Here is a 135,537-nt window from a genome sequence, read left to right on the forward strand (position 1 = left end):
GCCTTCTGGTACTTATAAAAAATCTTTTTTTTAGAAGATTTGAGGACTTTATGACGGCAAAATCAATAACTTTTAAGAGAAAAAAAAGAAGAGAAATGACAATGTTTTGGGAAGCTCTAACAAGATTCAAAGGTCAGAGAAAAAACTTCAAAACCAAGTATGTTTAGTGTCATATCGCAAACAAAGATGATGATGTTTCAAATCCAATATGCGTGGAATTAGGTTTTTTAAAAAATTTCTATTCTCCATCACTTTTATAGAAATTATCCCATGACGAGTGCCTTCTGGTACTTATAAAAAATCTCTTTTTTAGAAGATTTGAGGACTTTATGACGGCAAAATCAATAACTTTTAAGAGAAAAAAAAGAAATAACTACAATGAGAAGCATTAAGTTTCAAGAACCAAAGTGTTTGTTATTGTTTTGAAGTAATAAATATTCTAGCATTCAAAAGTTTTTATCTATTTTGAACCCTTTACCTAAATGGTTCGAAAGATATTTATATCCGTCAACTCTAGTAAGCCCTCTATCTTAGGAGGGTAAAGACATTTATTTCCATCGTAATATTAATGAGAATTATATATCCCTGACATAGCTAATTAATGGCGTATAAATATTCTTACCATTATCATTAACAAAAGAGACAAATATCTATGACATTAACTTCCATAATGGTCTATAAAAAAAAGATATTAGGATTCCTTCTCATCACTTAAAGATCTCTGAAGATGAGAATATATTTTTGCTAGCTGATGTCTATTAAGGGCCTTCCTTGGCATCTAAGTTTGACACTTGACCAAACCCATGCTAAGATGAGTCTGGCATGAGACAAGTCCTTTTAGCACCTAGGTTTAACACTTGGCCAAGCCCATGTCAAATTGGGTCTGCCTAGGGGCAGGTTCCTTTAGCACCTGGGCCTAGGGCTTGGTGGAGCAAATCCTAAGTAGGTCCGCCCTGGGTACATCTCCTTAGCACTTGGATTCTGTGCTTGGCCAAGCTTATACCAAGTTGGTTTCACCTAGGAACAGGTCTTTTTAGCACTTGGTTGAGCCCATGCCAAGTTAGGTCAACTCTAAGGTAGGTCCCTTTGGTAGTTGGCCAAGCTTATGCCAAGTTGAGTCAGCTTAGGGGCACATCCCCTTGACATTTAGGCTCAACACTTGGTTGAGCCTATGTCAAGTTGGGTCTATCTTGGGGCATGCCCTCTTAACACATGGGCTCAACGTTTGTCCAAGTTTATGTCAAGTTAGGTCATCCTGAGGCATGACCTGGCACATGGGCTCAAAATTTGTTCGAGCCCATGCCAAGTTAGGTTCGCCCTAATCGTTTTCTTTTAATGAATGGTTTAACCTTAGTCTTTTATGTGAGGAATGAACTCCCTAGTTTGTCAAAAGATACCGATCATAAACAAGGTAGGTAATTTAAGATACTGTTAGTTAATGTTGTTATTAGTGAAGAAATGTTAACTATTGAAGGATGAAGAGTTACAAGACTTAATTTGAATGGAATTTTTAGCAGGCAGTTAGGGACAATGCCTAAATGCTTGTACTTTGCTACGAACAAGAACATGACTATTATCTGGGTTGAGAATACTTTGTATGGGAACTTGCTTAACCCTAAAAAGATATACATACCATTCTATTACATTTTGCTTTTGACATAAATTTTTGATGAAGTTCAATTTTATCCTATGAGTTTTAAGACTAAGCCAATGCTTGTGATAAGATTATTAATCTATTGATTTTGACAATCTGGTTTATTTTTTCTTGGTAAAATGATCGATGAATTATGCTTAATACCTGCAAAAGATCCATTCTTTAGAGTTTGAGACTCTTCGATGATTAAGTCAATATTATATGAGAGAAAAAATAGTACACTTTTTGAAGAAAGCCATAGAAATATATATATATGTTATTCATAGTATAGAAAAGTCGAACCTGCCTCGTGGAGGTTACATTGGTCCCTTTTATAACTTCTAAGGTCTTTCTTTTCATGAAAAGGAAAAAATATTCACATATCAGCCAAATGTTTATGTATTATTAGGATAAAATATCCTTAACTTATTAAAGAAAATATCTCTAACTGTAAGTTTGACGGTTCGCCAGACCTATGCAAGTCAGGGTTCAGTATCTTGCTAAGCTCGAAGATGAACTGCCAGACCCACATATACTTGGACACATCACTTGGTTTTGGCTCAAAGATGGTGGGTCTGATGGTTCGTTAAACCTATGCATCGTTGAGCTCGAAGCTTAGTTGAGTCCAGGGATGATGGGTTTGTGTTCACCAAACCTATAAAAGTTTAGACTCAGCGCTTGGTTGAACTTGAAAGTGACGAATTTGGTGGTTCATGAAACCTATAGCATGAGGGCTCAATGTTTAGTTGAGCTAAAAAAATAATGGGTTTGGCAATTCATTAAACCTGCATATATCTAAGCTCAATAATTAGTGAAGGTGGTTCATGAAACCTATAGCATGAGGGTTCAATGTTTAGTTGAGCCAAAAAAATAATGGGTTTGGCAATTCACCAAACCTTCATATATCTAAACTCAACAATTAGTGGAATCCAAAGATGATGAATTATCACCCAAAATTTTATTTATTTCTTTGTAAAGGAGAACTAAGAAAAAACAAAAAATAATTATCCATCCTTTTTCACTTAAGTTTTTGTATATTAGAATAATGAATTGATTGATTATTGAATATTAGGAAGAAATTTAAATATAATCTCATTTATTTTTAAGAGATCATTATGAAAAAAAATGAATTAACATAATATGATATGTTAGTTTTTTTCAAATTTATGTCTATGGAATAAATTAGATGGGGTTTGGGTTTTTCAAATGAGAGCATTTCTATTTTTTTAAAGTATCTAATAATATAATTAAATTGAAGAATAATTACATTCTGATGATAATTTTTTGGTCAAACCGTATTAAATGAAAATCAATTTAAGTTTCCAATTTTTTTATATATTTAAGTTTTCCCTCCTATTCAAGTTTTCATATTTGAATTTTTATTGTTTTAATTTGTTGATTTGTTTTTTGACCTTTTTTTTTTCAATTTATAACACCTATTCTTTTTATAATATATATATATTCCGGTGAGATCATTTTTTGTCACGTACAAGTTAGAGACCTCACGTGGTAGTTGAACTCAACTACTTCAGCAATTGCAAAGTCAATTGTCGGCCGAAACTAAATAGAAAAATAAAATAAAATTAGACACTCAAATAATTGAATAAAAGTTCTGAATAAAATCAAAGAATAACTAGACTTGATTGTCTAGTAGTGAGATAATTTTCGCTTTTAAATATATTTTATTTAAAAATATTATATTAATATTTTTTAATGTTTTTTTAATAAATTCGATGTTCTCATATATAAAAATAAAAAGAATATTATTTTAATATATTTTTAAATAAAAATTACTTTAAAAAAATATTTCATATTATAATACCAAACACACAAACATACTTCCAGAAGTACAAGTTGGGCTAATTTTCTTCCTACCTTCAAGGTTATTTTCTATATGATAATAATTACATGCATATCACATAATTGATTTTGGTGGTTTGGTCATAAAATATTACTAGAATTAAGACAGATTGACAACTTTTTTATTTTGGAAGAACAATATTAACTTAATTATATAAGATCAGGCCGGCCCATTCCCCCACAACTTGAGCTAATTCCACAAATATTAATGTAAATACCCAGGTTCTTTATTAATTTGGTCTTGATAAGCTGCTATTATTATTATTATTATTATTATTATTATTATTATTATCAATGTTAACTTTTGTATTAATTAGATTTTAATTGGATAAGCCGAGTTTTTAATCGAGTTAATCAATTCAATTATTTAAATTTAAATTACAACCAAATCAACTTGCAAGGTCATGTTAGTGCTAATAAAGGATTAATCTGATCATTTTATAAAAGATTAAGGACTTACTTTGATCTACTCTTGCACAAGGTGTAGATAGGCTTAGCATTCTCATTGAGTATTAAGAATAAGCTAACCATCTAGGTGGTGACCAAGTGGTAAGGACTTGGGATCAAGGAGTTTGCTCCCTCTGTGGTCTCAGGTTCGAGTCCTTAATTACTCATATGATAGCCACTGGAGGCTTACATGGTCGTTAACTTCAGGGCCGGTGGAATTAATCATGGTGCGCGCAAGTTGGCGCGGACACCCACGTTAATCTAAAAAAAAGAATAAGCTACAACCACTTGAGCTAGAAGAAGCTCTTAATTTGGTAGTGTGACAACCATGCATGCTACCGTCTAGACTATACTATATATAATTACTTTATCATAAGATGAATATAAGGGAATTATTTCTATATTATAATGTTCATTTACAAGCTATAACTAAGAGAATGGTGATAAATTACTAAATATCCTTTTAAAAAAATACTAATCACAATAATTTTATTTTATTTTTATCCTGTAGGCATCTAAAATTATATACATTCTATATGATATTGATGGTAAATAATTAATATATACTTTTAATTGGTGATGAATATTTATATATTCTGGCATTTGGAGATATTTTTTAATTACGTGATTTTTTGGTATGATTTATCACTGCTTATAAGATTTTATGCCGTCCTTCTAATTAAAGATATAAATATCATTTTTGTTGCACATACTACAAAATATAGATGGTGATTAATTAATAATTAATTTTGAAAAATTAAAAAAAAAGAATAAATTATATATATATATATAGACACACTCATATAAAGCCAAAAAAGAATTAAATTGTCAACTACTTGATTGAGAAAGAAACAGGAAACGAAGATGCTAATTTAGTGCTTTTCGATTTGTATTTAATTATTCATCATTTATTTATTTAATTGCCTGTTTTGTTTTGCAATTTAGTCCGTACGTTTCATTTCCATTGTGCCCTCCCTAAACAGGCTCCAAAAATAATGTTTATATATAGAGTTTACATGACATTTAATACAGATCTTGATTAATTTCGAAAATAAAATTGTGGAATCTCGAACAAATCTCAATTTGTGAGTTAATAATAATAATAATAATAATAATAAAATATTCTCAAATTAATTTGTGAGTTAATATGATTTAAGTTTCTCTAATATACCTCCAAACATTAGAAAAAATATATTTCTATATTCTAAGTTTCAAACTTGAAAATTTAAAATAGAAAACAAATAAGTTTACCACCAAATCAACCTATAGTTAATTTAAATAATGTTTCAGAATATAAATGGAAAATACAAAAGAAAATAAAAAAACATTTGATTAAAAAGAAAAAAATATAAATATAAAATAAATATATTTTTAAAATAATTTTATGATGAATTCTTATATTTTAAAACATAGAGTATATGAAAATATATATGTTTTATCTCTATAACAGTTTATTTTGTAATGTAGTATTTTTACATGGTTTTAATATATTAATATAAAAAATAATTTTTAATAAATATTAATATATTTGTAAATAAAAAATATTTTAAATTATAATCTTATTAATCAATACTCCTCCTCGACAGGCTCGACAAAACCAAATGAAATGTTAGAAATTCATCAGATTAGGTAATAATTTAATGAAACCTCAAAACCAAATAAAAACGTGGGACCAGAACACAACAACTATTATTATTACAGAAAAGGTACTGATTTAGATTTTTTTATTTTTAAAATATTTTTTATGGTTATAATTAATTTTTTTTTAAAATATAATTAGATGTGATTGGTTAGATTAAAAAAATAAATATTTTAAAAAATATAATTAGATGTGATTGGTTAGATTTAGATATATGTTTGATAAAAATTATTGTTGAGATTTATATGTAGCAAAAAAAAATTTTAGTTATAGTTGTTTTTTAAAAGTATTTTTTACTTGGAATTACATCAAAATAATTTTTTTATTTTTAAAAAATTATTTTTGATATCAACGTATCAAAATATCTGAAAATATAAAAATAATTAATTTAAAATAAAAAAAAAAAATAAAATTTAAATTTAAAAAAATATTTTTGAAACACAAAAACAAATAAAATTTTATAAAATTCAGTTAAAAAATATGTATAAACTAATTCATAAAAACTATATTTTTAGATGTCTCCCACAGTATAAAACTGCAATTTGATGTATTACTAAATATCTAACTATGTTTTTTGCACTCCAAATATAGAGGTAGGTGAAAAATAAACAGACCCTTAAAATAATTTGAGTTTATTTTGTAAGGTAATATTTGAAAATAGGGTTAAAGCCGTATTTTTTTAAAATTTAAAATTCATTTTTTTAAAACATTAAAATTATTTTAATATATTAATATTAAAAATAATTTTTAAAATATAAAATTAATATTATTTTAATATATTTTAAAATAAAATAAACTTTAAATTACAACCACAAGGTTAGATAAAAAAACAAAAACAAAAACAAAACAACAATAATATAAGGAAACCTCGTAATCAAATTAAAATGTGGGACCAGAACACGACAACAACTATTATTATTATTATTATTATTACAAGGAAACAAAAAAAAGAGCACCTGGTTTCTTATCAAACGAAGGCTTCATTCAAGCTCTGCACGTTATATCAAGATCTCCATCTTACTCGCGAATATTCTTATCCTCTCCAAACCCATTTTAGCCTTGAGGAGACCATCTGTATGATCTTACTACTCTTTCTTGAGGTTAGTTTTCTTCATCCTCTTCTTCTATCTTGATGCAGTTCCAGATCTTCCAAGTACTGTTTCACAAGCATATATATATATATATATATATATTGCTAGTTAGCTCATGAATCCTTGTATTTCTCTCTGTGTTCGGTCAAGGCTTCATTTATTCATGTGAAGTATGCATCTATGCTGTGATTTCAACTAGAATATGTCTGTCATGCAGTTCACTACAAGAATTCACAGACAACAGACATGTTCATATCAATAATTGATGTTTACATGGCCTCTGTTTGGCTAGCATCAGACCCAGTTTTCTCAGAACTTTATACACTATCAAGGCATGTTTATTTTCTTAAACGTGCTCAAAGATTTGTAAACACATTAATTATTGATGTATATGTATGTTAATTTGTATCCGGCCATTTGTGTACGCACCTAGTATTACGTACACAATGGAGGTTGCTAGTGCTGGGTATGATTGTCGGTGGTCACCCTGTGTGTGTGTGTGTGTGTGTGTCATTTGGTGCTTACTTATTAAGGGCCGAAGGCAAAGAATAAAGAAGCTCCGTACAGGTTAAAGTTTTTAAAAAATAAAAAAACATCATGAAAATTCTTAAAATATTCAATTTTATTTTTCCAGAATATTTTTACTTATTAAAAGGTTATTGTAATACTTTATATAGAAAAAACCCTACTAAATTAGGAAAAACATTCTCTTCAAATAGAAAAAAATAAAATTAGAAAAGCATAATAAAATAATATTAACCAATAAAAACACTTATTCTTTTTTCTAAAGAAACTCCTGCATCTTATTTTGCTTATCTAAATTGATATGGACTGAGTTTCTAGTTATTGCAGGAAAGATGACGGAAAGAAAGATATCGATGAATGGTTTCGATGAAGAACAAGGAGAACCTTCAAATTCTCCGGCGGATAAGGTACATTTGCTGTAGCCAGTTGAGACATTGTCTCTGCGTGGTTGGAAGGCTTGTATTGTGTTTGTTAGACTTTAACAAGGTTTTTAGTTGAATTTCTTACAACCTATACAAATTTTCTTCCGCATCTGCAGTTATATTTGAGTTTATTATCGTTTGCTTGCCTAAGGATTTGATTGACTCGGTTTAACCATAATCAACTCATTTTAAAAAATAAAATAATATAATTTTGATTTAAAAAAAAATAATTAATTTAGATTTGATCTATTAATCCATAAATACTAACATACACTTTAAACATGCTCAGATTGGGTAATGCATCCTAATTCCAACATGCTTGAGTCTAGATAACGCGGCTGAATCCATTTTTTATTTGTAATAGACTCGAGTTTAACACTTATTATAGATTTTTTTAGAACCCCACGTAGGTATTATTTTAAATAGAATATAACTTAAAATGTTATAAATATAAAATTACACCACAACCTCTCCTCTCTACAAAAAAACAATATTAATAAATTATAAATACACTATGAATCCTTTAAGTTAAAAATTCAAAATCTTTTTATTTTTAATATTTTTAAAATGTATATTTTTAAAGTTTATCTCTCTAAAATATCATTGTACTTTTTTTCTTCTACAAAGCTACTAACTTTTATTGCTAAAGAATCTCACGTTCATTAAATAAGATTTTTTGTAAATACTAGTTACCAATCACTTAACTTACCAGATACTATCTATTATTACAATAATTATTGTCAACTTATTTTATCAACATCATCTGTTATTATTTACTAACTTTTTAGGCTTTCAATGTTAAATTATCAAATACATTAACTATGAATGAATAATAGATTAAATTATTTAAATTAAAATATCAACAAATTATTCAATACATAACTTTTTTCGTAAACAATTTGTATTTTGAGACTCATCAAAAAGCAATTATAAAGTTTTGCCAACATAGATAATTATCAGGATAATCTTTTTTATTATGCTTACTCGAAGACATTAGAATTATAATATCTTTATACGATTATGTAATTTACTTCTATTATGCAATGAACATGGAGGACAGTTCACATGATCACCGTAGCTTCTCATCTTTCTTGGTCTCTCCCCTTTTTCTTTAGTTTCTAAGTAGAGTTCTTCGATACTTAAACCTTTCAATGCTAATCTTGTATATGATTTCTTTTTGAATGTCTAGATTAAGGTTGATCCTGGCAAACCTGCACCACTGACCTGGCAGCGGAGATCAGACACCAGTGAAACTGTCCTTTCACAGTTCACTTTAACTTGGCAAGAGATACTTCGTATGGTAAGTGAGTGTTGTTCCTTCTGCCCTACAGATCCTAACGTTACGTACTATTATGTCCATGCCAAAGCACTGTGATGGAAAGGCCCTGGTATCGAGTGAATATTTGTACAAATATTTGAAATACTGGGCGTGAAACATTAGCAAGTGAAGCAGTGGTGAAAAGTTGTAGATATGCTAACTCAAGAAAAATTGAGTTGAAGGTAGTGTTGAGTCGGCTACACCTGAACGGTTCTCTTTTGTTCTTGTGGTAGTGAGGCATAATCCACTTCATGTAAAGGAGAAGCACAAGGTTGCAGAAGATGGAGGAAGAGAGAAGAGAAAAGGGTTGTGGTGATGGACATCTCTCTTTATGGCTTTGTTTTTTTTTTTTTTTGTTCTTTTCTGGAATTTTTGGTAGAAGATTTGAGCTTGATATCCCTTTACAAAGTAACATAGAACATAAGGAAAAATAGACGAAAAACTATGCAAAACTCGAGGCAAAAGAGGCTGAAAAAACGGAAGAGAGAATAAGGCAGAAGATACTGCAAGATTTTTCAGAACGTCTCCCCTTCAAAACCAAAACTGATCCCGACATTTTTTCTTAATTGCCCGTCATAGAAAGAAGAAGAAAAAAATGACACGTGCACCAAAGGCTGTTTATACAAAGTGAAAATCTAAACTTCTGAGACTTCATAACATCACCTGTTACTACTCTATCATCAATACTTTTTAGGTGGGAAATCCTTGTCCTTGGTATCTATATCCATGAAGAGATGGTTTCTTTGTTTTTGCAGGCCCCTATAGGTATTCGACTATGGCGTTATGTCAGAGAAAATGCCAAAAAAAAGGTAGTAACTTCTATCACAATCGCCTCATTGTACCTTGATATGTTATCTATGGTGAGGAACCACAAAGAACAGACTAATCTTGGCTTTTACCTTCTGCAGAAGGGTATTTGTATCGATCCTTTTGCAAAGCGCAATGTTACATCTTCTCATGGCATTCCAGTAGGTGGTGTTGGGTAGGTGCCAATTCCTAAAACACAAGAAAGAATTCACATTTATGTTTGTTCATTGTTCATTGTTCATTGTATAGCTAGGAACACAAGTATAAAACCAGGCTTGGCCTGGGAAGTCAACTTGGTGATCGGTGGACCTATAACCTAACTCGGGCTGAGTTTTACTTCAAACTGAGTTTGTTTTTTTTTTTTTTTTTATCAAAACGATGTGATGTGGAAGTCTTGTGTAATGGGAAACATATCATAGGATGTTCATAGGTAAATTTGCACTCATGGTAAACTGTACTGATGTCATATTGGCCTGTGGCTGTCAGGAGTTTACCAGAAGATGCAACCTGAAATCAATGCATCATCTGTTTCATTGTTGTTGTAAAAGTTCATTGATCATTTAATGAATTCTCTTTTAATGCCTGTTTTCTTTTAATAAAATCAACAATGTACAGCTCAGGAAGCATTGGAAGGAGTTACAAAGGTGAATTTCAGCGTTGGCAACTGTTCCCCAGAGTAGAAGAAAAACCTGTTTTAGCAAATCAATTTTCTGTAAGTTTAACATGAATCCCTGGAAAAAAGAATTGCCAATGCATCTCTTTTGCACTTCGTCTCTTTGGGAGGTTAAATGGAAATCATTCTATTCCGTTGGCAGACATAACATGGACAAGGAGAAGCCATGGTTGTCAGACCTCGCCTAGAAATGGACACAGAAAAGGGTCTTAGGTCACCGAGTAAACAGGTTAATCTGCGGGTCGTTGAGTCACTTTACATAAAATAGTGTTGTTTTGTTCTCTTAAAAAGACTTCCTTGGAGTTTTACTGGCCATGTTTGGCTAGATGACTAAAAACTTTTTAAGATGATCTGGGTTTCACTTGATCAATGCTTTTTTCGGTTTAACTTAAAATTCAGCCGGTTTAGATCACGGGTTTCTTGGATCGACAAGCCGGGCCGGGCCGGTTCTAATAACTGCAGGGGGGAACATGTTTGTTTTGCCTTTCTAGTTTGTCCATGTAAGACAAGATGGAGTGGTGGGTTTTCCTGTGTTTGATAATGGCTAGCTGTCTCAGAACACAGCAGTCATGTTCGTGTTTCTCTATACCAGACTAAAGACTTGCACGCAACTATTTCTGTGATATCAGACTAAAACGCATAAAGCTCTACTTCTTGCCTGCATGTGACTTGGTTTCTTAATTTGAATGCTATTGCGTGCAGATTTTTGTTTCCCGCTCAAATGGTAAAAAATACTGTAGCGTACTGTGCTCAAGGAGTCCAGACATGCTTGAGTAAGTGATTGCATTATCGCCTGATTAGCTTACAATTGATACATGAATGTTGTTTCTAATTCAACTTGAAAATCAGATAAGATTGAGTTTGAACTTTGATAGAAATATAGACAAAGAAATGGAAAAACAGTCACCGATGTTGTCCGCATACTCAGAGAACCTGCAGGTTCAGGGATAGAATCTTGGGAATGGAATCTGAAGGGAGATAATTCCACATATCATGCTTTATACCCCAGGGCTTGGACTGTATACGAGGGTAACCTACATTTGCAAGTAGTATGTATACATCTCAGATTATTATGAACTCTGTTTTGGATATATTATCATACATCTGGATGCCTTTCTCCTCAAGCTCAGGCGAACCTGATCCAGAACTCAGGGTTGTTTGTCGTCAAATTTCACCTGTTATTCCTCATAATTACAAGGAGAGCAGCTTTCCTGTCTCAGTTTTTACCTTCACGGTAGGAACGGGAAACTTGATTCTTGGACATTAAGTGCAGTCTGCCCTGTTACTAAGAGTGGAATGTTTATTTCAGCTCTATAATTCTGGGAAGACTGCTGCTAATGTCACCTTGCTTTTCACATGGACAGTAAGTACTTTGATTTTTTTAACCTCTGCACTGATACTTTTGTGTTGTTTCTCCTGGTTTCTTTGTTTATTTCATCTGCAATGAGTGCTAAAGATGTTTCTCAAGATCCTTTAAAACTGTCTGACAATTGAGAAGCAACTGAAACTCATGCAACTTACACCTCTGTGTCGATTTGTGCCGATTCAGAATTCTGTTGGAGGGATTTCTGAATTTTCTGGCCAGCACCTCAATTCAACAAAAATGTAAGTCGTTGTGCGTGTGTGCGCGCGAATGTTATTGTATTGCTCTAATTTCCAACACTAGTTGCTAATACAAGACTTATTCTTTTTTGCTTCTATTTATATAAAGCATTTGGATGTGCATGTAATGGTTGTAATCAATGCTAATCGGCAAGATTATTGATTTCTAGGATGGAGGATGGTGTGCATTGTGTACTTCTATATCACAAGTAAGTTCCTTTCCTTGGAAAGGCATATTGTTTCTGGATTTGGTGGGATTGATTTGTAAGTTTATGGCATGTGTCAGAATTTCTTATAATGAACTCGTCTTGTTTACAATACAGGACAGCAAAAGAGCTTCCCCCATTGACATTTGCAATCGCTGCACAAGAGACTCCCGGTGTCCGTGTCTCAAAATGCCCTTCCTTTGTGATATCTGGAAATTCACAAGGTGTTACAGCAAAAGAGATGTGGAATGAAGTAAAAGAGGTTGGCATACTCGTACCTTTTGTTTTGTGAAAATGTTCTCAAATGCTTCAGTCTGCATCTTCTGCTAACAAAACCTACCTAAACTTCCACTGATTTGTGTTTAAATAGCATGGATCCTTCGACAACCTCAACTCATCTGGAAAGCCAGTGCCTTCAGCACCAGGATCATCTATTGGGGCAGCCATTGCAGCTACGTCAACAGTTCCACCAGATTCTGTGTGTACAGTTAACTTTTCATTGGCATGGGACTGTCCTGAAGTAAACTTTGCGAGTGGAAGGACTTATCACAGGTAGGTTGCCAAATGCTTTATCTGAAATGGACTACAAATTGAAAGATTATCGGTGAGCTAAAATGCGGCCATCCACAGGCGTTACACAAAATTCTATGGTACTCATGGAGATGCTGCTGCAAATATTGCTCATGATGCTATTCTCGGTAAAGTCTTTTTCTGTCCTCTTTGATGACACTGGTTGCCTTAAAAAGTGCAATCACGGAACAGAAACATTTTAAAGCCAGACTGTGAATAGGAAGTACGGAGATTGATTTTACGTTAGGAAACCACAATCCTACGCTGGGAAGTTAATAAATTCATTTGAATTCCTTGTTTCCTTAAAATACAGGACATGGCCATTGGGACTCCCAGATAGAAGCCTGGCAGAGACCAATTCTTGAAGACAAGAGGCTTCCTGAATGGTGAGCTTCAGTGTGTGGTTTTCTCATTTCATGTAAACCCAGATTCTGAAGTTACTTGGAAGATTCCTTGCAGGTATCCTGTCACTCTCTTTAATGAGCTCTATTATCTTAATTCAGGGGGGACAATTTGGACAGGTATGTGGATGATGGAACCTCTTCTCTCATAGCCCAACTCATGTTTATGAATGTCTTAAACATAGTTTAGTAACATTTTGTTTATTTCAGATGGCTCTCCTCCGTTGCATAGTTTAGCAACAGTTGGAGGAAAAAAGTTCTCTCTCGACAGGACAGGTTCTGATTTAGGCCACCAGGGCGATACTTCTGTTGACATTCTTGGAAGGATGACTTCTGTGCTTGAACAAATCCACACTCCTTTAGCAACCAATTCTGCTTTAGGAACGAATTTGCTTCAAGAAGGAGAAGAAAATGTCGGCCAATTCCTTTATCTAGAAGGGATCGAGTATCCCATGTGGAACACCTATGATGTTCACTTCTATGCATCCTTCGCATTAATTATGCTGTTTCCCAAACTTCAGCTCAGCATTCAAAGGGACTTTGCAGCCGCAGTTATGATGCATGATCCCAGTAAGATGCACCTTCTACAAGATGGACAGTGTGTCACCAGGAAGGTTCTTGGAGCCGTCCCTCATGACATTGGGATTGATGACCCATGGTTTGAAGTAAATGCCTATAACCTTCACAATACTGATCGCTGGAAAGACTTGAATCCAAAATTTGTTCTCCAGGTTTACAGAGATGTAGTTGCCACAGGAGACAAGAAGTTCGCACAGGCTGTTTGGCCATCAGTTTATGTTGCAATGGCTTTTATGGATCAGTTTGATAAGGATGGTGATGGGATGATTGAGAATGATGGTTTTCCTGATCAGACATATGATACATGGTCTGTGTCTGGAGTTAGTGCATACTGTGGTGGGCTATGGGTGGCGGCCTTACAGGCTGCATCAGCCCTGGCATGGGAAGTAGGAGACAAGGATTCTGCAGAATATTTTTGGTTTAGGTTTCAGAGGGCAAAGGTTGTGTATGACAAGTTATGGAATGGTTCTTACTTCAATTATGACAACAGCGATGGTAGAAATAGCCCATCCATTCAAGCTGATCAGTTGGCCGGACAATGGTATGCTGCAATCATGCCTTGTTTAATCCTTTTGAAGATCAAATTCCTTAAGATCATTAATATAGATTTGATTGGTTAAAGTTTCCAAAGTATATGATAAGTCTATAGCAAAGATAGAATTAGGGATTTTATAAGTTTTAAAGTAGCGTTAGCCTTAAACTATAGAGAAAACTTTGATATATTTTGAAATTCAATACCACATAAATAGATTGAAAACAAAGCACACCAACTGATTATATGGTAGCTAGAGATCAAATTCCTTTAGATCATTAATATAGATTTGATTGGTTTAAGTTTCCAAAGTATATGATAAGCTTATAGCAAAGATAGAACTAGGGATTTTACAAGTTTTAAGGTAGCTTTAGCCTTAAACTATAGAGAAAACTTGGATATATTTTGAAATTCAATACTACATAAATAGATTGAAAACAAAGCACACCAACTGATTATATGGTAGCTTGACCGATCTAGTCTATAAAGGGAAAAAACTAAACCGATAATTAACTATGAAAATAAGAAAAAAAAACCCAAAAATGAAAATGAAAAAAAAAGCATCATTTGGGCCTAATTTAGGGATAAAATGACCTCATCTAATGACATAGAGCTGACCCTTTTGAAAACAAGGCTTGAAGAATGTTTCATAAAATTTATTTCAATTTAATCAAACGATTAAATTAAAAATTATGATTATTTTTATCAAAAAGTTGTTTAGTGCGTTAAGATTTATTCTTAGTTTTCATTATATTTATTTGATCCATGAACTTATCCACTAGATGTTCTACCTCAGCCCCCCCTGCTCGCTTCTGAAAGCAGTAGAAATAGCTCTATGTGTTCTTTCAAAAGCACAAACGGTAGATAAGAAATTGCTTCATATTTCTGTAGATTCCTTGCATGACAATGAACCATCCAGGCTTGAGAACTGTAGGTTTCTAATTATGGGAAAACGCATTATTCTTTTTACGGTAAAGGTTTAGCTACTAATCGATTGTGGTGGTAGGTATGCACGAGCATGCGGACTTTTGCCGATTGTTGACGAGGACAAAGCACGAAGTGCATTAGAGAAGATTTATAATTACAACTTCCTGAAGGTGCATGATGGGAAACGAGGTGCTGTAAATGGGATGCTGCCTGACGGAACAGTGGACATGTCAAATATGCAGTCGAGAGAAATATGGTCTGGGGTCACTTATGCAGTTGCCGCAACAATGATGCAGGAAGGTTTGATGGATATGGCCTTTCATACCGCAAGCGGAGTCTATGAGGCTGCGTGGGCTGAACAAGGACTTGGGTAAGTAGGAAACCTTCACCTTTTCCTTCTTCTTCTGTCTTCATGTTTTCAATCTGATAACAGCCCGACAAGCAAGCATCGACCCGGTCAAAGGTTTAGATCGCGGATTCAACTGGTCGGCTTGTGGGTCAGCAAGTCAATCAAAGCTATGATCTTTAAGAAAGCAAAATGACATAAAAAAAGAGCCCAAACCAGGCTCCTGGATCAGCCAGTACCTAGCTTGACCTGCCGAGCCGGGCTGGATTTTATAACTGTGGAAGCATGTAAGAAGCCATGAACCATGGAATGCTGAGTAACAGGTTGGTGCTGTGTTAATTACAGGTATTCTTTTCAAACTCCGGAAGGTTGGAGCACCAATGGCCAGTATAGATCTCTAGGCTACATGAGGCCTTTGGCCATCTGGGCAATGCAGTGGACTTTATCAAGACCAAAACTTCACAAGCAGGAAATGAACTTCCAAGTCAAGCTGGAGGATTCTCTCCTAGGGCAGCACCAGCACCATGCTGGATTTGCAAAAGTTGCTCGCTTTCTCAAGTTGCCAGAAGAGGAATCATCTGTGAGTTACTTGCAGTCCTTGTTCGACTATGCTTGCAAGAAGTTTGGCTATGCTTAGATTTTTCTTCTTCTTTTCAAGTATTGATACGTTTGCATACTATCATATATATTATGCTGCAATTTTTATTTTTATTGTTTTTTTACTGGAAAACAGGTTAAACATCAGAAATAAGAAATTATTAAATAGATTTAGTTTATTATACCATTTATAAATTAAGCCTGACATGATAGCATCCAGTATGTTATTATGAAAATGTTCTATTTAATACAATTATGATTTGGATAGAAGATAATATAATTGTGCTTGAATTACTAACAGTTGATGGTGGAAGGGTAGAGTGTTGGGAAATTTTGCCGGATGATTGGACGTGCTATGAAACACGCTTTTACATGCAGGATGCTTGCTTATTTTTAGATTATAAAAGTGTTTTAAAAAAAAATTAAAATTTTTAAATTTTTTTATTTTCAATTAATATTTTTTATGATTTTAAAGCTGATTTTAAAAATAATTTTTTTAAAATAAAAAAATATATTTTTGATATATTTTTAAATAAAGAATATTTTAAAAAATAATAACAACCACACAACCAAACAAGTTTTAAATTTTTATGGTTAATACTAAAAATAAATTTTAAAAAATAAAAAATATTATTTTAATATATTTAAAAAAAACCTTAAAAAATAATAAAAAACCCTTAAAACAGTGGGATACAATTAAAAATTATATAACCCAAAATGTTGTAAATGTTGGCTAACAACTTTGTAAAGTCACCTTTAAATATAAAGTAAGAAAGCATTGATACATAGACAACACGATACTTATCATTAAATAAATAAATAAATATATTCAAAATTAACTCTCCTCGTAAACAAATAATTAAGGAACGAAGGCAAGAAGAAAAAAGAGGACAAATTATTTATGGGACGTTACTTCAAGAAGAGGTTTATAGTTTGTGACTAATGTGACTTGGACAGACACGCGATTTCCGGGGGTTATTAATTTTTTAAAATAAATAATATAGGGTATGGAGGCTATTTAGATGTGTTTTTTACATAAAAAAATATAAAAGTTTATATAAATATTTAATTAAATAAATTGATCATCATTTATCTAAATAAACAAGAAAAAATTGTTAACAATAACTAAAAAAAAAAGATGAATGTAAATTAAGATATTTAGTCCGATAAAATAAAATATTCACTGATTGTATTTACTAAATTTATTTATTTAACTCGATAAAAAAGATAAATTTACACCCTAAAATTGATGATTTAAAAGATAAATACATATAAAACTAATTCAATAAACTCATAGCCTAAAAAAATATTATGCAAGGCCCAATGCATTAACAATATTAATTAAAAATGAAAAATTTTTATTTCGAGAAATAAAGTTTATTTGTATAAAACCCCAAAAAAATATAGAAGAATTAAAATAATATCTTGAAAAATCAAACACAAATAAAACAATTCTAAAAAAAACTTATATTAAAAATTGGCATAAAAAACTTATGATATAGGTCATAAGACCTTAATAAATTCATAGAAATAAAATTAAAAATAATAATAAAATCAATATTAAAAAAAAAACTAATACAGAACTATAAAATCGTAAGAACTCAATCCCTAACAAATCAAATATCAAAAGATAAAACCATTAAAATAAATCAATTACATAAAAGGATCTAAAAAAAATTAAGGGAAAAAATAGCATTAATTAGAGGGCAAATAAAAAATTTTAGTTGGAGGGTTAAATTTAATTAAAAATAGCTTTAACAAAAAAAAAAACAAATCAAAAGAATGAGGGATAAAGTGGTAAAAATAAAGCAAAAAATAAACTTTAATTGAATGATGAAATTGAAAGCAAAAACAAAACTTCAACAAAAGCTCTAAGGAAAAAAATTAAAATTTTTAAAAATAAGGGTCGAAATGAAAAACAAAACAAATGATAAATTTTAATTGAAGGACTAAATTGAAAAAAAAAACTTCTTTAAAAGGAATAAGAATAAAATTAAACATTAAAAGAATGAGGACCAATACTATAAAAAGAATAAGTATAAGTATGAAATCATAAATTAAAATAATGAGGACTGAAACTAAAATAAAAACATGAGTAAGTATAATTGAAGGACTAAATTGCAAAAAAAAAACTTATGTAAAGGGAATAAGAACACAATGAGAAAAAAAATAAGAATTGAAATTGACAAAAAAAATGGTAATAATATATTTTAACTGTAAAAAAAACAAAAACAAAAATAAAAATAATTATTGATGACAATCCAATCATCATCATCCTCCAAACATAATGTCATATGACAGAGACAATAAAAGATACATATATATCCTTAAGCAAAGTTTTTGGTTAATGATTTTAAATTTTTTTAATTTTAGAAATAAAAAAATATTTTTACTATATAATAAAAAAAATACATATATACCCTTAAATGAATAATAATTGCATTGTAACCAACATGGAAACAATTATTCTACCCTTCAATAGTGCTTTAAATATAAAATGATAAAAGGATGAAATAATAATTATATTATAACTATATTGAAAATATTATTCTATCATTAAACAAAGTTTCAAACATAAAATAATAAAGGGTATAATAATAATTTTACAAACTAGGGGATTTAGTGCCTATTTGTTTATGCGGTAGCTTCCACTTTTAAAACAAACTGCACAAAATAAATATTTAGTTATGATAAAACGCATTTTACTATTGATATGGGATCCACACAAACTGCAAATTTGCGGAAAGCAGCTGAGAGCTACTTTTCACAAACTGCTGTTACTCTTTTTCACAAAAATACTTAATTTGTCAAAAGTCAAACCTGCTTGGATGGAGCCAAAAGGATAAAATGGTAGGAGATCATAACACGTGGTTGACAATAGAAAAAGTTACACGGCATTTATCCTTTGAAATAAAATTTAATTTAAAAATTTTAATAAAAGTAAATTTATTCTCTAGAAATATCATAAAATAAAAATAAAATATTAATTTTTTTTAAAAAAAACTATCTAGCCTTTTTTTTCAATACCTTTGAAAAAATAAAATAAAGATAATAAAAATAATATAAAAAATAAAATGAATTGAATTTTATATTTTTTAAACATGCTAATTCAACTTATTTATGAATTGAATTTAAATCAAATACTATAATTGAATTTCAAAACTAACTAAATGCATTGAAAAACTGATATATTTCAAAAAAAATTTATTTTTATTTTTATTTTTAAAAATCTGATATATTTCAAAAAAAAATTATTTTCATTTTTAATTGTGTTTTATTTGAAAAATTAGAAGCAAATCGCTTAATGACGTAGCATTTATAAAATTTAATTGCAGATAACGTAGCATTTATAAAATTTAATTGTAATCTCAATTTTGTTCTAGATAATATTTTATCTTATATTTTTACGCACTTAAAAAACCAATGAAACAATAAAAAATATTTCATATAAGTATTATTTATTTCATTACATACTAATAGTAGTTAAATTTACAATATTTAAATTAAAAACCATCAATTTTAATATATATATATTTTTTAATTTTTTTATAATCTCAATTTAAAAAATACTTTTTTAACCAAACATATTAAATTATTTTTTATTTAACCTCACTTTAAATCAAATATATATTTTATAAAACAACTTTTTCCAAACCACAATCATATTATCTACAACAATACCGAACACCCTCCTGTCTTCTAGTTAGTTGTATATAAGCAACTCAAGTTCCTTATTCCTAGCCGATGTATGATTCTCCACAATGTAAAACTCAACATGAAGGTGACAAAGGGAAAGAGAGCATGAGAAAGAGAAACATTATTGCCATACAGGTTTTCACCAGATTTTTCGTTGTATAGGAGAGAGAGGTTATTGAAATCTCTGCTTCTGCGAGCGGAGATGATCGTAACTGGATATTTCTGGGAAAGATTCACAAGGTTTGATATTCTTCCACGAGTTCTTGGACTTCTTCCTCTTTATCTTAGTATTTTGTTTTTCATGTCTGAAATAAGAGCATAGGATTCTTACAGGCGGTTGGGTTTTATTTTGAAGCTACCAATAGAGCTGAGATTGCTCGGAAGAGAATTCAGGAGATGGAGGAGAGTCGTGCAGGGATTGTTTCTGGGATTGAACGAGAGTCAGAAGGGAAACACCAAGTTCGTCATGCCGTGCAGGAGAGGTCCTCTGAGGTTTACCGCTTGAGAGCTTGAGCTGACTAAGCTTGTGGTCACACGAGGCTGAAGAGAGAGCTGCTCGGGCAGTGGAAGCATACAAGGCTTCTCCTGAGTTTCAGAGAGGGAGAGGGAGAGTTGACAGGGTACTCCAGGGATTCCTATCTTGATGGAGTTGTGGATTCTATGAGTTTGGCTCTTGATGAGCTTCCTGGTGCGGATGTTGGCTTCTTCTACCAGCTGTCTCGAGGGAGAGATCCTTGTGAGTTTGAGAAAAGAGATGATCTGTTATTTTTCCTTGATTATTCCAGATTTTATTATTTTTACCTATTTGTTTTTTTATGTTTCAGGATTCTAATTCTGCATACCTTGTTGAGGTCAGTTTTTTACTTGTATAAAGACTTATAAACCTTATAGAGAGACAAACTTTATCATATTAATATTTCGAAATAAAATAAGATTTTAGAGTAGTTTGTGTGTTAACCCTATTTTAGCTTGCTGCTGTCCTTGATTGTGCTTCCCCTGCATCACAAGGTTTGTAACGCGAATTAGAGCCTGGAAGAAGCTTCTTTTTTGTTTTTTTTTTTTCTAATTGATGCTATTCTCCAGGTTTTCTCTTGGAGGTGAGTGCTGACAGGTTTCTGCACCCAATTGCTGTTAAGAAATCTCAGAGCCGAGCAAAACGAATCGCCTCTGCTTCCTAAAACAACAATGACTTCATTTTCTTCCCTTCCAATCCGAACATCAAAATATTGACAGATGTTCTTTGGCAGACCCACTCGCACTTTTGGCCTTGGTTTCTTGTATTTCTTTCTTGGCTCTCCCTTCCATGCCAGTTCAAATTTATTGACCATTTCCCCTCCAACCCAGTTCAAAGTCCTCAGTTGACTCCAAATTATAGAGTCGACAGAGCTCTGCTTTCCAATCATTATCAGCATTAAACCAGGATGGAAACTCTGCCACAATCATCCATGCACAAAGTGCACGTTTCATTGCAGGCATCTCCTTAGCAATTTCTCCTTTCAGAGACATACTATTGTTTGTGGGGCCTTTCCATTCATGAATCCTAAGAATGACTTTGACATAACGATAACAAAAACAAGAAAATTCAATTTGGGACCATTAAAAGCTCTTTGAGAAAGAACATGGGTGTCTCTGACTGTGTGTGTGTGGCCAAGGATCATTGACAGCAGTGAAGCCACAATTACATCATTCAGGGAAGGTATAACTGCGGGGGGACCAGACTAGTTGGCAAATAACACATAACGTCTAGCTAGTTTGGATTGAAATTATTGCAGTTTTGGATGAAACTAGCTTGGAGAGATTGAAGGCAGGTTGGAAGACTCGGTTGCACTTTCGGCCTTGGTTTCTTGTATTTCATTCTGGGCTCTCCCTTCCTTATCAGGGCATAATAATGTATAATCAGGTCCAGGATATAGAAAGGCCATCTTGTGAACAAAACTAACAGCAGCCTGCATGCATGATCTTTGTGATGATGCTTTTGACCAGGCAGAGGCAGGCAGTGTCATCTGTGGTATCATATCAGATCAGTTTTGTCTGATAAGCTGAAATTTTCAAGAGTAGGAAACCAGAAAACATCCTTTCTGCCTTTGATTGATTAGGGACATGAATTTTACTGGTTCATGGCACAGCATAAAACCCGGACATGAAATTTACATCTAGTAACTGGATTTTGTTCATGGGGATATGCGATGGGACCACAGCACATAAAATAAGAATGTAGAGTAACAACCTGAAATCGCAAATTGTCATCTTGTGAACACAAATCATTCTTGAAAGTGCCAGGCTGAATGAAGAAATATGACATTATATTGCCCACAATACACCATGGATCATCTGAATTCTTTCACCATCTTGCAGTGATATATGTATTGTTCAATGCATGTGTCCAGTCATACACTAAATCACTTTATGCATTATATTCATGTTGCAGCCAGCGGACAAAATTTCATCTTCCAGTTAATAATTACGCTTACACAAAGTTGCTCTTCTCAGGACTTCCCTCAGCAGCTTCCTTCCTTAATGCTTGAAGCCTTTCCTTAAGTTTCTTGCTTTGTTCAAAATTCGCCTTACGCTTTACGGCTTTCTGAGAAAAAAGCTTAAGGATTTACTGCCAGATCAAAATGGTATTTTAGCCAGGAAAAAAAGGACAAACATAATGCTAACTCACTTCCTCCCGAAAACAGCGATCAAGTTTTATTTTGAGTTCTGTGCATTCACCAAAGAACTTAGCAATAGGATGGTCCAAATGACACTTTTGAAACTGCTCAATAATCTGCAAAATATTTTTGTCACCTGGTTCAGCAAAAAGTTAAGATCACAAGTTCATTCCAGAAAATAGCACACCATAGACATGATGTTATACTGATTTCTCTTCCCAAACATCTGCATTGAAAATTTCAGAAATGGTCACCTTATTCTTAACATATTATGGCTACAATCTTACACCCACCCTCTTTTTTCTTTACTAGCCATAGATACCGACTAGTTTTAAGTTTTGTTGTACAAGTCCTCGTTAGCATTCTGCTCTATCCTTATGGTGGCCTTCCATCTACCACAAGCAAGTTGCAACTAGAAGCATCAAAAGATGATGCATGTTACTATGGTGGAGAGACGCAATCATTTCCCAACTGATCTCCACTCCACCACACATCGACAAACACATGGGAAAAAAAAATTCCATTCAAGGATATGTGCAAGAGACGCCCTCCCTACTTCAATGGAAAGAGGGAGATAGCTGTTTAACAGCTGTTCATCTACACTAGAGAAATAAGGAATTCCAATTCACATCAACTAAAACTAGTTCAGGGGATATATCATAACATATGAAAGAAAGCAAACTCACTTCAGCACACATCGGGTGCCTATGTAATGTCAAAGGAGGATGCATTTTCCTGCAAATAATTCAAGCACTTTCACCTGCAAAACACATAAAAGCCATTTTTTAGTCTCACGCAGACATGGAAATTGAAGGGAAAAAAAAGTTAAATAGGGGACGTGAATGTTGGTGAACAGATTGTGAAATTCATAAAATCCTTGCTACATGCACTTTTACATTGGAATTAATTTTATTTATTTATTATCATTCTTTATAAGCCAATGAAAACTCATTAAACACCTTGGGAGCAGATGGCAAGCAACCAAGGAGAAAGAAAACTCAAAGCAGACAAGGTGATTAAAAAAACAGAGGAATCCAAGAACAGACAAGTAACCAAGAACAAAAGAACTTCAACTAACAACAGGAGACATAACAGACCACCACCGCAATGCACAAATTGCAGAGACCAAACGAAACCAACTAAGAAACCAAAACAATGACAAGGATTACTGACTTTAATTAGAGGTGCCATTCCAGTTCCTTGGCTAGGGTTCAGTTCAGATATTCTCAGGTGTGAAGCAAAGAGGATTGAAGGAAAATTATATGGTAACTACCAATATTTACCGCATAGGAGAGAGTCAGAGAGATACAACGAGGAGAGAAAAGATATATTGTTTTAATTCCCTTTCGCCTGATTTTATCTCCTTATGTCTTTCTCTCCTAAGCTGTAACCATTGACAGCTTGAGCATTTTAAAATTTCATGAGGATTAAAGCGCCAGTCTTTGAGAGGGAAGGAAAAGAAAACAGCACAGCATTCATCCCAAGTGATAAACAGTTAAAAGTCCCACTTACACTCCATCCTCTCCTTTATCGGATGAAGCTTCAAACCCTAATCCCACAAGACATGCTTTAACATGATTAATAAACTAGTATCTGCTTAACCTTAAAAAAGAAATATCTTTTGAACCCTCTTTATTGAATTCAATTCGGAAGTTTAATGAAATCCCGTGTTTGGAATCATTTTTAAACATTATAATTGAATTTAATTACATTAGAAAATTGATTACAAATGGTCTATAAATGATTGAATTCAAGAAAAATCCCATCAAAAGAAATCTTCAAAACATGGACTCCGTATCCAGCAAGACTAACCCCATCACCAGGAAAAAAAATATATATATACAGTTACAAAGAAAGAGAAAATCCGTCAATAAATGAAAGAAAACCCAGATCAAGATGAACCCATGATAGATTAACAGTCTCTAAAGTTGATGGTTTGGTAAGAAACGCACCGTTTTCAGGTGATCTGCAGCTGCAAGGGTGATAGCTTCTTCCTCCTCCTCTGGTTGGGAAACTGGGCCAGAACAGCGGCAAAATGAAACTCCAGGGACAGAAGAGCCAGTCGTTATAGCTTAGAGAGTGAATTATAACTTAATCCCTATAGTTTAAAAATCTAATTGCATTTATAGCTAGTTATAAAATAAAAATTAATAGCTTAATTATTTTAGCCATTTTTTATTTTATTAGAATAAAATAAAAATAGAAATCATAAATAAATAAGAAATTACCAGGAAAGAAAAAGTAATAATTTTGAATTTTCTTGTCCTTTTAAAATAAAATAAAATAGATAGATAGTATATATTAATAAAAATTTAAATCAATTATCCAGCTCAAATAAATTTAAAATTAACATTAAAACTTAATTATTTTTGTATTTTGACTTTTAGATTTTTTTTTTTAATTTTCTAAAAGTAGATCCAATAGAAGACATGGACGGATGAAATTAACGGAATATTAACCTTTGGATGGAAGGATAAACAATACCTTAACATTCAAATTTTAAGTATCTAATTATCAATTTGTAAAAATCATACCACAAATCATCATTTAGTTACTATCTCAAAATGGATATATTTTTTTATTTTAAAATGATAAAAAACTCATCTTAATCTCATTTTAAAATGGTAAAATAGAGAACATAATATTTGTATTTTAAAACAGGAAAAATTAGTCTAAAATGATTTTAAAAATAAATTTATTTCATATTTCTATTTTCATCATTCCAGCTGAACACCATTATCAAACACAGGTGTATGTGATGATAGAAGTGTTTGGAAAAGCTTTTGTTTCTGATTTTATATATTTAAAAAGGTGTTTTTTTTTTAAACATATTAAATTAATATTTTTTATAATCTTATAATTTTAGTATGCTGATATTAAAAATTAAAAAATCAATTTAAATATATTTTTTTTTAAAAAAATATTTTAAAAATTATCTACATCACAAATCTCAAACACCACTACCAAGTTGTAAACTCCTTGTAACCTGAACCAAGCATAATTGCACAGCCTTGTTGTTGAAATAAGAGATTAATGATAATCAATTGCTCACTTGCATTTAGGAGTTATTTTATCTGGTTGGAAGAATTTCCCTTGTGAAAAGAACATGAATCTGCTTTAAACAAGAACACGATCATACATCAATATCTATTTTTTTTTCTATATATATTTGAACATTACAGAACCCTCATGAAACTTCTGCCCCCCAACGAAAGCCAAGCAGAAGGCTGTCAGGGAAATACAAAACCATGTGCAGTCCTTATTTGCATGAATCGAGAGTAAACGGATTTCCATGCAGAATTTCAAACCACAAGCAAGAGCATCCATTTACAGATTCAGCAAACTTGCTTTCTTTAATAAAGAGGTGTGCTTCCCTCCGCTATCCACAAGAATTCAGTCACTGCTGAGTATACGAGGTAGGGCTAAAGTTTTCTGTGAATGGAGGTAAAATCTCGTATACCTTGTGATGGAACTGGTTGATCTCTGATGCGAGATAAAAGAATAGAAACTTGCTCGGTTGCAATATCCAGTCTCTCCTTTGACTTGGCAGATTCAGTTATGAGACTTGATACCATGCTCTGCAATAACTGAATTCTTTCACCATGATCATTGGAACTGTGAAGAAGCTTTGCACTAGATGTGTTAATCCGACGCCAACGCAAAGGAAGGTACCTTTCTGGGATCTGAAAACAGTTTCCTGTGGAAAGAACTCGAAGGGCATGTCGACAAAGGATTCCAGAGAACTCAAACTGATTGCAGCTGCAACTAATAATTCCTTCCCTAGGAACCCAATATACTTTCCGGCCTCCCTCATCTTTGGTGTGGTGTCTCACATGAAAACCATCCTCCATCTGGAATGATGCGTAGTGGGCAGCCAAAACAAGTTGTTCTTGGAGCTTCGAGAAGGCATAAGGAGTAAGGACTGTGGCTGCATGGGATTCCATAGGTGCCCCAGTTTTTAAACTTATGTTTTGCAGATTCTGCTGCATTGTTTGCTGTTCAGCCGCTTGATCTTTAAAATCTACAGCTACAGCTACCTGCTTGTGCAGAGATGAGTCAAGAACATAGAAAAGTTTTTCCACAAAAACTATAGTGGGATTTCCGCTACACCAATGGTTATAGTGGCAGAAAGTTTCAATGTATCATAAACAATAACTGGAATCACAAAGTGGAGTTTCTAAACCAACAGGAAATCCAAGGGAAATTCTAAGTACATATAGAAACCATCATTTTTGGCAAGAAAGATAAATATCCAAATAAGTGTACATTCACAAGTCAAACAACTTCAATAGCACATGATTATGAAGATTATAAGTTTCGAATTTCTAAGATGGAAGACCAGCCCAACCCAGCTGGACTAACTGTATGATTTCATTGATTTATCGAGTGTAAGAAATGATCATGATACTGTGTTAAAATTGGAAATCTAAACAAACTAGGGGAAATAAACTTGAATATCCCTTTTGATCATTGCTTCAGTAAGCTGCATGTTTCTTTTCAACATCAGCAAAAAAAAAAAATATCCTTTCTCTCTCAAGGAAACTATTTTTACATGGACAAACGTCACCCTCGCATGACATCTCAAGCAAAACAAATTGACAAGATGGCTGATTCCAACAGTTAAAAAAACCTGTCATAGAATTGGGCATGTCATCTACTTGGATAAATGATAGATAGATCAAATCACAGCACTGGATTGTTCCACAAAAACTCTTTAGAAAGATAAAGGAGCCCTTTTGTAATTATAACAATAGTTTGCTTTTTAGGACGTCTATAGGTAAAAATCATTCCTCATGTCCTGATATAGCAAAAAATATAAATTAAATGTGATGTGTGAAGATATTAGATGCCACATGTGTATTCTGCCTCAAGTAAGAGCAGTCCAAGGGCCAAAACATAGCATATTGAATCAGGCATGTAACTTGTAACATACCTGTTCCACAAAGTGTGCAAGCCGAGTTTGAGCACTCAGAAACCTTTGGATGAAAGCGTTAATTGATTTTGAATGACCAGCTGCAGTCATTCCCGCAAAGAAATGGCTTCTCAAGTATGGAAGAGCCCAAAGATTGCGTAAGGCATGCAAGTTGGCAACGTGCCTGTTTGTATGCAGCCCAAAAATATTGACCATGTCCCTCCAACCCAGTTCAAAGTCCTCAATTGACTCCAAATTATAGAGTCGATAGAACTCTGCTTTCCACTCATTATAGCGTTCCCCCAAAACAGCATTAAACCAGGATGGAAACTTCGCCACAATCATCCATATGCAAAGTGCATGTTTCGTTGAAGGCATCTCCTTAGCTATTGCGTCTTTCAGGCACATATTCTGGTCAGTTAATATTGTTTGTGGGGCCTTTCCATTCATGAATCCTAAGAATGCCTTTTGACATAAAGATTACAGAAACAAAAAATGTCAATTTGGGACCAATAAAAGCTCTTTGAGAAAGAAAACGTGTGCCTGTGATTGTGTGTGTGTGTGACCACAAATAATTGACAATAGTGAAGCCATAGTTATATCATTCAGGGAAGATATAATTGCAGAGACCAGACTAGTTGGCAAATGACACATATCAAGAAGCTCAACTGAATTTACTGGAAAATCTGACGAGCATGTGTTGGTGAATGTCTGGCGTACCCCCAACATTCAAAAATGAGTCAAAAGGGTAAGAAAATAGAACCTTAATTTATGTGCCCAATCTGTATTTGTGAACGCTACAATAACCTCATTGGCCAGTTATTTCAAATGCCTCATCAACTATCCCTTGCCAAACATCCAACTAGTATTGCTATTTAGAATCTATATATATGCCTCTGCCTCCCCATTCTTTTTGCAACCGTGAATATGAAAAGGAGAGGGGCAATTAATGGACAGGTCCAAGTAAACTTAAAGGCACTACATGAGCAATACAAGGTGATATGGGTAATTAATCGACAAGAGAGATTATTTTTACTCTATTACCTTTAATGCCCATGACAGCGACCTCAAATTTTCCTCTCGTGAAATTACACATCCGAAGAAGCAAGGCATACCATAGTTGTTCATTCCCACCCATATGCCGAGAGGCAAGTCAAATGCAGTTAAGCGATGTGTTGTATCAAATACCACTGCATCACCAAAGATCTCATATGATTGGACTGATGACGCATATGACCAGGCAATGTTCTCTAACCTGTTGTCAGAATCGAGTGTGTATTCAAATTTAAAGTTGGGGTCCTTCTCCTTTATATTTCTGCACATTCTTAATAAGTCCACGCTCTCATCCTCTGGGTCCAGTTTTCGAAATGATTGAAGCAAGTTCCTCACATCCTTTTCAGTGAAGGGCAAATATCCTGGCTCTACACATTTTTCAAGCTCCATGAGTCTCATCATTTGCTGCACTGAAATTCCTGTTTTGGCAAACATGAGGATTCTGCTCTTGTCCGTATCTGATATGGTCCGATATGCAGGAAGGAACCGAACTTGATTCGGTTCTAGAAGTTCATGATTATGGTGATTATCAAAACCTGTGACACGCCATTCTGGTGCTCCTAACTCTGTGACCTTGCTAATCCTCATGTATGCTTGACACCCACATCGAGATGATTTTCTATTCCTTTGAGGTTTATTTTCGTTTGAGGTTTTGACAGGGGTGTTTCCAGCACGGTGGCAGACAAAATAACGTCTTGTTAGCCCTTTTCCAACCCCATCTTTGCCTTCTGTGCGGTGATGACGGATTGAGAATCCACATCTTTTTGCAAATTCACTATAAAATTCATAACCTTCATCATGAGTAGAAAATCTTTGTCCAATATATGGAATTGCATCATTAGGTGTTTCTAGTGATAGTCTGGTTTCATCAGGCGATTCCTCTGTGCTGCTTGTATCATCCAACGACAAAGATCGCTGGTCCGATGGATCATCATAAACAACCAACATTTGGCCAGCCTCTTCAGACATCATATTTTCTCATTAACCTATGAAAGATCAGCTTAAGGCCCTGCATCCAATATGCCAAAGATATAAACAACCAATTCAATTCTGATGTGCAAATAAACACTACAGTATAGAAAGCAACAACATACACGTGCCAACACAAGGCTGCATGCACAAAGGCCAACTGATGAAAACTAAAATTACAATATTCTCATGTTCTACAACTAAATTCTGGGGCATCCATAAAAATGATGTAAGAACTGGACAAGTAAACCTGCCCCTTTCAAGCATTGAAAAGCAAGAAAATGTTTTATCCCATCCAATGATGAAAATAGAATATGGTGCAACTTGTAAACTTGACAAGGTCATAGCTAGGGAAGAAGATCCACTCATATTCACTATAAATTCCCAATCTTCCACAGTGCTCAACACTGGATGCCTATTTCCAAGCTAAGAGATTTCAGCCATTTTCTCTTTCTCCTTTCCTCAGCATCACAGCCATCTCAAGTACAAGAATTATTTACTCCACATGCAAACAAAATGATTCCCATTTTTCCACATCACCTAACAAAAAACACTAATTTCAAGATGTTCCAACCTAGAAAATGAATGCATTGAAAGGTTCCATCTCCATTTTTCTCCTTTTCACTCCCTATGTTACACAACTTTTAGCCCATATGAATCAAATATATCAACTACCCAATTCACCAAATCACTCCATCATTCCATTCCAGCTTTCAATCTCCCTTCTGCACTACAAGAAAAATGCAATACAGACATGTGCAGCACAATACAATACAACAAAATCCAATCATATTAGCAATAGATTCTCGAACTTTAACACTACCCATTATCAACAACACTAAAACAAATAGGGGTTTCGTGTTTCATTTCAAAAATCACATAAGAAAATTAAGGAGGAGAAGGAGGGTACCAATCAATTGTGGCTTGAAACTACAATTCTGGAAAACGTTTTTGGCGAGTGACCAGCCCTAATATGCGCAGGGAGGTGATGAGGACACTTTTATATATCGTGCGCACATTTCTTATCCTACGCCTTCTCTGTTTCCAAGCAGTTACCTGTCTGTCCAAGTGAAGGGTTCGGTTACGTGTATGACCAATTACCTTCCTTCGCAGCCCCTCGTCCTTTTTAACTCCAGATTTACACAAATATGTTCATGAGAGGGGAAAAAAAAAGTAATTTTACTCGCAAATCAAATTAATTTTTTACTATAAAAAAATATATAAATTTTATTAATATCTTTTCTAGTAAAAAAAATTTAAATTGTATGAAATTTAATTAAACATAACCCAATTAATTTGATAAATTTAAAAATAACTTGAAAATAATAAAATCGTAATTTGATTTAAAAAATTTAAGATAATGTGTTTTAAAAAAAATATTAAAACAAAAACATATTAGATAAATCTGAATTAATTTAAGTTAACCTATCATATTTACAGCTCAGATCGTAAAATCAGGATAACTTTATAAAAAACAAATTAAAATCAAATATAAAACTCAATTCTCAATTAAACCAATATTAAAGCATAAAATTAAAAAGAAAATTCTATTAAAAAGAGAGACGATAAAATAAACAACTCGAATTAATATATAATTCGAGTAATGTGATTATAATAACTTTATAGAAAGAAAATTAAAATAAATTATAAAATTTAATTTTTAATTAATTTAATATTAAAGAACTAAATTAAAAAATATAAATATATCAATTGAAGAAAACTTAAAAACACGAATTAATCAAGTTTAACTAACTAAACTTATAACTTAGATTGTAAATCCCTAAATAAATAACTAGGTTAATGATAAATAATTAAAATTAGAATTTTAATTACTAAAACTTTTAGATATAATTAATTATTAAAAAACAGGTTGAGATATCTCATTGAAAGAAAAATACCTTAATTAATCAATTTATGTGCACTTAGAAGACTTACAATGCTTATTTGTGTTTTTTCCTAGTTTAATTTATCATTACTTAGTTTTTAAGATAAAAAAAATTATAGTAATATTGTAGTAGTAATTATGGGGACTTAGGAATTAAAATAAATAGCTCACTTGGCTAATTTTTTCCTAATGTTTTTATAAATCACATGAAAATAATTAGATTAAAGGATGAAAATGAGTGTTTGGATGATCTAGGAATGTTATTTATATAATTTGATGGAAATTAAAGCTCGAGAGAAAGAGAAGAATTGGTGAATTTGAGGGAGAAGAAATCAAGCTTTTCTTCTTGATTACTTCACATTAAAGGTAATAAATCTTGCTTTTAGATCGATTAGGACATTTTATTGATTTTCAATTTGTAAGGCATGGAATGAAGGGAGAGTCGTTTGTTTTTGGCGGTTGTCGTTTTGCCTTTTGTTTAGCATTACTTCTCTCATCAACTTTCTTTCATTGAGATATTCTTTGCTTTATCCCTCTACATAGGCCTTTTTTATTTATTTTTTTAGAATTGCTAAAACCAATAATTTGAGGACCATGTTGAGAATTGGTCTGCAGTTGGGAAAAATTGTATTTTTCATACAAAAAAAAATCCAAAATGAGCTATGCATTTAGGTTTTTTGAGTAGGAAAACTTTGTTTTGGAGTTTTAAATGTATAAAAAAAAATTAACTTTGTTTTGGAGTTTTAAATGTATAAAAAAAATTACTATTTTTTTAATATAATTTTCTTTTTTTACTGTGAGATTTTGGTAATTAGCATGAAGTGTGTGTATATCTTATGACTAATAAGATCCATAATATTTTATTAAAATTTTAAAATATATCAGATTGATGTAAATGGTATGCCTTTAAAATGATTTGGAAAATGGCCTAATCTTAACTGATTTTATTAATATTTGACGCATAATTAAACATAAAAAATTGAAAACTTTTTAACAACAATCCCTTTAAAATATTATATACTATTAAGTGCTTGAGTATTAATTTTCATGTATTAATAAATTACTCATTATCAACATTTTTTCGGTGTTAATTTAGTTTTGTACGATTGTATTAGTTTTGTGTTAGGAAATATTTACAGTACTTAAGCTATTAAATGGTGTTATTCTATAAATTATAGCTTAGCTTCATCAACCATGTTCTTGGTTTTAGTGTGATAATCAGCAAAATATAGGTTTAATATGGGTAATCAAATCTTAACTTAAAAGGAGATTCAAATAATCAAAAGAGGAAAAAAAAAGTTGAAAATCATGGAATATAAATTTATCATACGTTTCAAATAATGTGATTGTAATTAGTAAAAAATCAAAATCACCCCCACAAAATCTTAGCTTTCAGATAAAAAAAATTCATCTAACTTTTTTTTAGAAATCATAATTTTCAAATAAAAAATTATATACAAAAAGAAAATTCTAAAAGCCTATAAATCATGTTCTTGGACTTTCTTCTAAGAACTAAAATAATCATATTGTTTAAAAAGTATGGTAAATATCTATTTCATGATTCCAAACTTTATTTGTCCTTTTTAGACCATGTTTTAAATCAACATATAAATATTTATATTAAAAGTATGTTTGAAATTATAGTTATAGTTATTTTTTAACTGAAATGTATTAAAATGTATTTTTAAATTATTTTTAAGTTCGGTTTATCAAAACATAAAAAATTAATAAAAAAAATTATAATTTTTTAAAAATATGAGTTGATCTGCATTTCCAAACGCTCTACAAGATTACATTTCCTAGCCATCCAAGCCAAAACTAAAAACAAATAATGTCTCATATTAATTAATAAAATCAAATTATAAAATGCAACTAATTATAATTTATTACCATGAATTTTATTTATATGTTCAAAAAAATTAGCCAAGCTAGAATATTCAAAGACTTAAACTAGCCCATCACATGCATGCCTCAATGGGCTAACCTAAGCTAACCATCTACCGATTCTCATCAATTATCTTAACTGAGTCTCCAAAGTAGCAGACACTCTTCAATTGAATCCCATAATCAATTCCTTTTAACACGTTGGTTTTTGAGAACAAGAAATAAGAAGCAAGATTTTAAGAAAGAACACCCAATAAAAAATTATATTGCGCTTTAGGGATTGAGTTAAAAAATGAATAATTGGAGGACCATATCGATACTAAATTTAAACTAAAGGACTAAATCAAAACTATACTTAAAAATGGATTTCCACTACCATAAAGCACACCCACCACCCCCCTTGCATTCTCTCTTTGCTTGATTGTATTTTGGCACTTAAGAAAATCACCAAGGACCACATCAAGACTAAATTCAAGATTGAAGGACTAAATTGAAACTACCCTTAAAGTAGATTTACATTAAAAAACGCACGCTTCCCCAGCACTCCCCTCACTCTATCTTGCATGCTTGTGTTTTGGCACTTGAAAAACACCAAGGACCACATTGAGAATAAATTCAAAATTAAAGGACTAAATCGAAACTATCCTTAACATTAAACTCCAATAACGCACGCTTCCCCACCACTCCCCCCTACATTCTCTCTTGCATGTGTGTGTTTTTAGGCACTAAAAATAGCCCCACAATCTCTATTATACTATAAACACGAACACAAAAATCCAAACTTTATTCGTTGGTCATTGGATGGAATCCTATCTCTCTCTCGTCTCCTCTTGAAAGGGAGGCTGCTTTAGGCTTCTCAGACACGGTGGCGGTTGTGAAGGGGAGTTTGACAAAGTGGGTGTGTGTTTGATGGGGTTTAGTTATAGCTGTAGTTGCCCCTTTAGCATTACTTTCCCTCGTCAACTTTCTCTCCTGTCTTTGAGAGAGATATTCTTTGCTTTATCCAACTACACAGGGCTTCTTTTTCTTTTTTCTTTTTAGTTTATAAAATAAATCAGAAAAGGGTCTCCTTTTTTCCATCTTTCGGGGTCTCTCCTGCTGCTGCTCTTTTGTTCCATTAAAATGAAGACTCTTAGTTGTGTAAGCTCTTTCTATCCCTCATGCAAACAGGCAGAGTTTGGTGGGTTTCGGATGATTTCTTCCCTTTCTTTTTGTTTAAATTCTGGGAACTGGTTCAACTTGACTAGTTGTAACTCTCTCGCTCTCTCTCTCTACGTGTGTGTGTTGGTGTTTTCATAGTTGATGATGGTTGCTTTTGTTTTACTTTATCTTAATTAGAAAGGGATAGCTGGGAAAGTACGACTTTTTGTCCCTTCTGTGTTTGGTTGCTGAGAAAGTTTGAAATTCTTGTATTCTCATGGGTTTTTTTTTTTTTAATTACAAGATCCCTTGGAAAAAGCCTCAAATTTTTATTGTCTATGTAAATCCAAATTGAACTTCCAAGTTCAAATTTTTTAACGGCCAAGTGGTAATAAAACAAAGACCTTTTCTTGTAGCTGTAATTGAAGAGGTTTTGCTTGCAATTCTCTCTGTCCCTTTAGTTTTCTTCCTTTCGTGGGCGGGGGATGGTTGGATTCGAACTGTTATCCCATAGGAATTGTAATCTCATGAAGAACTTTAAAATGTTTATATGCTCAGTTGTCTAAACTTTGTATCGTAACTGAATTGTATGCCAATTTCAAATTTTGACAAAAAGACTTGGTCTCTAGCTATTCAGTTTTCTAGTTGATGGAATAATCACATTGATGATACTTGCAATTCTTAGATTATGGGCTTAAAGTTTAGAAACCAGACTATGGATTTCGAGCTTTAGAACAGTCGTTTTCTACTCTTTTATTGAAGTTCTTGGTTGACAAGAAGAAGTTGTCCGTGATATGCTTCACTAGCTGACCATTTTACTTGATATCAGTTCAAGATATGATTTTTATTTTTCTAACACTGCATTCCTTTGCTAATATTTTCGTATTTCGGTAGTCTATGGCTTGATGATAGCTTTCTGGTTCCGTTAATTGTTGATTGGTTGGGTATTAAGGCTACCTTTTCTTTTCTTTTCTCATCTTTTTTCTTTTTCTTTTTTGGCCCTGGAAAAATAGCATGAAAGATTTCTGAGGTCACCTGAACCTCAGTATGTTTCAATCGATTGTTCCGTGACAAGTAGTGTCACTTAGTATTGATTATATTGACTTTTATATTTGGACACTGACGTTACTCAATGGGTTTGCAGCCAATTTTGGTTCTTATTTTATTTTATTATAATTAAAGAGGGATAGGAAATGGATGACATCTTGTTTGGAAAATTAGGACATGTTTTCTTTGACCTTCTGTTTGCTTGTTGAGAAAAAGGAGGAGATGCGGAGAAAATTGAAAATTTTTGGTCTTACAGGTTTGTTATTTGTGAAGTGAAAGTGGAACTTCTTACAGGGTTACTTTTCTCTCTTTCTTTTATATCAGAGGGTTGAGTGGAAGATATTTCAAGTTAGAATTTCTATTGCTTATGCAAGAAATAATCTTTTTTGGTTTTCTTCACTTTAGATTTGACCAAAGAGGTTTTTGTCTATTATATAAGAAAGAAAAGAAAAGGGGTTCATTGTTTGTAATTTGCCTTGGTGCTTGAATTGAGACGTTTATTTGAGTGACTGGACATGGTACAAAACTTGTTCAAAGAGTAACGTGTTCAATTCTCTAAACATGTTCTATGATTGTTACGGGACAATATCAAATAATTTTGAAAAAAAATATATTTTCATTTGATTTTGATTTTTCTGCATGTGAATTATATTTTCATTTTTGGGAGTTGGTGACTTGATGACTGCTTTCTTAAGTTCTTGATTTTCTGGGTGTTAAGGAGACTTTTTTTTTTCTTTTGCTTTTTTTTCCTGGCCATGACCAAATACTAAGATATGGAGGTCACCAAACCTCAATGTGATTTTTAATGGTCTTGCATCATTATATTAAAGCAGACCCAGTGAATTTTGAGTTTGTGCTGATGGACTATCCTCCAAAAAAATACAACGCTGTTACATCAAATCTATCTTGAAGAATGCTTATGATTATAAGACTTCTTTTTCATCAACACAAACTCGGTTTAATGCACCTTTTGTCCTATGCATAGCCACTTACAGCCGTGCTTCTATGAAACAGAATGAGATTATAACTTTTCATGTTTCCATGTTCCATTATCTTTTCAGGCTTCTGCACCTTCGGATCCCAAGAGGGGATCATACCTCTGTGGTCTCTTAATTGCACTTTCTTTGATATGTAGTGTTTACTTTGTTGGTTCTGCATTTTTTGGGAAGCAATACAAAGAAGTAAGTGTATGTTATGATGGTGTTGTTTTGTTAAAATTTACTTTTGCATAAAACAATATCATAGGCCTTGTTTAATCTCTAGATTTGCAATTTTTTTTAATCATGACATGATCGTGTATGTTCTTTTAAGAGGATTTTAATATTCTAGGGAAGATCTTGAATGAGGTTTATTTACAAATAGATGAAAGATTTTTATGTTAGCTTTGTTTTGAAAATTTAAGGTACCATTTCTTCCGAGTTTTTACCATTGTTTTGTCCCAAATAGTGTGTCACTTAGTACTGAATCAATCGATTCTCATTAGAAGCTGAAATTGAGTACTTTTGGTTAAAACAGTCAATTGTCATACGACAGAATGTCCTATAAATGAAGAGATAAAATTACTTAATGAAGTTAGAAACACTTGAAAGAACTGAAACACTAGAAATTAAAATCAAGGGGTATTTTCTGGTATCTTATCAATTCTTGTGTAGTTTTTTTTTCTTTTTTTTTTTAGTATGAAAGTTACTGGCAAGAGGCTTAGAACTATTGCCTCTATGTAAATTGAAAGCACCTGGGATATGTGAGTTTTGAATTGGGAAATCTAGGCTTGAACTGCAACCTTAAAATGGAGTTACGGTAGCTTGCATGTGCCTGTTGTAGACTAAAATTGTGTCTGCTCTAGTTGTAGACTAATCAAGCTGTTCTAGACATAAAGATCCAAGTGATTGAAATTTTATATAGTCTGGCCTTAGTTTGTTTCAAACGTGACTTCAAATTTTTAGATGATTTAAAAACTTACCTACAAGATGATTTTCTATCCATGCAGAGACTAACTGCATGGGGAGTGATTGACGCGATGCAGACATCTGACATATGCAAGGTTTGTCTCTTTTAGAAAAGTTTAAAATGAAAAGACACTATAAAGCGGCTCACCAGTGACTTTGATTTCTTTCTGATTTCTATCATTTTTCTGCTTAGGATCATTGCAGGCCATCTGGAAGTGAGACATTGCCTCAAGGAATAGTGACCAAAAAATCTAACTATAAAATGCGGCCTTTATGGGGTTCTTCTTTGAAAGATGTAAGTGAATTCCATTCAGATGCTCCATATATGTCAGAAGGAACCTCATGTTCATCAGATTGGTTAATGGATGCAAGGAAACCCATCTTTAGGTTCATTAGATTTGTTAGTGGGTGCAAGGAACCTCATATTCATGAGTTAGTCTTTATGTTCTGCTCGACATTTATATCATTGTTTTCTAGCTCATTCTATTTTGAATTGCATTACTCTAAAGGGTCGTGGGTATAGTTCCTCTACATGAGAAGTGTGATTTGGTGGACATTGAAGATCTTGCATTGCATCATAGGCCAGGGATATGATATCATGAACCACTCCAAGTTTTATTAGGACACTGCAAGAACAATCAACATGCACAGTGTTTACTTGCTCAAAACTTAGTTGATTATGTTTTGTTTTTATGGTCGGTCTGATCTTCCAGACTAGATCTGGAACATGAACTTGAGTAAATAGGGCATCCAAATGTGAGAATATAGTTCTCGTTAAACTGACTTGGAAAAGTAGTCTTTGACTAACTTGAAAAGTGTGTTGAGATCTAAAATTGAAATGAGTATTTTCTTCTAGTAGCCAGAACTAGACGATCAACGTTCACATATGGTTTCTTGTATCCCTGGTGGAAAATCTTATCTTTTGTCCTTATCAAATGTGGCTTTATTTTTTCCCAGGACAATCCACTACCTTCAATGAGCTTGTTAGCAATTGCAGTTGGGATAAAGCAAAAGGCAATAGTGAACCAAATTGTTGAAAAGGTGACTTTCAATCTTGATATATTATTGGCTTCATAAATTTTTTGTGCTCATTTGTGCAAATATTTATCTTTCTCCTGCAGTTCCCTTTAAGTGATTTTGTTGTGATGCTTTTTCATTATGATGGTGTTGTGGATGAATGGAGGGATTTATCATGGAGCAACAGTGCCATCCATGTTTCTGCAGTCAATCAAACAAAATGGTGAGCTTGATTCATCCCAAGTTGCTGTTGCCTCGAAACACAAATGGAATTGGTCATGTGCACACAGACTGGCACATATCTGCTTACATGCATCCCAGGATTGAGTATTTGCTTCCATGCATTGGTTCATATTGATGGGCATGTGTTTATTTATGCATGGTCCATGCCATCTCATAACATCCATCCTTAGATGAACAATTACTTTGATTGCACAGGTGGTTTGCCAAGCGTTTCCTGCATCCAGATATAGTTGCTGAATACAATTATATATTTCTTTGGGATGAAGACCTTGGAGTTGAGAATTTCAATCCTAGAAGGTAAGCATGCTTATAAATGAAATGGTACCGTGTCTCAATTTTGTTTCCTAATAACAGTATCCTACTGTTTATAACTACAACTTCGATGACCATCTTTAATGGTCTTGGTGCCCGCCTTTTAAAAACAAGTAAAATATTCACATCTAGTGAAATTCTTAAAAACAGTGAAAACCCTGCTAGATGCAATTTTCCTGTCACTCTTCTTATTTTCTTCTAGTAATGGAAGTAGGTGTCTTTGTACTACTGAATGCCCTTGCTACTTAGGCCAAACAAGTTAAACATCTTAAATACCAAGTGGTTAAGTGGGTGTCCTTCTATTTTCTTCCTTTTCTTTTTGAATTGGACTACAAGTGGTTTTATGGAGTGTGATGTCATGAACATTATCGAATGCGTTGAATTTCTTGCAGATATCTGTCAATTGTCAAGGATGAGGGACTAGAAGTATCGCAGCCAGCACTTGATCCTTCTAAGTCTATTGTTCATCATCAAATTACTGCTCGTATAAGGAACTCCATTGTGCACAGGTTTTTGGAAACTAGCATAAATTCCTTTCTGGGATGATTTAAATGTTTAAGCTGATCATCATTGTATTGCTATTGGTTACCATCAATTTTTTATGAGCAGGTGAAGAGCATAGAAAGGAGTTTGCTTGGATATTAACATTTTATTCAAATTCTACTTGGCGTCTTTGTTTGCAAAGAGCTTTGATTGTTAATATCCAAGAGTTTCAAGCACACTTGGTGTTGAAATTACTAAGAATCCAAATTATTGCTGGTTGAATCAAACACAAAATTTTCTTGAACTTATCCAGTTGTGTTTCAGTTACCTACTTTTCAAGGTTATCCAGCAGTCCCATACTGTGGGTTTGTGCTAATGAAGGAGACTTTAAGATGTGAAGTGTTTTTTCATATTCTTCTTCTTCATCCTTAAACTTCACTCATCTGTCTGTGCTGTTATTTTTCCTGATGAGATTGTTTTAAATGTTAGGAATGTCTATGAAAGGTGCAGTCATTCAATCTTCTAATGCTACTCAGTCTATGAGAATTCAAAATAACGGGTCAATGTTTAGGAACATGCCAATTTTGAAAAGTATTCCACGGTGCAGTAGGGTTTAGGGAATCATTGTAATCTGTCGAGCCAGCTTGATCATGGAAAGCTAACGATTCTGATTCTCTGAATTCCTTTGTGCTTTCAGCAACAAAGACTATTTTCTTGACATTGTGATGGTGTTACTTTTGTGTTCTGTGTGCTCCATGAATCCAAAGGGATTATTATCAACTAAGGGGGGATAGGGGACCTTAGGATCATAGAAAAAATCCGTGTAACGTGTTGTGGTTATGGTTGTACTGCATGATTGCCATAGTATAGAAAAAAATTCTAGCTCAACTGTTTTAGGCTGATTTTTTCCACAGGAAAATATTGAAGTTCAGAGGCAACACAAAGTGTTATGGCAACAGCACTTCACCTCCATGCACAGGGTAAATCTAAAATGTTGATCGACTCTGTAGTTTGCAGAAGAGTAACCTTTCTGTTGAAAAAAAATATTTTTTTCTTATCAAACTGCTAGAAATACGCTGTGCTTATGTGGTGAAAATACTCGCTTTCTATGCAGTTGGGTGGAAATGATGGCACCTGTCTTCTCAAAGGCAGCTTGGCAATGCACGTGGTTCATGATCCAGGTATTGAATCTTTGAATGATCAAATCTTTTCCAGAGATTGCGTCATGGCACTTGACCAAATTTTGAACTTCGTAGTTAACATCCTACAATAAATTGAAAACTTGACCACTTTGTCACAGTAAGAAGAGCTTATCTTGCTAATTAGATTGAATGGATTACTTTTGTGCTTGACAGGTCAGCTAGTGCTTAGCTGCTTCGTTACCTCTAATTTGCCTTTTCACCTTTGCAGAATGACTTAATCCACGCATGGGGTCTCGATAGAAAACTCGGTTATTGCGCACAAGTAACTCTTTAATTCCTATTCAATTTGTGATTCTCTTGGCTTTGCTGCTTCTCAACAGGAAAAAATAAAAACTCTGCTTGGCTATGGTAGTGACATTTTGACTATTTTAGGGTGATTGGACAAAAAATGTCGGCGTGGTTGATGCTGAGTACATAGTTCATCTGGGTCTTTCAACCCTTGGCGTTTTCAATGGAAGTGAGGTAAGTATTTCTCATGTTCCTTATGATAGAATAATTGTAGGAATGGATTGCGATAACTGCTTATTCTTTCCTGCTCTTCACTTTGTTCTTGAACTCATTAGCAAAGGCTGGTCTAGTGTTACTAACTCTTATGCTGTCCAATTTTACTGGTGTGCCACTGACCTCCTGCATTAGTTAGACCTCATATGGGTCAAAGCCTCGTCTGGTGTCATGCTTTGCTATTTTAATGCTGGGAAAATATATGCGTGTGTGTGTGTGTGTGGTACATGAATTAGACATCATAACATTTATTTAACATTTCATGTTTACATGTATAAAATATCAAAACAATCATTAATTCAACATGTTGGATAATCTGCTGCACTGATGTTGAACATACCAGGATTCTCGCTTATGTTGTCCTATGAACTCATTCATGCTGTTAAATTTTGATGCCTGAGTTAATTTTTCTTTTGAGTATTATTCTGAAAACACCGTAGCTTAACAGAGTTGTCTGAACTTGCTGTTGTCCCCCATAATTCTTTGCCATGAATAGTGACTGTTCATGTTTTTTATATTGCAGGCACTGCTATCAAAGTCCAAGGAAGTTGATAAAAGACCAGAAGTATGCTTCTTTTTTCTCCTTTTTAACCAACTATAGATCTTGTAACCTTATGTTTCTCCTTCTCAATGTCTATGCTCACGATCTACTTTCCTCGCCTACAACCATTTTGCTAAGCAAGCACGGTTCTTGTGCAGGTTAGGACACAGTCATCTGTTGAAATGAATATCTTCCACGAGAGATGGGAAGCTGCAATAAAGGAGGACAGATGTTGGGTTGATCCAAATCAACTTATTTCAAACCAAACCAGACACTGAACTTTGTTAACTGAGTGTCACACGACTTTCATACGTAGCCACAAATGTTAATACTGACACATTTTCTGTGCAAGCGAAAGATCTCTAAACCGCCAAGTCCCAGCACATCAAAGTCACTGAGGATCCTGAGAAGTGATTGATGGTTGTCTATAATATAATGTCGAAGAATGCCGAACGGTTCTCAAACCAACATTGAAACAGCATGTTGCAATGTTGTGATTCTTTTGGTCCCATCTTCCCTAGCTAGAAGGATATGGAAGATACACCAGATGTGTTTAATAGTTGATTTTCATAGATAGGGAATTGATTCTTTAAATGGTGTAATACAATTGGTCTTGGAGATGCTTATAGATTTGGTTTTGAAGGATTGGTTTTTGACATCTTTCTTGATGATTTATTGGAACCAGTCATCTCATTCAAGCCTCTGTGTATCAAACTGTGTTGTTGCTTCTATGACCGTGAGGAAAGTGATCTAGCATTTATTGAGGAATTTGTTTTTGTTTTTCTTATCAAACCCTGTCGGTTTGGCGAGTCAAGTTGGATATCTTCTGAGCTGTTTGGGAAGTTGATTTTCTCATACGAGCATTATAACGGTACATCCTAATCTTAGGCACCTAATTTATTTATTTAAAAAAAAAAAAACTGAGGCGGCTTGGCGGGTCAAGATTCAATCATTGTACGACTTTAGTTGCTGTGTAATGATGATATTTTTGCTATAAGTTAAGGATGCACAAACAAAACAAAACCACCTCGGTTTATCTTTCGGCATTCTGAAACCTTTCTTTCCAATCACAATCAGATATTTATGAAGGAATTAAATTTTGAACCTGAGACTACAGAGAAAATAAACTCCTTGATCCCAAGCTCTTATTACTTGGCCACCACTTAAATGGTTATCATTGTATGACTTTAGTTGCTGTGTAATGATGATGTTTTTGCTATAAGTTAAGGATGCACAAACAAAACAAAACCACCTCGGTTTATCTTTCGGCATTCTGAAACCTTTCTTTCCAATCACAATCAGATATTTATGAAGGAATTAAATTCTTAATTTTTAAGGATCTCCTCCTTATCTCAGACCATATTGGATATAAAAAAGGATCATAAGGTATCATGTAAATAATGAACTCGTCATGATTTTTAGTCTAACAACAGCCTCAAGTGGATGGAATATGCAGGGGGGATTTACTGTTTAGATTCAAGAAAGCTGTGAAGTTGTTCAGGGATTTTTTGTGTGGCACAGTTGAGGCTTTATGACAGTGGTGTTATTTCTTCTCAGCATTTGTGTTTGCAACTGTCATTAACGAAGAAGGGAAGGGAAGTAAGTCGATTAAATTGCATGGAGAGTGAGTGGTAATGTTTGATCAACGAAGAAGGGCAAGAACGACAGCTAAGGTTGATGTAGTTCCAGAGGTTGTAAACGAAATATCAACACATTAAAGGGCAGGAAGGACAGCAGAGGTTGATGCAGCAACGGATGAAGAAAGAAGGGACTTTGATGAACAGAATCTGAGCAGGGGTGCATTTTGTGGTTTTCATGTAAAGGGCAACAGTGACAAAGATGTCCAATGCTGTAATGCTTGCTCTTTACATGAAGATAAAAAAAATGAAACTACCTTGCATAAACAAATGAAGCCTAAACATTTTGTTTTAGTGAGCGAAGATACATTAGGGGCAGGTGATGCTGAGGATCGCATCTTCTTGGCGGGTGTTTCAGAGTTATCAGGGTCGAGGAAGAAGGTCTTAACCCTGTTTCGACATCATGTTTTTTCTAGGAGTTAAAAAAAACACTCTCTATTCTAACCCAGCCTAGCAACCTTAGCAAGCAACAGCCCCTTTCCTTAGAAACACAGATACGCCACACGACTCACACCTACTCAATTCTCACAATGTTCTACAACACTACTCAAAAGTCAACATCCAATTCTTTGTTTTTTAATTATCATTTCATTTTATAATCTTTATCAATCATCCATCATGATATCTATCAAACTTATAATCCACACCTAAGCTTCCACACGACACACCTAACCTTCACAAATCCTCCCCCGTTGTTAATTCTAGCCGTGGATCTAAAACCATGATTGTTGCTATAGCAGGAGATACTCTTCCTTCTCTTTTTTATGGTTAAATATGTATACTATTTATTATTTTATAGTTTAATAATTTGATACACATATATACTTCAAGTTTATATATTAGTTAATTTATTTTTCATTTAATACTAAATGTTTATTGGATAATAAATATCTAAATATCTAAATAATTCCATAATCAACCTTTTTATGTGCTAATTTTACATGTTATTGTTAAATTTATTTAACAAACAAGCGAACGACATGACACACAGTGGCGTGTTAATCCTACTTGATGTTAAATCCCCACTTCAGGGTTTAAGCACTCATCTCTGCCCCTCCTCCTTCCACTTTTGGGTTTAAATCCGCTGCCGTCGCCGCCCCTGCCCCCCACACGGAAAAAAATGTCCCTCCATATCCTCCTCCTTCGCCGCTCGTCTTCCACTCTAACAACCACCAATCATCCTCTACTTCGAGCTCTCCACCACCTCATTCTCTCTCCCCTCCATCATATCCCAAACCCTAACCCTCCCATTTCCACCACCCCACTCCTGCCATCATCTCGCACATTCTCCTTTTCCTCAGCAGAAGAAGCCGCCGCAGAACGTAGAAGAAGAAGGCGCCGCCTCCGAATCGAACCTCCACTCCAAGCAATGCAACGCAACCCGAACCCTCCCCCTCGTGACCCCAACGCTCCTCGCCTCCCTGACTCCACAAGCGCATTAACTGGCAATCGCCTTAACCTCCACAATCGAGTCCAATCCCTAATCCGCGCTTTCGATCTCGACACTGCATCCCATGTTGCTCGCAATTCTGTTTATTCACGTACTCGGCCCACTGTTTTTACTTGCAACGCCATCATAGCTGCTATGTATCGCGCCAAAAGGTACATTCTTTGATTAGAGTGTAGATAAATTGTGAGTATTTTCTTTTTAAGTTGTTGTTTTGAATGTAATTTATGATGTCGAATTATTGTATTGTGATTGATATGCAGATATGACGATGCGATTGCGCTGTTCAATTTCTTTTTTGAACAACATCATATAGTGCCTAATGTTGTTTCATATAATAATTTGATTAACGCACATTGCGATGAGGGGAGAGTTGATGTGGGGCTTGAGGTTTATAGGCGTATAATTGAGATAGCCCCGTTTTCACCGTCTTCAGTTACTTATAGGCATTTAACTAAAGGGTTGATTGATGCTGGGAGGATGGAGGATGCGGTTGCTTTGTTGAGGGAGATGTTGGTTAAAGGACATGGTGCAGATTCGTTGGTTTATAATAATGTGATCAAAGGGTTTTTGGAGTTGGAGAATTTGGAGAAGGCCGATGAGTTCTTCAATGAGTTGAAAGAGAGGTGTTTGGTTTATGATGGAGTGATTAATGCCACGTATATGGATTGGTGGTTTAAACAAGGGAAGGATAAGGAGGCTATGGAAAGTTACAAGTCTTGGCAGGATAGGAATTTTAAGGTGGTACCTGCAACATGTAATGCCATTTTGGAGGTTCTGGTTAAGTATGGGAAGAAAGAGGCTGCATGGGCTTTGTTTGAGCATATGCTGGATAATCATACGCCACCAACCCACCAAGGTGTAAATTCAGATACATTTAATACAATGGTGAATGAGTGCTTTAAGGAAGGCGAGTTTGAGGAGGCAATTAATACATTTAAAAAGGCAGGGACAAAGCCTGGGTCTAAGCCTTTTCAAATGGATGTTGCGGGGTACAACAACATTATTGCAAGGTTTTGCGAGAATGGGATGATGAAGCAGGCGGAGGAGTTCTTTGCAGCATTATCCGCCAAATGCTTGACTCCTGATGTCACAACTTTTAGGACATTAATTGATACATATTTGAAGATGGAGGAGATTGATGATGTTTTGAGAATGTTTAATAAAATGGCAGATGCTGGTTTGAGGGTGGTGGCAAGCTTTGGGACTAGGGTGTTTGGTGAGTTGATTAAGAATGGCAAGGCAGTGGAGTGTGCAGAGATTTTGACCAAAATGGGAAACAAAGATCCAAAACCAGACTCCTCAATCTATGATGTTGTGGTTAGGGGGCTTTGTAATGCTGGTGCACTTGACATGGGCAAGGATATCCTCGACCAAATGATGAAATATGGTGTTGGTGTTCCACCTGTATTGAAGGATTTTGTACTAGAGGTTTTTGAAAATGCTGGACGGGGTAGTGAGGTTAAGAGTGTTTTGGATCAAAGTAAGTGGATTAACAATTCAAGACCTGCTTATCCAAGACAGCCTCAAAGTCAACATGAACCTGCTCAAATGGCTAGTGGGTGGCCATTAGGGCCTTCTCCATTGATGGGAAAATCAATTTCAGGTGAACCTCAGATTTCAAGATCCCAGTCCTTTGGAGTCCATCCAACGTCAAGACAAACACAATTAGGATCTCCTCAGATGACCGGGCAGTTGCCACTAGGTTCTCATAATAGGCAACAGCCATCGGGATTCCACAATATGGATCAACAACAGCCATCAAAACCTTACCAAGGTAGTGACTATCCAATTGAAGATTTAACTTTTATTATCTTTTTATTTTCCTTTTTGTTGTTGTATTATGAATAGTGATCTATTTATTTATCATTCTGTTTTTTTATTTTTATTTGATGTTCATAATATTTAACTTTTTAAAAAAAAATGTAATTCTTTTGTTTTCCTTTAATCTTTTTAAAATGTAATTCTTTTGTTTTCCTTTAATCTCTTTGAATGCTACTCATTTCAGCTACGATGAATTATGTTCATTCTGTTTCTTTAATCATTGATTGATATTGGCAACTACAATGGCAGGGAGACAATCTTCATGGTCTTCTCAAGCAGGAGGCCAGCATCCACCATGGTCTCCTCAAACAGCAGGCCAACAGCTATCGTGTTCTTCTCAAACAGGAGGTCAACAGCCGTCTTCATGTTCTTCTCAAACTGGACAGCAGTTGTCACAATCTTCTCAGACAGGACAACAAACTGGACCGCAGCTGTCACATTCTTCTCAAACAGGCCAGCATCCTCCATGGTCCTCTCAAGCAGGAGGCCAGCAGTCATCTTGGTCCTCTCAATCAGGAGGCCAGCAGCCATCTTGGTCCTCTCAAACAAGAGGCCATCAGCCATCTTGGTCCTCTCAAACAAGAGGACAGCAGCAATCATGGTCCTCTGATAGGGGAGGGCATCAGCCATCATGGTCCTCTGAAACTGGGGGACAGCAGGCATTAGGGTCCAGTAATATGGAACAGCAGCCACCAGGAACCTCTCATATGATTAAATGTCATCCAAATGAATCTCCACAGATGTCAGGACAGGCAACTTTTCAATCCTCACAGAATGGTGGACAATATTCTTATGGATCACCTTCAGTGGTCAGAAACCACCCTGTAGGATCCTCACCAAATGCACCTTTTCAATCCTCACAGGATGGTGGACAATATTCTTACGGATCACCTTCAGTAGTCAGAAACCACCCTGTAGGATCCTCACCAAATGCACCTTTTCAATCCTCACAGGATGGTGGACAATATTCTTACGGATCACCTTCAGTAGTCAGAAACCACCCTGTAGGATCCTCACCAAATGCACCTTTTCAATCCTCACAGAATGGTGGACAATATTCTTACAGATCACCTTCAATGGTCAGAAACCATCCTGTAGGATCCTTACCAAATGGAGGACAATATTCTAATGGATCACCTTCAGTGGTCAGACACCATCCTGTAGGATCCTCTCAGATGGCTGGACAACAAGGGGAAGACAACCAGCAGCAGGTAACAGCTTGAATCCTTGATATGAAATCCTCTCTGCTCATTGTTTTAATTTTTGTTTGGACAGAAAATTTTAGATCATTGTTGTTGCTGAGTACATATTGCTCATTGAGTGGAAGTCATACCTCCCATATTTGTACCAAATCCTTAAGACAGGATTTAGCAGTAAATTTGTCACTTTTAGATGGAGTTTCAATCTGGCCTCACCAGCCTCTTTTGTTTCAGCCTTCAGACAATTATCCATCTGAAAAGGAATTGCAGATGCATTTGATTTCCTCTGTGTTCCCTTTAACAAAGCCAAATTTCACTGAAAGTAATTATTTCGAGATTATGTGCAAATAGCAAGAAAGACAGTTAAAACGTTGTGCTAATTCATTTTCAGTACACTTGTTTCATCTACTCTTCTAACATTTGGTTCATTTGTAGCTGGCCATAACCATATCTATAAATATAGCATACAGAATGGTGTATCTACAAACCTCTGTAGAAATTTTATATAATTTGTCATTCACTTCAGAATCTGTAAGTGTAGATGTGCATGCTTAGATTCTCTTTGGTGTTGTGGAAAGTGACCTAAATTTGGCCTGGCTGTTCTTGTATGTTTCCTGGATATTAGATTATATTCCCTCATGCTACTTGTATTGTAATGGTTCTTCTTCTGTGCCAGCCAAATGGACCTTCAGATATGGCTGAACAGCATTCATCAGGAGCCCTTGAATGGCAACGCAGCCACCAGCAGGCAGCAGCATGATTCCGGGCACGGAATGGCTTGATAAATTTCCTGGTTCTTTCAGGGATTGATCTTGAGTTGGGACAGGAATGCTACATCATCGATATATGTGCGTGGGGATCCGGGGATTGTCCCTGGTTGCTAGTTTCACTTGCAAGCATAAATGGTAGAAGTGCCGCTATGCGTTTAGTAAGTGCTTAATGCATGAGTCCTTTACGATGATCAATTATTCTTGGTACTTTTTGACCCTTAATATTTATTAAAGATATCCCATTGATGAGTCAACGTTAATCTACTTGACTAGTGCTAGAGAGACTCTTGTGTAATAATCATCCATGTAAATTTTCAGGTCATCAGGTGAATTGTGCGGCCACTGAATATCATAACAGTTAACTAAACAATTTTGAACCTGTTTCATTAGCTTATGGGAGGGTTCATTTCTCTTTTTTTTGTGAATTCATACTATGGATTGTGGGATCGTTGGATGTGATGCTGTCCCGAGCTGCTTCACAGCACTTGAACGCTCTTTGCTTGATGTATTTTCCTTAATGTTATTCTACACCCCATAAAACGATATAAATGTATTGGCTTGCACATGGAGTTACTGTAATGTAAATGTAATGGCTTATTGGCTTGATGTATTTTCCTTACTGACCCGAGACTCAGCCAATTTAACACTTGGTTTAAGTTAGGTTTTAAAAAATAAGCTAAAATTGATTGAATTTAACTGGTCAACCTGATTAATATCTAATTTAATTTTTTTAAAAAAATTCTTATAAAAACAACATTTTAACTTGCTCTAACTTGTGATTTAGATAATAGAGTAGACCATGTCAACTTTAATAACTTTACTAAAAATGCCAAGATCAAGATTCTTAATAATTCTTTCAAATTGTATTTTTTGAAATTATCTAAATTCTTAATAATTCTCTTATATTTTATTTTTTGAAATTATCCTTAAAACAAATGAGAAATAAATAAGAATTATAAGGCTATCGAACCCTTTGACTCATATTTATGTTAACCCTATGAATATAAAAATTTAAAAATTTTTAGTTAAATAAAATATTTTCCAATAAAGTTAATATAAGGTTAGGAATTGAGATTTATACAATAATAACCTATATCAAGATATCAAATCTGTAATTAAAGTTATTTTTAAGTCTAGTCAATAATCAAATTTGAATATTTTAATTGTTTAGCTTTAATTTTGGTCTCATTTAAAAAATAAAAATATTTTAAGTATTAACTTTCAAAAGATTTTTTAAAAGAGAATATGAGAACTATGAGAACTATGAGCTTTGGTTTCTTGGTTTCTAGCTTCTTGATTTCTAGCTTGTTTTAGGTTTTTTTTTGAAGATTTCATTGTTAGGGGTTGGGATTAGGATTCTTAAGAACCCAAGTACTAACTCAATCTCTCTCTTGTTCGAGGTTGAATTTTCTCAAATCATTGTTGGTTTTGTATAAGTTAATCTAGGTATTATAAAATGGATGAATATTAACAAAGTATTATTTATAGTTAATTTAAAAAATCAATAAAATGATATGTTTAACCAGATATGCAGGCTTGAAAGGCCCAACAAGCTTGGCTTATTGAATTTTAAGTTTTTAGGCTTAACATATGATTTTATATTTAGGCTTGAATTTTTTTAAAATTTTTAATTGGGATAATTGGAAAGTTAAGAAAATATGCTTATTGAATTTTAAGTTTTTAGGCTTAACATATGATTTTATATTTAGGCTTGAATTTTTTTAAAATTTTTAATTGGGATAATTGGAAAGTTAAGAAAATATATTTAAAAAAAAAAAGAATAGATTTTATCTGTTAGAAAAGGGAACAAAATGTATTTCTTGGATAACCTGAATAGTTTAAATAAAGGGTTTACATTACTAATATTGGAAATATAATTAAGGAGATTTCTGATAATTTTACAAATATATAGCCACAAATAATATCCATGTTTGGAAATCATCTTATTTGAAATATCTTAATCAATATCTAAAATACCCTAACATTCCTTGTAAGTGTTTACTTGTTATGTTGTTATTTCCATTACATGGAAGAATTGAGGGTTGAGGGGGGGGGGGTTGGAATATATAGCCACAAATAATATCCATGTTTGGAAATCATCTTATTTGAGATATCTTAATCAATATCTAAAATACCCTAACATTCCTTGTAATTGCTTACTTGTTATGTTGTTATTTCTACAGTATTAAAAAGTATTTTAAATTAATAAAATAAAGGTAATATAGAAAATAACTTGCTTCCATGCCGCACTTTAACACTGTTAAACTATTTGTTAGATAAAAAATAATATTTAGTTACTGAAAATTAGTAAAAAATATATAAAAAACTGTTTATGAAATATATGTAAAAAATATTAATTAGAGTTAAGTTAACACGGATATTTTTTTAAACTCGTGGTCTAAATTATGCAACTAGAATAACTCAATTAAAAATAAAAAATAAAAAATAAAAAATATTTTAAAAAGTATATTAACTTTTTAAAACTTGTAATCAGATTTACTAAGATACTGTTTGATATTGCGTTTGGAAAATATTTAAAAAAAAATTGAATTTTTTTTTCTTTGAATTAATATGTTTTTGATATTTTCAAATCTTTTTAATGTGATAATCTCAAAAATAATTTTTAAAAAATAAAAAAAAATTTATTGACATACTTTTCTGAGTGAAAAACATTTTGAAAAACAACTACAACCATATTCTCAAACACACACTAGTGTGTTTTTTATGTTTTCAAATCATTTTGATATACTAATTTTAAAAATAATTTTTAAAAAATAAAAAAAATTATTAGCATGCTTTTTTGAGTGAAAAGCAACCGCAACCACATTCTTAAACACGCTTTAAATATAAAGCACTTAATATAATAAATCATGAATTTCAATTTCTAGAAAATTAAATATTAAATTAAAAAATTGTTTTAAATATAAAGCACTTAATATAATAAAATCATGAATTTCAATTCCTAGAAAATTAAATATTAAATTAAAAAATTAAAAAAAATTATAATCATATAAAAAAATTAAAAAAATAACAATTCAAAAAAATAGAATTAAAATCATTATCACAACTATTATCAAAATCATACAAAAAAATATTTAATATTATTTTAAAAATACATAAGTTTGCTACTAATATATATTAAAAATAAAATATATTTTTTTATATTTTATTTTATCTTCACTATAAAACAAACAATATCGTTAACAAACACAATTAATCATATCTCTATCTTCTCTTCCTTCTTTATCTTATCACCGTCTCTTTTGGAATCCAGAATAATAACTAAATTTTAACAAAAAATTATAAGAATATTTTCATCTAAATTATAAAATATTTTTTATTTGCTTTCTTGTTTCTCTCCCTGTCTTGTGTCTAGGAAAAGATATAAATAATTACTATGTGAATGGTATAAAAATTTTAATTTCATAACCGTCTAAAAAAATTGAAAAGGTTCTCATACATATATATAAAAAAAGAGCATTTATCTTGATTTCAGTATTATCATGTAGATAATAAGTCATGTTTTTATTATTTTTTCTTGATAATATTTAATTTAATAATTATTTGCATGAATATAGAGTTTTAATCATTCTTTTATGTATCACCACCACCATCCGATTTTCTACATTTTGACAAGAGTCAAAACCTACTCTAATATAATTCATTGCACACGAGAGAAAATCATATCACTAGTGATGTTCCAAAGAACTTACCATCTTAAAAATATATTTTAACTCGGAATTTTCAACAAATTCATGAAACACATGATTGATGACTAGTTTAACACAAGGAAACGCATTTGCTAACAAAATTTCAAGAAAGAATAAAATGGATTGATAAGTTGTCACTAGATACTTGTATGTCTAGAGCACCAAGATCATATGTAACAAGAACAAGTTCATCCAAGCAATAAGAGATCAATCAACATTCAAGTGTGCCTTTCGCATCATTATTGGAATAAATGCAGAAAAAATTATTAAATTCTGTGTTGTGGCTGCTTTTCTTTGAAAAGCAGCCTAGTACTGTCACAAAAATGTGTGGAACAAATTGTAATTTCCTCAATGGTCAAAAACCTCAATGCTCTATGAAAACTAACTGTACAATGTCCCCAAACCAAAACTTTTTGGAGAGCTGTGAGAGCAGCCCCACCAATGAACTTGTGCGCGTTTGGGAATCAATAATTTGATTGTGGTTGTAGCTTTTAGCTGTGGCTTTTAGGTGTGTATATCACAGCTTCTTTCTTGCTTTATTTGCAGAAGCTACAATTTGTAGCTTTTTAAAAGCCACAACCACAACTTTCCCAAACAGCTATAGAAATGATATCTTAACTCTTCCGAGATATGAAAAGGAAAATTAAAATCCCATTACCGTCGAGGTTAGGTTAAGCAAAGGAACCAACGCACTTGGAGCGAATTTCCGAGCAAAGAGGTAACAAACAGATGTCATCTCTGAATTATAGGAACAATGATTCCCTTTGTTCCGAATGGACTGTATAAAGCCTTCTGTAATATCAATACCATCATATGTTGGTGGGTGTGGTGCAACGATTGACCAATCAACCCATGTCACAGTCCGATTCGCATTAAGTGACCCATGGAACATGTTCAAGTATGTAGGAATGTAATGCTCGTCAGGATAGCATGCAGGCCTACAATATTTCTTGAAGATGGTGTGGTACTTGGTGTCTGAAACTAAATAAACAGCCAGTTCGCGTTGGATCTCAAACCATTGTGACCCTTTCCTCCATTGATACAGATGAATATCAGGAAGCATTTTCTGGTTGTAACGACCACGTGCATAGCGGGTAGGTGCATCATATGACTCAACAAAGCTGTGTTTAGAACGAATGAGATACTTGTAGACAATAGAGAATTTGTAGATTGGGATGCAGCTCTCAGACAGGAGAACAAAACGTTCATTTGAGAAATCCAACAGGGCATTGGCTAGAAGGCGCTTCTCAGCATCAACCATTGATATTGATCCCCATTCAACATCCTGGTGAGAGGAAAATTGAATAAATTCATAAGCAAATACAAAATGCAAATCATGTGCACATCACTTCTATCAGATACAAAGTGCTCATGGAAGAACATAGGTGCATTTGTCAAACAAACAAAGGCAATGCTCTGTTTGCAGATAACACAAAGCTAATAGCGCAACAATAGCTAGTCCATAACAAACAATTAGTTTCCAGTAACTACAGGATTTCTTCATAAAAAAAAACCATCAACCATAAATATTTTTCGGGAAGAATGCATCTTATTAACCTAACCACTGTGACTGTAGAGTAAATAACTGCAGAAAGCTTCCAATATCACTATTTCGTATGAATGAAACTGGCAGACTAATCAATTGCATGCTTTATATGGCGGCAAGTATCTGTACTGAGCAATAGCATTCATGTATGTGATAGTTGGCTTATCATGCACTTTTGCGAAGAGATGCTCCGTGCAAAATCCATAGAGTAATTTGACAAGGAAGAAAATGATATGCAAGATTTCATGAGCAGCCCATTCAATCTTCGAATTGATGTTTAGTGTGATCCTGATAATTTATTACGCTGTTAAATTCTTAAGAAACAGCAGTTAGATGGCAACGAGTGAAATGGTCCAACTGAAAAGTGATCAATCCTATGGTTGTTTTACTCTGTATCTGTACAAATCGAGCGCACGCGTAAAGAGAGGAATTGTGAAAAATCCATCAACAAACTTTCTCCAGAAAGGACATTCACATGTAAATTCATTAGGAATCTGAACCTATCCAACTCAATTTAGAAGGATATTACATCTGCGGCATCCATATCATGGCAATGTCAAGTATATTTCCAATAGATATCAAAATAAGCAAGAATAAAGAATTACCATAACCTAAAAACCATATGTTTTTGGTTCATACCTTACTTGGTATCTTTCTTCCATAGAATGGAGAATCAGTGGAAACATTGAGCTCAAAATCTTCAGGAGTATGGACATAAATGGAGAAATACCCGGCATGACCCCTAAAGAACCTCTCCCACAAAGGCAACAGAGGCAAAGGCCCTCTAGTCAAAAACATGAAAGCAACTTTAGGCACTCTATAAAAGGGATACCCTTTCTTATATGGCAACATAGAAGCCCTCCAAAGGACCTCGTCATCAGTCATGCTATGAGTCAAATTGTCTGGATGAACAAACACCTCCATACTCAAACAATCAACCTTCTCACAAGTCCTCAAAATCGTACAATTATCATCAGATATCTTAGGAAAAGCAACGTTGTTCGTGAAAGTTAACTGCGCTAGCGAATCAAAGTATTGGTTGATGTGAGGACTTGTAGCTATGCCTATGATTATACCAGCAACAAAAATAACCAGCAATGACAACATTTGAACCAGTTGAAGCAAACCGATGTGCTTTTCTGGTGCATCTTCTCTATCCCATCTATTCCTTGCCATCTATAAAGTTTCTCACTTTTCATTCAAAGAAACCAAAAGGCCAACTAATTTTCTTCCTCGATCAGAGTTGAACTCTTCCACTGCAAAAACCGTCAACAAACGATCCCGAGACTATAACTTTCGGCGATGGTCAATGAGAACATGGAAAACCCACCAACTAAAACACTGATTAAACCCCAAAAATCAAAGAAATCAAGAAATTCAAGAGATGGGTTCTGAAATTAGAAACAAGTGCAGGAAGATCAAACAATAAAAACAGAAGAAAAATCAGGTCTTCGAGATCAAACCCAGATGTGAAAGTCAAAGAAAAACAAAAGAATCGAAATCACTGCAAAAGGAAATTATCTGAGGGAGATTTATAGGTAAGTGTTACTGTGGAAAGTAAAGTGCTGATGTTGAAAACGATTTGTCGTTTGAAGGGAGAAAGACCGGGAGAATCTGAGTGTTTGTTGTAATTGTATTGGTGGAGACAGAAGAGAAAAGGAACGAGGAAAGAGAGATGACAAAAACGACAGACAATTGTGTTTTGTGTTGTGTTTTGTGCTGCTTGTCTTTGTAAGTTATTACGGTTAAAAAGATTATTTGTTCTCTTGAAAGTAGTATTATTTAGGAAAATAATTTATAAAAAATGATAAATAAATAAAAGTGTATTTTTTTTGCTAGAAAGAGGAAAACGTTTTTCAATTAAAAATATTTATTTTTTAATTTGACTAAAATTCATTTTCTGTTTGTTAATTTTTTTAAAAGTTCATAAAACATATAAAAGTTTGAAAATTAATTTTAAAAAGACTATTTTTTATGTAACAAACAAAAAGAAAAGGCCTATGCTCTTTGTTTTTATATAAAAAAAAACTACAAGCTCTCTTTTTCTATTTTTAAAAGTCCAACAACAAATATTATTAATTTCTTAAAACAAAAAAGAAATACAATTATGTTTGCAAATAAGTGTGTGTTTGCAGTGAATGATGTTTTTATAATACTTTTTAACATTAAAAATATATTAAAATAATATTTTTTTATTTTAAACATCAAAATCATCAATTTAATATTTTTCTTGAGAGAAAAATAATTTAAAAAGCAAGTTTAACCATAAAAACAAATGCAACTTAACTAAAAACAATTATATAAAAATATATTATATTTACTATTTTCATACTAATAAAAAATTCATTTAGTAGTTACTAACTCTATTTTATTTTTTAGATTATAGAAAGGGAGCGGGTTGTTAAGAATTTTCATAGAAAATTCTGGAAAATTAATTGAAGTGTATGTAAACTGGTTTGAAAATTCAAAATTAAAAATAAATAAATATCTATAAAACAAAATTAGTTTAAGATGACTTGTAAATTGACTCAATGAATAAAAAAAAATCAACTAATTTATATAATTCTTTTGCAAGTTGTTTACATGTATAACATTTTATCTTTTCATCTTTTTTATTATAAAATCCAATGATTTATAGAAAGAAAAGTGTAATATAGTCTATCTATGCAATATATGAATACAAATGTAATAAATGGTTGTTTCTAGAATACTTTTTAAAACTTGATCTTAAGTTAAAATCAAGGAATTAAAAAAAAAGCTAAAATAATATTATTTTAAATAAAAATATCAAACTTAAGTTAATTTAATAATTTATAAATTAATCCAACAACCCAATAATCCAAACCCTTTTCTGAGTCAAACTCGAGAAACTCGAGACAAACTCTAGTAACCATGGTTCGAAAGGAGAGTAACAAATCGATTTTTCTTATATATCAATGACAGATTGGTGCATGGAGTGGCAACTTGCATGTTTGCTATTAAGGAATCAATTGGCTCGGATATCTTTTCTCTCCATTTAAATTTACATTCATGAATTTTCTTATTCCAACTGCCTAAATGAATCATCACTAGGATTAAAGAAGGATATATGTTGGTTTGGAATACTAATAATTTACTTTAATTCTAAAAAAAATAATTCAATTCAATTCGAGAATACTAATGGTTTTAATCAAGACTTGTTATAGATTTTATAATAAACATATTTTACTTATAAAAATATTTTTTTTAATATAATAAGTAACTCGATGATTTAACAATTCGAGCCTGGTTTGGTTTAGGTTTTGTTTTAAATTAATTTTTTTTATATACAAAAATAATTAATTTTATAAGTAATTATAGCAGGTTTTTTTTATATACAAAAATAATTAATTTTCACTGGTTTTGGTTTTTTATAAAGAATTATAACTTAGATTGAACTCCTGACCCAACATCAACCTACTTAGCTCATAATTCAGGTTTTGTAACTATAACCTATAATTATAGCAGTCCAATGCAACAATGAATAGGGTAATGTTCCTGCATGACATGGGGAGAAGAATGAGTGACATAATAACACTGATCTTCCTGCTAATTAATTGTCTCAAAGAAAGGATAATAAAGCGACCAACATATAAGATGAAGAAGAATAATGAAACAAGATAAGATATAACAAATCTTAAATTGTACAGAGTATTAGTAAATATTTTTTCAACAAAATATTTTTTTTTATATTTATTTATTTTATCTAAGATTTACCAAACACAATCACGAATATCTCATTTAGATTTATCTATCTGAGTGTTTGTTTTAGAATATAGTTATAATTATTTTTTAAAATATTTTTTATATTAAAATATATTAAAATAATATTTTTTTTATTTTTTAAAAATTATTTACGAGATCAGCGCCTTAAAATAATTCAAAACATAAAAAATAATTTTTTATAAAATATGATTTATATTTTCAAATGGTGCCTTTCATATATTTTGGATTAGCAACAATATCCGCTAAATTAGCTTTTGACGCAATGAAAGAATAATAAAAATATGTTTGGTTGGAGAGATGAAAATAAATATAAAATAAATATATTTTTTAAATAATTTTATAATGAATTTAGCCCTGCTTGTTTACCTGACTAATAAATGTATATTTTTGAGTATTTGAGAGTGATAAATATTATTTTTTAATTTTTTAATTTATAAATATATTCAAAAAATAATATTTATTTATTTTTCTAGTTTTATTTTATATCAGCATATTAAGCTAATCTAAAAATATTAAAATAATAATTTAAAATAAAAAATATTTAAATTTTGACCAGAGAGAGAGAGGATACATCGCAACTCTAAAGGTAAAAGAAAAGTCTTCACTCATTCTCCACAATAATGAAATGCTACACAGCTAAATCCTCCGCTGCTAAGATTCCTGGGACTAAGATGGTGTCTAGGTTTACTTTTATGTTTTAAAAATATTTTTATTTTTTAAAATTAATATTTTTAAATTATTTTAATATGATAATTTCAAAAATATTTTTTTAAAAATAAAAAATACTTTAAAAAATTATTATTATTATATTTTCGAATATTCCCGCATCTCCAGAGGGCCGGCCATCGGTGACATACCAAGTACGCTTGGAAAATTCCGTGAGCTGTGCTGGCCAAGTCAACCTCCAGCTTCGGATTTGGAAGAGCACCATTGCTGACAACGTCAATTCAACAAGTCAACTTGTTGAGGCAAAGGCTCTAGAGGAGAGTTCACGTCTTCAGAAAATGGGTACAATAATATATATTAACAAGAATGTATTAATGAGAGGAAATTATTGTTTTTTTTCTCGTAAATTTTTATTTGTTGAAATAATATTTTTTTTAATTTTTTTAATTAATATTAAATTTATTTTTTATAAAACTATCTCGATCTTATTATAAAAATTATAATCTTTTCTCATAAATTTTTATTTGTTGAAATAATTTTTTTTTAATTTTTATAATTAATATTAAATTTATTTTTTATAAAATTTTTCTCGTAAATTTTTATTTGTTGAAATAATATTTTTTTTAATTTTTTTAATTATATAAAAACTATAAATTTTATAGATTAACTCTCGATTTAAGCTTTTTTTTATAATTAATGTTTTTTTATCATTCAATAGATAGATTAATTCTATCTCGATCTTATTATAAAAATTATAATTTTATAGGTTAACTCGATCGATTTAAGTTTTTTTTTATAATTAATGTTTTTTTTATCATTCAATAGATAGATTAATTAAAAATTAAATTTTATAATTTATATTGATTTGATTTTTATAGAATTATTTTTATTTCAAGATTTAAATTCAAGATTTAACGGGTTAAACATGATTGACTTGGTTTTATTTATTTATTTATTTATTTAGTTTTATTTTTTAATATTGGATTGATTGGTAATTGAGTTTTATAATTTATTTTGATTATTTTTGTTTCATAATCTAAGCTTGGCAGGTTAACCGAGATTGATTAGAATTATTTTTTAATTATTTTTTATTTTTATCTTTTAATAAATTAATTGAGAATTCATGTTCAATATGTTTTTTATTTATTTATATTCTATTAGATGACTCAAATCATAAAACTCAAGTCATAAATCTTATATATTAACTCATGATTCAAATCATAAAACTTAAATCATAAATCTTATATATTAATTTGGGCCGACTAGAATCAATCCAGTATATTGTTATTTTGATATATTAAAAATAATATCATCTTAAACTTGGGTTGACTAGAATCAATCCAGTATATTGTTATCTTGATATATTAAAAATAATATCATCTTAATTTTTTTTAATTAAATTATATATATTTTTTAATTATTCAGATTGTTTTTAAATTTAATTAAATTATATTAAATTTAATTTTATGAAGAGAAATCTATTAAAAATATATAAACACCTTTTCGACTCTTAAAAAAGTTAATCCGATACAAAGCACATCACGAGTAAATGATGTAGTTAATATTCCTAATTATTAAGCTCTATGAACTTGGACATGGTTGCTAATGATATTATTGCGTTGTGCAAACTGGGTGCTTGTTCGTCTATTAATATAGAAATTGTCTTGTAATACGTTTGACAATGCATTTTCCTCAAAAATTAATGTTTTTCATTTATTTTTAAGTATTTTTAATATATTCAAGATATTATTTTAATGTTTTTTTTTCGATAAAAAATACCTCAAAAACATCGAAACCTTTTTTGATTGAGCATCTAAAAAAAGATTGCGTTTTTAATTTAAAAAATTTAAGCTTTTTCATTAATTTTTTTTTTAAAATTTTTCGTTTTTAAACCACAGTCCACGCCTCCACGGCACCTTTTCCCTACCACTGAACTAACAGAGGAAGCCATGTCCTTCACAAAGTCAGTTTCTTTTCTAGGGTTTTGACAGAACCTCTCGTATAATATTCTCCTTCAATGCAATACAAAGTTTGATTCTTTACAGAAGAAAAAAAGGGAAATGGGAAATCATGTTCACGTTCCTCTCCAGGGCTTAGATTCCATGTAAAGTAGTAGAAGGAGAAGGAAAAACGGAATGTGGAGACACAGAGTGTTAGTGTCATCTGGGGTGAGGCTGTATTCAAGAGTTGCGCCTCAAGTTGTCAGAGTGACAGCCAAGAATGTAGCCAAGCTGGGTTCTCCAAAAGAGGGGCCAAAACCTCGTCAGCTCCTGTCCTTGCCCCCGTTTCCCGGTTTTCCTTTACCTGGAAAGAAGTCTCTTAATGCTTGTCATGTCACTGCTATCAGCTGGGTCAAATACTATTTCGATGAAATCCAAGATTCTGTCATTCAGTCTCATTTTAACAAGTCCCTTGTGAGTATTTCTTTTAAACGTTTGCATTTCCTTCTGATTTTCTTTGCTGGGATATTTTGATTTATTGCCTTGCTTTAGGTTCAAATAGAGTACCCCAGTTCTAGTGACTCTGTTGAAAAGGAAGGGCTTGGAAAACCCATGAGAAAGGTTTGTTTAATTTTAGGTGGTGTTCGATTGTCAAAGCATTAGATTGATTATAAAGAAGGTTTTTTGATGAATATTTTATTCCATGTGAGTGAATGTTCTACAACGCAGCTCGTGTGCAGATTAAACCAAGTGATGTCATGGAAGTTGGGGCGAGAATTCATATTCCTGTATCAGTTGCTGAGACTGCAATTTCCAAGAGGTTTGATACCATACCAAGTGGAACTTTGTACCCAAATGCTGATGAGATAGAGTATTTGCAAAGACTTGTCATGTACAAGGCATGTTTAACTTGACTGCTTTTCTGTCTCTTCATGTTATTTTAGTGTGCAAACAAGTAGTTCTGATGCTAAATTGTTAAACGCCGGTTACTGCCTTATATTTGTTCCCTTTTGTGCTGCTTATGATTTTGCCAAAACCTCTGAATGTTTTGCCTGTGCTGCTTTTTGCTTTTTGCTTGGTCGATGCCCATGTACAAAGATGTTATGATGCGTTTGTGGTGTTTTTCCAAATATGTTTCTGTTTTTATTTTTTTAATTATTGTTTGGTGAATTTTTAGGACTCTGCTCTCCTTGTGCTAAATAAGCCGCCAAAGGTTCCAGTCAAGGTTAGAATCTTAAATCCCATTGTTTTCTTTAATTCTGGGTTTTCTCAGCATGTTTGGTTGCCATTGATTTATTTCCATAATGTAATGGCTTCAGGGAAACATGCCAATTCACAATAGCATGGATGCATTGGCAGCTGCAGCTTTGTCTTATGGTTATGATGAGGGTCCTAAATTGGTATGCTTCTAGTTCTAGATAATTGTGTTCATCTAGTCATTTATGTAGTTCAATCTGTGACCTTACATTTCAGTTTATCATGTTAATATTTGTAGGGATTCTTTTAAATTCGAGGACAATTGGGCAACATTTAATTGAATACTTGGTAGATGTGGTTGCATATAGGTTCAGGAGTTATACGATTCCATGTATAGCTCAGGGATATGACACTGTACATGAAAAGATAATAGAATTTGGCTAATTCCTCCCTTGAGTAATATAGTTAAACAAATGAGTTGATGTGTTTTATTTTCAGTGGGTAACTAACCTCCCCTGCCTTGAGGTTTAGAGGACCTATATACCTTTTGCACGTGTGTATTTAAAGGCACCAAGGTTGTATTTAAAGTTAGAATTCCCTCCCCCTTGCTCGTGTACATCACAGAAGGGCTGCAGGAGAGAATTTGTCATCTTGATTGATAAAAAAAAAGAAGAAGAAAGGAAACCAGTGGCCTGCCTGTCCCCTTTGATGTACTAATTTTTTTTAATTATTATAGTATTTATATATATGGATGCATGCATAAATATTTGCTTTATACTGTATTGATGTATATGCAGTTAAATCTCTTGAACATTGTTGAGGCAATATGAAATGGCATATTAATCCAGGAAACAATTTTTGGGGGAGATAAATCGTGGACATCTTATCTTCTTGGGTTTCTTGGGTTAGGGCTTAGTGGATTCAGTGTTAAACCCTGCCTATTGCATGATGAAGCTAATTGTGGGCTTGGATTTGTTGCTGAATCACTCGCAGTCATCATAAATCTTCTAACTGTACATATTGTTTTCTCATACTTTCATCAGGTGCACCGACTTGACAGAGAGAGTAGTGGCCTCCTCTTAATGGGTAGAACAAAAGAAAGTATAGCTCATCTCCAGTTGTTATTTAGTTACATAAATAAAGCACAATCCAAGTGTCAGGTAAGTTGTGTTCATACAACATGAGGGCAGTGAATGCTACTTACAGAACACAACATAGCAGATGGCTAAATGACTACATCCCTTTTCTTTGCTATGATATGCTTTGGGAAATTTTAGGCGTGGAATGATGCATGTGAGGCAACATATCAACGATACTGGGCATTGGTCATAGGCTCTCCAAAGGACAAAGAAGGCTTAATTAGTGCACGTCTTTCGAAGGTTCTCTCTCTCTCTCTCTCTTTGTGTTGGCACTAGCACATGCATGCAGAAGCACTGTGGAAACTGCAGATGGAATCTTATGAGACATCCAAGTACTTGACCTTTCTATTGCGTATCTGTTGCTCCTGATTGTAGGTGCTCCTTGATGATGGGAAGACAGAGAGAGTTGTTTTGGCCCAGCATTCAAGCTTGGAACCATCCCGAGAGGCTGTAACTGAATATCGAGTCTTAGGTCCTACAATAAATGGATGCTCATGGATCGAATTACGTCCGCTTACTAGTCGAAAGCATCAGGTAAGCCTCTTACTTGAGTCCTTGCAAATTGAGTAAAGCTTCTTATACTCTTTTTTCAAGTCATGGGCGTAGGGTGGGTAGAAATCTAAAGGTGGAAGTGGTTTTATCTTAATTCCCAAAAGTGGCAAATTGAATTGGGATAATCTCAAAGTCAATTTTTTACTTGAAGGGTTGAAAACAAGGTGATGAAACCCCGTCATCATCAGAGAAGGGAGATGGGATGATGAGAACAACCCTTATCATGATGCCAGCATGTAACCAAAAGACCGAACAGAATAGCATTTGGGTTGCTAAATTCGAAAGTGGTAGAAAAGGCATAATGTATTGGCCACTAAGTTCATAAAGGTGTTCAGTTTCTGATGGCACAGGCACTTGTGTACCTGATGCAATCCATGCTTGGTTTGCACATGATAGCTGTTTGCAGATGTTAGTTGGCATATAGGCACACCTACAAAAATTTATATGGTTATCACCTTGAGCCTAGAGTACAAGAATGAATCTACAAAGAACAACCATTATGTTCTGTTTGATTTTCATCATCACTGTTTTTCTTTTATCAAAAAAATTTATCCACCATTGTTTAATTTTAGTTGCAACTACAATAGCAAACCACAATAAGGAAGAAATTTGGCGGTGTCAAATACTTGGTTTGTAATGTCAATACCTACAATATTGAAATCAACCTAGTGTGTGGGACATGTGTAAGAGAGATAGAATGCCTGCCAGCTTTCTGTTTCTATGGTGGTTTGACATCAGAATTTAGAAACATAATGGTTCTATTTATGTCCACACATCCTTTCGTAAGTGTAATAAAGAATGAAGTATGGTTTTGCATCTGAAGAATTTCTGATTCTCTCTTCAATATACAGCTCCGCGTCCATTGTGCGGAAGCTCTCGGAACTCCAATTGTTGGTGATTATAAGTATGGGTGGTTTGTGCATCGGAGATGGAAGCAAATGCCTAGAGTTGATATTGAACCATCTTCTGGGAAACCATACAAGTTACGGTGGCCTGAAGGTGTGGATATTCAAAAGGGAAGTGTCCTGGCAAAAGTCCCCTTACTGCATCTCCATTGCAGGGAACTCGTGCTCCCAAACATCGCAAAATTCCTTGATGTTCTGGATGGGAAATCAGAAAATGTGCATCCTGCACTTAGCACTAGACCAGACCTTCTAAGGTTTGTGGCATCGATGCCTTCCCACATGAAAATTAGCTGGAATCTCATGTCCTCCTTCTTGGTATAACAAATATTTCAGCTGATTTCGTTAGTCATGTAAACCTGAAAAACCTCAGAAGCGTTGAATATTTTAACTGCTCTAGCCAGCTAGACGCTCATGTAATTAAGCTGCTATATGTAGAGGATAAATTCTATGAATTAGGTCATCAGTAGAGAAACATGGTTCCCAGATTTGATCCATGATGCATAAAGCTGCATTCTTTTTTCCTTTGTGCGTGTGAACTGGGAGACCAACCCCAGATGAGAAGATTACAAAGATCAGATTGGGATCATGGCAAACTCATGATATGATATTGGTATATAAATGATAGGTTATTAGTGTTTAGGATGGCAGTTAATTAATATATCTAGATAGGAAGCTTTCTTCTCATTAGATCATGGACAAACAATCCCAATTGAGGGAATTTAAAAATTTTCAGATAGCAAAGTTAGTATTTTTATGAAATAAATAATAAATAATTTTTTTAAAAAATAAATTTAAGGAATAAAGATATCTTTTATTGAAAAAAATTTTAAAGGGAAAATGAACATATAGATTTTAGAAAATTACTTTTCTTAATAACAAACTTCTAAAGATTACTTATGTTTTCATTTAGACTTCAAATATCAAATGAGAACATGGGAAATGATGCCATATGTTACGTTTTCAATTCGAACTTCTCCTTCCCAAAATTAATTTATTTGCAAGTGGTCGCTAGACCACCGGCTATATGTGCTGGCAAGAGATGTGGTCAATAGACCACCGGCTATATGCGCTGTCAAGACATGTGGTCATGAGACCACTGGGCGGCTAGATGTGCATCACCACCGGCAATATGTGATGGCAAGAGATGTGGTCATGAGAGCACCGGCTATATGTGCTGGCAAGAGATGTGGTCATTAGACGACCGGCTATATGCGCTGTCAAGACATGTGGTCACGAGACCACTGGCTATAAGTGCTGCCAAGAGATAATCATATAAATTCGTGGATTCCCTAATAAAATAAAAATTGTTGGTCACCATTATTGTATCAATAATCTAAAAATAATATCAGGCATCAACACTTACTATATGATATGATTTCCTAGTTATAATAATATAAAAAGGTCTTCTGAATTTCTAAATTTGATGCCGGAAAATTATTATTATTATTATTATTATTAAAACCTCAATTTAACCACAACCTTTTGTATATCCATTTTAAATTATACGTAAGGCAACCTTTTCTGACCAAATAATGATAATTTATAAAAAGAATTTATTTTTAATTACTTGAGAATATTCATAAAAATAAAGTTACTGGTACATCAAATAATATTTTTTTCTTTTGTATTTTTTAACCAAAAAAATAGTATTTAAGAATTACTGGTACATCAAATAATATTTTTTTTTTCTTTAGTATTTTTTAACCAAAAAAATAGTATTTAATTATTTTATATATTAATCAAGATTTTGTTTTCTTTCGAGTGATCTTAAAAAATGTATCTTTTTTTTTCAGTTTAGTGCAATTAAAAATAATAATAATAAACTAATCTCACAAAAAGGAAAATTAGGTTGTCCAAAGAATAATAATAATTAATTACTTCTTGTAATTTACTTTGAAAAAAAAAAATAAACTAAAATAGAAGAAGACATGACCTTTATTTGGCATTGAGAATCGAACTGCCATTGAAAGCCATCAGATCCAGCTCGAGTGGAATCTTTGGACCTGGTTTCTCGATCCCAGATCTCACATGAAGAAAGGTCTGACCATTAGCTAAAAAAATATAATAGGGTTGGACAAATTAGGAATTTAAAAAATATATATTATTTTTTATATTTTAGAATTGTTTTGATCTGCTGGTAGAAAAAAAATTAAAAAATAATATTCTAATATATTTTTTAAAAATATATATTTTAAAAAACAACCAATAAACTACTCCCAAACAATATCTTTTCTTAAATCAGTGTTCAAAATCAATTCCAACACTATAAATAATTATTCTTTCTTAATTGTTCGTAGTAGTACAGCAAATGAGAAATTGAAATTGAAATTTTGTGGTCAATATTAAATTTGATTTATAAGATATTCAAATGGGAAAGTGAGATTTATTCTTCCACTCGTGGCTGGTTGGGTGCCCTTGCCCTCCCTCTCGGGTTAACTTAATATCACCACCAAAATTAATGGTGATTTTGTATGCATTTATAGTGATAAGTGTATGATGTTTTGTAAAAATAGTTATTATTTAAAAATATATTAAAATAATATATTTTTTATTTTTTATTTAAATATATTAAAATCATTAAAAAATATCTAGAAATACATAAATTTAAAAAGTACTTTTAACGAGTGATGTTGAATTTTCATGTATTGATGTTGAAAATAAAATAAAATTTATTTTAATATTTTTAATTAAAAAGCATTTTCAAAAAGTATCATGTACCAGAATACTAATACAATACTAATAGCGTAAAACATGTCAAACCATAAAAATAAAAAATATCCTGAAATGATACAGGTAATTCTAGTTTCAGTAACCCTGTTAACAAGTTATTATCTTTACATGAAAACTTGTAACAATATTTTTTATTTATTAGTTCAAGCAACATTATTTATTATAGTAATAATTTTTTAAAAAAATAATATTTGTTTGATATAGATTCCTTTTATATAAATAAATATCAAACCATTAACAAGTTTCAGATTCAAAATTGTGATTGATTTTATAATAAAAAAATCACTTTCTTAATTTTTTTAAATTTAAATCTTAAAACTAATATTTATACAAATTTTCTTAAAACTATAAGAAAATGGTTGTGGATTATGAGATAAAACATTGTGGATTTGCGTGGTATTTTAGCTTCTTTGCCATTCTTCACATGGAAAATTATCTTGTTGGTGAGGTTAAAATTATATTGTTTTAGGAGAAACAAATATCATTTACAAATTGAACAACACAATTTAGCGGGTTTATTTTTTTTTTGCACAAATTATTATGTAAATACCCTTGAAATGCAATAGAAAACAAAAGGCTAAGAGGGCTTAAGTGTAATTTTGTTTTTAGTAACAAGACAATTACTTTATTATCCTTAAAGTCAAAAAAAGTTAAAGGATGAGTTAGAGGGTGTTTTAGTGTTTTCATCATAGTTTTTTTTATTATATTACATTTGGTTTTGGGGTAAATTAGTATTTTCATAGATTTAATATAAAAAAAATTGCTGGCATGTAAAGCACGTTTCTACGAGTATACATTGCTCGCATCTTTTAGGTGACATATTTAGTATTGCGAGGTAACCAAAATTTCATAACCGTCATTTCTTATTAAGTATCCGGTGAAAACACATATATTGGGGTGACACGTATTGCTCAATTATTGGTGATTTGATGGTGACTGGATTTATTTTTTTTCTCTTTCTTTGTTCTCCCTCCCTCTCTCTCGTTGAAATCCACTTTGTGTGTATTTGTTTTAGAGGTGGGAGTTGTGGTTTGAGTATGAGACTCACTAAAAAAGCTACAACAAGCAAGAAATATTAGCTTTTATGGTTAAGTTTTGTGCATAAATAAGTTGTATCCAACCACAATCTCAATCACAAAAGCTAAAACAAACACTCCCAGATATATTAGCCAAAAACCAGGGTTGTCCTTTTATTTATTATGTCTTTCAATTATGAAGTTTTTATTTAATGGTCTATATTGTTTTTGAATTTTTTTTGGATTGTTTTTATTTTCAATTACATCCCTTTCCACTTAATTTTATTTAGTTTTTAAATTAAATATGATATTCATTTTTTTATTGTTATTTTTTATTTGTTTTTTCTTTAAATTTTAACCCTCAATATCTTAATTTATTTATTTAATTGCTCCTTTTTTATTTGTTTCTTAATTTATTTATTTTTAATTTTATCATTCGATGTTTAATTATATTTTTTTATCAAATTTTGATCTCTATTTTTTAATATTTCTCTTTTTTATCATTTTTTTATTTTATTTTTTATTTTAGTCCCTCATTATTTTATTTTATTAGTTCTATACCAGATCTGGTCCTTATTGTTTTGATTGCACTTTATTTTTGTTTTTGCTTTTTATTATTAAGAATTTTGTTCTAGATTTGTTTTTGTCTTTTGTAAAGTTATTTCAATCTTATAACTTAAGTTGTTGATTTTAGAGATTAACCCGATTTAATTTTGATATTTTTAAAAAATTATTATTCTAATTCATCTTTTAACATGAGGCTATTAAGTCTTGAACTATCTTCCCTTTCCTTTCTTAAAGGTTATCTCGAGTTGTGAGTTTATCAAGTTAATCTAATGTATTATAGAATTCTTTTCAATATTTTTTTATTTTTTTTAATGTTATTTTTTGAAGTTAGGCTATTGGGTCTTAAATTTTATGATTTTTTATGTTTTTCTTTTATACAGGGCTATCTCTAGTTGCAAGGTGGTCAAGTTAACCCCTACAATGGCTAAAGTTTTATTTATTTATTTATTTAACTTATATTCTTTTTTTTAGGTTATTTAAAAAAAATAATTTTATTATCCCAATTTCATGCCATGGGTTAATTGAGTGAACCTGTGTTGACTCATATTATTATTTTGTATTTTTTTCTAGTTTCATCACTTAATATTAGATTGTTGAGCTTGAACTTTATGGGTTTTTTGCTTTCTATTGTACAAGGTATCTCAATCTCATATCTTACATGTTAGTCAAATTAAATTAGATTTACTCAGGTTATCATTGTCTGAATATTTTTAATGTTAAAAAATTTAACTCGATCCATAGCACAACACGGTTAAAAAATCTATTATAAACTAATTAAGAAGGGGAATTCATTGTTTCCCTCCTCAAATTAGTTTTATTTTTTATTTTTTTATTTAATATTAAGTTTATTTATTCAGTTTTTATGATTCAGGTAGAAAAATTAGTAGGTAAACTCATGGTTTTTTGTCTTTTTTTTAGTTGATTTGTTTTAATTTTTTTCAACATTTGTATAATTTATCTTTTTTATTTTAATTTTTATAAGATTATTCTAATTTTATTATATGAATCACAAGTCTAATAATAATTTAATTATTATTTTTAATTAATATTATTTTTAAATTTTATCATTTAATATAAAAATTTAATATAAAATTAATTAAAAATTATAATTTATAATTTATTTTTTATAAAATTATTTCAGACACGCAAGCTAAGGATAGGATCGGCGTGCCACTACAATGAGACGTGAAGGCGGGGATAACGACAATGAAAGAAACCAATCAAATACGTGGCAGAATTTGGTAGGCCAACGAAGATGACGCAAACGGAGGAAATCACATGACAAAAATCCAAGTCAATGAATGAACGTCCCTTCTTAACATAAGATGGACAGACAGCTCAAGCTTCCTTTTATTTGTTCAGAAAAGAGAAAAGAGGTGGTTTGGTCTTGATGCTCATAATTTGATCTTGAAAATCTAGCTTGAAAGGAAACAAATTTACTGCTGACCCATGTTTAGGTAGTTATATATAATTGACATGCAAATACAAAGACGGAAACTTTGACTGGGAGGAGGAGGAGGAGGAGGAGGAGAAGTAGAAGAAGAAGAAGAAGAGGAAGAAGAGGAAGAAGAAAAGGGTTGAAAATGGAGGATTATAGTAATAGAGAAAAGAATGATTTAGAGATAGATTATGATAAGGAACACAGTGTGTCAATGTTGAGAGAGCCATTTCTTGTTAGGAATAGAAAGAACAATACTTCACAGGTTGCCATTGTTGGTGCTAATACCTGCCCCATCGAAAGCCTTGATTATGAGTAAGCCTCAATATTCTTATTTTCTCTCTCTTTCTGCTAAAGTTTATGTCTTTTTTGTTCTTTTTATGTTAATCTCCATTGTCAATGTTACCCTTTTAGTTTCAATTTATTTACCGATATTCTTATTTATCAATTATCACTTGGTCTGGTTGATTTTACGGTAGATCACCAGAGAATGCATTGATTTGTTGTTGTTATATGGAAGGTTGAATTGGTTTTGTAGAAAAGGTGTTGATGGCTTCATCATTTACTGTTTTAATTGTTCCCATCATATCAATTTTCCTGTACTCGTTCTGGATAGCTAGATATTGAAGGAAAATGGCAAAAAGGAAGGAACTTTTGTATATTGTGTTCCATGTTTTTTTTGGGCAAAGACAATATCGGAGAAAAGGGAAATTTAATTTTGAACATTTTGTTGCTTGAATTGGGCATTAGAACAAATAAGATCGCTCTCGAGTGAGTCAAGATGTGGATGTGGTTGCTTGTTCTTTTTATTTGTAGTTGTCGAGAACTAAATTAAATGTGGAGTTAGTTTCAATAAGAAGTATTTCTTGGACTCTTATCATTAGGCAAGTAAAGGTTGACTAGTTACATAGAGGATGACGACCATGATCTTTTGTTTCTTACTGTTCATTGAGTGTAATCAGGCTGTGATTGGTCTTATAGAATTGGGCTGTTGATGTTATGTGGGGAACACCCCTCTTTCCTAGGCTTGCCTTCCCATCCTGCAGTTCACATATGGCTTTCAGTTGGTGACCTTAGTTATCCTTTCAGTAACCTTAGGATGTTCACTGGTGCCTTCGTGCTCGCCTTACTGAGAATGGAAATGCTGAAATGCTTTAAGTAATCGTTTTGAAGGGGGAAAGACGTTATTAAAGTTCAGAAGTACTTGTAATAATTTAGTCTTAAAATATATTGTTAAAAGTTCTAAGCAGTATGCCATTTGTTCTGGAAGCAATGCTCGATTGCTACTGCATTCTGACCCACTTGTGTCTATGTATTTTTGCAGGATTGTTGAGAATGAACTTTTTAAACAGGACTGGAGGTCTCGAAAGAAGGCTGAGATATTTCAGTATGTTGTCCTCAAGTGGACCCTTGCTCTCCTCATTGGGTTAGGTACAGGGCTTATCGGCTTTTTCAATAACCTTGCCATTGAGAATTTAGCTGGTTTCAAACTTCTGGTTACAAACAATCTCATGCTTAAGGACATGTAAGCGTAATCTAACTCAAAGTGTCTTTTTCATCATGCTGAAAGTGCACTAATTTTCAGTTAATTCTCTTGAGCTTACACTATGTTCGTATTCTATACTACTATGAACAACTTTATGCTGCATTTGGAGATCCATTAGGCATTGAGAGGGTAGCAATCCTTAGTCCCACACCACACCCGTTCCACAACATATGACCTCCATTTGGAAACCAAGATCTAGCATTGGGTGCACCTTTGAGGACACAATTCTACAAAGATAACAGTTTTTTTTTCCTTCTATTTTTGTGATAACCTGTCCTAGTTTTTGAGCTTGCATTTTAAAAAATTTATCAATCATGATAGCCATCCGAATCCCATCAATCTAAATTGAGTATGATTGTTAATTTTATTTTTAACTCCACTCCATGCTTTATGTGCCCCCAAGTCTGATTACCAGTATCAGTTTGAAATATCAAGATATATTATTGGGCAGTAATGACCTTACATAGGTAGGCTTGAGTGCATGCACAACCATGATTATGAGAGCTATTAAAAGTTAGATCTATTCAAAGAAATTTTTGAACATTGGGTGATGCAGTTCTTGTGCATGAGAACTGTTGTTTTTCCTTCATGTTCTGTTGAATTTGCCCCATTTTTGTTCCTGGTAACAACATATTTCCACGTTTGGGATACCTTTACTTTTGATTAGCTTTGGCTTCTATCTCGATATTTTAACTTATGTCAACATGTTTTTTATTTATTTTTTCATTTTTTTATATATATGTTACAACAAAGTTAGTATGTGCACTTCAGTTTTCTGTTATTAGTAGTGATACTTGCTATATTTTATCATGAAACAAGATGCATGCTTTTGTGAGTTTTCTTATAATCAAACATGCTATGAATAATTCTTATTTCAGTACAGGTACTACCAGGCATTTGCAACTTATGCTGGTTGCAATGTGGTTTTGGCTATTGCTGCTGGAGCCCTATGTGCTTATGTTGCTCCTGCGGCAGCAGGATCTGGTATACCAGAGGTTAAAGCATACCTCAATGGTGTAGATGCTCCTTCTATTTTGGCACCTTCTACCCTCTTTGTAAAGGTAAATAACAAACTATCTGCAACTCTCTCTGTCTCTCTCTCCCACCAACTTCAGAAGTTATATTGGTTCCCTCTATACAATTTTTTGAATTTAGTGATTGTCTGAATGTCTTACAAGCTGTTTCCTCTAATTATATAATTTATTTAAGTCCTTATCACCGCTAGTTTTTTTTTTGGCCACTTATTGCAAACTGTTTAATAGCCAGTGATGTCCAAAGATAAAGAGAAGACGGAAAGGTGAGAAACTTGCCTGTCAACATAGCATCAGGTCACCTCTCAGACAGGGGATGATAACAAAGACATAAAGGCCAGATCCAATTCTCATGTTTCCAACAGACTGTAGATAAATCCAAAAATTATGATCTGGTTGTTACTAGACATGCATCAAAATTAGTCAAATCATTCCAATACTTCATTGGTTAGCCTCCAAACATTACTCCAGTCTTGGCATTTTTGTACAAGTCCAAGCTATTCATTCAACTATTTTAAATGGAAGCTTGCCAGTCTTCTGCATATTCTAGCCATTAGCAGAATGGATCACTCATGTTATATGCAACAACTTGAATATTGTTTTTGAGGCATATAAAAACATGCAGTTAACAAAGAAATCCATTGATTTTTCTGCATGCAAATGAATATTTGGTGACCAGCCAGTATATGTCTCCTTGAAACCCAATTAAAGTGAAATTGCCTTCCACATTGGTTTTATTTACATGTTTGATGAGTTTGGATGTGAATACGCTGCCTTGTCAGGATACGTGGGGTGAAACTAGAAGTCACAAATCATTTGCATTAGTTCTTCCCATTGACCCTTTCATCAGAACACAAGCAAAGGCTAAACAAAGAGAAGAATTCTGTTAGTGTCTCTTAATCTGAGAAGCTTTTGCTTCAAATAGTTTTTATGCTGAGTGTTTCCTTTATTCATGAAATAATCTACTTTCTTTCATTGCTTTGGAAAAGCTAGCAATTATGATTTCCAACGCAGACAATTTTCCTGCCTTCTGTTGTTGACTGTCTTTCCTTACTACTGTTTTTAGTTCATCATGATGAGCTAATTCATCACTGACATGAGTGGGGACAATCTAGTTTTATGGGGTGGTTAGGGAATCTCTAAATTGTTGGTTATTTACTTTTTTATATTTAATTTGAACTTCTCAGATATTTGGGTCCATATTTGGAGTTGCTGCTGGATTTGTTGTTGGCAAAGAAGGACCCATGGTGCATACTGGTGCTTGCATAGCCTCCTTTCTTGGACAGGGAGGTTCTCGTAAGTATCATTTGACATGGAAATGGCTGAGATACTTCAAAAATGATCGAGACCGGCGAGATTTGATCACATGTGGTTCTGCTGCTGGTGTAGCAGCTGCCTTCCGCGCTCCTGTTGGCGGGGTCTTATTTGCCCTTGAAGAAGCTGCTTCCTGGTACCTCCCTGTTCTTTCAGCATCCTCTCCTTCTCCCCATTTCTCCATCCTTGAATTGGTATGGTAGCTTCTTTAATTTATTATGTTTAAATTTGAATTGGAGTATCTTCTTCTGTGATTCCAATTCACATGGCAAAAATGCATTCTCATATAGATCCATTCATTTTGATTGACAAACTTGATGTTTTGTAAAACCCCAGAGAACTCTTTTAGCATTCAACAGGTTGCAGACAATTTTCTTTCACAGTTACAAGTGACCTTATTTCTGTAACCCTTGCTTTTCATGATTAGATGTTATTGGGGTGTTTTGTTTTTTTTCAACTTCCACTTTTGAGTGTTCTTTTCTTCCTTACATTACAAAGAGGGGAAATGCATTACTTTCTTGTATCATTCAGGTGGAGGAGTGCCCTTCTTTGGAGGACATTCTTCACAACAGCTGTAGTAGCAGTTGTATTGAGAAGTCTCATAGAATTTTGCCGAACTGGAAAATGTGGGCTGTTTGGACAAGGAGGTCTGATCATGTTTGATGTAAATTCCGCAAAAGCTACTTACAGTACCCCAGATCTACTAGCAGTTATATTCCTTGGAGTGATAGGAGGCGTTCTCGGAAGCTTTTACAACTATTGTGTTGACAAGGTCCTTCGCACTTACAGCATCATCAACGAGTATGCACCGTCTCTTCATATTATTTACTGTTAATCTTTACGGCCATTTTATTTGTGAATAGCTATGCTTTATATTTCATCATCCAACCTGATTTTGAACAGTTAAAACAAAACATGGAAAAGTATATTTTTATTCATATCTACAATTTCAGAAAAGACTAATCCTGCTATTATTTTTAATTTCCATTGTAAAACTCTTTTATCTCCTACGTGGACTGTTTGACTTCATCTTTCCAACTTTTATTGTTGCTTTTGATTCTTGCTTTACTAAGACAGGATTAATTTTCTGACACAAATTTGTTAGTTTAGTTTCTCAATTATTTTCTGACTGACAATATATTTGCTGGTGCTTATGGTTTGAACAAATTACAGGAGAGGTCCTTTGTTTAAGATCCTGCTTGTTATTGTCATTTCCCTGCTGACCTCTTGTTGCTCCTACGGCCTCCCATGGCTTTCACAGTGCATTCCCTGTCCCCCTCACCTGGCTGAGCAATGCCCCACTGAAAGTCGCTCTGGAAACTTCAAGAATTTCCAGTGTCCGCCAAACCACTATAACAATCTTGCTTCCCTCTTTTTCAACACCAATGATGATGCCATCCGCATCTTATTCACTTCTGGCAGTGAAAAAGAATTTCAATTTTCCACCCTTCTGGTTTTCTTCGTTGCTATTTTCTGCCTTGGCATTGTTACTTATGGCATTGCTGTTCCCGCTGGGCTCTTCATCCCGGTCATTCTTGCTGGGGCCTCTTATGGCCGTCTTGTTGGAACTCTGCTCGGTCCCCTTTCTAGTCTTGATGTGGGTCTCTTTGCCCTTCTTGGAGCTGCCTCCTTCCTTGGTGGCACCATGAGAATGACAGTTTCTCTTTGTGTCATACTTCTCGAACTTACTAATGATCTGCTTATGCTTCCACTAATGATGCTAGTGCTCCTCATTTCAAAGTCTGTGGCTGATATTTTCAATAAGGGTGTTTATGATCAAATTGTGAAAATTAAAGGATTGCCTTATATGGAAACCCATGCAGAACCATACATGAGACACCTTATTGCAAGTGATGTTGTTTCTGGTCCATTAGTTTCATTCTCTGGGATTGAAAAGGTAGGGAACATATTACATGTCCTGCGCGTAACAAGGCATAATGGATTTCCTGTGATTGACGAGCCGCCTTATTCAGATGCTCCAGAATTATGTGGGCTTGTCTTGAGGTCTCATCTGCTCGTGTTGCTTAAAGGAAAGAAATTTACAGAGCAGAGAGTAAAGTCAGGGTCAGATATTGTGAGGGGTTTCAAGGCACATGACTTTGCAAAGGCTGGATCAGGCAAGGGGGTGAAGCTGGAGGATTTGGAGATCACAGAGGAGGAGATGGAGATGTACGTTGATCTCCATCCCATTACTAACACATCTCCATACACCGTGGTTGAAACAATGTCTCTAGCTAAAGCTGCTGTTCTCTTTCGCGAACTTGGCCTTAGACACTTGTGTGTGGTGTCGAAGACGCCAGGGGTAAGACTCTCCCATTGTCATATACATGTTAACATGCAAATGAACACTTAGGATTTCGTTTCAGATTTGCGTTTATCCATTTTTGTTGGTAATGGTTTGTCTAGAATCAATGCAAATACTCATGCAAAGATTTCCTCAAATTTCTCTATTTTGCAGAGGCCTCCTATTGTTGGAATCTTGACTCGGCACGACTTCACCCCAGAGCATGTACTGGGGCTCTACCCACATATTAAACCCCACAAGTAGGGCAAGCAAGCAAGCTACTCAGTTGTGTGTTTTCTGCCTGTAAGGACTCGTTCTTATGGAGCTTTTAACTTTCCCTTGCCATTGCCAAACCGAGGGAATTATTGTGTGGTAAGAAACAATAAAGGTGACGAGGATTCTCTGCAAGGAATGGATTTTACTATAATGGAACTATGAAACAGTGCAAGGGAAGTTGCTTATCTTATAATAAAAGGATTTGTATTCTAAGATGCGTGGCAAGGGCATTGTAGTATGGTTCTTAAACTCAGTTTGGCCTGTCTTGAAAAATCTACGACTCGGAACTCCTGACTTGTAGAAGGCATTTACCTTATGAAACCTGAAACCTGCTTGATCTATTCAAACCTCATTTAGACATAGTTGGGTTAATATTAAAGATTTTTTTTTATAAAAAAAGAGAGAGAAAACGAAATGATTTCATTGTAATAAAAAAAATGATTAAGCTGAATTGATTGAATGTATGGATACAGTGATCTCAGTTCTTTTCTGGGTAAGTGTTGGAGCCAGGCCTAACATTGTATCTCAAGCTTCTTCTTCTTCTTCTTCTTCTTCTTCTTTTTTCATTTGTAAGGTGGGCACTAGAGCTTACCACATGCCAGCAGGTTTGATATTGCGTTCCAAACCGCACAGCCGAAGTGCGAGAACCTAGCTAGTGGTTGTCAAAAGACCAACATTAGCAAGCCACTCCGCCCTGCTCTGGCTCGTGTGAATTTGCTAGCTAGCTTCTATGTGTCAGACTGTTAAAATGTATGTTTGATATTATGAAAAAAATAAATTTAAAAAAGTTATAAATTATTATCTTTTTAATCAAGATTTGTTTAAAAAAAAAAAGAGAAAATTTTATGGTGTGTATTCATTAACTAAATATTTTTAAATATATAGTTACGGATAAATGCATGATATTTTTTAAAAGTATTTTGTGAAGTCTAATATTTTTGATATTATAATGCATGATACTTTTTAAAAGTGTTTTTTATTTAAAAATATATCAAAATATTTTTTTTATTTTTTATATCATCATATCAAAATTACAAAAAAAATTAAAAAATTATCAATTTGATATTTTTTTAAATAAAAATACATTTTTAAAATGCACTAAAATACCACTTACTTAAGAATGCATGAAGGAACATGTAAGAGTTAGATGCTTCAATAAATCTAGTTATGAAAGGATAATTATTGGTATTCATATAATAAAAAGATGCTTCAATAAATTCTAGTTATGAAAGGATAATTATTGGCATTCATGTAATAAAAAAATTCTTAAACGATGAGGTTTTAGGAGATGGCGAGTGAAATAATTAATAGCCATTGAGGAGCTAATTGTTAGTGTTTTGAATTTATGGATGGTAATGACAAGCCAAGAGATTTTATGGTGCTCAGTAATATCTTAATAGTTATTTTATTTGTCTATTTTAGAGAAGTATGAGAGAGAAATCATATATAAATATATTTTTATTATTTGTTGTGAGTTATGAATTTTTCTTCTATCTCTTATCTTTGTTTTTATCTTTTTCTTCAAGATTGAGCTAAAAAACAACTAATAATATAGCACTGTTTGCTCTTTAATCATCATAAAATTTTTAAAAATGAGTTATCCAAACCCTCAATCTGAATTTTCAGTATTAATAAAATTTTAATTTAATTTTAGGAATAAATGGGTTAATTATAAAATAAAATAAGGAAATATTCAATAGATTGAAGTGGGTTTTAAATATTAAAAATCTTCATATACCTTATGATAAAATGTATACTTGAAACAAAAAATAATTAAACTAGATTATATCCCGATATTGTTGTAATTCATGAGAAGATTGGCAATATAAACAGCTTGCTGGCTTTCTATTGGAGCCATGGTTAGCCGGCCAAAAACTTCGAGAGAAAGAGAGAAGCCAGAGATAAAAACTCATAGGAAGCAATACACTCTTGTAGCTATATCTCGGATATCTGATTTTTGAATATGTTGTTCTTATACTAACTCTTTATAATTTTATTGAAAGGATTTTCAAGATTATTTTTCATTTGAGATAAATCATCATCGAAAACATTCTGAAAGAAAAAAAAACATCTTGCAGAGTAATTTAGGTTGCTAAATGTGGTTGCTAGACATTTTCTTTCTTTTTTATTGTTGGACCAAGCCTGATTATTCTCTATATTATGTACAATGTAGATAAAAAATAAACACTCTAATATGAATTTGTTCATGTTGCGATAGCTTACTAAATTTATAAATTAGTTTAGTTTCATTTTAATTTATAAAAATCTAATTATTAATGACCTATTTAAGAGTGTAGTTGTGGTTATTTTTTATATTGTTTTGGTTACGGTTACTTTTCATAGTGTTTTTGATAACTTGTTTGAAAATGTAATTACAATTATTTTTAAAATGTTTTTTTAAATTAAATTGAAATTTGGATATGTGTTTACCAACATGCTTATATACATATCATGATTATTTTTTTATTTATGATTTGGTTATAAATTATTCTTATTTGAACCTTTTGTCACTATAGCAACCCATTGAATTACTTTATTGTAACAACTTGGATACTATTACATTTGAAATACCATCACTCCGAACTTAAATAGAATATTTTTAATCTATATCACCATGGAAACCCATAATATAGATATTCATAATTTCAATGTTAATAAATTAAATCATCAAATAAAACCTGAATATGGATATACAAATTTACAAGAGTGAAATATATATATACATTGAAATAATAGAAATGTATTATTCTAGGGATCTAGGTGTGGATCCAAGAATAATAGAAATGTGTTATTCTAGGGATCTAGGTGTGGATCCAAAGATTGTAATAAAATAATGGTGATGGAATTTATCTTGTTTTGACAAAAAATACCACTGCAGTTACAACATAATCTGGAGTAAGAATAGAGACTTTATATATAACAAGTAAATGTTACATATTTTAATAATTTTATTTATATCACTTGAATTGTTATATATTACAAGTTTTTTGACTATGCATTTCATGACAATTAAATGAAAGAAAATAGCAGGGAAAGAAAAAAAAGAAACGTGATCTTGATTAATTGTCTAATAAAATTTGAAAGCTATGATATTAATGTGATACATTGATTTCAAGATAAGAGCATAGACTTCATATACAACATATATGTATCTTACACTTTGATAATTTCATTTGTATCACTCGAATTGTTGCAACTACAAGCTCTTTAAATGTGCATTTCGTTGATATTAAATAAAAGAGAAGAATAGGGAAGAAAAGAAAAAAATGTTAATTTGAAAGCTAGTGATATCAATGTGATACATTGATATTTACTTGGATGGAAATATATTGGTTAAGAACCTGATTAGCTATTCCTGAAATGGAGGCTAATGACATTTGCATCAACGTAATGAAATTAAATTGTTGAAAATAAACTTGATTGACTATTTCGGGTTTGGAAAACTAATAAGCTGTGTTGGTATCGATATTTATTTGGACTTTATTAGTCGTTCCTGGTATACAAGACTAATGATACCAGCAATAATAACTGGTATTGATATTTACTTAAATTTGATTAATCGTTCATGACATGAGAGACTAATGATACTAACGAGGATCATTAGATTCGATATTTACTTGAACTTGATTAATTGTTTTCAACATGAGAAATTAATGATAACAACGAGTTTTGTTGGTATCAACATAACCATAAAGGAAATTTGTGGGAATGAACTTGGTTTGCTATTCTCAAAAACATGGAAGGCCAGTGATGTTAGTGTGAACAGATTGACAATTAGCATGTATTTAAAAACTTGATTAGTTATTTGATAAAATAGAAGCCAATGATATAAGGTGGATTTTGTATGGACTCAACGCTGGTATTGACTTAACACTAATAAAATCATACTCAAGACAATTATTAATGATACCAATTTAATATTAATATTAACAGGTTGCATGTAATTAATGATATTATGATGTTAATATAGATAATTAGAGTAAGAAAGATGATGAAATGATAATAAGATCTATTTATATTATCTAATGTAATAATTGTTTATTAACTATTTCATTAGTTTATATATGCTAGATTTTATATAAACTCTTAACTATTGTAGTTAATATCTTATATAATTAATTAGAGTTGATATTGAGATGAATTGAAAATATTGGTATGAAATAGTAAAAAAAAAAACCAATATAAAGACATCTTACACTTATTATTCATACTTAAATATAATTTACAAAAAAATGCTATTTATCTAAATTTTTATAAATTAAGATTAATCATATTTATTTAGTGCCTATTTTATATTGAAGTGGAGGTGGTAAAAAAACAAGTTGAGTTAAAAGTAGGTGTTTAATCATTATCTTAAAACCACAATTTTGAAAACTCAATACATCTAAAATCTTTTTATTGGACAAAACTAAAATTTAATAGTTTTTAAATCATGATTTTAGATGCAAATCATGATTTTGAAAACACAATAAAGATAGTATGCTTGATATTTTGATGTATGATATTTTTTTAAAATATTTTTTATTTAAAAATAGATTAAAATAATTTTTTTATTTATAAAGTTAGCACATCAAAATGAAACATACATATAGAACATATCTAAAAATATAAATTATCACACTTCTAAACACTATTATATATATTTGATATCTTGACGAGTTCAAATTAGTATAAACTAATCTGAAAAATATATTTTAAAATAATTACTTTAAAATATAATTTTTAAAATAATTTTTAATTAAAATATATTAAAATAAATATTTTTTATTTTTAATATTAATATATTAAAATTATAAAAAATAAAATTTTCATATAAAAAAAAGCAGATTGAAAATCGTGGAGTTTTGAAATTCAAATTTCTATACTTAAATTTCAAAATTGCCATGTAACCACTCCCATTCAATATTTCAATATGCCCCACCCCCTATACGTGTCGCCTTTATGCATCCCCATGCGGTTGACTCATTAAAATGCTTGCAAGAATGGGTGCCCACGATGTACCATCCTAATTCCTCCACTCAATACACGTTGGATGTAATTGGCTAAAAATATAGATTAAGGTTCCACATTGACAAATATGTTCAACCAAAGAAGGCTCGAGCATGATTGTCGTACCAATTATGAGGTGCAAGGATCACCAAGGTCCTTTTTAGAGTTAAATTGATTTTTTTTTAATTTAGTTTTTTTAGTATTTTTAAATTGTTTTGATGTATTAATGTTAAAATAAATTTTAAAAAATAAATATTTATTATTTTAATATATTTTAAAATAAAAAATACTTTAAAAAATAACTGCAACCATGTTTTCAATTAGGCTCTTGGTCAACCCATAACATATATTTATTATTTTTATTTAAAATAAAATTAGTTTATTTTTTATTTAAAAAATTCATTGTTTATGATTCAACCAAGCTTGATAAAATCAATTAAATTCAATACATAACTTAAATTTGATCAAGTCTATATAAAATATTGCTTGAAACATCAACTAGTTAAAGTTTAAAATCATCATCATCATGTTGTGTCAAATTTGATTTAATAATTATATTCTCAAATCTTAACTAAAGTTACTAAATAAAAAAATCTAATTTAATAATTATGATCTCAAATCTTAATTAAAGTTACTAAACAAGGCCTCACTCATAACACTAGTTAAGGTTTTAGTCATAAATTAAATTAATTAATTTGAAATAATATTTTTTAAAGTAAAAATAATATTATTTTAATTGTTTTTTAAATAATAAATATGCTTTTGACTCGATCAACCATATCAGAAATTCATTCCTCAATTCAATTGAATCTAATTAGGTCAAATTTTATATGTTTTATTTTAAAATCCAACATGAATTAAGTTCTCGATTGATGAGTCATCAAGGTAATCTACCAATATATATGATTTCAAGTCAAAGATTCCTAATTCCAAGTATTGAGATAAAATAAAACAAACTTAGAGGACCATTCTGCAATACAATTAAAGTTTCATCTCACTCGTTGCCACCGCACGGATTGTTCCTGATTTTAATTTCAAATTCACTTCAATAATCACACATCCGGAAAAAAAAAAAGGCAAACACAAACGAACCGTCTCTTTCAAATTTCTAATAATTATAGTTTGTTGCATCCCAATTTTTTGAATCAAATCAAATCTCACCATCCAGATCCAATCTTAGGGTTTCTCGAGATCTCTACAAATCGTCTTTTGTTTCCTCTTTACTTCGAAATCTGTTCAAAATCTTTGAAATTAGTTATGGAGGCGATCGATGAATTGGTTCAGCTATCGGAATCTATGAGGCAAGCATCTGCCTTGCTCGCCGATGAAGATATCGATGAAACGACGTCGTCGTCGTCTTCTTCTCGACGCTCCTCCACTTTCCTCAATGTCGTTGCTCTCGGCAATGTCGTAAGTTCCTTGGATCGTTTGGATCTGTTTGTTTTTTACGTTTGTGCAATTAAGGCAGCTTTTGGATTCCAATTAAGAAACAATGCCTGTGAATTTCAAAATCCGAAAGAAAGCTTGAGTATTGAGAATTTTGAAGCCTTTATTGCTAACGAGAGGTGTTTTTGAACAGGGCGCCGGCAAATCTGCTGTTTTGAATAGTTTAATCGGACATCCTGTTTTGGTAAGCTTGTATTTGCGATGCGCTACTGATGATTTGGATGTTTATTCCCCGCTGACAACAATTTTTTTTTGCCCGCAGCCAACTGGTGAAAATGGTGCTACTCGGGCTCCGATAAGCATCGAGCTAAGTAGGGATAGTTCTGTAAGCAGTAAATCGATTATTTTGCAAATTGACAGCAAAAATCAACAGGTTTCTGCGAGTAAGTCCGGGGATTGCTTTTTGTTGGCTAATTGGTGCTGGGTTTTAATGTCATTGAAGTATGCATCCAATGTTGCATCTGGTTATTTGGATTTGTTTCTAATTATTGCTGGTTTCTGTATATGGGTGTATGATAGGTGCGCTTCGGCATTCTCTACAGGAAAGGCTAAGTAAAGGTTCCTCAGGCAGGAGTCGTGATGAAATATATCTGAAACTTCGTACCAGTACAGGTCGGCTCCTCTTTTAATGATTGTCTGCTCAGATTTTGTAGGAAATGATAGTAAAATGGTGTTATTTAATTCACATATGGCATTTCATTTGAATTCTAGCAAATTTTCTTCAGTTAAGTAGATAGCTTGACCTATCTTGAATTGATGAGGTCCTAGTACAGATTATTAATGCAAAGACACAAGGTCAACATTCACCCTTGTCGACAAATAATACATGTGCACTTCCCTTGCATCATCTTGTTTTTTTAATTAAATTCTTTTCTTTGATATGTTCAGCCCCTCCATTGAAATTGATTGACTTGCCTGGGGTGGATCAAAGAATTGTAGATGACTCAATGGTGAGTGGTGTTATCTTGTTTTAGGTTGCAAATTTTTGCCATAGGTACATATGTGATTCTTTTATTTTTAGCTGGAGGCCTAGAGCCCAGATGGAAAACACTATTCTGTGAGAAAATCAGGCAGCTGATCATTTCCGTTTATAAGATGCTGTACTTCAAAGGTTAAGCAATATTTTGCTGCTCATTCTGCTATACATAGTGTAAATTTTCTCTTCTGGGAATGGATTTTTTCTATAGTAATAATGCTATTGTTTTGCGGGTCGCAGCTCGTGATACTCTGTTTTTGTATGGGTTGTATCTCTTGGTTCTCTTTAATGAAGTTTTATGCTTATTAAAAAATAAAGATGCCATAGTTTGAAAAGTCTTTGTTATCTTTCCCTTCTTTTCTAAATCAATGCAGTTGGAAGGTTTGTTAATAGCTTGTATTTTTTTGCTCCCCCAGATCAGTGAATATGTTCAGCACAATGATGCTATTCTGCTAGTTGTAATACCTGCTATTCAGGCTCCAGAAATTTCTTCCTCTAGAGCCCTCAGAATTGCAAAGGAATATGATGCAGAGAGTGAGTAATTCTTAAGCTTGCATCCTATCTTTTTGCTGAAATTGTTTGTAATTTTAAATTTTTGAAAACATATTTTTATAGCTTAAGTATGTTTTGTGTTGCATTATAGGTACCAGAACAGTTGGTGTTATTAGTAAAATTGATCAAGCAGCTACAGAGTCAAAAGCTCTTGCAGCTGTTCAAGCTCTTCTTTTGAATCAGGGACCACCAAAAACATCTGATATTCCATGGGTTGCATTGATTGGTCAATCTGTTTCCATAGCTTCAGCACAATCAGCAAGTGCACCTGAGAACTCTTTGGAAACTGCTTGGCGAGCTGAAAGTGAAAGTCTAAAATCCATATTGACTGGAGCCCCACAAAGCAAGCTTGGGAGAGTTGCTCTAGTGGATGCTCTTGCTGGTCAGATCCGTAGTCGCATGAAACTCAGGCTTCCCAATCTCCTTTCTGGGTATTGCTCCTTTTCTCCTGCTGCTGTTTGATCATTGTTTCTATTAACTTCCATGTTTTTTCAAAACTGTTGCATATATCTTCTGCTGTCTTGGTGTTGCTTCCTTCTTATTGGCATTTTCCCTCTTTTGGACAAGAATTAGGAAATTATTATCCACTGACAGACAATTGCTGGATTAGGTCTGGGATTCTCCTGTATTATGACCCTCTTTGTCCATTAAGTCTTTAATGCTGTTTATATGCTGACAAAAATACAGGCTTCAGGGGAAAGCTCAAATAGTTCAGGATGAATTGGTGGGTCTTGGGGAGCAAATGGTTAGTTCTTCAGAAGGTACAAGAGCTTTAGCCTTGGAGCTCTGCCGTGAGTTTGAGGACAAATTTCTTCTGCATCTTATGGGCGGTGAAGTGAGTTGTTTCTTTTTGAAGCATCTTATGCATCATTTTCATTTCTAACTGCAAGAGAAACTAGTGAGAGTACACTCCAGATTTTTACCTGAGTTGGGATTATTATAGTTTTTATGAAAAGAAAAGGGGCTTCTGAATTGCTGTTATATTATTATGATTTGCTTTGGTCATCTAGAATGTTGCTGTTTCTATGGTAGATACCATTTGATACTTAGATGTAATAATTTAACAATATGGGAACTATACGTGCTAGAAAATTATAAAATCTCAAATGTCAGGAATTCTTCGAATTTAGAAGGAAATGTCTGAAATTTGAAAGAATACTCACTAATGTGGTGTTTGCATCCTGACGGATGTTGTCCCTAAACCTCCAGGGCTTATGTTCAAAGAATTTGAACCTGTGTGGCTGTTGAATGCGAATAGGATTTCAAAGAAATGAAAGTTTATAAATTTAGCTGAGGATATATGTGCTGTAAATATTGAGTTATGGTATCTTTCTTATAAGCAAAAAATAATTCTACGCTGCATGGTTCCAGGTTGTGCGTGTTTTATATCAATTTGACTCCTAGTTCAGTGCAAGAGCATGGCTGTACCCGCAGTTACTTGTCCTGCACTTCTTTATAGTAGGAGGACCATAATTGGCATTTGACTTATATTGATTTTCTTTGTTGTTAGGGTTTCAAAACCATGTTCTGCTGTACAATCACTATAGTTTCAATAACCCAGCTTATTTACAGGGTAATGGTTGGAAAGTTGTTGCGAGTTTTGAGGGTAATTTTCCAAACAGGATCAAGCAGCTACCTTTAGATAGGCATTTTGACATAAACAATGTCAAACGGGTATTACTTCTCTTCTAAATTGATTCTGTATCTCTTCCTTATTAGAAATGTTTTGAGGTGCTCTCAAATTATCTCCTTGATATCAGATTGTCCTAGAAGCCGATGGTTATCAACCATATCTTATATCTCCAGAGAAGGGGTTAAGGTCCTTAATAAAAGGTGTCCTTGAGCTGGCAAAGGAACCCTCAAAGCTATGTGTTGATGAGGTACAGTTATTGTGTGCTCCTTTTGGTTATATTCCATCTATTGTTTCTTTTCAAGGAACCAAAATGATTGACTTGAAATCAAAACTTGTTCAATCCAACAATTAAAAGAAGAGGGAAGTTGCTGTTATAAAATGTTAACATGCATGCTCTTATGCATCTGTCTGTAGCTGTGGTATTTCAGTCACAGTCACAACTCTTTTGGTAAAATGCTTTTACCTTTCCTCATTGCAATTTGCTGCATCATGGTATTCTGCACAACCAATCTGAATGCATCAGATCACAGAAACCAGGCATAAACAATTTGAGGCATCATAATGGTTTTCAAATTTTATCCCCAAGTAAAATTTTTGACATGCACTGTATGTTACTTTATAAACCGCAGGCATTTATCGGCCTCTTACCTTTTTCATTATTATTATTTTTTTCCCTTATCAATGCCATCTTTTTTCCTTTTCGATTTAATATTCTGCATGCTCACATTCTAGGCAAAACTTTCTAGGGAAGAAAAGATTTCTAAATTTTGATGATTTAATCTGTTCTTTTTTTGGTATTGATTAATCCAAATCTGTTTTTCAATGGGTGTCTGTATAGTTTTTCCTGCTACCTATTAAATTAACTTCAGTTAGTTTTATCTGGGTGGCTGCATAATAGGTGCATCGTGTGCTAGTGGATATAGTATCTTCTGCTGCAAATGCTACTCCTGGTCTTGGAAGGTATCCTCCTTTCAAGAGAGAGGTACTGCAGCCTTGCTGCTGTTTTTTGTATACTTTCTGTATGATATTTCATTGCCTAGAATTTTAGATCATGTTTTTAAAATTTTATCTGACAGGTTGTTGCCATTGCAAGTTCTGCACTTGATGGGTTTAAAAATGAAGCTAAGAAAATGGTAGTTGCCCTAGTTGATATGGAGCGTGTATTTGTTCCACCTCAACACTTCATCCGATTGGTGCAGAGGCGGTATGCTTTAAAATTTAAATGTAGATAAAAGTTTTTTTTTGGAATTATTATTGTCATTGTTAGCAAAAGATGTGCTTTTGAAAGTTTAACCCTGATAGGTAAGTATATAATGGTTTGTGTCTGCTCTGGCATCTGTTGTCTTTTTGTTGTTAAGCTTCTAATTTATCATGTTTGGTAAATGATTGGCTTATGTTTGTCAGTTTTAGTATAAGTTGTCGGTGCAATGTGAAACTTTAAATTGTTTTTCTTCTAATGTTGTATTAAAAATTGATACCTTTCCATGTCATTGGTTATAGGTTCTTTAATAACTCACTGTATTTGTTACTGATATGCTGTGTCAACTAGACTGTGATCAAACCTGCCTCTCTAACCCAATTGGAAGAATAGACCATATTTGATTATTGGTTAATCAGATTTAAAATTTTTAAGGGGATGAATTTTCTCCAGAAGTTCCAAGCAAGAAATAATCATATGTTGTGATATATTACACATTGAACTTTCCATCCTTATCAAATACTTCTCAGCATATAAAAGAAATATAGGAAAGAGAATAAATTACAGTGGCAAGGGAAGCTCTTTATATGCTTGAATTGAAGCTTTATGTTGACATATGTGAAAGTAGGTTATATATATATATATATTTTTTCATAATTTGTGTGAATGCAATTTTCTTCCAAAATGATTTATTGTTTTAGTTGTTAAAGTGTGCTTTTGTTGATATGTGTTTGTTTCTATGGATTTTCTGTCTATTCTAATCCTTCATTGCATAATTCTTAACCAGAATGGATAGGCAGCGCCGTGAGGATGAGCTAAAGAACAAATCTTCAAAAAAGGCAGTTGATGCAGAGCAATCTATTTTAAATAGGGCGAGTTATTTACTTTCTTGAAATTTAGTTGGTGTTGCATCCATACACACTTCACACAGAAAAGCCTTTTGAGTTTTTCTCATTACATATGCTAATTATCTTCAATGCATCTCATAGGCAACCAGCCCCCAGACAGGTGTTCAACAATCTGGAGGCAGCTTGAAATCAATGAAAGATAAATCCAATCAGCAGGATAAAGATGCTCAAGAAGGATCTGCCTTGAAAACTGCTGGGCCTGGTGGTGAGATAACAGCAGGTGTGTACACTAACTTATTCATACTGATTGTCTTATCTAAACAATATTGAAATCAACATCCTTTTATTCCAATAGTGGATCTGTAAATTGCTTGAGTTTGAATGCATGTATATGGTTTGTGTAACATGTGTATGAAGTATGCTGTAATAGTCCTTCAGAAATTACAGTGGACCTATATTCTGGAACATCCTGAAAATGATATTTTGGCCTAAAAAGGCAGGAAATACTATTTTTAACAAATTTAGTGTCCTTTTTTTCTTTCCTTTCCTTTCCTTTCCTAGTTTTTCTTTTTGGTTGGGGTTGGGGTTGGGGTGATGGATGTGCAGCTTTTTATTTGTTTTGTTAGTGGCTGCCTATGTTTTCTGCTTTCTGTCATTACTTGATTGTATCTGCAGCTTTGGTTCCAAAGACTAACACTGGATACCCAATAAGGAAAGAAGATTGGTGCCAGATGCTTGTGGAAGTACTTTTATATGTTCTTGACTTTGTTGCTTGTCAATGATATTACTCTGGAAATGCAGGGTTTTTGTTGAAGAAAAGTGGAAAAACTAATGGCTGGAGTAAGCGTTGGTTTGTTTTGAATGAAAAAAGTGGCAAGGTTAGCGTATAGATTTTTGGCCAGTTTAAAGTGATTGTATGATATTTAATTTCCTGTGCACTGAAGTTGACAAAATCCTTTACCAAAGAGGGCGCTGCCTTCATTCTCAAACTCCTGTAAATGTAGCAAATTTGCTTAAGTTTAGTCATGTACCGCATTAACATATCTATTATTCAGGAGCATCATGTCCAGCTTGAGAAGTATGCTTGAGATGAACTTGATGCTTAAAATGTTATGTAAAAAAAATGCTATCTAGTTTCAATGAGGTTATTGTACAGTGTTCCCATCTTTTACATTTTACAGTGAAGCCATTTGAATTTTTCAATTGTTATTTGGTGCCTTTGGTAAATATTGTCACCCGTTCAGTTATTGGGTCTTGGATAATGTTTATGGCCCCTTCATTAGTCCTTGAATTTGATCATTTGTTTTTTTACCACTACCACTCTTTTGTTTGTAAGTTTACTTTTCCAGCAGGGCTTATATTATTCAACTTTTGTTGCAGCTTGGTTACACCAAAAAGCAAGAAGAGAGACACTTCCGTGGGGTTATTACTTTGGAGGTAAGGACGTCACCAGGAGAGGGGAATTTCAATTGATAATAAAAGGCATAAATCATAATGCTAAGTACTCTGTTATTGAAGTATGCTGAACCTAAAATTGATGTGCCGTACATGTAAAAATTTGTTATTAGGATGATGCTTGGTGAGGATTGACATTCCTCTCTTGTCACATCGCAATTTGTTTAAGAAACTTGGATGACACAAGATATCTACAGAAACGTGTAAATAGTTACAGCCATGTACATCATAACCTTCAAATTATTTGGAATTTTGTTTTAAATATAAAAGGCTGGGCATGAAATGGGAATCTATTTCTAATGTCAAAGTGATTGGCTTTTGTATAATATAAAAGGAAGACTTGAGTTTGAGGAAGATTTGAGCACAGTTGTAATCAATCAAGCCTACATAAGTAACTCTGAAAGGGTTTTCTCAAAATGAAGTTTGAAAGAAAAATAATGTAGCTGTAATAATTTAATCTGCTTGGTTAAAATATGGATTCATTTGACTTGTAAAAGAACAGAAAATTTACAGGCATGTCCTACAGAAAGCAAAAGTTTGATAAAATATAGGATTTCTGAGAGGTAAAAATCTGACCGGAAAAAACAGAGAGGGAGATAGCGAAGGCTTATAGCAAGTGATGGAAGGCAAGTTTTGTAAATAAGATAGAAAAACAACTCCTATGGACATCAGGTGGTATTTCTTTCTAACATAATAAGTTAAAACTAGAAGTTCTATGATGCAAGTTTTCAGGTTGTCCTGCCAGTTTAAGTTCTGAAATTCTTGAGGGGACAAGTGAATGTATTATCTAGTGTATTGCTTTTGCCCTAATAATTTCAAAGTGACCAAGCTTGAAATCAATGCTAATTTTCATGTTTTCTTCTCTTAATGCTTACTGATTTACCCTAATCTTTGGATGTAACAATCAGGAGTGCAATATTGAAGAAGTTTCTGACGAAGAAGAAACCCCATCAAAAAGCTCGAAGGATAAAAAGGCAAATGGACCAAGTTCTGAGAAAGGACCTAGTCTTGTGTTCAAAATAACTAGTAGAGTTCAATATAAGACTGTCTTGAAAGGTGTCTTTAGCTTGCCTCTCTTTCTTGTTTGCTTTCACCCTCCCCTCCCCTGAAAAAAAATACATGCTCACAAAAATGCTGATTAGTGATCCCTTTTTTTTTCCAGCTCACAGCGCTGTTGTATTAAAAGCTGAGAGCATAGCTGATAAGGTTGAGTGGCTAAACAAGTTGAGAAATGTCATCCAGGCTAAAGGAGGCCAAGTGATTGGTGAATCTGGGCCTCCCATGCGTCATAGCATGTCTGATGGTTCCCTAGTGAGTTATTCTTTCCCACCTCTTTTTGTTTTTCTGGGTTAACTGGATGCCATTATCACATACCTTTGCTGCAATTTGTGATTGTTGGAATTTTTTATTTTTTGTGCATAGTATTTTAGTTCTTAAGAAACAGAATATTAGCACCCCTAAAGTCAAAGTAGTTAGGACTGTTTCTTGGAACTATTCTAATTTGCAACCCTTTAGGATACAATCGCTAGAAGACCTGCTGACCCTGAAGAAGAGCTCCGGTGGATGTCACAAGAAGTACGCGGCTATGTTGAAGCTGTTCTTAACAGCCTTGGTGCCAATGTCCCAAAAGTATTTCTTTTTCTTGAATGCCAATCATCATATTATTTTTAATGGTTGATATAATTTTTTGAAATATTTATCATTTCATTCTTGTCGAGCAGGCAGTTGTTCTTTGCCAAGTAGAGAAAGCCAAAGAAGACATGCTTAATCAATTATATAGCTCTATAAGGTCAGTGTACCGTTACTCGCTTTTGTAATGTATGGATATCTTCGTTGTTATGCCCTGTGAGTTGCAAACCTTTTGAATGCATTATATATATTCTTAATGGAAGTTGGTGTTGCACCGAAAACCATCTCAAGTACACTTGAGATTTCTAACTTCTTTCGTTTTATGTGTTGCCAATTTTTTTCTCAATAAAGGCTTACTTGTTGCTCATTTTTTGGTGGCTAGTGCTCAAAGCACAGCAAGGATTGAGGAGCTGCTCCAGGAGGACCAGAATGCAAAGAGGAGGAGAGAACGCTATCAAAAACAGTCCTCTCTTCTTTCAAATCTCACTAGAAAACTTAGCATCCATGATAATCGAGCAGCTGCTGCTTCCAACTGGTCTGATGGTGGGGGTGGAGCAGGTAATGGTGGCTACGAACAGTACAGTTAACCTTTATGTTGATGTTTGCTTATGCAGACATTTCTTAGCTTGCATGTTCATAATAATAGAACCAGTAGCATCAGTATTTCCTTTTCATGGTAATTTCATGAAGCTGATTTATAATTTGTTGTCTGCATAATTTTTGTATTTTACTCTTGATGGGAGTGGCTGCTGAATCTAGTTTCATGAAACCTGCTTATCCTAAATGTGGCTAGTGTTGGTTGAAATTAGTTTGTGGGGAGTAATTCATGTTGGTTTGGCATTCCATTGCAAACAGTAATGGCCATAAATCCCACAGTTGACTTTCTCCTGATGACTGTTTAATTTTCACAGATGTTGCATGTATTCATTGAAAGAGAATCGTTTGCCACTTGTGCTATGTTTTCAGATATTTGATCTCTTTAATGTACTTTGTAATGTTAAATTATGCAGAAAGTAGCCCAAGAACAAATGGACCATCATCAGGAGAAGACTGGAGAAATGCATTTGATGCGGCAGCCAATGGACCTGCTGACAGTTTTGGTGGCCCATCGAGGTCGCACAGCCGACGAAACAGTGATCCAGCTCAGAATGGTGATGTAAGCTCAAACAGCAGTCGCCGCACACCCACTCGAATGCCGCCCGTGCCACCACCGTCTGGTTCATCCTATAGGTACTAGATAAAAGCCTGTTTCAAATTCATTATTCATGCATTATTATTGGGTGGCCGCATGCTTTGCTGCTCGCACTCAAGACGGACAGAACATTTTCTGAAGCTCACATCATGTTAGTAGATTTGTTAAAGTTGAATAGGCGTGTAGATATATATTGCAGTTGCAAGTTCTTGATTTTGAGATGTATTTACCTACACTAAAATTTTCCATTTTACCTTTCCAAGTTCGGCTGCCAGGGTGAAGCGATCTGTTTTACATATATATTTTTGAATCAGATGCTACAAATTGACTACTGTATTTGTTGTTTTGAATCTGACTAGAAAAGTTATTCTTTCTCTTGGTTTGTGCTGCAATGGAGAAGTAAATGCTTGAATTTGACCATTCCCCCCTCCCCCATCATCATTATTTGCGATATCTGTGATTTTTAAAGATTTAGTCTCTCGCTGATTTTTTTTTTAAGATTTAATCGGTCTTTTGTAATTGTAGTACAAGATGTTTTTTAAAATTGTTTTTTTGTTTGAAAATATATTAAAATATTTTTTTTAATTTTATTTTTAAAATTTTTATTATGAACATATTAAAATGTTTTTTTTATGTACTTTTAACATTTTTAGAAAGCATCTAATATACACTCTTATAACCTGCTTATATATTTTTGTACTTTTCAAATCAAGGTTGAAATGAAAAGCAGCAAAAATGATGCTTTCAATTTTGAAGCACCGTTATAAATGCAAAAAGGGAAAGAAAAACACGTAGACAAACACCCTAAGGGTTCTAAGCAAAATGCAAAATAGAAAGCGTAGGTGGGTGAATCAGTTTTTTGACTCTGGTTTGTGAAGTGTCACGCATTGTATATGGTATGTTTATTTTCCCTTCTTTTCATGTAATATTAGTGTAAATGCTCACATTCAAATTGCATTATGAAGTCGAGAACCTCTATCTTTTTGAATAGAAACAATGGTCGTCCATGATCAAAGACTACCAATTTGAAATGAAATTCCTTTATAATCTATTTTTTCAAAGTGAAATGGAATTTTGCTGCTGCTGCTCCTGGCGGTGCAAAGCTTAACCATGGTTTAGCAGTTGAGATGACAACACACTTAACCATAGTTTAGTGGTTGGAATGACAACACCAAACCCTTGACATGTTAATTTCCTGTGATTATGTAGAGACCCTTAATGGTGAACTTTTGGGAGCAGAAAAGTGCATAAATATATTTACAGAGATTATGGAAACAAGCAGGCAAGATATCCTAGTTTTTCAACAACATAAATGCATTTTGATTCTATTTTAAGTCCTCCTTAAGGGGACCGGAATCGTGAATTAGTTTCATAACAAGCTTAACCTGCAAAAAACAAGAAAAGGAATGGTTAATCAGAGAAATGCAATGAACTTACTGAAAGCTTATTATATATACTGATGGCAAACAGGCAACCGTCATAGAGGAAGAAAAACCCTAAATTGTACTGATGCACATGCTAAGTGGTGGGAGAAAGGAACTTCAACTCAGGATATTACCATTACAAAAAGCTATGCACAAGACCATACCAAGAAAGGAACTTCAACTCAGGATATTACAAAAAGCTATGCACAAGACCATACCTGAGTTGATTCCCGCACTAGAAATTCCTCTATAGCTTGCCTGAAAGCCTCATCAATGAGGTAATGGCAGCTATAAGTTAACACAGGCAGGTAACCACGCTGAATTTTATGCTCACCCTGAGCTCCTGCTTCTACTGTGTTCAGGTTAAGTTCAATGGCCGCCTCTATTGCCTGCATGTGATAACCAAGTGTGGATAAATATTCATGTGTCGCTAATGACTGCTGGAAATGATGCTCTATAGACTACAACAATGCCGTGGAAGCTCCAGAATATGACTTCTGTCAGTGTCTGTGTCACTGCAACTTTTACATGCAATGACACTGGCTATCCTTGGCCAGGAATATCACAGTGAAAGATGGAGCGAGGATTCCCAAAAGTAATTTGGTCCCCACAGCTTATTATTAAGAAATGCAGAAGATCAACAAAGTCAACAGACTTGGTTGCATAGCCCACATAAAATTAAAGAACAGGGTCCGTAGTTAAGTTTATCGTGCTTAAAACTTGTGATTATTGTTGTATTCAACATGGCATCATTAACAGACAGCTCTATTATAACGTCCAAAGTAAGCAGGGGGTTGATAATGCAGTTCAGCACAGAAAATGAAAAAAGAAACACTTCAAGAAATCAGATCAAAACCTGGTAATAGCATGCTTCAAAATGCAAGCTTGGATAGTAGGCTTTTGGATGACATCCCCATAGACGTCCAAATAGAGTATCTCCACCAATAATGTTAAGAGCTCCAGCAACAAGCTCATCCCCTTCTTCAGCAACAACAAGCAGCACCTGATCTCCCATCTTTGACCCCATGTTGTGAAAAAAATCCCTTGTGAGATAAGGAGTACCCCACCTATAGAAAAACAAAACCATATTAACAAGGTGGCAATTCAATCATCTGATATGATTTGACTAAATTATATGATGATGTGAAGTAAGAACTAATTGTTTGTAGTAATCTATATCAACAAAATTTTGGTGGAAAGAAGGGGAAAAAAGGTTTCAATGATGGGATCAAACTTGGAAAAAAAGGTTTCAATGATGGGATCAAACTTGTTATCAGTCGTGTTCCTGTAGAAGCTATAGAAGGTATCCCAATGCCTAGCCTGCCAAGACATGAACAAAATACCGGGGTAAGGAATCCTTCTCCTTTACTCTAGAAAGTGAGAGTGGAAAATCAACAACCAAATTCAAGTAGCCTTAACAATTCATGAGCTATAATTTTCTGAAAGAAATTACAGGGTGTTAAAATGACTAAAAGCTATGCATTCATTATTCATGAGTAGTGGATGAATAAGCACCACTCCTTCTGGCCTAGAGAGAATCTTGGCTGGATGTCATCTCTTTGGCACCATTCAAGCTAGATAACAGCAGCAGAACTAGGAAGTAGATATTTAAAACAAACACTCAGGCACCACCTGTGTTTTGGGTTCATTTTCAAACTCTAGAAATAACACATGGAACTGACAAACACCGAAAACTTTGCTCTGGATTCTATAATTCAGAGTGGTTGATATGGCAGCATGGAATGACTCTGTAGGTACCATTCCTAGTAGCTTTGTCCGAATGGCAACATGGAAAAAGGTTAAAAAACAGATGCATAATTAGAGTACACTTTCAGCTTTCAGCTATTCAAACAAATACAATTTCTCCTTTTCATCTCTCTCCTCTCCCCCTCAGCCCAAATCCCAGCACACAAAATCTTTTCATGACCTTTTTATACTAATTGACAAGTTTAGTTTATTCTTTATTTAATTCAGTCTTGGATTCAGATACATTTACAAAACAAGACAATGTTAGAAGGCAAATGTCTATACACATGGTCTGTGTGTATGTGTTTTTTTTTTTTTTTTTTTGGGGGGGGGGGTGTTGGTTGTCATAATTTCTTAGGCATACAGTTCTCTCCTCCAAAAATTGAAACAGTACTGAGATGCTCGAACCTCCAAACATCATTTCAAATAAATTTAATGATTAGGAAAAGCTCAAGGAACTTGAGAAGCTTGGTCATGTTCATTTTGTAACCCATTTTGTTTTTTCATTTATTCATGTTAAGGTAGATTTAACTGCTCCATTTATATGCCTATTCCATTTTTGAACCAGGCGTAGGCATGCTCAATTAACATATAGTTTAATTAATCTCTCTGCTTTGATCATAGAGCTTATTCCCTTTGTATTCTTTTTATACAGATATTCAGAAAGTAGCTCCTGTAGGGCACTTTCGTTTTCCATACATAAAATTGAATCTTATCAATGCATGCCAGTTCAATGTGATTTAAATTATTCTGTATTTTAAATTCATATCTTCCAAGATTCGATTCATTTGATAATATTTCTACAAATCTAACAAATATCAAGAGGCACCACTAATGTAACAGAGACATTATATTCAATGCTTATGCAATGAGAAAAATGTCAAATGACAAGTTGCTTTGCTATACATTATAAACTCCATATGAAGAAAATCAATCACGTTGAAACAAGATTATAGCATGTTTAAGACCATATGATATGCAAAACAATAAAAAGAAAAATAGAATCTACGGACTAAAAAATTACGTGATAACATATATTACCATTAAAGTTAATCACTAGCAGATACAATTACTAAATACCTTTATTTCATAACCCCGAAGACGTTTCATATTCAAGTTTTGAGTAGAAACCTGCATTACGAAAGTTCAGTTAGACAGCATCGTCAAAATAAATGTTACTACCTGATTACGGAAGCACTCAGGACCTAAACCTAAATTAAGCCAAGGAAACAGAGTAAACAGGGTCCAAATCATATGTAAATGGGAAAGAATAAACAACCAGGACAAGATTCTCAAGACCTAACAAATCACATTCAATATTGATACTATGCTTTTTGAAAGTAGGCAATGCATTGTGTCTCCCGCTGAAAGATCAATAACTATCATCATATTAAGAGAGTGCAGAGGAAAATGCCATAACATATAACTACAGATCATTGATCATGATGAGTTTCAAAAAAAAAAAAAAAAAAAACATTAGAAGTCAGCCCCAATTTGGTCAATTTTGCTTCCATGAGTTTTACAAGGTCTATGAAATGTACAGCATGAACGAGAAAGATGTATGCATTCTCTCTTCCCTGCTAGTTTTTTACCTATTTCTCTTATTGAGCAAAATATCAGAAAGGCGGATCAGATCAATGCCATATATGTGTCAGATATGGATTTCCTCCAGTATATTAACATTATCTGATTCAAATGCTGGATTTTCCTGAGATTTTCTATGATTTGAGAGGCAAACTTTAAGGAAAAAAATAGTTTAATCCTCTGTCAAGATATGTGCTACAAATAACCATGACCAAGATTTAAACCATGTAGTGTAACTTAACCGGCAATAGTGTATGTTGATCCCTTTAGATCACAACAAAGAATCCAAATGTAAGACCAATAAGAAAACTTTCAAGTTCGTAATAATAAACTAGCATGCCTCATCATGCAATGGTGCAAGCATTGTGTGCTTCCTGTAGCACTCAGATCAACAGACATAGGCTTTACAAGCCAATGTAAAGAGGCACAAATCAAACTCATTTGAGTGAGCGTGATGGAATCCAAGGAAGAAAAGGAGATGAACCTTTTTGCGCTCTTGACGAATATTTTTTCTTTTACTTTGCTTCATATCCATCAAGAATTCATCAAAACTGCATCAATGTAAGGAAATTCTAAACAAAATTTTATCTGTATATAAACAAGAAAAACAAATTAGATCTAGCATTAGGTCAAGACGAAGTGGCTGGGTGATTGATTCTGCTGAGAGGAAAAAAAAGAGCACTTCAAGGACTTGCTATATAAAATCATACATGATATTTAGAGCAAGATGAGTTCATGCAGTCAGAGACTATGAGATCTCAAGTCTGACAGGTATTTCAAACAGGGGAACTTAATTAACTAGTGCATACTCATTGGTGGTGTTTAAGTATTCATGAGCCACAGGTTTATGAAAAACATGAAGAGCCTTAGCTGTCAATTTGTAAAAAAGTAGGCTTAATTTCAAGGAAAGGAAATTTGGCGGGACTGTGAGGTGGCTGGGAACAAGTTGTCATAATTAGATTTATAATATTACCTGACAAAAGTTTAAGCTAACTAACATAGGTTTAAGTTATTGATTTCCTTTTTCTCTGTTGTGAAATAAAAGGCCCTTGGAACGGGGATGTATTACTGTACAAGTTCACATAAAAAGACCAGGGAAACTAAAGGCACCACCATCAAAGGTAAGATAGATAGATCAGGCTTTACTCAGATGAAGATTTATGAGCAAACAGAAAATGAAGAGATATTCTCGCTGACTATGGAACTTATGTGCAGATGACAGTGTAGCATAATTGACAAAAACATGAGGCTGTCATAGTCATACTAAATTGTAAGAGAGGTGTGTGTTAAACAAGCCATAGATTTCTTGACATTATTAATGGCATATTGCAATGCATAATCCCAGACACACTCTATGAACTGCAGTACAGGAAGGCAACAAGTTTCCGGACACTGTTGAGAAAACCATGACTTGTCTTCCCAAATCAACTTTACACTGATTGCTTGGTAGCGGGGCTTATCCTTCCTTTGATGCAATTCATAATTAGATATTGCATCATAATTGCATAAATTATGAAATTATAAACTGGAAACTTACCTCAAAAGAGAGTGCAAAGAACTTTAACTGGACTCAAACTTTAAATGAGCAAAATAATTCACTTTACATGGTACCTCATGAAACACTCACTTTTTATAGTTACGATTTTTCCAGTGATACTGCATTCCAATCCTCTGCAGAAATCCCTTTTCCTTCAGCATGTGCCACTCTTTTTCAGTGGGGAAGGTGATGTGCAGTGATGAGACCTTGGACTACGAAAAGAAATAAATGCAATCAGGAAATTAATTCCAGGTTCTGTGGAAAGTGAATGGTCTTCAGAAGTCCTTTGCTAGTGATCAAAACATCTTAGACTGGACAGTTCTTCTGATAAAAAAAAAAAAGGTAACAATCACAAGTGCATCTAAGAGTAACACATGCCTAGAAACTGAATTAAACTAATAATAATATGTAGGAAGTTGTGAACAAATGGACAGATCTTATAAAGTTAAAGTCAATCACGAAATGAGATTCAACTAGAATGATTGATATTAACACTCTTCAAAATCTTTACAAACCCATGCAAAGCATTGCTTGTGAAAGTGTCTCTGCATTTTCAGATCACAAACAAACATAGAATCTCTCACCACCTCCACCAAGGAAATTTTCTCTTTTCTCAAGTTGATTGCCTCCTCTTGTTTTTCTTCTCTGGCCTTCTACCAACAAATGCAAGCTTATTTAGATAAGCTCCAAGTCACAACCAACCCCATCCTCTCTCTCTCTCTCTCTCTCTCTCAAATAAAAAAAAAAGGAAAGAAAGAAAGAAAGCAGTGGCAAAAAGAGTTCAAAGTATTGTATTCATTTTTCACAATTGTGAAATTTCAGCTACCAGTTTTGTACAATAGTCTATCATGCTTGATCACTGAGAAAAGATCATTTTTCACAATTGTGAAAATTTCAGCTACCAGTTTTGTACAATAGTCTATTATGCTTGATCACATGACAAAACAATATTCAGTGGATAGTTAAGGTTGCATGATTATTGATTCCTTTTTTCCTAACTACAATTTAGTATAATTGAAAACTAATTTGCAGCTGTAGAAGGTTTTGGTGATCAGAGAATAACAGTAACATCAATTCTCCTACTGAATGATGTAATCAAGGCCATGGTTTAACCAAACTACCACAAATTATAAAGCAATATTTTTCTAACACATCCTACTATAGATCCATAATAAAGTTCCCACCTTCTAGAAACATCAGTCTACCTGAAACAATCCAATCAAATTGGAACAGGAGAGTTGATGCCAATGACACGGATGAACAGTGAAAATCACTCGGTCTTATGGCTGGTTTCTGGATTTATAAACCACCATCAGGTTTACATGAAGGAGCCATTTACAGATAAAATACATTCTTGAACAGTATTTTAGAAAAGAAACATAGAGTTGATTGTGAAATGGAAACAATAACTCCGCTCACTTAACCATCTTACAGAAATACATTTGGAGACATTCCTTAAAAAAAAAACCCCATTAATCACTTGAGTTAAAAAATTATTTAGATAGAGTTAGAAGAATAAAATTGAGAAAGAATTCATGGGAAACCAGAAATATTTTCCCGTGACCTTGCATGAAATGGAAAAGGGAATAAAAACATGCATGAAAGCAGCAGTATTAATATATCAATTTAACGTCACACCTTGGCTGCCAGATCCTTCAGGGAAGAGACTAGAACATCGAAAAGTTGATCTCTGAAGGGGGTATTCCGAACCAGAATCCTTGGACCAGTTACTGGAGTGAAAGGCACACAACACTGAAACTTTGGATAATACCTTGATCCGAAACCATAGTAGGCATCAGCCCAAGAATGGTCAAAAACAAATTCGCCATAGGAATGGCTGCACATCCAAGTAAAAGAGATGAAACAACAGCTAACCAGTAGAAGTGTTTAAAATTGAATTGTTAAAAGGATTGTAGAACAAGGTAGATAAGAATTGGCAGTAAGGGCAGCATAGAAGATGCAGAACCTTTTAAGATAGAGTGGAACAACACCCAAAACATTATCAGAGTCATCCTTAGCAACAATGTGGCTAGGCATCCATCCAGTCTCCTGGAGTTGATTCAAAAAGAAAATTAACACAGCAGCGGAACATTCAAGCTTAATTTTATTATTCTAGTAGTTTACTATCCATATCACACAATATCCAAATGGAGATAAATTTCTTAATCAATATGTTGAAGTATTTCAGTTTCATTATCATCTGGTCCAACACTAAGGAAGACCAGACATAAATTGAACTCACATCCAAGATGAGACCAGCAGTCCCTGACTCAAGAAAAAAGTTAGATTGCAACTCTTTCTAACAAGCAAATCCAATGTGGTAAGGAAGGACAATTTTGGTGGCCCTTTGACCAGTGCTGTCCCTCAAGAATCCAAGGTGAGTTTACAGCTAAAAATGACATTTTCAGTATTTCAAGCAGGAATTTCAACTACTATAGCATAGCTCACAAGATATCTTTTGTTAAGGAATATTTTGTAATTGAATAGGGATTTACACCACATAAAGAGGAAATCAGTCAAAGCAATATATCCACGACCAACAATTTATGTTAAATTGGAAATGAAGAACCAAAACAGACTCATTTTCAGGGCTAACTGAAAGACAGCCAATTATATTGCTCTCAAGTGATGTCCAAGTGAGACCTATGCTGATTTAATGATAGTACTTGGAGAAGCTTATAGTGAAGCAATGATTCTCAACCTTAACTGCGGAGCGTGACTCTTCTAAGCTTGAAAGAAAACCATGGGTAAGAAATGGATTAAACTTTTCAGGGCCAGTAGCGTCCAAATTGCAGGCATCCCATTCATGCGACGAAACTTCTGAGATTGAAGAAATGATGGAAAGTGAAATCCTCTTAGGTGTTACTTGTTTTTCCAAACCACCCCTGAATTTAAAACCAACAAGATTGGAATTAGCTGCTAACACAAGAAGGAAAAAGATTCCAAATTCTGTGGGACCATCAAATATAACCTCCAAGCCTGACCCTGTTAGAATGGAATCTTGTAGTGAAACTGAAACATCCAATTCTTTTGGCTGCACAGACTTCTTCGATCCCCAAAACAGTGCACTGATTTTAGATTCCTGAACTGCAGTCCCCGCAACCTGTCTGGATGATGATTTTGCCTGCAATTACAAGAATTAGATGCATATGTTCTCATCATAATCTCTTTGCACATCCCCAGTTACAAATGATAGCAGCCTAAGACAAAAGTAGTAACAGACAGTAGTTGATGTGCACAAACATATTCAACCAATACACAGAATTCAAGCTTTAACCAGACAACTTAGATTCCTAGTAAAATTTCATTCAACGTAATGCATGACTTCAAGACCATCTTCCATACTATGAAAAAACACGAAACATGGATCATCATGTACACTTTTTGAAGATAAAAACAAATCAATTAGCTTACAAATGACCTGAGATGTCAAGAGAGAAAAGTAAAAATCACGAGAAGAAGAAGACTTACACGGTAAGATGGGAAGTGGCCCAGAAATGGCGAAGGCTTGCAGTAGTAGCTCATTACTACTGCTGCCATGGCCACAAAATTCTTGGCTCTCTCTCTTTCTGAAACCCGGAGAAAATAGAGAGAGAGAAATCAGTAATAACTTCATCCACGTTGCCAGTTGCAGCGCCATATGTTCTTTTAGATTCGTCAATTTCTTCCACTTTCATCCTCGTTGTTTCCAATTTCTCAATACCATTCCTGTTTTTTCAAAAAAAGAAAAGAAAAGAGTACATACTTATAAGAACCGATTCAAGTCCCAGTCACTTGTAGACCTAGTTAATTTATTATTTTTTAATTAAAATAATATTATTTTATTTTTTCAATAAAACATATTATTTTTTTATAAAACAAAAAATGAAAATAATGTTATTTTGATAAAAAAAAAAAATTGATTCAAAAAACCCCAGGTTGGCGGTGCTAAAAAAATATAATTTTTTATATTTAAATTAACATTTTAAAAAAATAAAATAATTATATAATATCAATACTCCTCTATTATTTTTACATTTTTCTTTGTTTAATTTGAATTGTTTAACAGAGGGTCACCAGGTTAATCTCCACGGGCTAGATTTCATAACTACACGAAAAACTCCTTGCACGTAAAAATACAAGTATAGTCTAGTCCTTAGATTTTGTAATTTTGCAAGCTATACACAGGAGTAAGACTAGTAGAAATTAAGGAAAGTAGACGCAAAGAAAGAAGGCTAAAATCTTCTTCCAGCAAGTCTGGCATAGTTTTAATAACCAGTCCGGCGACCAACCTGGTTTAAGATTCAGATTTCAGGTTTTGATATCAGATTTTTATTAAGATTTTGATTTAGATTTTAGGTTTTGATTTCAGATTTTAATTAAGATTTTAGATTTTGATTAGGTTATTAGGTTTATTTTAAGTTTTGATTATATCATCAGATTTTAATTGTGTCACTAAGTTAGGCAAGTTAAATTTTATTTTTTATTTTAATAAAAAAATAAAAAAATCAATATATTTATAATTGATTTTTAACTAGATCTTACCAAGTCACCAGATTAACTTGCCAGATCAGCAAATGGTATCAATTTTTTTATTTTTTTTATTTATTTTAACCCAATTCAATTCTAGTCCTAGCCTGCTAAACTCCAAACCCCAAATTAATTCATTGAGCCTGTTAAACCCTAAATTAATCTATCAAACTAGACTAGGTTTCAAAACTATAAAATCCAGCACAAGTTTGGTGTCTTAAACCCCAAATTAATTTACCAAACCAGACCAGGTTCCAAAATTATAAAATCCAGCACAAGTTTGGTGTCTTTAACCCTTATTGTGGACTCGAACACAGAATTCTCCATGTTTTTTACCCCATGCGTTTATATTAACTGTGAACAGATTGATTAAGAACTGTCTTCGTTCTTACATTTTACAGCACCTTTGTAGAACTAATTCTATGGTTGTGTCTAGCATATAATGTGATGGGCTCGAGGTTTACACCTTATGCATCCATGCAGTTTATAAAAGTTGAAAAATAAGAAGATTTCAGCTAAGATAGCCGAGGGGGAATTATTTTATACAATGTTGACATTCCAAGCAACCAATGATTTTATACAGGAACAAGATTGGCAAGAAGACCACTTTTTAATTCTAACATCAGAATCGAGCAACCAAAACTTCCATGCAAGTGCAAGAAAAAATTGTTACTTTCTTTAGCTGGACAAGAACAAATTCTTGACAAATCTTTCAACGTTCAGACAAGCTAAAACATGCTGAAGAGCATAAACAGATTTCATTCAAACTCTCTTGCCAATATATGTATCATGCCCGTGAAAAAATCTCATTGGCTCTCGATGCCTTGTCAGTTCGAGGTAAACATCTGATGTCCTGAGAAAAACTCTCCCGATCCATCCATGGAAGTAACCAACTGTTGCAGGTCAGTGATTAGTTTATATTCGGAAGCTGATTAGCCAGAATTGAAATAAGAAAAGGATAATATTGCCAATGACCTGATGACATGACTACAAACCAATTTCAACAATGAGGGGGTAAAATATCCTTGATTGAGAGGCCAGGGGTTTCCAATGCAACAAACAAGTGCCCTGAGTGCTGATTAGGAACTTACATCACACAGTGAGAGATGCACCATTATCTGCTTCTGTTAGATTGAGTATCATTGTGGCTGCTTTTAGGGCCCTGATAATCATGGACAAAGGGTTATGGCCCCTGGGATATTCATAACAAAGAAAGGGAGCAAATATAACAAATAAGGTTGGTGCATGCGAGACAGTTGCGTTCATCAATTCAATACATCACCCTGCTTGGCATGAGTTTGTGACTAAGCACGAAAATCAATATATTTTTATGGTTGCAGATAAACAAGAAATATGCCTGTTTATTCTGTTCCTTCTTCAAATCTCTTCTGTTCTTTTTGTGAGAATCAAACATTACCAAAATCTGGCACAAGACTCTGGTAAGACGATTGTCTTTTCATCTTTTGACTATCAGTGTCTACCAGAGCATTTTGTGCCAAATTAAATCAATAAATAATACATCCTGAACATAGTTTTATGTTATACAGTGACAAAATAAGATTTGAAAAATCAACATGCAAGTTGACTTAACCAGGATATTGAGCATCTTCGCCTGTTACAGGGTTGCTTCAACAACTTTCATAAGAGATTCCTACTTCTATTGTTTTAATATATACACTTTCTTTTTCTTTCTTTCTTTCTTTCTTTGCAAATGTAATGTATTCTGATTTTGAACTGGCAAATCTTGCACTCGTTCACTACAATTTGAGCATTAGATTAAATTATTCAATCACACAAAAATAAATATTTCAAGACAGTTGTGTTATGCCACGTTGATTCGCTACTAATTTACTTAATGAAACCTTCACTTCAGATGCTCAACATGTCCTTAGCTAATTCTCCTATGCTATATTTTCTATTTTTTGGTAGCACATTTGTTTGAACCTGAGGAAGGCTATATCCATGCAAAATAATTATGAGAAGAAACTTGACAGGAACAAAAGACTGAATTTTAATATCATTTCAACTATTACTGTATTGGCCTTTCAAACCAGTTCTCAAAATTTTAATATAACTTCTTGCAAGATATATGTAAAGGACAAGATAACACATTTAATTTTACTACATTACCAACAGAAACAGAAACAAGTTTTTCCTATAAAATTGATATAAATATACAACTCATAGAACTCATGCACAAATTCATAGAGCCATTAATTATGCTAAACTTTATTCAGCAAAGGGCAAAGATGATCTTATAGGGAGTAAACTAGATACCATGTGTCAGGATCCTGGTACAGAGAAGCTGAAGTGCCAAAGCATGACGTAAGCATGTCAGTATGTATCACACCAGGGTTAAGAGCAACAATTGCCATTCCTTCTGGCAACTCCTTCGCCACTGATCTACTTAAACCCTCCACAGCCCATTTAGATGCACAATACGGTGCAACCTGTAAAAGATAAAACTGGTCAAAAACTAAAAAAGTGCAGTTCAGAAGAAGTGCATAAGGCCACTTTGAAACAGAGACTTCACAAAAATAAATAAATAAGAAACCCCACAATCCCAATACCGATAAATCAATACAGGCATATATCTACAATACATGGAATAAGCTAAACTATATCAATTTTCCAAGGGTAGGTTTGCTTAGGACCCAACACTAAATTTATGTTTTGGATCTTCCCTTCATTAAAATTTGTTTGCTCTAAGATACCTTAACATCGATGTTTTGATTAAATATAAAAAGATGGTTCCATTTCGATTCTCAAATATATCACAAGGTCTACAATTTTTCAAAACATGTAAGATTTTTCTGCCATCATTTCCTAAACTTTTCTCCTTTAATTCTTAGACATGTATGTTTGGGAATGTGGTAACGGTTGCTTTTTAAAGTATTTTTCATTTCAAAACACATCAAAATAATGTTTTTTCATTTTTAAAAAATTATTATTAATATCAGCCCATCAAAATGAAATGAAAACATCAAAAAAATATTAATTTGAGACAAATAAATAAATTTCAATTTTTTTCAAAAACGCTTCCAAAATGCAATGCCAAACACACATCTCAGTATTGTCCAAAAACAAACAAAATCTTAAAATTCATTAGCCTCCTAATTGATATAACTATAAGGGAACACGAGCAATTGAAATCAGCCACAAGAAAACAACAAAAGAAAGTAATCTTTTTGCGAATTTACTTGCTTTCTACTCACTTACCAGCGCAGCGCCGGACCTTCCCCATCCAGAGGACATGTTAACAATAATCCCTTGCTTGTTTGGTATCATAAGAGGGATGAAATGGCGCAACATATTGGCTATCCCTTTAACATTTGTATCAATAACACTATCAAATTCTTCTTCACTGACCTCCCAAATCTTCTTGTTTTGGTTAATTGTACCCGCATTGTTCACTAAATACTCAACAAACAATACCAGGCCCAAATCAATTTTACTACAAATCCTATAAATAAATAAAACTTTAAAAAATAAATTAATTAATCTTACCTATGATATCAGGAACGCCTTTCTTCTCAACAACAACACGCGCAAGCTCTTCAACACTGCTATTTGATTTCTGCAACCAAAATTAATTATTAATTGATTGATTTAGAAAATTAAATAATAAAAGATAGAGATGATAGTATAGTACCACGTCGGCGTCGAGGAGGAGGTGCTTATCGGAGGTGAATTGAGACTGGAGAGAATTGAGATTGTCCTGGGAACGGGAGCAGCCGATTACAATGTGACCTCTCTTGTCTAATTCTAGGGCTAATGCTCTCCCTAGACCTTTCCCCACTCCTGTTATCATCACTTTCTTGCTGCCCCCTCCTCCTCCTGCTGCGGCGGTTCCGGCCGCTCTGCTCACTGTCCCAAGCGCCGTCGTTGTTGGAACCGTCATCCTGCTCTGAAATTGCTCTGTTAGTATTGTTACGGGTAAAGAATAAGATATGTGGCGATAGTTCGGTGTAAATTGCAGAGCTAAATCACGGGTCTTGTGGTGGGGGTTGTTTTGTCTTTTGCTGTATGATGTGGAGTGTTCTGGACTCTGGATTTTTTGTTTGCAACAGTGTCAGCTTGAAAAAACAAAAAAACATTTTTAAGTATTTTTTTTAATAGTTGTTAGGTATTATTATTAAAATATATTTTAAGATAAAATATAATTTTTAAAAGTATATCGCAACATGATATTAAATGGTGTGAAGTGTCAAGTTTTTTAAACTTAATCTGAAATTAATTTAAGATAAAATTTAGATTACGGGTGGTGAATTTGTATCAACTTAGTTTAATAAAAAAATTAAAATTAACGGGTTAATAATTTTGTTTTAATAAGGTTATATATTAATTAGGTTTTTTGAATAGATGAATTAAGTTTTTTTAATTTATATAATTTAAGACCTCAAGTTAAATTAGATTTTAAAATAATATTTGATGTGTTTATTTTTATTAATTTAAAATAATATCATTTTAAATATTTTTTTTAAGATGGAATGATATTATTTAAAAAAATTAAGTTTGTCTTAATTTTGATCTTATTTATTAAATTGATGATTAACTTGATTTTAAAAAATTAATATTTTATTATTTTGGTTTTTTTAAAATAAAATATTAAAATAATATTAATTTATATTAATTTTAAATAACTTGACCACCTCAGTTTTAAATTAGGTTACGGGTGAGGCCAGGCTTTATAACAATATTTTATAATAAGTTGTTAATTTTATCACGGTAGTGTTTGATATTATAATAATAATTTATTTTATAAAACATATTAAAAATAATATTTTTTATTTTTTACAATTAACTTTTTATATTAATATATTCATATTTCCTGTTTCAAGTACAAGTTAAATTTACAAATTATTTTAAAAATTATTCAAATCTATAAATTCACTAGGCTGGAGCCAACCCTGTGAAAACCCGAAAGAACTAGAAAGACGAAAAAAAATGTTGAAGTTCCTCTCAAAGGTAAAAATTGAATTCAACGCACTAGACCCACGCGTAGCCTCATGTATGGAGTTCTTAGCTCAATGCAATGCCCGCAAGGCCAAAGAATCCAACCCTGCTTGCCAGGTTCTTGTCAAGCGCCGCACCGACGATTTCCCACCACAGATCACTGTCACTTTCGTCAACGGCGTCGAGGAAGCTTTCGATGCCACTTCTACTCCTGCACAGGCCATTAGGACCATGATTTTGGAAAAGGGTCAGGTTCTTGAGACCGAGCAAATGTTTCGTGAGGCTGGAGAGAAGTGGCCTGTTATTATCCCTGAAGAAGAGCTCCACCAGTTTGCTCCCGGTACTAAGGTTAGTGTTTGCTGGTTGTATTTGTTTTTGTTTGTTTGATTAGGTGGTTTTTTTGTTTTCTTGCTCTCGTTTGGACATTTTGTCGAACAGGTGGTGTGTTTGTTGTTACTCCCTGGTAGGACTTGACATCTTGACATCCATTGTGATTTTCATCCATGGGTCAGTTCTAGGTAAACATCTGATGTCTTGAGAAAAACTCTCCCGTTCCATCCATGAAAGTAACCAGCTGTTGCAAGTCAGTGATTAGCTTATTTTCGTAGGCTGATTAGCCAGAATTGAAATAAGAAAAGGATAATATTGCCATTGACCTGATGACATGACTACAAACCAATTTCAACACTAAGAAGATAAAAAATCCTTGATTGAAAGGCCAGGGGTTTCCAATGCAACAAACAAGTGCCCTGAGTGCTGATTAGGAACTTGTATCACACAGTGAGAGATGCACCATTATCTGCTTCTGTTAGCTTGAGTATCATTGTGGCTGCTTTTAGGGCCCTGATAATCATGGACAAAGGGGTTAGCCGGGTAAGTGAGAAACAGGATGGTCTTATTAATAAAACAGCTGGTTACTTTCATGGATGGAACGGGAGAGTTTTTCTCAGGACATCAGATGTTCTTGACTCATTGGGTGTTTGCCAATCATCCTCACTGGTATTCTTTATTTCTTTTAATATTATTAATAAAACTGCTTAATTCATAAGATTGTAAAAGAAAAGAAAAGGAAAAGGAGCAGAGCCAGCCCACTTAATTGGCCAAGTTTGATTGCATTAAAAAGGAGGCTAACTCATGCTTTCATTTAAGTTAGGCAGTCAATCAGTGGTGTGAATTGCTTTCTAACCATCCAGTTTGAATCTTGTTGTGCCTTGATTGCTCATGATTCTTTCTGAGAAAAGGGTTGCTTATCAAGAAAAAGATGAGGCAGGAGGTTCTGAAATGATAGAAATAGGAGTTGGTGCCTAAGGGCGTCAGTTCACAAAGCTATGCCTTTTCTTACTGACCAATTGTTCCGTTCCACTTACACTTGGTAATGAGGTGATAATGAGATTGCATCTTCTTTCTGCACTCCACTAGAGATTGCTAGCCATGCTTATACTCTCCTAGTTTTCCATGATCTATGCTTTCTTTTGCATATTCACATGTTACCACCTCCCTCTATTTCACTTTTTTATAATTCTCTGTTTTTTTCCCTTACAGCCAAGGAAGGCAGAAGAGAAGAAGCAATAATTGTATGTTATCTGTTCTACTTGCTGCATTGGAGACTCTGGATGACCATAAGCTCTGCCGGAGCAAAAACAGAACTTAATTTTTTGCGAGTTGTACCCCCTTTGTAGGCCATGGTTTGAACTATGCTAGTGCTGCTAGCTACATAAGTTTTAATTCTCCATGGAAGTGTTTCGTATGCCTTGATTTTGAAACAATATTGCTTCTTTGTTGATGCGTACTTGTGCTTTGATACTGTTGCTGGATAAAATGCAGCCTGCTGTACTTTGTTTCTGTGCTTGCAGACTCGCTGTGTATTTTTCTTCATTATCAATGCTTTTTGTTTTTGTGGCTGCATCTGCTTTTGAAGCAGTCCACATAAATAAATTGTTTGGTTAAGCATATCCATGTTCTTTCCTCTTAGGCTTATGGTGAAAATGGTTCCATCTCTTGATCTTCAATCAATCAAGGGGACGGTCGTTTTTGCGCCCGGTTATGTTTCTTGAAAATATTGATTTTTAAAAAAATATTTTTTTTTATTTTTTTAGATTTTTTTTTTAGTAAATCTCCATTTATTTAACACATGGGCTGTGCTTTGATATGCCAACTACTTTATTGACTATGGGGACCAAAATGTAACCAAAGTATTGTTATGGGTCATGCAACAAGGTAGTTAAGGTTCTCAATATGTATTTGATTTAATGATATGAGATATCTTCGTGTCTAATAAAAAGGTTCATTTTAAAATGAATTCAAAATTATATTATAAGCTATTGAATTAATTAAGACTTAATTCTTTCAAGAATATAATATCGATCATTTTCTAATCAAACAGAAAGAAAACGAAGTTGCAAAAGTATAAACAATTAAATTTTTTTATATTTTCATAAATTTATTTTTCAAACATAAATGTAATGTAAGAGACTTTTTTCAATTAACATGTAGATTTTTTATCATAATTTTTAATTTAAATAAAATAAAATATATATTTTATAATTTAAGTATCATAAATATAAAATATCAAGATGATTATTTTAAATTATATTTTTTATCTTATAATAAATAATTATATTTTTTATTCAGTCTTATTTCTTCCATATAAAAATTATTTTTCATTCTTGACAAAGCCCTCAAAAAACATAATTTTTTTTAAAGGTATTTAAAAACATGACAGTGAATTTTTTTAAAGTGTTTTTTTATTTTAAAATATATTAATTTTAAAAAAATATTTTTAAAAAAAAAACACTCTCAACCTGCAATGCCGAACACTACTGCCGGCACGCATCTTACCTTTTCCCTTCAATTTTTCCCCTTTTCTTTCCTCTTTTGTTTTCACTCTTTCTTTTCATCCTTCCTTCGCTTTTCCTTACCCTACCTAGCTGACCAGCCTCCCTTCCCACCACCGCTCATTGAACTCAATTCCCCATCAACAGCAACTCGCCGGAAAACGGCAACTCTAACTCAAACACCGACCCATAAATAACCATCATGTCAGCCCTCCCCAGTCTCCACCTCAGCCAGCCACAACAACCAGTGAACTAACCACCACAACGACCAACGAACCGAACCAGCAACCCCACGCCCCTATCTCGCCATCTCTCTCTCCCTCTCCTTCTCTTAATTTTCCGGAAAAACCAAATCCGAACAACCACTCCAGCGCCCCCCCTCCCTTCATCCTCTTTTCCATACCGTAAACGACCCCGAAGGCCACCGCGCCAGCAACATTCCCTCGAGCCGATCTCCTCAACCAAAGTGGGCAGAGGTGGAGAAGAAGAAGGCGCTCCTGATCTGACAGCTAAGCTCCTGTCAATTAATACCTCTTTGTCTTTTTGATAAACCTAAAAGGTTCGCATTCATAGCTAAAAGAGGCAGAATAAGCCACCTGAAAAGAAGATATAAAAGATTTGGAGGAAAAGGAAGCCATAGAACGCATGAAACAAGACCATTGCATGCCCAGAAAAGATCACCATAAGCCTAAAATAGAGCTTGATAGCTTAAAAAACAACAAACCAATACCATAAGTAAGTGGATAGCATAGCAGCAATTCAAACCAACGTTGGCAACATCAAAAGAGGGTAAGGCACTAGTGCATTAGATAGGATAGCTCTTTTGTCAGTCACCTAATGCCTCTTGAGGAGACAAATTTTAAGACAGGATACAGCCCAATAATGTTGTTGTCTGAAATAAACGAAGAAATAAACAAAAGGATAGAGAAAAATGTCAACCACATAAAAGAAAGCGAAGGAAAAAGAATAAAAAAGGTTGTTGTCTGACTTAATTTTTTTATCTGACAGAGTCGCAAACTAGAGTTTGAGAGGAAGTATTTTGTTGAGAAAAGAGAGAGAAATAAATAGAACTCCAGGTTATTTGTTTTCAGTGATAGAAGACATATCATAATTTCTTACTAGAAGGAAAGAAGAAGAAAGCTGTGACACTAACTGAAGTTGAATCTAATGGTAGAGCTCACAGCAAAGCTGCAAGCGATAATGAAAATGACCCAACGGGAGTTTTATATATGTCTTATAATTAATTTATAAGTTTTAAATAAATTTATTTATTTTAAAAACACGTGGTAGAAAGGGAAATGTAATTTTCTGTGAAATTAATTATTTTTTATTTAAAAAATAACTTTTCAAGAAAAATTAAAAATGATATTGAATCGGTAATTTTTTTATTAATTTATTAAAATTGATTTAAGTAAACTGGATCCAAGATGATAAAGTTAATTTTAAAAATATTTTAGAGGTAAAAACAATACGATTTAATTTTAATAAAAATAATTGATTTATCACTTTTTTTTAAATTTATCTTCAAATTAGATTTAGCAACTAAATATATTTTTAGAAATGTAATTATGATTATTTTTTAAAATATTATTTATTTAAAAAAAATATAGTAATAATAGTTTTTTTATTTTTTTAAAATAAAACATCAAAATAATTTAAAAATATTAAAAATATAATAATTTAAAAAACAATTAAATTTTTTTAAAAAATCTTTAAAACATTGTGTCAAACAAGCCTTTAAGTTAATACTATGGATTAACACTAGATATTTATAAAATTAAAGGGTCTAATGCGCGGCGTGGCTTTATTGAAACAGTTCAGATTGAAGAAACGGCAATAGAGGCGGAGTAAATCAACAAGAACAAACCCTAAGATTTCTATCTTAGAATTTATTTTCCAGGAAAAAAAAATAAACAATGACTTCTAAAGAAGAAGAGGAAGAAGAGGAAGAGAAAACGGCGATGAGAAGGAAGGCGAAGAGGAAGGAGAAGAAGAAGTTGAAGAGAAAACAAGCGAGGAGAGAGATAGCGGAGAAGGAGAGGGAAGGAGAGGAGAGGAGACTCAACGATCCAGAGGAACAGAGGCGATTGAAGGAGATGGAGGAAGAGGAGAAGGAAAGAATGGAAAGGGAGAGGAAAGCGTTTGAGGAGAGAGAGAGGCAGTGGATGGAAGTTATGGAGAGGAAGAGGAAAGAAGAAGAAGAAAGAAGGAAGGTTCTAGAAGAAAAGGAAGAGGAAGTTAATGCACTACTTCAGGTTCTTTTTTTCCTTTTCTTTTATGAATTTGTGAATTGAAAATTGTAGTTTTAGAAGTGATGCTAAATCCTATATCATATTTAGTACTCTGTTTGGTTTCTGAGAAAATGAGAAAGGAAAATGAGGCGGTTAACTAGGAACTGGGATACGAATTGTTTGCTGCTGATTTTATTTTATTTGTAAAGTTGTCTTGAATTTTATTTCTTAGTTTGAAAGAATTTGTGCTGCAAGGGAAGACATGAATTTTAGTTATGTATGTGAATGTGAGCGTGTGTTTTTTCTTTTTTAATTTAAATGTTTGTCAAATGTGACAGGATGGAAAGGAGAATGGGTGTGATGAGGATGATGATTGGGAATACATAGAAGAAGGGCCTGCGGAAATTATTTGGCAAGAAAATGAGATAATTGTTAGGAAGAAAAAGGTCAGGGTTCCAAAGAAGATTGCAGATCGACAGGGTACAAAAGAGGTAGAGATACATGTCATGAATGTTTAGTTTTAGATTGTTGACATACTTTAGCACTGTTAGCCCTTTTGTTCAAGGAAGGGGTAAGATAGCAGGTGTTATTGTTTGCTTTGCAGGATGTTGATAGGCCCACATCAAATCCTCTTCCTCCACAATCTGAAGCTTTTACTGAGTATCAGAATGCGTCGGCTGTTTCAGCACAACAGATGCTTGAGAATGTTGCTCAACAAGTACCAAAGTTTGGAACTGAACAGGTATGCTTGGATGTTGATTGGTTTGTTGTGCTTAGCTTGATTGATTCTGGTAGTTCTTGCACTTCATATTTGTAAATGTGGTTGTCATTATCATACTGGAAGATGATTTTATCTAATATATTCTGGTTTACATATGGCAGGATAAAGCTCATTGTCCATTCCATTTAAAAACCGGAGCTTGTCGGTTTGGTCAACGCTGCAGCAGAGTTCATTTTTATCCTGATAAAGCATGCACATTGCTTATCAAGAACATGTATAATGGTCCTGGCCTTGCTTGGGAGCAAGATGAGGGGCTTGAGGTCTGTTAAAAATGCTGCCTTCATGTGATTCTTGTATCCTGATGACAAAATCTGGCAGACTTGTGTGAAGTGGCTGGATTTTCTAAATCAAACTTTCGTGTGTTTCTGTAAACTGAATTAGGGTGAAAATTTCATCAATCTATTCTTAAAACAAATCATCAATAAATTTCTGCAGAAATAATCGAGATAAAAACCGGATATCCTTCAGTAGTCCTGCACATCTAAGAGAGACATACTGTTATTTATATTAATTTGCTGGACTGTTATCTTCATAGTTGGTACAACTGAAGTTACTGTTGTTGATTATTCTAGCATCTAACTTGAATTTAAGTTTTGAATTTGTGATTTAAACCCTGCTGAAAGGTTTTGGATGGCCTTATTGATTCTTAAAACACATTTTAAAAAATAATTTCTCCATTTGTTTGTTGTAAAATAAACAAGCTTGCTCATATCATTCTTTTTGCAGTTTGGTTTTATATCGTGTCAGGAATATGTAGTAATTTTTTTCTTTCCTACTTGAGATTGTTCTTGTTGCTCTTGACATAAGTTAGCAGAAGTTCTTCACAAGATTTGCTTCAATGGAGGATCATGGTTTTGGCTTTTTTAGTTGGAGTTAAAAGATTTTTGCTGTTCTGTATCCTATCTTATATTCCTACTGGATGGACACGAGGATGGCTATTATAGAATTTCCTGTCATTTGTTTATCTTCATTTTGTTGTTATGCCTATATATAATGCAACTTCCTATCATACAAATGTTGCCATTTCTAATCTCATCCATCCCTTTCTTTTCCTAATGTCACTTTTCTTACAGATTGTAGCAGAAATATGATATCATGCTTGCCTTATTCTGTTTTTTCTTTTTAATGATTGTTTATTTTTAATCATGTTTTTCAGTTAGCGTACCTCATCTAGGCTAAGCATGAGATTCTTTTGAACATTTGATAGTTACATGAGTCACAGGTTTATTTGATAAGATTTCTTGCTCCTTGACAATTAGTAGTATGTTGGGAATACCAGGGATGTTGAAGCTATGTACTTCTGACGGTTGTTACTTTCCAAGTTTTCAGATTGAAGGCAGCAAAATCTATTTGTATGTTGATGCTTTTGGAGGTCTTTTACTGACTAGAATGTGTCAAGAGGAATTGAAAGCTGAATGGACTTGCTTTTACTTGATGCTGTTAAGTTAGATAATGACTAATGACTACAATATATAACCATATAAAAATATTCCTCTTAAAATTTCTTCGGACAAAACATGGGTTCTTTTGTTTTCATGGTCTTCTACAAAAGATTCTTTTTTTATGCCAAGAGAAGGACATGCATTTTTTCGCATACCCCCATATTTAATTTGATTTTTTTACTTAATTCATAGCATTTAGGATGATGACCCATGTTTTAGCTTATGCAATCAGTCACAACTTGAGTGGATTGAAAGTTAAACCCTTTTGTACTGTTAAGAAGCCAACCATTGCAAAAGTAGAACCTGTTAAATGTGAGGGCCAACACGTCTGGATCAAAGGTATCACTCACCTTGTGCCACCAGGGAGCCTAACATGTTTGGATCAAGACAAGATTTTGTTCTTTATCATGCTAACTAACCACTCAAAAAGCCTAAGCTATTTCATCTTTACACTTAGCTATTGGTTTTATGTTGTAGAGGATTTAGGGCTTATGCAATATGCTTCTTGAGAGTCTAGTCTTAAGATCCATGATCTATTTCTTTGATCCTATACATTTGTATAATCTCTGAACTGAATGTTTGTTCTTTAACTGGTTTATTTTCTCTTTTCAGTATACAGATGAGGAGGTTGAATGCTCTTATGAAGAATTTTACGAGGATGTGCATACAGAGTTCTTGAAGTATGGAGAGATAGTTAATTTTAAGGTCACTAACTGCTTACTGCTGTCTATTCTTTCTACTAGCCAATGATTCGTTACCTTGTTTCAGAGTTTCTTTGCCTTTTACCATTGAGGAATTTATTAAGTTGCTTTTCCATCTTGAACATTCTGTCAAGTCAAGTTTTATGGATTTTTATTTTTCAAATTGATAAACATGGAGCCCAATGAGAAGGAAGCAATCATTTTTCTAAATAATATTAAGTTGATTTTATTTTTCTTCCAGAGATATAAATCACGACGGAGAAAATATGATGCTTACTTTTGCACAATATACTTGTTCTGTATCTTTGAGGTCTGAATTTTTGTGTCCCTTGGAATCATGAATTTGATATAATCTCAGGTCTGTAAAAATGGTTCATTCCACTTGCGGGGAAATGTATATGTACACTATAAGTTATTGGATTCAGCCATACTTGCTTATCATTCTATCAATGGTCGCTACTTTGCCGGCAAACAGGTATTAAATATTTTCAAAAGCTAGTCACACTGATATGTATCAATCTTCAAAGATATTTACTGTGGTTCCCATGATGGTTATTGACAGGTAAAATGTGAATTTATCAATTTGACCAGATGGAAGGTAGCCATATGTGGAGAGTTTATGAAGTCAAGGCTGAAGGTGCAACTAGCTCGCTTACTTTTCTCTGTTCTTACTTTCCTGGGTGATTTTCATTCTACTGTCCAACAGGGGGGTTTCCTCTTTACATTTTAGTTAAATAGATGACTTCATATTTGTTTTGGAGTAATGAAACAATTTTTTGTTTTTCCTGTACATAAATGAAGCGGTCTTCTGGTAATAAAGTATTATGTACCTGCTAATTTGAGGTTTAGCTTCCTTAGCATTTAACTATTTTTCATGCTTGCATTTTAACAGACATGTTCTCATGGATCAGCTTGCAATTTTATTCATTGTTTCCGCAATCCTGGTGGGGACTATGAATGGGCTGATTGGGATAGACCACCACCAAGATTTTGGGTGAAAAAAATGGCCTCTTTATTTGGCTACTCTGCTGAATCTTCATATGAGAAGCAGACAGTGGAAGAAAAGTTGAGGCAAACAAGGATGTCTAGCAATATGTTAACAGCAGATAGAGACAGGTGTGCTCTTAGTTCTGGCACAAGATCTGAATATGGTTCCATGTGTTTCTAAAATCTGTGGTTATAATCTGTGCTTTTTGACTGAAGATTTCTTAATAGTTTATTCCATGATTCTAAACTTCACACACCAAAGTTAGAGGGTAGGTAAAAGCTCTATATATAAAATTCTTCTCCTGAGCTCTTTGTTCAATCATCCAAGTTATTTGTGGCATAATTGACCCTTGTTTGTAAAGCCCTTGACACATGTTCTCCTTTCACTTTGTTTAATTAAACTTCATGTATGCCAAATGCTAGGTTTTATTGAGATCATGTGCTTCTTTCACTATAATCTTTTAAAACAGACTTTTACATTTGCACTAATCTTTCTGCACTCGAGATTATGTGGAGGAAAAGAGTCCTCATGCCTTTCTGTCTGCTCTCTCTTTACAGACATGTAAATGGTGTGCATTTCAGGTTTCTCCTTCCTCCGACTCGATCTTAGAAATCTTGTCCTTTCCTCATTGTTCTTTAATTTTCCATGTCAGGCATGATCGTATGCGTAGATCTAGATCTAGAGACATGGATCGTGCAATCCATAGCTCTCATAAAAGTGGTGACATTGAAGATGATTTTCCAGAAGTCACTCACTGGACAAGCCATTCAAAAGATGATGGATGTAATTCTGATGGGCGTCAGTCAGATAGAGATACAGAAAGAGAAAGGGATAGGGACAGAGACAGAGAAAGATATAGGCATCATTATCATGCAAGGAAAAGGTCAAAACACCATAGCAAAGTGTCAGAACGCTCAACTGATTATGGGGAGAACAATAGCAGGTCCCATGAGATTGATCAAAATGAGTTGTCAGATGATGGCAGAAACAGGCATAAGCATTTTGGTTCCACCAAAAGCTCTGGAAGGAGGACATTTATAGATGATGATAAAGACAGCAAGGATGAGGCTCGTCGAATGTATGGATACAGATTGGATAGGGACATAAATAGAGAAAAAAGCCGTCATCGCACTGGGAAAAGCTCAAGACACCAGAGCAGAGTAAGATCCCCTGATGATCATGGGGATGGTGAGAGTAGAACTTTTGATAGTGGTTCCAGCAGAGAGGGGTCTCCTAGGGACAGAGACAGACACCATCATCACATAAGCAAAAGCTTAGGAGACCAGAAAAATGTCTTGGAATTCCCTGATAATCATTGGGATAATGGGCCCAGAACTTATAGTACCAATTCCAGTACTGATCTGTTAGACAGGGACAGTGTAAGGCACTTTGGTCGTGGAAGGAAACGTTTGGAGCAAAGTGAACCGGAGTTGTCAGATGATGAAGGTGCAAGTGTGAAGAGGTTGAAAGACAAGTCTCTTGTTGGCAAATCTGACATAAGAAAATCTCACCTACAAAGAAACCCAACAGGTGGTCATTCAACCAGAAGAAATTATTCAAGCAAAGAGACTGTTGATGTGAATTCTCCTGTTGAGACTCATAAACTAGACGGAAACCATGTGTATGGCCAAGTGAAACAATGTAGTGGCAGATGGGAATCAAACAGTCCTGGTTCAAGATACAACTTTTCTGAAGAAATTGATGAGCAGGATCGCTGGGAACCTGAAAGCTGAGAAAGACCAGAACTTTAAAAGAACATCTGATAGTGTTGGTGGTTATGAATCTGGCAGTCAGCGCGATAGGAGATCTGAATCTCATGATAAGAATTCAGGTTACTCTTATGATGAAAAGATGGAGATGGGTGCTTGGGAATATGAAACAGGTGCTTCTGGGAAACACCTCAAATCTATAAGTGATCTTACAGTTGGCAATGACAAGTATGCTGGTAGATCAAGCTTCTGGGACAAAACTCTTTTGAGCTTTATAATGAAAGTAAATCTAGGAGCAGTAAATGGACAAGGCATAAGAGATACCTGAAATGCTTGGAAGAGGGAAGGGATTCTCCGGAAGATGACCTAGAATCAGCATGCAAAACTAAGATCCCATTGCCATAGACAGAATGACAAGGAATGCAATTCATAATTGTAGGAAGCTACAAGTCTCGAATCTAAACTTTATAGTTTGGCTCTGGGCTGTAAGAATAGCCTTTCTTGCTGCACAGCATCAGCAGAACGTGAATTTTACTATGGGAGTCTGTAATGATGTTTTGGCTATCTGGAAATGCAGCTGTTGTAATGATGGAAAGGCAAATGTTAAAAACAGCATTATCCATCAGAGGTTCTTACAGCGTGCAGGTATGTTCATGATGTTGGATATTGCTTTCCCGTACTTGTAATCATATTCATCTGCTTCTAATTAATGCAACATGTGAGGTTTCATAAGAGCGTTGGTCTCGTGTCTCTTGACATCTGTTACGGTCCAAATCAGCTTGATGAATCTAAACTAGAACTTTATCAGTTTCTAATTGCAATTTCTTGGTACTAATTATGATTACACATCTGGTATTATAAGTTGAGTCATGAAATAACCTGTTAGAATTCAAAACATTCCTTTGGATCCCACATTTTATCTCCCACCATGCTTCCTGATACTGGATAAGAGACTGCCATTATCAATCGTCTACAATTTAGGCACTGTATCCTGAACTATAACTACTTATCTGAATGTTTAGACAAGGCCATCGTGATCTGTCTGCCTTTCTATTTCCTGACCGTCCATGCATCCAGACAATTGTTCAAACAATACAAATACATATGCTTGTGAAATAATTAAGTTACCGATGGTAAGAAGATCCAACATGAGTGAAGTCTTGCCAGACATCTGAGGAATTTTAAAACATGCTAGAGCTTACAAAGAAGCGGGCACAGCCACTCTTCCAATTTTTGCTCACCACACCTTGTCCCGAATTGATCCTTATATCCTTACATTCACGATTCATGTCATAAGAAAGAATATATAAATATCATCATCATCATGCATGCATGCCTTGATACTAGATCATGTTTATTTTAAACTTCTGACAGAGGAGGTTCCCCAGCTTAGGAATCCATCCCAGAATCTATAGCCCGTTGATGAGATCCTCCATTGACATTCTGGAGAACAATGTTTTTCATCCTCTTCAATGCATCAAAAACCAAGAGGACGGGTGAAAATTCTGTTTTTGACATTGCATCATTCCAGGTAAATTTGCGGCAATATGCTGTTGTCCCCCGCGCATCAGGAACAAAAGAAAAGGATTATCCATAAGGGATATATGTTATTTTATAGTCAAAGAACATTGTCCTGCAATTAGTTATCATGGTTACTCTGCTCTTTATTTCTTTGATCACAGTCACAGAATTTCTCATCCTTCTAAGCAGACAGCTAAGTACTGAACGTGTAAGACCTGACTTGCTGCTAAAAATAGCAGATAATTGACAGCAACTTCTACCACTGTATTTTCATTCACAGTAGATGCGTTAGACTTTCAGCAGCTTATTCGCTGAGTTTGAGCGAAGGGGGCAGGTTGATCTGAAATTCTGTGGTGTCCAACTTGATTTGAACAAAATTCCAAGTTGACCAGAAAAAGACCTGGATCTATCCTGGTTGACTTCCTCGGTCAGTTTTAAGGGGTGTTTTTTGACTAGGTGATATGTTAGTTAACAAGATAATTGGTATTTTAATTGTAGTTTTTTTAAAAAAAAAATATTTTTTGTTTAAAAATATATTAAAATAATTTTTTTATTTTTTAAAATTTATTTTTTACACTAACAATATTATTTTTTAAAATTATTTTTTACACTAACAATATATATAAATAAAAATAATAATAATTTCTTTATCATCTTAGTCTAACAAGGTACTCATAATCCATTTTCATTTTATTTTATTTTTAAAGCAAGCTCTATCAACAGAACCTAAAGGCTCTTTTTGACCCCGTAAATGTAACGTGTGGCTGGCCTGTAAGAGACCATCACCTTGTTTGAAGTGGGTGAGAAATATCAATATCTAGCGTAGTTGTCTAATGAAACTCGGTGGATGATCCAGGGGCCTAGAGGTTGGGACATAAGTTAGAAGTGTCGATGCAAGTTGTTATTAAATTTTTTGTTTGAAAAAAAAAAACAAAAAACAACATTGTTTTGATTAAAAAAATTAAATATTTAAAAAAAAATTAACTTGTTAAAAGTTGGGTTGATAGACCAGGATTTTGATTAGGCTAGTTGGGTTTTTTCCTTTTATCTTTTCTTCTTAGTTTGGATCTTATAAAATGATTTTTAATTAACTCAATGTTGAAAGATAAAATTAATTAAGTAAAAGATAAAAAATCATATGAATCAATTGAACAAACCCTTAAATTGAGTCATGAAATTGGGGTATTTTTACATAACACAAACCAGAATAAATTATAAAGTTTAATTCTTATTCAATCTAATATTGAATCATAAAATTAAAAAAAAATAAAAAAAGAATAAACTAAAAAAACAGAAGTCAACCAAAAAAAAATATGAGATTTAATTCTCAATCAACTAAATTTTGAAGAATTAAATTGAAGAAAAAAATTGATCTCAATTAATCTACTAAACTCAAGTCAATAGAACATCATAATTTCATATAAAGTAAATTATATATATATATATATATATATATATATAAAGTTTAATTTTCAATTAATGAAGTATGAAATTAAAAAAATTAAAAATAAATAAAAAAATAAGTCAACTTAGCTAACTCGTAAAAAAAAAAATAAAAAAAAACAAAAAAATAAGTCAACTTAGCTAACTCGCAATCTGAGTCGTGAGATTATGATAACCTCATATAAAAAAAAAATTATAAAACTCAATTATCATTCAACTCAATGTTGAAGGATGAAGTAGATAAGAAAAAAAAAACTTAAGCCTGCGTTGTTAAACCATAAAATTTGTGACTCGGATTACGAGAACGTGATAACTCCTTGAAAATCAAATTAAAAAACTAAGTTTTAAATAATAAAAAAAAATCCCCAAAATGTTTTGAGAACTAGAGTGAAAAGGGATTTGGCATTTCATTAGTTATTATTATAGTGAAATGTCAAAATCTTTTAGTATATGCTAACTAAATAATTGTTTGTGCTGTGCTATGTGTCAAATTAATTTTTTTTATCATAAAAATATCCAATTATTATTAATTTTTTTATTAAAAAAATAAAACTATACGAGGATTGACCTGATGTAACCTAGCCGATTTAACAGGTCCAAAAACAACTTGAATAACTGATAAAAATTTAGTTTGACTAAAAAAAATAAGATGATATTTAAAAGTAATATTAAAATGATAATATATTATATTGACTTAGAAAAACTCAAGTTAATTTGTTACATCCACTACCCAAGTACGAGGCCTTGATGACACTATAAAAAAATAAAGAAAAAAAGTTATTAAACTCAATTATCAATTAATACAATATTAAATAATAAAATTCAAAATAAAATTCAACTAAAAAATAAGCTGAGTTAATCTGAGTTGACTTATCAAATTGTAGTCATGAGACTATAATAGTCCCATAGAAAATAAATTGAATAAATTATAAAATTTAATTTTCAATTAATCTGGTATTAAAAGGTTATATTAAAAAAGAACATAAAAAATCACCTGATTTAGTCAACTAAACCTGTGATTCAAGTCATGGGATAAAAATAACCTCATAAAATGCAAACAAAAAGAAATTATGAAAACTAATTCCTCATCAATCTAGCATTAAAAAAAAAAAACATGAGTCAACTAACCTAAGCTGCAACTCGAGTTATAAAATTATTATTACCCTACAGAAAGAGGAAAAAAAAATATGAAACTCAATTCTCAATCAATCTTCTATTGAAAGATTAAATTAAAAAAAAGGACAAAAATAATAACATGGGTCAATTTGAGTTAACTATTAAACTCGAGTCAGGAGACCATGATAATTCTATAAAAAAAATTATAAAATACAATTCTCAACCAACCCAACATTGAAGGATGAAATTAAAATAAATAAATAAATAAATAAAACCCAAGTCAACCTAGCTAACTTGTAAAATTCACAACACGGGTCATGAAACCTTAATAACTTGGTAGAAAGTAAATTAAAAAAAAATAATTATGAATCACACTCGATCAATCCAATATTGAAGAATAATGTAGAAATAAATAATTAAAAAATAACAAAAAAATAGATACATATCAACATAACTAACTTACAAAACTCACAACTCTAATAATGAAATCAATATAACTTCATAAAAAATAAATCAAAATAAATTATAAAATCCAATAGCTAGTAAACTCAATGCTAAATGATAAAATTTAAAAAAATTTAAAAAATCCTCAAATTTTCAATGATCAAAGTGTAAAAGATCTCGGTATTTGATTGTTCATTACTACAATGAAATGTCAAGACCTTTTAGTATATGTTAATTATATCATTGTTAGGAGCTACACTACGGTTAGATCATTTTTTCAACATAAAAAAATATTCATATGTTGCTAATATGTTTTCTAGTAAAAAAAATTAAATTATATAGGGGTTAACCTGATATGATCTAGTCAACTTGACAAGTCTAAAGACAATTCGAGATAATCATTAAAAACATAGATTGACTATAATTTTCTTAAGACTTCATTTTAAAAAAAAAAATATTGAGGCGAAAATATATTGGATCAATCCACGTCAACCCAAGTTAACCCGTCAAAATGCGACCCAGATTAAGAGACTATAATAACTCCATAAAAAGTAAATCAAAATAAATTATAAAAAATAATTTCTAATTAACTCAATATTAAATGATGAAATTAAAAAAAAAATCAAGACACGTTAGGTTAACTTACAAAACTCGCAACCTAGGTTACGTAACTAATATAATTCAATAAAAAACAAATCAAAACAGTGATGAAGCTCAATTCCCAATTAATTTATTATTAAAGGATGAAATTAAAAAACAAACTTAATTAAACAAAATATATAAAAAAAATAATCTGAGTCAACTCGGGTTAATTTGCTAAACTCGTCATTTAGGTAATAAGATTATAATAACCTTTAAAAAAACAAATTGAAAAAAAAATTTATGAAACCTAATTTAAATTCAATCAAATATTGAAAGATATTACAAGAACAAAAATTCAACTAAAAAAATAAAAAAATATGAGTGAACTTGCTAAATATACAATTCAGATAATAAAAATAGAATAAGAAAATTTATTAAATGATGAATTTAAAAAAAATTTAAAACTAATTTTTTTTAAAGAAAACAAAACATTGTTGAAGTTAACAACGTTGTATAAGTGAGCAATGATTAATTTTTCTTCTGAATTAGTCTTTCTTAAGTAATAATATCGATACTATTTTTTAGCTATTAATTTAATATTTTTGTTAGATTGGGTTTTAATTAATTGATGGTTAACTCCAATAATTAAATAAGTCAATGTATATTATATTAAAGTTTTTTTTTGTCCTAAAACGTTTGGTATTTTTTGACATTATGATTCAATGTATGTTTTTTTAAAAATTAAATTAATATTTTTTCAATGTTTTGAATTACTGATATAAAAATAAAAAATATTATTATTTTAATATATTTTTAAATAAAAAATATTTTAATAAGTAACTTGTACTGTACATCTCAAATATGCATCCATAAGGATGGTGAAAATTTAATAAGGTTAAAAAAATTTAAATAAATAAATTATTTCTGCAATAATTAAACTTTTCCCAATAAAAAGAATACTAAAATCTTCATTACAAACAAATATAAAAAGTATTAATGATAAATATCTATAGAAAAAAAGAAAAAGAAAAATAACATTTCAAACATCCTTGAGGCCTTGACTGACTGGAAACGCCGTCGTTTCCTTACGTTCCCTGCCTCCAACATCAAAACGCAGCCTCCTCCTCCTGTGCTGAAGCTTTGAATTAGGGTTTAGGGTTTTCTCTCTCTCTCTCTCTCTCTCTCAGTTTTTCCCAAATCCAAAAATTGAAATGGCTTCAGTGAAGAGAAAATCCATTGAAAGCCAACAAGAGGACCATCCTCTTCCTCCTCCTCAGAAACAACTCAGAGAAGATAACAGCAACAACAATAGTCGCAGTTCGAAGATTATTGGGCATGGCGAAGCAGTTGCGTGTCTGCACGACGTGTCGTATCCAGGGAATTATGTCCCTCCTTTTTCTTCAATCACTCAAACTCAAAAGGACTCAAAACCCGCAAAGGAATTTCCTTTCACTCTCGACCCTTTTCAGTCTGAAGCCATCAGTTGCCTTGACAGTGGCCAATCTGTGATGGTAATCTTTTTTCCTTTTCCCTTTTCTTTCAATTTTTTTAATGGATTGATTAATTGATTATTTTATTTGATGGGTTGATTGACAGGTCTCAGCTCATACATCAGCTGGGAAAACAGTAGTAGCATTATATGCAATAGCTATGTCTTTGAAGAATCAACAAAGGGTTGTTTACACGTCACCCATCAAAGCACTTAGCAATCAGAAGTTTAGGGAGTTCAAGGAGGAGTTTTCTGATGTTGGTCTCATGACCGGTGATGTTACCATTGACCCTAATGCTTCTTGCCTGGTGGGTTTTTTTTTTTTTTTTTTTTGTATTGGAGATTTTGTGTGATTATAGGATTTGTAAGATGTTCAAGCTTGTTTTTCAGGTGATGACAACGGAAATTTGGCGAAGTATGCAGTATAAAGGGTCGGAAACTACTAGGGAAGTAGCTTGGATTATCTTTGATGAGGTTCATTATATGCGTGATCGAGAAAGAGGTGTGGTTTGGGAGGAAAGCATTCTCATGGCTCCCAAGAATGCTAGATTTGTCTTCCTTTCTGCCACTGTTCCTAATGCCAAAGAATTTGCTGATTGGGTTGCAAAGGTGAGTTGGTTGTTGCTTACACATGTTAAATTCCAGCTTTCTTGTTAAAGATGAATAAAAATGCTGCTCCTGGCATTTTGTTTTACCAAAGTAGCTTCCAACTAAAGACAACTAAAAATGATGCCTTTTACATTACCGTTGACGACACCATGCTGAATGTTTGAGAATCTTGCTATCATTGTAGCTTATTAGTACCGTGGTTTTAACAAATTTAGTGGTTTAGTTTTTACAGTCGAGGTGACTACATTGACTATTTTCCTTTTAGCCTTGTAAAATAAAAAATGCATATGCTAAAGCATAGCAAGTTTACATACTCAACAATTGAAGTATTTCTTTTAAAAATAAATAATCATCTGTTTCCACATATTAAATTAATTGATTAATGACTCAGATGAATTTGATGGGCAATTCTGGACTAAAATTCTTTCTGATTGCTATTGTCTTTTCATGTTATATGTGCATATCAGAGATTATCAAAGACCTATTAAAAATGAGTTCGCAGCTCAAGCCCCCATTTTTTGTAAGAGTTAAAACTGAATGTCAACACCAACAAATACATGGCTCTCCACAATATTTTGCAGTCTCTGCTTAATTCTCTAGATATTCTGAGATAAGAAAAACAAGGGGTGCATTTTTTGGACATTATCCCAAGCTTTGTACATTAGCATATATTATTCTTGTGTAATTGTTGGATCCCCGTTTTCAGTTGGCAAAGAAACAAAATAAAACCAATTTAATTTCCTAGTGGAGAAATATGCTTGATTAACTACATGGTGTTACTCCAGGTCCACCAACAACCATGTCACATTGTTTATACTGATTATCGACCAACACCCCTCCAACACTATATTTTTCCCTCTGGAGGTGAGGGTTTGTACCTGGTGGTGGATGAAAAGGCAAAATTTCGGGAGGACAGCTTTCAGAAAGCAGTGAATGCATTAGTTCCTAAGGTTGAAGGTGAAAAGAAAAGGGAGAACGGGAAGTGGCAGAAAGGCTTAAATGTGAGCAGACTTGGTGAAGAAAGTGACATATTTAAAATGGTAAAAATGATCATTCGCCGCCAGTATGATCCTGTCATTCTTTTCTCATTTAGCAAAAGAGAATGTGAATTTCTTGCCATGCAGGTAGGTTCCTTTGCTGTTATGAAACTTATAGCTTTTATTCTTGTCTCCCTTACCCTCTCTGGTAATTTTGTGCATCTGTTCAATTCTACAGATGGCAAAAATGGATCTAAATCAGGATGATGAGAAAGCTAATATAGAAACCATCTTTTGGAGTGCCATGGACATGCTATCAGATGATGACAAGAAGCTACCTCAGGCAAGTTGTCCACCTCTTCTTCTTTGTGTCAAATGATCTCCCATGTATGGGAGACTACTAGTAATTACAATTAAGGATGCTGTTTTCTCAAGGCTGTTCCATATGAGACACTCTGAGTTCCCTTTTTGTTATTGATGTATTGACGTATTCATCTCAGTTAATATTTCTTGGTTATCTTTTTTAACCTACACACTCTCTCCCTCCCTGCATATTCATGAATGGAATATTTAATATTTCCATCTGACTTGTTTTTATTTTTTTATTTTCTTGTCTTTCCTCACCTTGGATGATATCTTGTTCATCTTTCTGTAATTCAGCTTTAATTCTCTTCTCAAGGGTTTTTTTTAATTTCTTTTATCATATTTTTTTTTTCATATTTCTGTTCTTAGCATTTCTTGTGGTTGAAATGCCTATGTAGAGTTTTTGCAGCCTTATGACCCAAGCAGAGATTTAATGTAGCACAACTTTGGATTTGTGCCCCTCAAATGTTTCGTGGTATGCTAGGTTTGGAGAATTATGAATTTTAGGTTGTCGCTACAGCTGTGAATAGTAACCCGAGATTCCTGTAGCAATAAAGGAAAAGAAGAGAAAGGAAGAAGAAGAAAATTGCACTGAGAGAAAAAAGAAAAGAGAGAATTGTTGGCCACACCCCCCAAACTAAACCAAAATACACGTGACTTCATAATCAAAATCCTTACAATTATCAAGAACTAAGTGCTCCTTTTATAGGCACAAAGGCCCTAATAGCTCTAAAAAAAATTAGAAAGAAAACCAAATAAGAAAAGGAAATCATGTATAATAGAAAACTTCTTAAGTAATTTTCCAACTTCCTAAATACATCACGTTTCTAAATAGTATTAAGATTCTTAAGACAAATTCCTAATATTCTAGATTCACAAGAAAATCTTAAAACAAACAGAATAAAAAATCAAAATAAAGGATTTTATAAATCTCTGTTTCCTTGGCTGCATCATGATTCTTGCCTTTCTGAAGCCATACAGGGGAAGCAGAAGACTTTAAGTGCATTCATTGGCTTGCTTTGGTAACATGCCATTATTTAAATTAACTTTGTTTTCCTTTTCTCTTGCGATTTCTGTGATCGCAAAACTTTAGAGACTAGAAGTTTAACTGTCATTGCACCAATTTGTATCCATTAATAGATTATGAATGATAATGTGCTGCATCTTGATTTTTGAAATTGAATGCCTTCATTTATCATTTCCAACATTTCATTCTGAAGAATTGTCAGTCTCTCACAAGGGAAAGATATAAAGGACGCAGTTTTCATATTCAGTTAGAATCTCTCGCTCTCTTAGGAGACTTATGGGTGTGATACTTGATTGCTTTTTGGCTGGTACAGTATGAGTCTATAAGATGCAAGGTTTACTATAAGCAATGTTATGTGTTTGTAAGCCTGACAAAAATGCATGCATTCACTCCTTGTAGATCTTTTTTTTTTCAAGCATTTTGATGTGCTGGTATCGTATTCTATATTAATCTACAATCTAAATTGTTGTGTGCAGGTTTCAAATATGTTACCCCTCTTAAAACGAGGTATTGGTGTGCATCATTCTGGCTTGCTTCCCATCCTGAAGGAAGTGATTGAGATTTTGTTTCAAGAAGGGCTGATCAAGGTTGGGAGATAAATAATTTATTATTTGTGGTTAAATAATGTATTATTTGTGGTTATGCTTTTCTTCCAAGCTTTAATGTGTGTTGCTATACATTTCTTACATAGTTCAGCTTCATAGCTTCATGAAAAATCTGCATCTAGTAATTGATGAATCCCCTGGCTGTTCTGAATTTTTTTCTCTGTAATAGCAGATTATCTCAGTTTGCCAGTTATCATTGGCTACTTATGGATCTGGTGCTCATTTGTTTTTTTCTTGAGATGCCATTAGGTTCTTTGAACGCTCATGCTTTCCTTTTGCTCATTAATTTGGAACGTAATTTTTAATTACCAAATGCTATTTGGTGCATGTGATATTTTAGTCCTTTTCCAGTCCTTTTCGTTTCTTGTTTCCGACCTGTTTCGCAAGCACAGTGATGATTGAAATTTCTTTCTTTAGTGTTTGTTTGCTACAGAGACATTCAGCATAGGTTTGAACATGCCTGCCAAAACTGTGGTATTTACAAATGTCCGTAAATTTGATGGGGACAAATTCAGGTGGCTATCTAGTGGAGAATATATACAAATGAGTGGCCGGGCTGGCCGTCGAGGAATTGATGATCGTGGGGTATGCATCCTTATGGTGGATGAGAAGCTTGAGCCTTCAACTGCCAAGATGATGCTTAAAGGAAGTGCTGATAGTTTGAACAGGTACTTCGGGTGCTTTCGGCTCTGCATACCTTTGCAATTCGCTTCTTGTCTCTCTAGTTGCAATTTGCTTCACGTTAACTCTATAATGGTTTTATGCTACCAAGTGCTGGGAATTCCTGCATCTGCAAAAATAGTGTTGGCTTATTCTTAAATACTCATTATGCATTTTCTGAATGACATTGGCTGGTATTGGATCTGAGCTAACAGTTGACTGCAAGTTAATGGTTCCATAACCTGAACTTTGTTTTTTTATGTGGATGGAAAGCTAAAACTTCGCTGTTTTCTTCTAAGAGAACAGTAAAAAAAAATACAATGAAAAGGGAAATCTAATATGAGTTCTGTTGGCTTAAGCTTCAATTGCTTAGTGCTACGTTGTTGCTCCTAACTTTCTTGAAGTTTTTTGTGTTGATCTCCTTTTCTATTGAATTCCAGTGCCTTCCATCTAAGCTACAACATGCTTTTAAATCAAATGCGCTGTGAAGATGGCGATCTTGAAAATTTGCTCCGCAATTCTTTCTTTCAGTTTCAAGCAGACAGGGCCCTTCCTGATCTTGAGGTCAGTTGATTTTAATAGAAGATCAAAGTTGTGAGATTTTATGGATGATCTTTTTTTTTTGTCCTGGAATAAGCATTCAGTTTTAACCATTGACAGTAAAAATTAAAGAATCACATAAAGATAGTATACAAACAAATTTATCAAGAGGAAAAAAAAAGAGTACAATATCTCAAGAGTTTCCGACTTTTGTTATTTCTTTATCCATTATTCAAAGTGATTTGAGAGCTCCCCTTTTGGTTGTTCCTGACTTTTGTTGTCTTTTTATTTCTTTCTTTTTTGAGGATGACTCCTCCCTTTTGTAAACATGAATTCTGGTTTGCTTTCCAATTCTTTTATCAAAACAATTTCTGGATAATGTTCAGGGATCTAGGACATAGCAGGAAACTAGCTGGAATACCTTTGCTTTGTAGATAAAAGAGACCTAGGCCAAATATTGAAGGAAAAAAAAAGTTTGCAAAGTCACTAACTTTTTCACAAGCTACATCTGGAAAAATTCCTTTTATTTGCTGAAGGCCAGCGTGATCATGATGGTTTTTTCCATTTACAGTGGCCTTATCTGTGCACTGTCTCAATCTCCTTTCAGAATCAAACAGTGACATAAATGACCCTTTAATTAACAGTAAATGTTATGTTTGCAGAAACAAGCAAAAGTCCTTGAAGAAGAGAGGAATTCAATGGTAATTGAAGAGGAAGAAAATCTGAAGAATTATTATGATCTGATACAGCAGTACAAAAGTTTGAAGAAGGATGTTCGTGATATTGTGTATTCTCCAAAGCACTGCCTGTCCTATCTGCAGTCTGGCAGACTAGTGTGTATCCAGTGCACAGAAAGTGATGACAAGTCCCCTTCTTTCTTGATTGAAGACCTAGTCACATGGGGAGTGATAGTCAATTTTGATCGAGTGAAAGGTGTTTCAGATGGTAATAGTTCTTTTTATTGTCTCTGTTTTGTCGTGCCATTATAAGTCAGATTTATTTATTATTAGTAGTTGATGTAGATGATGCAATTAGAAAACCAGAAAATGCAAATTACACCGTGGATGTTCTTACAAGATGTGTTGTGACCAAAGATGGAGTTGCCAAGAAAAAAATCAAGGTTGTCCCATTGACAGAGCATGGAGAACCTCTCATTGTTTCTATTCCTATTGATCAGGTAGGCCCTATTCACTACCCTGCTGTTTAAAGTTGTTTCCAATATCCAACTTGTTTATTCTGTCCCTTAATGTTGTGGTGAAATCACAAATTATATTGGAAATTTCAATCTTTTAATTTTTCTGTGATGTAGCTCATGTAATTTTCATTTTATGTTTCCAACTGACATTTTCTTTCAATAGTACATTTTTTCCTGACATGATGCAGTGCATTTAATTGAATTGTTCTATCATTTCTTTCCTTTAATTCTAAAAATATCAGTTCTTTTGCTTTAATTTTGAAATCTTATCTTATTTCATTAACCAGTGACCTGATTATAATTTTATTCAAAGAAAATCATGCTTTTGGAAAGACTCTTCTATCATTGTTCTTTGTGGCTTCTTTAATTTGTCTTTCTCATATATGTACTTGAGTGAAGGAAGTAAATACTTTCTTTTAATTCGATGAAGGAGCCCGTAAAACAGTCAGGGAAACTTTAAGATTGTAATCTACTTGCTTACAAGCTCTGATCTCCAATTTATTTATTGTTTGTATTGAACATTGCATTAATGGACCTGGATCTGTTTCTCTAATTTTTTCTAGTCATGGTAGAAAGATATCATAAACTAAAATGGCTGACTTTTCTTGATAAAAAAAAAAGATTTTATTAAAACTATTTATGCTGACTAAGTTAATCCAGTAATAAAGTTCTGTTAGCTCCAAAATTCTTGGTAATTAAAGGGGTGTAATTTGAGTGTCAGAACAAGCATTCAGTGTGAAACTAATAATAATTCCACTGTTGAATGTAGAAGACTGTCATACTTTTGTCCAGTAATGAAATAGTTGTGATGTTATATGGGAAAAAAACATTTTTGTAAAAATAGTTGTTTTCTGATGCTTTTTTACTTGTTTGCTTCTCTGAAATCATTGATGTTACCCTTCAGCGAGAATGATTGTTTCACATTGTAATGTCTTGGACAGATAAATATTTTGAGCAGTGCTCGCTTGTATATGTCAAAGGATCTTTTGCCATTAGAAGTTCGAGAGAACACCCTGAAGCAGGTTTCAGAATTTCTTTCTAGAAAACCTAGTGGGTTGCCGATGGATCCTGAAGGAGACATGAATGTATTTCCTATATCTTTTGTGCTTTTTATTTTCCCATTTACTTTGCTTTGGTTTATATATATAAGAAACTCAATCTTGACCACTTTTTTGTTATTCTTCAGATTCAAAGCAGCTCATACAAAAAGGCAGTTCGTCGGATAGAGGCTTTAGAGCACCTGTTTGAAAAACATGAAATTGCAAAATCTCCACTTATCAAGGAAAAGCTCAAAGTCTTACACACAAAGCAAGAATTAACAGCCAGGATCAAGTTAATCAGGAAATCAATGCGCTCTTCCACAGCATTGGCGTTTAAAGATGAACTTAAAGCTAGAAAACGAGTTCTTCGGAGGCTTGGGTAAGAAAATTTTCAAATATTCACTTCTACAGCTTCATGATGTAGAATTAGGAGATGCCTCGGTCCCATGTACTTGAAGTTAAGTCAGATAGAAGGTTTTTTTTTAATATTATTATTGTTTCTGTCATGGTTTGGGGCCTAATGTTTCATTAGTTCTGTCTTTTTTTATTATTTATGTTTTTTTCCCTTCAAGTTATATTGAGAAGAATACAAGAGTTGGGTTTTATGAATACACTCTCACATCCAACCTTATATGAATAAGAAACCTCTAGCCTCTTTCTTTGTGCATATTGTCTGCACTGCAGGCAACTCAATCTGCATTTGTAACTGGCGCTATGATCATTTGACTGATTGCATTTTACAATATCGGGGATAAAAATTCTAGAAGTTCATATCTCAATGGCCTAGGGATTTTGTTTCAATGAAGTGTGTAAAAGACATTACTTCTTGAAATTTGTGGCACAAGCAATCCTAAAAGAAAATGTTTGAGCATGATATAAACAGTCTAGCAGGAGTTCTTTACAAGCAAAAAGGAAGAACACAAGTTCTTCAACAATCCATGTACTTGTTCATCTCTTTGTACATTTTGGCTGTGTATTTATTGGAAAACTCATTGTTTGGGATCTGGAATCTTAATATGATATATCATTGAAAGAAACAATAAATTGCACATAGCATTTGATGATTGTAGAAACCTGATCTATTCAGGAGATTTCTTTCTTCTGCATTTTGACTGGTGTCTAGTTGTCTTTAAATTGTTTCATTTTGCTGCAAAACTATAATACAAGCCTGCAATATCATCCTTTTTCTATTTCCTTACGCAACTAGACTGTTCAGCAATGACACTAGATTTCTGGTATGGGATTTACTGCAACTGCAGGTATATCACGAGTGATGACGTTGTGGAGTTGAAGGGGAAAGTCGCTTGTGAAATTAGTAGTGCAGATGAGCTGACTTTGACAGAGCTCATGTTCAATGGGGTTCTCAAGGACATAAAAGTGGAGGAAATGGTCTCTCTTCTCTCATGCTTTGTGTGGCAGGAAAAACTCCAAGATGCTGCAAAACCAAGGGAAGAACTTGACTTGCTTTTTACACAATTACAAGATACAGCTCGAAGGGTTGCCAAAATTCAGCTTGAATGCAAGGTACACATGGAACCTTTCCCGAAGTGTTTTTGTTTTCTTGATTCTTGTGCTTTGTATGTAATATGGATATTCAGGTTAACATTGAAGTCATGATTTATATAGATGAATTTTGGAAGTCTGTTTTTGAGGTTACAATCTTAACTTGTTCAAACAACAGGTAAAAAAGGTAGAAATTAGTCAGCAAGCTTGTCGCTCACTGCTCCATATGTTAAGCAGCATAGAATGTTGAAGCATACCTGTTATAACAATGCCCAGTTAATCCTTGGTTTTTCCAATTTTTAATCCAAATCCCATCTGGCACTAATTACCGCTGAAACATTTTCCTGTGAATATGAAATCTGTTTGATTATCATTAAAATCTTCTCATGGGGTCCGTATATTTATTCATTTTTGTAAATTTTAATTAGAAATTGACCTTCCTGTCATGATTACCTTTGGTGAACATGCAGATTGGCTGATGATGCCATCTACCTAGATGGTGAAGTGTGTCCTTGTAGCCATAAGGCAGTTGCCTCTTGTATAAGAACATCACTGTTATCTTTTTAAAATGAACTCCGGGTAGTCAAATTTCAAAGCAAAATACACAGAAAGCAAAGTTGAGTTGGCCCTTCATCCCCTGCTTGTATGAATGATTGATACCCAACTTTTCCAGACTACTACGTGTTTTTATGCTTAGCATTGGTTACAGATTCACCTGTGGTGTGCCTCACAGATTTTGGATTGAGTTTGGCCTTTATGCACATTTTATGCTCCTTTTCTAACATTAGCACGACGCATTGTATTTGGAAATTGATTCTCTCCTCATTGTCGTTTGATTGAGTGTTCTGTGTCTTTTTTCCCGTCTATATTTTTTTAAACAAAATGGCAGGTACAAATTGATGTGGAGAATTTTGTGAGTTCATTTCGGCCTGATATCATGGAGGCTGTGTATGCCTGGGCAAAAGGATCCAAGTTCTATGAGATCATGGAAATTACTAAGGTTTTTGAGGGCAGCTTGATCAGGGCAATTAGGAGACTAGAGGAAGTTCTTCAACAGCTTATAGAAGCTGCAAAGTCTATTGGTGAGACAGAGCTAGAGGCCAAATTTGAAGAGGCTGTTTCTAAAATCAAGAGAGACATTGTTTTTGCAGCATCACTATACTTGTAGTGGAAGATTTTGGCTTCACTGTGAGTGGGATAAACTGAGGGAAAAACTGGAAGGATCAATTTTTCCTAGGGAGTCAAAATTTCTTTATGATGCACCCAGACAGGAGGGAAACTTTATTGTTATGAAAGCAAACCAATCTCCAATAGATGCACGTGGGAAAGCTGCGTTGAAGAGGGGAATAAAGATGGCTGAAGAATTCAACTGTGCAGTCTCATGTTTCCAATGCGCATGCTTCTCGAAGGTTTCATGCTCCTACTGATCTTGCGCATCAGAATTGTGATGACAAGAGTGCCATTTGGAGAAAGGAAAGATGAAATGAAACAACGAAGTTGTAAGGTAGCTTTCATATCCTGAACCAGGAATCTTGAGCCTTTGTTGGCAAATCTTCAACCCTTTTTGTTATTTATATCATGGAGCACAGTAGGTGTACTATATAGGTAGTCAATCGGCAGTTTTGTTTTTAACCTGCACTTCTCAATTTTGCTATGAACTCATGGTTCATGGAATAGAATTGACTGCCTACTAAGGCTCTGTTTGTTTGCAGGAAATTTGTTTTTTTTAGAAAGTGTTGTTTCTTTTTAGAAAGTGAATTCCGGGGAAAGTGAATAAGGCTCTGTTTGTTTGCAGGAAATTTATTGTTTTTAGAAGTGGTTTCTTTTTAGAAAGTGAATTTCGGGGAAAGTGAATTCCTTCCAGAAAAGTATTTTTCAATGTTTGGTAATGTTATGAAAAATGAACTGGAAAATAATTTATTAAT

General features: G+C 33.2%; 14 protein-coding genes and 1 long non-coding RNA gene across 31 annotated transcripts in view; 10 read left to right on the plus strand and 5 right to left on the minus strand.

Annotated features, from left to right (window-relative positions):
• Positions 1-6,517: 6,517 nt before the first annotated feature.
• Positions 6,518-16,380, plus strand: LOC105128420 (non-lysosomal glucosylceramidase-like). 5 transcript variants are annotated; one of them, XM_011030077.1, is made up of 20 exons: positions 6,518-6,679; positions 7,514-7,602; positions 8,807-8,917; positions 9,691-9,744; positions 9,844-9,917; positions 10,358-10,454; positions 11,118-11,188; positions 11,344-11,444; positions 11,546-11,649; positions 11,725-11,778; positions 11,965-12,020; positions 12,188-12,226; positions 12,341-12,485; positions 12,594-12,775; positions 12,854-12,921; positions 13,107-13,179; positions 13,253-13,314; positions 13,405-14,314; positions 15,312-15,602; positions 15,924-16,380. In XM_011030077.1, the coding sequence occupies exons 2-20, from the start codon at positions 7,528-7,530 to the stop codon at positions 16,213-16,215; spliced, it is 2,859 nt and encodes a 952-aa protein (XP_011028379.1). In that variant the 5' UTR covers positions 6,518-6,679; positions 7,514-7,527; the 3' UTR covers positions 16,216-16,380. The 5 variants fall into 5 exon arrangements, with proteins under 5 accessions (XP_011028379.1, XP_011028378.1, XP_011028381.1 ...); XM_011030076.1 differs by having other exon boundaries at positions 7,523-7,602; XM_011030079.1 differs by having other exon boundaries at positions 7,523-7,602; positions 8,813-8,917.
• A 3,589-nt stretch (positions 16,381-19,969) lies between these two features.
• LOC105128423 (uncharacterized) lies at positions 19,970-21,996 on the plus strand. Of its 2 annotated transcripts, XR_842859.1 has the most exons (4): positions 19,970-20,111; positions 20,205-20,607; positions 20,696-20,722; positions 20,955-21,996. It is a non-coding gene; the product is annotated as an uncharacterized LOC105128423 (long non-coding RNA). The 2 variants fall into 2 exon arrangements; XR_842858.1 differs by having other exon boundaries at positions 20,696-21,996.
• Positions 21,997-22,153: 157 nt separating this feature from the next.
• LOC105128422 (Cytochrome c oxidase biogenesis protein Cmc1-like protein) lies at positions 22,154-24,597 on the minus strand. Its single transcript, XM_011030083.1, has 4 exons — positions 24,478-24,597; positions 23,212-23,285; positions 22,537-22,641; positions 22,154-22,452 (listed from the first exon to the last, which is right to left on the minus strand). The coding sequence occupies exons 2-4, from the start codon at positions 23,254-23,256 to the stop codon at positions 22,339-22,341; spliced, it is 264 nt and encodes an 87-aa protein (XP_011028385.1). The 5' UTR covers positions 23,257-23,285; positions 24,478-24,597; the 3' UTR covers positions 22,154-22,338.
• Positions 24,598-25,618: 1,021 nt separating this feature from the next.
• FRS11 (FAR1-related sequence 11) lies at positions 25,619-30,554 on the minus strand. Of its 2 annotated transcripts, none has more exons than XM_011030081.1 (4): positions 30,370-30,554; positions 28,482-29,499; positions 27,459-27,902; positions 25,619-26,562 (listed from the first exon to the last, which is right to left on the minus strand). In XM_011030081.1, exons 2-4 carry the CDS (start codon positions 29,460-29,462, stop codon positions 25,948-25,950), a joined length of 2,040 nt encoding a protein of 679 aa, XP_011028383.1. In that variant the 5' UTR covers positions 29,463-29,499; positions 30,370-30,554; the 3' UTR covers positions 25,619-25,947. The 2 variants fall into 2 exon arrangements, with proteins under 2 accessions (XP_011028383.1, XP_011028384.1); XM_011030082.1 differs by lacking the exon at positions 30,370-30,554 and adding an exon at positions 29,585-30,353.
• Positions 30,555-33,937: 3,383 nt separating this feature from the next.
• On the plus strand, positions 33,938-42,424 carry LOC105128424 (uncharacterized). Of its 2 annotated transcripts, XM_011030084.1 has the most exons (14): positions 33,938-34,368; positions 36,477-36,596; positions 37,403-37,456; positions 37,555-37,656; positions 38,319-38,402; positions 38,483-38,601; positions 38,817-38,918; positions 39,326-39,442; positions 40,331-40,396; positions 40,531-40,597; positions 40,827-40,880; positions 40,991-41,080; positions 41,643-41,684; positions 41,819-42,424. In XM_011030084.1, the coding sequence occupies exons 1-14, from the start codon at positions 34,351-34,353 to the stop codon at positions 41,936-41,938; spliced, it is 1,155 nt and encodes a 384-aa protein (XP_011028386.1). In that variant the 5' UTR covers positions 33,938-34,350; the 3' UTR covers positions 41,939-42,424. The 2 variants fall into 2 exon arrangements, with proteins under 2 accessions (XP_011028386.1, XP_011028387.1); XM_011030085.1 differs by lacking the exon at positions 36,477-36,596 and having other exon boundaries at positions 33,939-34,368.
• A 1,874-nt stretch (positions 42,425-44,298) lies between these two features.
• On the plus strand, positions 44,299-49,143 carry GRP23 (glutamine-rich protein 23). 3 transcript variants are annotated; one of them, XR_842860.1, is made up of 5 exons: positions 44,299-44,899; positions 45,008-46,521; positions 46,818-47,779; positions 48,444-48,741; positions 48,856-49,143. XR_842860.1 is itself a non-coding variant. In XM_011030086.1 (4 exons), exons 1-4 carry the CDS (start codon positions 44,418-44,420, stop codon positions 48,525-48,527), a joined length of 3,042 nt encoding a protein of 1,013 aa, XP_011028388.1. In that variant the 5' UTR covers positions 44,299-44,417; the 3' UTR covers positions 48,528-49,143. The 3 variants fall into 3 exon arrangements, 1 of the variants encoding a protein (XP_011028388.1); XR_842861.1 differs by having other exon boundaries at positions 48,444-48,695; XM_011030086.1 differs by having other exon boundaries at positions 48,444-49,143.
• Positions 49,144-52,438: 3,295 nt separating this feature from the next.
• Positions 52,439-55,471, minus strand: LOC105128426 (Core-2/I-branching beta-1,6-N-acetylglucosaminyltransferase family protein). Its single transcript, XM_011030087.1, has 2 exons — positions 54,433-55,471; positions 52,439-53,532 (listed from the first exon to the last, which is right to left on the minus strand). The coding sequence occupies exons 1-2, from the start codon at positions 54,967-54,969 to the stop codon at positions 52,891-52,893; spliced, it is 1,179 nt and encodes a 392-aa protein (XP_011028389.1). The 5' UTR covers positions 54,970-55,471; the 3' UTR covers positions 52,439-52,890.
• Positions 55,472-60,122: 4,651 nt separating this feature from the next.
• Positions 60,123-64,456, plus strand: LOC105128427 (Pseudouridine synthase family protein). The gene is made up of 9 exons (XM_011030088.1): positions 60,123-60,617; positions 60,696-60,764; positions 60,884-61,042; positions 61,321-61,368; positions 61,463-61,543; positions 62,384-62,500; positions 62,618-62,719; positions 62,855-63,013; positions 63,883-64,456. The coding sequence occupies exons 1-9, from the start codon at positions 60,339-60,341 to the stop codon at positions 64,255-64,257; spliced, it is 1,389 nt and encodes a 462-aa protein (XP_011028390.1). The 5' UTR covers positions 60,123-60,338; the 3' UTR covers positions 64,258-64,456.
• A 4,977-nt stretch (positions 64,457-69,433) lies between these two features.
• Positions 69,434-76,631, plus strand: LOC105128428 (chloride channel protein CLC-c-like). Of its 2 annotated transcripts, XM_011030090.1 has the most exons (8): positions 69,434-69,782; positions 69,813-70,002; positions 71,012-71,212; positions 72,117-72,294; positions 73,452-73,714; positions 74,110-74,379; positions 74,752-75,880; positions 76,037-76,631. In XM_011030090.1, exons 2-8 carry the CDS (start codon positions 69,833-69,835, stop codon positions 76,124-76,126), a joined length of 2,301 nt encoding a protein of 766 aa, XP_011028392.1. In that variant the 5' UTR covers positions 69,434-69,782; positions 69,813-69,832; the 3' UTR covers positions 76,127-76,631. The 2 variants fall into 2 exon arrangements, with proteins under 2 accessions (XP_011028392.1, XP_011028391.1); XM_011030089.1 differs by having other exon boundaries at positions 69,434-70,002.
• A 5,531-nt stretch (positions 76,632-82,162) lies between these two features.
• ADL6 (dynamin-like protein 6) lies at positions 82,163-92,471 on the plus strand. Its single transcript, XM_011030091.1, has 22 exons — positions 82,163-82,537; positions 82,707-82,757; positions 82,836-82,956; positions 83,093-83,185; positions 83,462-83,523; positions 83,966-84,083; positions 84,193-84,532; positions 84,789-84,936; positions 85,674-85,775; positions 85,862-85,981; positions 86,633-86,716; positions 86,811-86,938; positions 87,720-87,804; positions 87,922-88,060; positions 88,582-88,658; positions 89,161-89,217; positions 90,144-90,291; positions 90,398-90,546; positions 90,751-90,864; positions 90,957-91,024; positions 91,247-91,422; positions 91,875-92,471. Exons 1-22 carry the CDS (start codon positions 82,385-82,387, stop codon positions 92,099-92,101), a joined length of 2,760 nt encoding a protein of 919 aa, XP_011028393.1. The 5' UTR covers positions 82,163-82,384; the 3' UTR covers positions 92,102-92,471.
• A 733-nt stretch (positions 92,472-93,204) lies between these two features.
• On the minus strand, positions 93,205-101,984 carry LOC105128430 (acyl-CoA). The gene is made up of 12 exons (XM_011030092.1): positions 101,819-101,984; positions 101,332-101,471; positions 101,049-101,232; positions 100,314-100,396; positions 99,986-100,184; positions 98,438-98,559; positions 97,295-97,361; positions 96,307-96,357; positions 94,748-94,800; positions 94,337-94,547; positions 93,699-93,869; positions 93,205-93,441 (listed from the first exon to the last, which is right to left on the minus strand). Exons 1-12 carry the CDS (start codon positions 101,885-101,887, stop codon positions 93,382-93,384), a joined length of 1,410 nt encoding a protein of 469 aa, XP_011028394.1. The 5' UTR covers positions 101,888-101,984; the 3' UTR covers positions 93,205-93,381.
• Positions 101,985-103,357: 1,373 nt separating this feature from the next.
• Positions 103,358-106,893, minus strand: LOC105128432 (NAD(P)-binding Rossmann-fold superfamily protein). 4 transcript variants are annotated; one of them, XR_842863.1, is made up of 6 exons: positions 106,509-106,892; positions 106,364-106,433; positions 106,076-106,269; positions 105,134-105,306; positions 103,852-104,018; positions 103,358-103,749 (listed from the first exon to the last, which is right to left on the minus strand). XR_842863.1 is itself a non-coding variant. In XM_011030095.1 (6 exons), exons 1-5 carry the CDS (start codon positions 106,755-106,757, stop codon positions 103,949-103,951), a joined length of 756 nt encoding a protein of 251 aa, XP_011028397.1. In that variant the 5' UTR covers positions 106,758-106,893; the 3' UTR covers positions 103,358-103,749; position 103,948. The 4 variants fall into 4 exon arrangements, 2 of the variants coding, with proteins under 2 accessions (XP_011028397.1, XP_011028396.1); XR_842862.1 differs by having other exon boundaries at positions 103,832-104,018; XM_011030095.1 differs by having other exon boundaries at positions 103,948-104,018; positions 106,509-106,893.
• Positions 106,894-107,729: 836 nt separating this feature from the next.
• On the plus strand, positions 107,730-109,677 carry LOC105128431 (39S ribosomal protein). Its single transcript, XM_011030093.1, has 2 exons — positions 107,730-108,160; positions 109,355-109,677. Exons 1-2 carry the CDS (start codon positions 107,804-107,806, stop codon positions 109,382-109,384), a joined length of 387 nt encoding a protein of 128 aa, XP_011028395.1. The 5' UTR covers positions 107,730-107,803; the 3' UTR covers positions 109,385-109,677.
• Positions 109,678-112,407: 2,730 nt separating this feature from the next.
• LOC105128433 (Zinc finger C-x8-C-x5-C-x3-H type family protein) lies at positions 112,408-119,232 on the plus strand. The gene is made up of 9 exons (XM_011030096.1): positions 112,408-112,901; positions 113,216-113,368; positions 113,482-113,619; positions 113,760-113,918; positions 115,713-115,805; positions 116,160-116,276; positions 116,364-116,438; positions 116,694-116,917; positions 117,442-119,232. The coding sequence occupies exons 1-9, from the start codon at positions 112,563-112,565 to the stop codon at positions 118,520-118,522; spliced, it is 2,379 nt and encodes a 792-aa protein (XP_011028398.1). The 5' UTR covers positions 112,408-112,562; the 3' UTR covers positions 118,523-119,232.
• Positions 119,233-124,690: 5,458 nt separating this feature from the next.
• Positions 124,691-135,537, plus strand: part of MTR4 (RNA helicase, ATP-dependent, SK12/DOB1 protein) — a 15,423-nt gene continuing 4,576 nt past the window's right edge. Inside the window, exons 1-15 of one of the 4 annotated variants that reach the window (XM_011030098.1) lie at positions 124,691-125,115; positions 125,201-125,401; positions 125,484-125,702; positions 126,488-126,826; positions 126,918-127,022; positions 128,546-128,656; positions 129,092-129,342; positions 129,775-129,898; positions 130,537-130,819; positions 130,888-131,051; positions 132,011-132,154; positions 132,256-132,488; positions 133,369-133,633; positions 134,502-134,825; positions 134,856-135,321. In XM_011030098.1, the coding sequence (XP_011028400.1) occupies positions 124,816-125,115; positions 125,201-125,401; positions 125,484-125,702; positions 126,488-126,826; positions 126,918-127,022; positions 128,546-128,656; positions 129,092-129,342; positions 129,775-129,898; positions 130,537-130,819; positions 130,888-131,051; positions 132,011-132,154; positions 132,256-132,488; positions 133,369-133,633; positions 134,502-134,780 (3,018 nt within the window). In that variant the 5' untranslated portion in view covers positions 124,691-124,815 and the 3' untranslated portion in view covers positions 134,781-134,825; positions 134,856-135,321. Of the gene's footprint in view, positions 125,116-125,200; positions 125,402-125,483; positions 125,703-126,487; positions 126,827-126,917; positions 127,023-128,545; positions 128,657-129,091; positions 129,343-129,774; positions 129,899-130,536; positions 130,820-130,887; positions 131,052-132,010; positions 132,155-132,255; positions 132,489-133,368; positions 133,634-134,501; positions 135,322-135,537 lie in introns of those variants that run through there. The other 3 variants (XR_842864.1, XM_011030097.1, XM_011030099.1) reach the window with 3 other exon arrangements.

Source organism: Populus euphratica, unplaced genomic scaffold (genome assembly GCF_000495115.2).
Source record: "Populus euphratica unplaced genomic scaffold, PopEup_1.0 scaffold14.1, whole genome shotgun sequence".
NCBI classification, from domain to species: Eukaryota; Viridiplantae; Streptophyta; class Magnoliopsida; order Malpighiales; family Salicaceae; genus Populus; species Populus euphratica.

Excerpts from the sequence above, each read along its gene's own strand:
- LOC105128420 (XM_011030077.1), top strand. The coding sequence starts at position 7,528 with ATGACGGAAAGAAAGATATCGATGAATGGTTTCGATGAAGAACAAGGA. Across the intron at positions 12,227-12,340 it reads TGTGTACTTCTATATCACAA|GACAGCAAAAGAGCTTCCCC; the intron begins GTAAGTTCCTTT and ends TTTACAATACAG. Across the intron at positions 14,315-15,311 it reads GATCAGTTGGCCGGACAATG|GTATGCACGAGCATGCGGAC; the intron begins GTATGCTGCAAT and ends TTGTGGTGGTAG.
- LOC105128422 (XM_011030083.1), bottom strand. The coding sequence starts at position 23,256 with ATGCATCCTCCTTTGACATTACATAGGCACCCGATGTGTGCTGAA. Across the intron at positions 22,642-23,211 it reads GGCACCCGATGTGTGCTGAA|ATTATTGAGCAGTTTCAAAA; the intron begins GTGAGTTTGCTT and ends AATATTTTGCAG. Across the intron at positions 22,453-22,536 it reads ATCGCTGTTTTCGGGAGGAA|AAAGCCGTAAAGCGTAAGGC; the intron begins GTGAGTTAGCAT and ends CTTTTTTCTCAG.
- FRS11 (XM_011030081.1), bottom strand. The coding sequence starts at position 29,462 with ATGATGTCTGAAGAGGCTGGCCAAATGTTGGTTGTTTATGATGATCCA. Across the intron at positions 27,903-28,481 it reads CGCTGTCATGGGCATTAAAG|GCATTCTTAGGATTCATGAA; the intron begins GTAATAGAGTAA and ends TTATGTCAAAAG. Across the intron at positions 26,563-27,458 it reads TTGCACACTTTGTGGAACAG|GTAGCTGTAGCTGTAGATTT; the intron begins GTATGTTACAAG and ends CTGCACAAGCAG.
- LOC105128424 (XM_011030084.1), top strand. Across the intron at positions 37,657-38,318 it reads GGGGTTCTTCTTTGAAAGAT|GACAATCCACTACCTTCAAT; the intron begins GTAAGTGAATTC and ends ATTTTTTCCCAG. Across the intron at positions 40,397-40,530 it reads ACTTCACCTCCATGCACAGG|TTGGGTGGAAATGATGGCAC; the intron begins GTAAATCTAAAA and ends CTTTCTATGCAG.
- GRP23 (XM_011030086.1), top strand. The coding sequence starts at position 44,418 with ATGTCCCTCCATATCCTCCTCCTTCGCCGCTCGTCTTCCACTCTAACA. Across the intron at positions 46,522-46,817 it reads GCCATCAAAACCTTACCAAG|GGAGACAATCTTCATGGTCT; the intron begins GTAGTGACTATC and ends CTACAATGGCAG. Across the intron at positions 47,780-48,443 it reads GGGAAGACAACCAGCAGCAG|CCAAATGGACCTTCAGATAT; the intron begins GTAACAGCTTGA and ends CTTCTGTGCCAG.
- LOC105128426 (XM_011030087.1), bottom strand. The coding sequence starts at position 54,969 with ATGGCAAGGAATAGATGGGATAGAGAAGATGCACCAGAAAAGCACATC. Across the intron at positions 53,533-54,432 it reads GAAGAAAGATACCAAGTAAG|GATGTTGAATGGGGATCAAT; the intron begins GTATGAACCAAA and ends TCCTCTCACCAG.
- LOC105128427 (XM_011030088.1), top strand. The coding sequence starts at position 60,339 with ATGTGGAGACACAGAGTGTTAGTGTCATCTGGGGTGAGGCTGTATTCA. Across the intron at positions 61,043-61,320 it reads AAAGACTTGTCATGTACAAG|GACTCTGCTCTCCTTGTGCT; the intron begins GCATGTTTAACT and ends GTGAATTTTTAG. Across the intron at positions 63,014-63,882 it reads TTACTAGTCGAAAGCATCAG|CTCCGCGTCCATTGTGCGGA; the intron begins GTAAGCCTCTTA and ends TTCAATATACAG.
- LOC105128428 (XM_011030089.1), top strand. The coding sequence starts at position 69,833 with ATGGAGGATTATAGTAATAGAGAAAAGAATGATTTAGAGATAGATTAT. Across the intron at positions 73,715-74,109 it reads CTTGAAGAAGCTGCTTCCTG|GTGGAGGAGTGCCCTTCTTT; the intron begins GTACCTCCCTGT and ends TGTATCATTCAG. Across the intron at positions 74,380-74,751 it reads ACTTACAGCATCATCAACGA|GAGAGGTCCTTTGTTTAAGA; the intron begins GTATGCACCGTC and ends AACAAATTACAG.
- ADL6 (XM_011030091.1), top strand. The coding sequence starts at position 82,385 with ATGGAGGCGATCGATGAATTGGTTCAGCTATCGGAATCTATGAGGCAA. Across the intron at positions 83,186-83,461 it reads GAAACTTCGTACCAGTACAG|CCCCTCCATTGAAATTGATT; the intron begins GTCGGCTCCTCT and ends TGATATGTTCAG. Across the intron at positions 83,524-83,965 it reads GAATTGTAGATGACTCAATG|ATCAGTGAATATGTTCAGCA; the intron begins GTGAGTGGTGTT and ends TTGCTCCCCCAG.
- LOC105128430 (XM_011030092.1), bottom strand. The coding sequence starts at position 101,887 with ATGGCAGCAGTAGTAATGAGCTACTACTGCAAGCCTTCGCCATTTCTG. Across the intron at positions 100,397-101,048 it reads AGTCACGCTCCGCAGTTAAG|GAGACTGGATGGATGCCTAG; the intron begins GTTGAGAATCAT and ends AATCAACTCCAG. Across the intron at positions 97,362-98,437 it reads AAAAATCGTAACTATAAAAA|TTTTGATGAATTCTTGATGG; the intron begins GTGAGTGTTTCA and ends ACATTGATGCAG.
- LOC105128432 (XM_011030095.1), bottom strand. The coding sequence starts at position 106,757 with ATGACGGTTCCAACAACGACGGCGCTTGGGACAGTGAGCAGAGCGGCC. Across the intron at positions 106,270-106,363 it reads AGGCGTTCCTGATATCATAG|TGAACAATGCGGGTACAATT; the intron begins GTAAGATTAATT and ends TTGAGTATTTAG. Across the intron at positions 104,019-105,133 it reads TACCAGGATCCTGACACATG|GGCCCTAAAAGCAGCCACAA; the intron begins GTATCTAGTTTA and ends CATGATTATCAG.
- LOC105128431 (XM_011030093.1), top strand. The coding sequence starts at position 107,804 with ATGTTGAAGTTCCTCTCAAAGGTAAAAATTGAATTCAACGCACTAGAC. Across the intron at positions 108,161-109,354 it reads AGTTTGCTCCCGGTACTAAG|CCAAGGAAGGCAGAAGAGAA; the intron begins GTTAGTGTTTGC and ends TTTCCCTTACAG.
- LOC105128433 (XM_011030096.1), top strand. The coding sequence starts at position 112,563 with ATGACTTCTAAAGAAGAAGAGGAAGAAGAGGAAGAGAAAACGGCGATG. Across the intron at positions 113,620-113,759 it reads CAAAGTTTGGAACTGAACAG|GATAAAGCTCATTGTCCATT; the intron begins GTATGCTTGGAT and ends TACATATGGCAG. Across the intron at positions 116,277-116,363 it reads GCTACTTTGCCGGCAAACAG|GTAAAATGTGAATTTATCAA; the intron begins GTATTAAATATT and ends GGTTATTGACAG.